This window comes from Medicago sativa, chromosome 2, assembly GCF_051527215.1.
Source record: "Medicago sativa cultivar Bolivia chromosome 2, Bolivia_mono, whole genome shotgun sequence".
Taxonomy (NCBI): domain Eukaryota; kingdom Viridiplantae; phylum Streptophyta; class Magnoliopsida; order Fabales; family Fabaceae; genus Medicago; species Medicago sativa.
Genome location: NC_140750.1, coordinates 61,806,577 through 61,950,755, shown reverse-complemented (window position 1 = coordinate 61,950,755; position 144,179 = coordinate 61,806,577). Strand labels below are relative to the sequence as shown.

Below are 144,179 nucleotides of genomic sequence, written 5' to 3'. Positions count from 1 at the left end.
ATCACTTTCTCCTTGGGCAGAGCGAGAGGATTGTTATTTTGAAAACAAAGAAAAACATGAGCAACAAGACACATTACATGGAAGCATGCATGACTAAAGGAACATTAATGGCCTCCCAATTTCTCACAGTGCCTCCTGGTACAACGAATGTAGGCACATAACTACTTTCAGCAGCATCTTCAGCAATAGCATTGATAAACCCAGCACTGTAGAAAGTTGAAACGCCTGAGGTCGGGGAGAACCCAAGGCCCTCTTTACGCTTGTTTTCCAAAATCTGTATCACTTTGCCCCAGCCAGCAGCTTGCCCTTCTTGAACAGCTTTCTGGGCGTCTTTCAATGAAGCCATACTAGCACTAGCCCTCCGGGGCTCTGCACCTTCAACAGTCAAGCCTTTAAATGACGTCCCTTCAGCGAACCCTGCTTCAACACAAGAGAAAGATGACACTTGGCTAACCAGATACGCTTCTTCACCATGTACAGTGACAAGTTTACCATTCCTCACAAACTTGAGTTTCTGATGTAGAGTAGAAGTTACTGCCCCAGCGTCGTGAATCCACGGTCTTCCGAGGAGACAACTGTAAGAAGCATTGATGTCCATGACCTGGAAAGTGATCTGAAATGTCTCAGGACCAATGGTAATTGGTAGATCTACCTCCCCAAGAACATCCTTGCGAGATCCGTCAAAAGCCTTAACCAGATAGCTGCTTCCCCTTAGGGAGAGTCCATGATGACTCAACCGTCTCAGCGTAGACTCAGGCATTACGTTTAAGGATGATCCAGTGTCCACCAGCACATTGGATATCATGTCAGACTTATAGTGCACTGAGATATGCAGAGCCAAGTTGTGGTGTTTTCCTACTTCGGGGAGCTCATTGTCACCAAACCCCAAGTTGTTGCAAGCAGTAATGTTACCCATTATTCCATCGAACTGATCCACAGAGACTTCATGATTAACATAAGCCTGTTCCAATACCTTCATTAACACTTTCCTGTGAGCTTCTGAGCTCAAGAGCAGAGACAAGATGGATATTTTTGACGGAGTTTGCAGCAGCTGGTCTACAATCTTATAATCGCTCTTCTTGATAAGCCTCAGAATTTCATCCAGATTAGACTCCTCAATAGATTGGCCTGATGGGCCGGTGTTCTTGTCAACAGGAGGAGCAACTGGTGGAGTTACTGTAGCAACAGGTGTAACCACCTTCTTTTGGAACAAGGGTGGACGGACTTTTCCGCTTGTCAGAGCTGTAATTTCACCGGCAACATTATCGACCGTAGCTGGGGATACTAGAGGCACTTCCACTCCATTCTCAATCATGGTTGCATCATACTTGTAAGGGATTGCCTTTGTAGAGGCATAAGATACCGGACCAGGTAGCCTAATCACCAAGGGTTCAACATTCCTTGTCTGAGACACACCCCCAGCAGGGGCATCATGAAATACTGGCACAATCACACAAACATCACTGGCAATCAAGTGTTTATCATCCATTAGGCTCTGTATATCACCTTGCACCACACAACAACCCATGGAATTTTGAAGACATTCTGAACAGGAAGCATGATCGTGATTAAATAAAGAAGTTTGGCAAAGTTTGACATGTAGCGGTACCAAGGGAGTAGCAATATTACAAACATCTAAAGTGGGAGCCTCTCGAGGAACTTCGAAAGCCTCGATCATGTTGACAGCAGCATGGTTTGGAAGTGGGTTGTCAAGAACATGAGGAACACTATTTTCAAAAGTCAACCATCCTCTGTTCATCAGCTCTTTTACAACTTACTTCAGAGCATAGCAACCTTCAACATCGTGGCCTTGAGCGCCCTGATGGAATTCACATGTGAGATCCTGTCGGAACCTGGGAGGCAATGGTGTAGGCGGAGGCTTGCCTGGTCTGGTGACACAGTGGCCCTTAGCAAGTAGAGTTGGGAGCAGATCAGCATACCACATTGGTATTGGTGGAAAATAAGTCTTGGGCCGAGGACCCTGTTGTTGCTGCTGTTGCTGTTGAGCAGGAGGCTGCTGCTGTACCTGCTGAGCAACGGCATTAATGGGTGCTGTTGGTTGGCCCAGTGGCAGAGGGTATTGCTGGTAGAACAGTGGGAAAAAAGGATGTTGAGAGTACTGCAAGTATTGGTAAGGTAGAGGCAACTGAGCAGCATTAATAGGAGCGACAGTAGCTGAAGATTGGTTACCGGATACCATCCCTACTTCGGATTCCTTCCTCTTGTGGTGGCCGTTACCATACTTCTTCGGTGCACTAGCTGAGGACTCACCCTTTTCAAGAACAATGATACCCTCTCTGACAGCCTCCTCTAGACGAGTTCCCATAGTAACCATATCGGAGAAATTATTCGGTGCTGAGACTATCATTCTTTCCTTATATTCCTTCTTCAAAGTCTTCAGGAACGTCTGTGTTAATTCTTCCTCATCAAGCCGAGGAGAAACACGGGCAGCTGCCCCTCTCCATCTCTGAGCGTATTCACGGAAGGTTTCATCTGACTTCTGAGACAAAGACTTAAGAGAATCCCTTTTCGGCTTCAAGCGGGTGTTAAACTCATAATGATTTTCAAAGGCAGCAGCGAGTTCCTCAAAAGTATGGATATTATCTTTGCTTAAACCAGTGTACCAGTCTGCCGCATCTTCCATCAAGCTATCCTGGAAACAGTGTATCATCAGTGCATCATTATCTGCGTAGTTGGCCATCTTTCGGACGTACCGAATGACATGGCTATGTGGACAAGAAGTTCCATTGTATTTGTCAAAATCTGGTACTTTGAACTTCTTAGGAACCTCAAATCGGGACACCAGGCATAGATCACGAGCCTTAGCAGAAACACTGTTCCCACGGCTAGCTTTGACCTCACGGAGTTCTCCAGCCAACTCTCTTAACTGTCTCCTCATAGCTTCCATTATAGGATCTTGTCCACGCGGAGTATCAACATCAATTACCTGTTGCACAGTGTGTACAACAGGGTCGGTAACAATAGTAGTCACTTGAGGCATAGAAGTAGGTGCAGTAGCAAAAGTTGTCACAGGAATCTGTCCTTGATTTCCAATACCAGAAATACCAGCCGCAGTATTAGGAGCATAGAAAGCTGGGAGTCCATAAGGATGTCCATTGGGCATAACAAACCGAGCATCAGACATCACAGTAGATAGTGGGATAGATGGAATCACTTCAGTAGAAACTGGAACAGATGTGGCTGGTTGTTCTTGTGCAGCCATCATAGTGGACATAGCGTCATGAGCCTTAGCCAAGTCTTCTTTCATAGCAGCCAATTCGGCACGGAGCTGAGCATTTTCTTCTTCAAAGTTAGCCATGTTTCTTCTCTTGTACAATCTTGTTTGATGAACTCTATCTGGTTGGTAAACCTTACGAGCACGAGCCACTTTTCAGACTGCGGCGGAAAAAACCAGGAGGCAATGAGCACGAGAGAAGTTTTTTGTGACCAGTGAATGCATATGATGCATGAGATGTGTTAATGCCTATGCAAAAAGACTCTTTTTGTGTTATCGAAGGGTTTTAGACAAATTAGAAACTTGTAAACATTACTAAACAATTGAAACATCAAAACCAGACAAAACAATCAAACATCGCAGAGCCTTACAAGATGATTCCCTTTGAAATACTAGGCCAAGGGATAGACTTAGAAATGTAAAACAACATAAACAACTGGAAATAACAACAGGAAAAAGAAATCCTCAAGTATAGGAAGTGGAAGCATCATCCTCAGACTCAGACTCATAGCTGCAATATCGGGCATAGAAGTTACGGGAACCCCTAGCCCTCTTGGAATTCCTCATGAGCAACTTATCCTTTTCTTCAATTTCTTTCCTAGCTTTAGCCAACTCTTTCTTCAGTGTCAACACCTCATGAGTCTTCTGTTCATCTTTTCCATCCAAAGTCATAATCAAGTTCTCAGCCTCATAGTACCTAGTCCTCCACTGATGCTTCTCTTGACTCTCCATAGCTAGATGCTCCTGATACATCTCCTGAGTAGGTGGTAGTAGAGGCAAAGGCATGGTTGGAATAGATGCAGACACATATCTCATGGCGGGGTAAGGCATACCAATCTTCTCTGCTTGGTTTATCACCCACTGTGTATAGGCTTCATGAGCAACACCGGACCTTACACCCATATGCTTCACCTCTTTCTTTCGAAGCTTAGACCAAACTTCCATGAAATCTTCTCTTATTCCTGTGGGTGCATTGGAGTAGTGGAAGAAGTAAGGAGATGTAGCAAGATTAATGGGCTTTTCTTTCATCGGGAAACCAAATTGTCGCAAGGCAAGCTCCAGGTTATAGTTGATTCCACCCCGGGTACCAAGAAGAGGCACATTAAGAAACCTTCCACCACCAAGGGTAATTTCTTTGACTCTAGAAGCTGGAGTGAGCCAAACTACTTCATTAGGAGTGAGAGCCATGATCCTCTGTGAAATAGTCCAATTCTCTGGATTATCACGGAAAGACTTCGGAAGGTGCGAAATAAACCACCTATAGAGGAGAGGCACACAACAAAGAATGTATCCACGACCCTTGCCGGATCGATCGTGAATAGCATGGTATGTGTCAGCTAGCAAAGTAGGAACCGAATTCTTAGAGTGGAAGATCATAATAGCATTCATATCCACGAAGTCGTCAAGATTTGGAAAGAGAATAAGCCCATAGATGAGGAGTGTAACGCCCTCCTTTTATTTAATTATTTTTATTAAGTTAGAATCTATTTATTTGATTTATTTATATATATGAGGTGTTAGTATTTTATTATGTGGCATTATTCTATTATTTATTAGAATATGAGATATATTAGTTTAAGTAGAATTGGAGGTTAGAATAGAAATAAGAATAAATTATTGGGCCTAAATAGATTTAGGAAGAGTGATTAGTATTATAAATAAGGAAGCTTGGGTTAGAAATAGTTTTTACGTTAAACCGCTTTTTGGAGAAAAGAGAAGAAAAGAGGAGAAGTCTGCGAGAACCCTAAGAACGAAGAACGCAGCCGTTGGAATTCAGAAAAATAATCTAAGGTAAGGGTGAGACTATCTTGCTTTAATATTAAGTTGTAAATCATTAGATTACAGCTAACAAGGTTGGGGAGAGTTTGTGAAATTAAGAGGATTAGGGTTTTGAGTGAAGAATTGAGGATTAATGGATGAAAATTGTTAGATTGATGTAGAAACTGTGAACAGTCCTTAGATAATCCGTAGAATGATTATTGGAATAGTTTTGAGGTTTAAAACATATGATTAGATGAGAAGTCGGTGAGTTTAAGAATTAGGGTTTATGAGCGATTTTGATGATTAGATGATGAAGAACCGTAGAATTGATGAGAGAATCATGAACAAACCTTAGATATCCTATAGGAATGTTATTAGAAGTAGTTTGATGGTTAGAAACATGAGAATGGATGAAAAGTTGAGATTCTAAGAAAAAGTGATTTTTAAGTGTTTTTGAGAAATAAGTGATTCTAGGATAAGCTGTTTTGGAGATTTCAAAATATGATTTTTCAGTAAAATATGATAGGATTTGTCGAATAGAACGCGTAGGCGAAAACGGAATCGGATTCGGAGTAACGGTTAGGTTTTTACGGACGAAACGGTGAAACCGAAAAAAATGGGACTGCACAGAGCTGCGTCGCAGGTGGGCTACTGCCTTCCCACGCCTGGGCGCAGTTTTCCACGCCTGAGTGCAGCAAGGCAGCACCTCATGGGTGACTGCTTGTTGTGCTTTCGTTGCGTGCTGTCAGAACCTCGATTGTTGCGTTCTTGTGTCTTTTTCACACGTTTCCGTGTTGAATTAGCTCTCGGTGTAAACATGAATGTTGTAGATAATTGAGTTAGATTTCTAATGGCTTTGGAGTGACTAGAAAATTATGTGTAGATTTTGAGTTTTGATGAAAATAGTCCAAGTGGGTCTTCAGAAAAATTTAAGAAAACTTAGCATAACTAATTCCAAGTTAGTCCAAAAACTTATGATTGGTTTCCCAACTTCAACTTAAATATTAGGGATTTAGTTGAGGTGTTTTATGAGTATTTGGCTTATGTCTCATTGATCAAACTTGATTTGCTTTTGAAGAATGTTTTGGACTTTGATATGAATGTAATTGATTAATGTATATGTGGTTATTGTTGTTGATATGTTGGAATACATTATGTGAGTATTGTATGATACATAATATTATGATGTTTGTTTTATCTTGGTTTTCGGGTGTCAAACATTGATTACGTTCGAACCTTTTAAACCGGTGATATCTTATTTTTTCTTGGGAAGGGAAAAAGTAAGCAAAACCCTTGAGAATCGAGGTCCGGGAGTTGTTTTCGCTACGGGAAGGTGTTAGGCACCCATAACGACTATAGTAACCTATAGGAACCGTCTTTAATTTCTACGCGCGCGCTTTATTTTTAAATGCTATTTTGAAAAGGTTTATTAAACCTAAGAATGTTCTAAGTGAAGAATTGGAGGGAGAAGAATGTTTTGGGATTTTTATTTTAGTTGAATTGAAGGAATTTTGTTCCTTGCCTACGTACCCGTTTAAGGGATCAAATCCACCGTAGTTCTCTCTCAAAAAATGTTTTTGTTTTTGTTGATTGATTTTAAGTTTGAAAATGGATTTTGAAAGAATAGAAAGAGGCCTCAAAGGGCATGAGATTGGAAAATAGTGAGGTTGAATTAGTGAATTGCAAAATATGGTCAAAGTAGGATTAGAGTTCATTGAAATTTGATTAAGAAAATGGAAAAGAAAATACAATGGGATGTTGGATCCCAAGGTTTATTTGGAAAAGCTTTGAGTGAAGTTGTTCACATTTGTTTGGAAAATTGGTTTTTTCTAAGTTTAAAGCCCTAGGCATTCATCTAAACATACAATCCTAACCATACATCTAAACATGCATATTCTAGCTATATTATAGTGATGTGTGTGCATGTGTCGGTGCTTGTGTCGGTGTACATCATTAGAGTCCATTGTCCTTTACATCATACCCTAGATACATTCTATGGCCTCTTTGCCAAGAAGAATAAAAGCATGAAAAAATATTACAAGAAGCTCCTAAATGTTTACATTCTAACTTTGGTACAAATTAAGTTGCAAGAAAGAAATAGAGATGAACATGGGATGAAATGGAGATGCTTATGAAATGATGAAACATGAAATGAAAAGAGTTAGTAGGACATGACAATATCAAAGAAGTGAGGTAAGAGAGATACTAGAATATAAAAGATAGAAAATAAGTGCGAACATGGCTAAAATTTGTTCATAAAATGCAAGAACCAAGTGACCCATGATTCTCACATTCCAATTGCATTTTAAAGGTTTAGAAACAAGTTTTGGAATGGGAATTAAGGCTACATGATTTACTTGACATTTTTAAAACAAATTTGGAGCATATTTACATTATTTAACTACCTAATGACTTGTAAGCTAAGTAACCTACCAAAATTCACAATTATGCAACAAAATTAAACACAAACAGTAGCTAAAATCCTATGAACTCAAGTAGTATAGGTCACCAACATCCATCAAGCAAATTGGATCAAAATCAAGTGAATTTTCATTCATTTTTAGCACAAAATACCACAAAATAGAAAGAAAATTAGCCACATTATTTTTACTAATCTTTAATATGCAAAATTATTATAGGAACACCACAAAGCTATCAAGAAATGTGTGTGAAGATTTTTTAGGATTTTTAAAGCATTTTAGACACAAAAAGCATATAACATTTCACAAGATTTAACAAAAATAGAAAACAATTAACAAGAAAATACCACACACCTTTTAACCAAGATTCAATGTATGATAATATCACAAAAATATCAAAAAAAATGATTAAGAACACATAGGAAGTTTTTAGGAATTTTTTAAAGGATTTTTAAGCTAAAAAAGTGCAAGAAAATTGCCAATTCTAACAAAAAATGGTAATCAAATAGGAAAAAATGCTACACATATTTTTTATCAAGATTCACCATATAACAATATCACAAGAAAGTCAAGAAAAATGATCAAGAACATGTAAAAAAAATTTTAGGACTCTTATCATGAAAATATAACACAACAGGGGGTACGAATAGCAGAAATAGCAAGAAATGCGCAGGGATGGGGGGCGCACAGAGCAACATATGCATAAATATGACAGTTGGGCCTCAAAGAGGCGGGTTATGGGTCGATCCATGGGGCGAACCGGTTCAGTGGCCTATATAAGGCCATGAACCGGTTTTTTTCATTCCCACTCCCTCTTTCTCTCTCTAATGTCGCAAAGCTCTCTTTCTTCTCTCTAACCATACAGCTTGGGAATTTATGAAGATGGAGGAAGATCTTCATCTTCTCCGGCGAGCTTGATTGCTCCGGCGTGGTGGTTGCCGGCGGCACCACCGCCGGAAAAGTCAAACTCCACCTTTTTTTGAAAACTTTTGATGAAAAATCTTCCTCTCCTCTTCCTCTTTCCGAATTTAAGCCTCAATTTCACAGATTCAACGTAATATGTCCTAGATCTAGACTTAGGGCTTCGTAAATTTTTGCATAAGACTGGTGAATTAGAAGTTAAGGACGAAATCCTTACCTTGAACTCAGATTGGAGACGATGAGAACACGAGGGAGAGTCTTTGAGCACCTTTGATTCCTGCCTTCGTATTTTCGCACCTGATTTTGTTGTGATTCGTCTTGAATGATCTTGTGTGCGTTGAATCCGTTTCGGTTTCACGTTTCTTGGTCCCTTCTTTTCTGATTCCCTGCAAACTTCGAATTCCTCTTCTTCTCTGATCTAACGCGCGCCTCTGTGATCGGTGCTGGAGTTTGTTACGCTTCGTAACGAATTCGCACCTCGAATCGCAGAGTTGATGCCGTTCTTGCTCGATGATGATGATAATTCTGAGAGTTTCCTGCAAATCTTGTGGAACCTTCGAAACTTGTTATGAATGATTCGAATTTTTGTGATTTCTGGAATTGGCGAATTTTCGTATTGAAATTTGGACGAAATTGATATGTTGCTGAAGAATCAGTGGTGAATTCGAGTGAATTTGGCCTAGATTTGTGATGATTCTGGAAAAAATGGTGAATTAGGGTTGAAGATGAAGATGAATCTTCATCTTGTTCTTGCTGGTTTTTTCGGTTTTGATCTGAATGGAAGAGAGAGTGAAAAGAAAAAGTTGTTAGTGCTGAGTTGTTAGAAAGTGAATGGTATCTTTGACCTTTTGACTGTGATGTGGCTTATATAGCTGATGATTGTACTGCCTGGACCAATGACAAACTGCCATGTGGCGTAACTAACTCTTGGACAAATAAAAGACTGACATGTGGCACTGGACTATGACTTGGACAATTAAGGACTGAAATGCAATTTTTAGAAACTTAGGACTAAAAAATAAAAAAGTAAAAAATGAAATAAAATTGGTAATTGGGAAATAACGTAAAGTGAAACGATTAAAACTGACAAAACGGACTAAAACGAACCAATGGCCTAAATGAGGTACTTTAAAGTACCTCTCTGCCGAAATTTCGTGTGAAATGACCAAAATGCCCCTAGGGCTAAAACGACTAAAAATGACTCAGATGCGAATTTTAAAATGGATTTTTAACAGAGAAATGAAACAAAGACTTACACAAGTAAAATTAAAAGACTCAGAGACAATTTTTAGGATTTAAACAGTAACTTGACACCTGAAATGACCAAAATGCCCCTAGGGGCAAAACTGACTCAAAATGACTTCAAATGCAATTTTTGAAATGGACTTTGACATAGAATGAAACAGAGACTTATTCACACTACTTGAAAGGACTCAAACAAAATTTTTGAAAGACTGAGAGAAATTTGACATAGGAAATGACTAAAATGCCCCTGCATGTGAATTCTGCAAATAAAATTGAAATAAAATGCAGAGAAAGGTGCAACTGATCAGAGATAGTTCAAATAGCTTGTAATGCAAGAAAAGAAGGATTGATTAGTATTTTTAGGTCCAAAATTAGGGTATAACAGCTGCCCCTATTTAAGTTTCTTTGTCCGGAGAGTCAAGAGACGAAGTCTTAGAGTTGACGGGACGAAGATACTTAAATATTAACATTTGCACTGCTTTTGGACATAAAAATACGTTTTCAGATTTTCAAAGTTATGAATGCTATGCAATATTTGATTATGAATGCAAGACGAACAACTGGAGTCTATGGAACCTGTCATGTTACTGGGGATTCAGATAGACACTGGCAGGGTAGACAAACCAGGGATAGAAAGTGAGGTACAAGCTGTTCTTTGGGTCGAACTAGTCACTTGACCAAGAAATACAAAACAAGAGATAGGTGCAAGCTGTTCTTGGGATTGAACTTGGTACTTGACCGGAGACATAGACATATAGGCAGATACAAGTGGTTCTTTGGATCGAACTTGATACTTGGTTAAAGATACAAACAGATAGGCAGACACAAACTGTTCTTTGGATTGAACTGGCTGTTTGGTTGGAACTATAGACAAAAGGGTTGATACAAGCTGTTTCTTTGGATCGAACTTGCTTGTTGGATTATCACCACGTCATGTGGGAGAGTGCAGACTGTTCTCTTAGATCGAACTTGTCGTTTGACCGATAACAAAGCATAGGCTGGGTACAAACTGTTCTTCAGATTGAACTTGCCGTCTGACTGATAACAAAGCATAAGCTGGGTACAAACTGTTCTATCGAACTTGCCGTTTGACCGATAATAGAACATAAGCTGGGTACAAACTGTTCTATCGAACTTGCCGTTTGTCCGGAAGCATAGGTATATAAGCAGGTACAAGTGGTTCTTCTTTTGAATTGAACCTGGCACTTGACCAGTAACAAGATACAAATTGAAAGTCTGGTTTAACAAGATACCAATTGAGGGTAAATTGTCATTGACTTGATTTGAAAGTAGACATGACCATTTTTGTTGGCCCAAGAGTAAATTGACATTGATTTGAGTTGAAAATTGACATTGAAAGTTGAGATTGAAAGTTGAGATTGGAAATTGGAATTGGATTGAGACATAGACATTGACATTGGATTGGAGAATTGCAATTGACATTGAAATTGGATTGAAATTGGATTGAAAATTGACATTGACATTGGATACTGACATTGACATTGAAATTGGAATTGAAATTGGAAATTGACATTGGAATTGGATTGAAATTGGAATTTGACATTGGAATTGACATTGGAATTGGAAATTGGCATTGGAATTGGAATTGGAGATTGGCATTGGAATTGGAATTGGAGATTGGCATTGGAATTGGAATTGGAGATTGGCATTGACATTGTCATTGGATGTCAACATTGACATTGTCATTGAATGTTGACATTGACATTGTTATTGAAGTTGAGATTGCTTCGAATTTGACATTTGACATGGTTTGAAATTGAGATTGGGAAGTTGAGATTGCATCGAATTTGACAATTGAAATTGAGTTGAATTTGACAGTTTGACATTGAAATTGAGATTGGAATTGAAGTTGGAGAGTTGAAACTTGCATTGAGTTTGGCAGTTGAGAGTTGCTGCCATGTGGGTTTGTTGACCTGTGAAATTGTGACACCTGGATTTGAACTTGTGAGAAATTCGGCCTTGCTGGATCTTAACAAAAGGACCTTTCTGCAAAATTAAAACTACAAGGACTAATCTGCAAAAAATTTATTAAGGACCATTCTGCAATTTTTAAGACTTTGGGACTGAAATGCAATTGACCTAAAAACAAAAGTTTGACCTAAAGGACTAAAAAATAATAAAAAAGACCTAAAAAAGAAATAAAATGAAACAGAGGGACAAAAATGCAATTTTTTAGAATTTTTAGGACTAAAATGAAAATTGAATTTAAAATTGAATTTAAAATTGGTAAATGGAAAATAACGTAAAGTGGAACTAATAAAAAACACAAAATGGACTAAAATGAACCAATTACCTAAATGAGGTACTTCAAAGTAACCTCTCTCTGTCAAAATTTTGTGTGAAATGACCAAAATGCGCCTAGGGAATAAAACGACTCAGAATGACTCAGATGCAATTTTAAAATGGTTTTTGACAGGGGATTAAAGCAAGAGTTTACACAAGCAAATTAAAAGACTCAGAGACGAGTTTTCAGAGATTAAACAGAGTTTTGGCACTGGAAGTGACTAAAATGCCCCTAGGGGCTAAACTGACTCAAAATGACCTCAACTGTGATTTTTAAAATGGAAACAAAGGCCTATTCAAACCAATTGAAAGGACTCAAACAATTTTTCAAAGATTGAAAGAAATTTTAACATAGGAAATGACTAAAATGCCCTTTTTCATGAATTTTGCAAATAATATTGAAATAAAATGCAGAGAAATATGCAATTGATCAGAGACCAACTCAAATGGCTTGAAATGCAAGAAAGATATTTTTGGGTGACTTGAAATGCAAGAAAACATGGACAAATACACAGTTGAAAGGATTTGTAAAACTAAGTTGAGAGATAAAGCAGAGTGAAATGTCAGTGTAAACAATAACAAATTGGCAAATGTTCAAGAATAATAGACATATATCAAAGATGAAAGAAAATTTTGAACAAGTATTTTTAGGTCCAAAATTAGGGTATAACAAAACCAAGCCTTAAACCTTAATTTTATGTAACCCTAATTTCTAATCTAAATTCACCGTTTTAACATGAATTAACCATTATCAAACTGTAGAAGCGAAAGTGGAGGGTTTGATAATTGTTAATTCATTATCCCAAATATCAATTCATAAAATGAAAGTGGAGTTCTGATATTCGAACAAGTGAATTTAGACAAGGATTGCGAAACATTAAAATAGTCTAGCAAACCTTGAGACACATAAAGTTTCGAGCTTCAAGGATTCCAAAGGCTATCACCCATGAAAATAGGTGTGGTTGTTGGAGGAACACACTCACTGAGACCGAAAGGAGATGTGATAGGCCCAAGAGAAACTTGTCTTTAGAAATTAGGACTAACGTAAGGTTATAAGTTTAAGGGTTTGTATGTGAAGGATTCGTCATTATGATGAACCAATAATCTCAAGGCTCTTTTATTTTATTATTGTTATTTTCTTTTAATTAAACAAAAATACAACTTTCTACCTTTTAAACTTTCAATCTAATCATTGTTAAAAGTTAATTGAATTCATAACTCCCTGTCAGAACGATATCTTTTTATTACTACAACGGTAAACCGTGCACTTTCGGTTTATCCTATCAGCATTTGTTCTGGGGCGCTCTATTTTGGATAATGATATGGCTTCTGTTGGAACAAAATGTGTTTAACAATGAACCTTAAAGGGTTTTGATGATAACAAGGTATTAAAAATTGTAAATTGGACTAGCTAATATTTGTTCAAGTGTACAGGACCATAATTATAAAGTTACATCATCATTGGTTCTGAATGAGCAAATAAAGAGCTATGGAAACAACAAAAATTTGAAGCTTGGACGCTCCTGAAGGCAACTTGCTACTGAAGAGAAAAAGCGCTCCTGAAGTCAAGCTGCTCCTGAAGAAATAGCGCTCCTGAAGTAAGCTGCTCCTGAAGAATAGTGATTCTGAAGACAAGAGGTCCAGAAGCCACATCATCAGAAGCTGCGTCATCAGAAGCTGCAGAAGTCATATCATCAGAAGCTGCATCATCAGAAGCTGCCTCATCAGAAGCCATTTCACCAGAAGCTGAATATCAACTGGATTTGCAAAGAATCAAGAATTGAAGAATTATCAATGCAAAAGCTGTCTATTGGATTCGAAAACACAAACAAAGGATTAGTGGAGTTTGCAACGGTCATTTCAAAGGTGTTTGAAGGCGTGTGTTTGCAATTTGGACGAAAGCGTTGACATTGTACTTTGTACGAATTGTACAACCACGTTCTCCACTACTCTGTTTTGTGTCCGCGCTACAGGACAAGAAAACAGCTCCAGAATACGGTTTCGCCTGCATAGATGTTCCTTTGGATAAGGAATGGATTTCAAATTTGTTCTTCATAGGACAACAGCCAAATCAGGCAAAAGATTATTGGTGAAAGATCAAGCTTCAACAACGACTCTTTGGTGTGCTGGCAATTTCACAACGTCTCTCTCACACCTCTATATAAAGGAGTGAAGACCTAGAGAATTGGTAATGCAAGAACGCTGAACGAAAGACTCACAAGATTTTCACAAGTACCAAACCTCTGCTGAAATTGTTCTGCATTCACTTAGAATTTCTATGTCTCAAAGTCATATCTTAGAAATTCTTAAGTCCATTGAGTCTGTATCTGATTTGTATTGTGAGCACCTCTGATTGTATATCAAGTGTTCAACCTTAAACAATTTTCTGTGTAATTTTGTTTAGTTAGGAAGTCTCTTGCAGTTGTGCTTGAGCAGGAAGTCTCTTGATTGTGTTCTTGAGCAAAGGAAGTCTCTTGCTTGTGTGCTTGAGCATTGGAAGTCTCTTGCTTGTGTGCTTGAGCATTTGTAATCATATATTACTCATAGTGAAATCTCCTTGGAAGTGCAAGGGGGACTGGACTACTTCCGGATTGTGGAAGGAACCAGTATAATTGCTTTGTGTCGTTCTTCTTCTCTCTCTCTCTGTTTTATTCCACTGCATTTAGATTCTGATTATCACTTCAGAAGCTGTCTCGCTTAGCTTCTGATCAGTTTGTTCAGTTTTTAGGAGAAACGAAGAATTTTTCTAAAACACAATTCAACCCCCCTTCTTGTGTTTTTCTCACCTTCAATTGGTATCTAGAGCCTTGGTCTGTTGTGTAACACTTAACCGTGCAACAGTCAAAGATCTCAGAAAAACATGTCTACTCCTACTCCTACTGGTCCTGGTGATACTAGCTATAAACATGTCTCACATGATTATAGTGATAGTAAGAAAACCAGTATTGGAAAAGTTCCAAAGTTCAATGGAGATGCTGAAGAGTTCTCTTGGTGGAAGACCAACTTTTACAGTTACATCATGAGCCTAGATGAAGAATTATGGGATATTCTGGAAGATGGTGTTGGTGATTTAGTCCTTGATGAAGAAGGAGCTGCTGTGGATAGAAAGAAACATACTCCAGAACTGAGGAAACTTTACAAGAAGCATCATATTATCAGAGGAGCTCTTGTCACTGCCATACCCAAAGCAGAATACATGAAGATGAGTGACAAATCCACTGCTAAAGCTATGTTTGCTTCTCTCTGTTCAAATTATGAAGGGAGCAAGAAGGTCAAAGAAGCAAAGGCTCTCCTGCTTGTACATCAGTATGAGTTATTCAAAATGAAGGATGATGAAACTATTGAGGAGATGTACTCAAGGTTTCAAACCTTAGTTTCTGGTCTACAGATTCTAAAGAAGAGCTATGTTGCTTCTGATCATGTAAGCAAGATACTCAGAAGCTTACCTGCCAGATGGAGACCAAAAGTGACTGCCATTGAGGAAGCTAAAGATTTAAACACTTTAAGTGTCGAAGATCTTGTTAGTTCTCTCAAAGTTCATGAGTTAAGTCTTAATGAACATGAGTCTACTAAGAAGAGTAAATCAATAGCTCTTCCATCCAAAGGCAAGTCATCAAAAGCTCTCAAAGTGGTTGAATCTGAAGAGGAAGAACAGTCAAGTTCAGACTCTGAACCAGATGCTGCAGAAATGGCCATGCTCTCAAACAGACTTCAATATCTGGCCAAGAAGAACAGAAAGTTTCTCTCCAGAAGGGGTAACTCCAGAAGCTCAAGGAAAGAAGATCAGAAGGGATGCTTCAACTGTAAGAAGCCAGGTCACTTCATTGCTGAATGCCCTGATCTTCAAAGAGAAAAGTCAAAGGACAAGTCAAAGAGGTCTACATTCAAACCAAGCAAATTCAAGAAGCAGATTAAGCAGAGTTTAATGGCAACCTGGGATGATTTGGGTAGTGAATCTGGATCTGATAAAGAGGGAGCTGATGAAGATGCAAAGGTAGCTGTTGGGTTGGTAGCAACAGCAACTTCAGAAGCTGGGTCAGATTCAGACTCAGAAGATGAAAACGAGGTATATTCCAAAATTCCCAGAGATGAACTTGTTGAGTCACTTAAAGAACTTCTTACACATTTTGAAGTAAGAACCAATGAGTTGAAGGATTTAAAAGAAAAATATGCTGATTTGGTACAACAGCAAAAATCAACTTTATTGGATCTGAAAGCTTCTGAACAAGGACTTAGGGGCGTTGACTTCATGTGTAAAACATATGAAGATCAGCTCAGGTTCTTATGTCAGAAGCTACAAGAAAAGTGTAATGAAAAACCTTTAAGTAACCAAGAAATTGCTCTTGAAGATTTTATTATATCTGGCATTGACAGAAGCAGAGTGGCTTCTATGATTTATAGCATTTACAAGAACAATGGCAGAGGAATTGGTTTTCCAGAAGTGAAACTGGAGAAAACCAATCTAAAGTCTTGTTGTGAATGCATCAAGGAAGGTCTGAAAACATTCTTTGTACCAGAAGGGGCTGAGTTGGAAACTGTTGTTCAATCAGAACCTGAAGCTTCTAGTTCTAAGGCTAAGATTACTTCAAAGCCAAAGAACTCTAAGTCAAAGGCTATGATCAAATCTGATTCCAAAACTTCAAAGGTTAGGATCCTGAAAAGATCAGAACCTATTCCTCAGAGTCTGGTGAAACCAAAATCTGGGGTTCTGAAGTCTAAGTTTCAGAAGAAGACAGTTACTGCTTCTGAAGTACCAAAACCTAAGGTGATGGTTAATCAGAAGCAACCCAACTCACAGCACAAGGTACAAGAAGTGAAGAGTAAAGCCTTAAGTACTAACCTTCCAGGACCCATAGAACAATGGGTACCTAAATCTAAAAATGTCAATGATGCAGGTATGTCTAAGAGCAGTGCCAAAGCAAAGATCATGGTACCTAGACAGTGGTTGCTCAAGACACATGACAGGAGACAAGTCCATGTTCCTCAGCCTAACAATGAAAGAGGGAGGAAATGTGAAATTTGGAGGCAACCAGTCAGGCAAGATCATAGGTACAGAAACTATTGGTAACTCCTCTACCTCAATTAATAATGTATGGTTGGTAGATGGTCTTGAACATAACCTTTTGAGCATTAGTCAATTTTGTGATAATGGTTATGATGTGCTTTTTGAAAAACCCAACTGTACAGTAATCAACAAGGAAGACAAATCCATTGTGTTCAAAGGAAAGAGAGTTGACAATGTCTATAAAATCAATTTTTCTGAACTGGCTGATCAGAAGGTGATGTGCCTACTATCAGTGAATGATAAGAAATGGATGTGGCACAGAAGGTTGGGACATGCTAACTGGAGGTTAATCTCTAAGCTTAGTAAGTTACAACTTGTGAAAGGGCTACCAGACATTGACTATTATTCAGATGCACTCTGTGGTGCATGTCAGAGAGGGAAAATTGTGAAATCATCTTTTAAAACAAAAGATATTGTTTCAACCTCAAGACCTTTAGAATTACTCCATATTGATTTATTTGGACCAGTAAGTACTGCATCCTTATATGGAAGTAGATATGGATTAGTCATTGTTGATGATTACAGCAGATGGACTTGGGTGAAATTCATAAAGAGTAAAGATGTTGCGTGTGATGTATTCAGTAGCTTCTGCACTCAAATTCAATCTGAAAAAGAATCAAAAATTTTGAAAGTCAGAAGTGATCATGGTGGAGAATTTGAAAATGAGCAATTTGAAGCTTTTTGTGAAAAACATGGAATTTTCCATGAATTCTCTTCTCCTAGAACACCACAACAAAATGGGGTTGTAGAGAGAAAGAATAGAACTTTACAAGAAATGGCCAGAACCATGATTCATGAAAACAATTTACCAAAACATTTTTGGGCAGAAGCAGTGAATACAGCATGCTATGTTCAAAACAGGATCTATATAGACCTATTTTGGAGAAAACAGCATATGAACTCTTTAAAGGAAGAAAACCCAATATCTCTTACTTTCATCAATTTGGATGTACATGTTACATTCTGAACAACAAGCTCTACCTAAAGAAATTTGATGCCAAGGCCCAAAGAGGAATCTTTTTAGGTTACTCTGAAAGGTCAAAGGCATACAGGGTGTATAATTCAGAAACACTCTGTGTTGAAGAATCTATGCATGTTAAATTTGATGACAAAGAGCTTGAAGATAAAACTTCAAAGCAAGGTGAAAGTTTTGCAGAGATACAGGTTCCTGAAGCTACTCCAGAACCTGATCAGATAGCTGAGTCTGAAGATAGTCCAGAAGCTGAACCCACATCAGAAGCACAAGATGAAGCTGCTTCTGATGAAGCACAAGATGACTCACATCAAGAAGATCCTCCCAGAAACACATTCAAACACAAGTCTTCACATCCTGAAGAGCTAATCATTGGAAACAAAGATAGTCCAAGAAGAACAAGATCACATTTCAGACAAGAAGAGTCAATGATTGGACTAATCTCAATGATTGAACCTACAACAGTTGATGAAGCACTTTCAGATGATGGATGGATCCTAGCTATGCAAGAAGAGTTGAATCAATTTCAGAGAAATGATGTGTGGGATCTGGTACCCAAACCTCAGCACAAGAACATTATTGGAACAAAATGGGTATTCAGAAACAAGCTGAATGAGCAAGGTGAAGTAACAAGAAACAAAGCCAGACTTGTTGCACAAGGGTATAGTCAACAAGAAGGCATTGATTACACTGAAACGTTTGCTCCAGTTGCAAGATTGGAAGCAATCAGGTTACTTCTTTCCTATGCAGTTAATCATGGCATAATATTATATCAGATGGATGTCAAGAGTGCATTTCTCAATGGTGTCATAGAAGAAGAAGTGTATGTTAAGCAACCTCCTGGATTTGAGGATATTAAATATCCTGACCATGTTTTTAAATTGAAGAAATCACTATATGGCTTGAAACAAGCTCCCAGAGCTTGGTATGATAGACTAAGTAATTTCTTAATCAAAAATGATTTTAAGAGAGGACAGGTTGACACTACACTCTTCAGAAGGACCCTTGGGAAAGATACTCTTGTTGTGCAAATATATGTTGATGATATAATATTTGGTTCTACTAATGCATCTCTTTGCAAGGAATTTTCTGAGTTAATGCAGGATGAATTTGAAATGAGCATGATGGGAGAGCTGAAGTTCTTCCTTGGCATTCAAATCAATCAATGCAAAGATGGAGTCTATGTTCATCAATCAAAGTACACAAAGGAGCTTCTGAAGAAGTTCAAACTTGAAGATTGTAAAGTGATGAACACTCCAATGCATCCTACGTGCAACCTGAGCAAAGAAGATGAAGGAACTAAAGTAGATCAGAAGCTGTATAGAGGTATGATTGGTTCTTTGTTATACCTCACTGCATCTAGGCCAGATATTTTATTCAGTGTATGCTTGCTTGTGTGCAAGATTCCAATCAGATCCTAGAGAATCTCATATGACTGCTGTCAAGAGAATCTTCAGGTATTTGAAAGGAACAACCAATCTTGGACTCCTTTATAGGAAATCCTTAGATTATAAGCTAATTGGATTCTGTGATGCTGATTATGCTGGTGATAGGATTGAAAGAAAGTCAACCAGTGGCAATTGTCAATTTCTGGGTGATAATCTTATATCCTGGGCTAGCAAAAGACAAACAACTATTGCTATGTCTACAGCAGAAGCAGAATACATTTCAGCTGCAAGTTGTTGTACACAACTACTTTGGATGAAACATCAGTTGGAAGATTATCAGATAACTGCTAACAGTATTCCCATTTATTGTGATAATACTGCTGCTATTTGTTTGTCTAAAAATCCAATTTTGCATTCAAGAGCGAAGCACATTGAAATCAAACACCATTTTATCAGAGATTATGTTCAAAAAGGAATTTTAGATATACAATTCATTGATACTGAAAATCAATGGGCTGATATATTTACTAAGCCTTTAACTGTTGAAAGATTTGATTTTATAAAGAAAAATTTGAACATGCACTTTGTATCTGATTAAATGCTTGCTTGCTCCTGAATAGGATTTTAGGTTCTGAAGTTAGTTCAGAAGTAGTAGTCCATCAGAAGCTCTTTATTGAGGTTCTGAGGAAAACTCGCTTCTGATGATGACGTCAGCATCTGAAGTCCAGAAGCTGGATTTATTGCTTCTGAATAGTTGAATTAGTGGAAACGTTGGAAGTTACCTTTTAAAAAGTAACTTTTGGCCCACTAACTTGGTAGTTACTCTGTGAACCTCTTACGTGGCCTGTATGTGTTGGTGTATAACTAAAAGGGCAATGATGATTTAAAAGCTTTGAAAGTACTTTTCACGCGCCCCCAATTTTGTCATTAATGTTATGTTTGTTTGTCTCTTTTGAATTGCAATCGTTTTACTTTTAACACTTTGTCAATTCACACACTACTCACTCACAACAAACACATTTGCTCTCAAACCTCTTGCGAAGTAAGCGCATTCTCTCAACCTTAGAACCCTAAAATCTTCATCTTCTTCAAATCTTCGTAAATCATCAAATGGCATCATCAAGCTCAAAAGTTTCAGAATCTACATCAAACAAGCAAAGCGTATCAGAATCTGGGTCCATCTACAAAAAGAAGACTATGGATATTCCATGGGAATCCTTAATAGTTCAAGTAGAGTCACCGGTGGATTTTGCTTCACTCAAGAAGTATGAAGTAAACATGGAAGGTTTGATAGAAACTCAGATGATGTCTGAGTATTTCAAGATGCTAAATGGGCCAACATATGTGAACTTGGTCAAGGACTTTTGGTTAAAAGCTGTAGTGTACAATGAAAAGCCTGCAAAAGTCGTAAGCAAACAAGCGGGGTCAAAGAAAGGGAAAATGGTCATGGATATGAATCCTACATCATTTGATAGCTTAGAAATAAGGTCTGAAGTGATGGGCATTCCTATAATCATCACTGAGGACGTTATAGCTAAAGCTTGTAGGATGCATGCAGAGGGAAGATTCCAAGAAATAGTCAGGAAGGAAGATGTCCTGCTAAAAGGTTACTACAACTCTCTTCTGGGTGGGAAGAAAGATGCCAAGCCTTCAGAGATGGAGATTCACAATAGAATGTTGGTGAAATTCAGTAATGATTGCTTCTTTCAAAGAGCAGGAGGGTCTGACCAACCCAACAACCAACAGAAGCTAGCAATTTATTTCATGACCATTCTTGAAAAGATAAACTTCCCCAGATATGTAATGGATCATCTCTGCTGGGCCATAAACGAAAGCACTACAAGAGGAAGAAAACAAGTACCCTATGGAAGATTGCTTTCTGAAATCTTTCATCAAGGAAGGGTGTTGGAGTTCTTAAAAAGGACAAGGAGTGCTTCTGATAAAGGTTTCGAAGTTTCTACTGCTGAAAGGACTATCAGTAGCAGGAGCTTATGCTCTATGAAGTTCATCAAAGAAGCCCCTAAAGATGAAAAGTGGTTAGAGATGACAACTGCTGAAACTGAGATAATCAGGGACTTTCCTCCCATCTTTAAGGAAAGTGACTCTGATTTCCTAGTTCAATCAGTAGCTGAGTACGTCTTGGAGGAAGATGCAAGGTCTCAGGAGGAAGCTGCTCTTGCTAAAGGGAAAGGCAAGAAGGCCAAGGCAGTTGCTGTGTCAGAAGCTGCTGTTTCTGAGGCACCTGAAGGGAAAAGGGCCAGAACTAGTTCTGAATCAGAAGCTGCTCCTACTAAAGGAAAGAAGGCCAGAACTAGTACTGAGTCAGAAGCTGCTAAACCTGTTTTTATCAAGGAAAAAGGAAAGATGCAGAAGGTTGGTGCTGCTTCTATTCCACAGAAGAGGAGAAAAGGTAAGGCAGACTTGGTAATCACTCAAGAGCAGCTGGATGAAGCTCTTGAAGAAATAAAGAAAGAGGAGGCTGATCCCAAGCTGAAGAAGAAGAAGGCTCCCCTTCAACTTGTGAGTCCTATGGTTGAGATGACTCGAATAAGGAAAAGGATGGCAGATGAACGTGCTGCTGATCTTATATCAGAAAGAAAGGATCAAAAAGCTCAATACATTCATCAAAGAGATGAAAAGCTCAAGGCTTTGGGATTGGAGGACTGTGATAGGTTCTACAAAGATAAACTGGCTGAAGTAAGAGCCATTGCTGGTAAACCTACTGAAGACAATGAGGAAGACGATATGATGCTCGTCTTTGAAAATGCTCCAGAAGAGGGAACTTCAGAAGCAGTTTCTCAATCTGCTGATCCACAGAAGATCACTTCTGAAGCTGACCCTGCAGATCAGGTAATCCAGATTCCAGTCACCTCTATCCCCACTTCACCCTCTTCACCATCAGCACCTGAACAAATAGAAGACACTTCTGTCTTAGACAATCTTGCTCTCCACTACTCAGGTGAATTACCCATAGACAAAACTTCAGAAAAGGCCTCTGAAGCAACTCCAGAAGCAGCTGCTTCTGAAAATGTTGTTTCAGAAAACCCCCATCAACAAACACCTGAACCACAAAAACCCACAACACCCCCACAATCACCAACAGCTACCATTGACCCCCAACTCAACACTCAAACATCAACTTCACCACAACAACCATCAACTGAAATTGAACACTCCCCACAACCAACTCCCATGGATGTTGACATCTCTCTAGTCAATGTTCAAGCCTCAACCTCTATCACTCACATTGCCTCTGACCAGCCTTCATCTTCAAACACACAAACACACTTTACCATTCCACTTCCTAACCCTGTTCAAGATCTGGAAATCAGTGATTCTGATCTTGAAATCCTTGAACAACCACCCTCAAACATCCTGGAATCTGGATATATTACTTCTGAGCTTCTGACAATCCTTAGTCAATTGCTTAATCTTGTGGATCAACGAAGGACAGTTGATCTCACAAGTGCATATGAAGACTCCTGGGCATCACTTCAGAACCGGGCAACTGAGCTAATTGAAAGCTTAAGGGCTAAGTGCATCAGAAGCAAGGAAGCCTCTGTCAGGAAGTTAATGGAGCATCTGAATCAGAGTCTCAGAGTAAGAAGTTCTACACTGCTCCTGGCAAACCAGCCTTTCTTCTTTGAAACGGATTACTTGACCAGAGAAGCAAGGCTGTGTAAGCTTCTGAAGAAACAGATGGCACAGCAGCAGCAAGAAGCTAGAGAAAGGGAACAAGCTCTTCTTCAGAGGCAACAACAACTTGAAGAACTGTTGAAGAAGAAGATTGAAGAAATGGAAGAGATGAAGAAACAACAACAAACCAACCCTTAGTTGCACACCCTTGTGTTTTTCTTTGTTTGTTGTCTGTTTTAAAATTTCTTAGTCCTTGCTTCTGAAACCATCTTGTCTTATTTCTCTTGCTTCTGAATGCTTACTGATTCTGACTGTTTAGCTGCTTCTGACAATTGATATGCATGTTCATATATTTTGCTCTGACTTATTTAGTTCACTTTCTTTTATACTCTCTCCTGTTTGAGTTTTTCTCATATCTTTTTGTCTTTTATGCTTAAATTTATTTTAATTTTTTTTGATAATGACAAAAGGGGGAGTATATGTGACAAGTATTTAAAGGCTCTGAGCCCCATTAATGGCATTTGAAATTTTTGAAAACCTTCTATCATTTTTTTACCTTATTGGTATAAGCTATGAACGAACGAAGGAGTATCAAAATTCAAGTAAAATTAATTGAACCATTCTTCTTATCTATAAGTTAATTCTTTCAATGATTCAATTTTGTTTTTAAGCTCTGATAATATTATTGCGCGAAAAATGAATTTAATTAACCTGGATAGAACTTAGGGGGAGCTTACAAACCTCACCTTAAAGACTATCAGACTCAGGGGGAGTTTGAGCTTACAAACCTCAGATTCTGAGCTTACAAACCTCAGAACCCCAAAGTCAACTTGTTAATTAGATTAACAACAATTGATCAATTTTAAATACTTTTGTTTGTCATCATCAAAAAGGGGGAGATTGTTGGAACAAAATGTGTTTAACAATGAACCTTAAAGGGTTTTGATGATAACAAGGTATTAAAAATTGTAAATTGGACTAGCTAATATTTGTTCAAGTGTACAGGACCATAATTATAAAGTTACATCATCATTGGTTCTGAATGAGCAAATAAAGAGCTATGGAAACAACAAAAATTTGAAGCTTGGACGCTCCTGAAGGCAACTTGCTACTGAAGAGAAAAAGCGCTCCTGAAGTCAAGCTGCTCCTGAAGAAATAGCGCTCCTGAAGTAAGCTGCTCCTGAAGAATAGTGATTCTGAAGACAAGAGGTCCAGAAGCCACATCATCAGAAGCTGCGTCATCAGAAGCTGCAGAAGTCATATCATCAGAAGCTGCATCATCAGAAGCTGCCTCATCAGAAGCCATTTCACCAGAAGCTGAATATCAACTGGATTTGCAAAGAATCAAGAATTGAAGAATTATCAATGCAAAAGCTGTCTATTGGATTCGAAAACACAAACAAAGGATTAGTGGAGTTTGCAACGGTCATTTCAAAGGTGTTTGAAGGCGTGTGTTTGCAATTTGGACGAAAGCGTTGACATTGTACTTTGTACGAATTGTACAACCACGTTCTCCACTACTCTGTTTTGTGTCTGCGCTACAGGACAAGAAAACAGCTCCAGAATACGGTTTCGCCTGCATAGATGTTCCTTTGGATAAGGAATGGATTTCAAATTTGTTCTTCATAGGACAACAGCCAAATCAGGCAAAAGATTATTGGTGAAAGATCAAGCTTCAACAACGACTCTTTGGTGTGCTGGCAATTTCACAACGTCTCTCTCACACCTCTATATAAAGGAGTGAAGACCTAGAGAATTGGTAATGCAAGAACGCTGAACGAAAGACTCACAAGATTTTCACAAGTACCAAACCTCTGCTGAAATTGTTCTGCATTCACTTAGAATTTCTGTGTCTCAAAGTCATATCTTAGAAATTCTTAAGTCCATTGAGTCTGTATCTGATTTGTATTGTGAGCACCTCTGATTGTATATCAAGTGTTCAACCTTAAACAATTTTCTGTGTAATTTTGTTTAGTTAGGAAGTCTCTTGCAGTTGTGCTTGAGCAGGAAGTCTCTTGATTGTGTTCTTGAGCAAAGGAAGTCTCTTGCTTGTGTGCTTGAGCATTGGAAGTCTCTTGCTTGTGTGCTTGAGCATTTGTAATCAGATATTACTCATAGTGAAATCTCCTTGGAAGTGCAAGGGGGACTGGACTACTTCCGGATTGTGGAAGGAACCAGTATAATTGCTTTGTGTCGTTCTTCTTCTCTCTCTCTCTGTTTTATTCCGCTGTATTTAGATTCTGATTATCACTTCAGAAGCTGTCTCGCTTAGCTTCTGATCAGTGTGTTCAGTTTTTAGGAGAAACGAAGAATTTTTCTAAAACACAATTCAACCCCCCTTCTTGTGTTTTTCTCACCTTCAGCTTCCATAGAGATTATTCACCATACGAAGATAAAAGTCAAAGGTAATGTGGGTGAAGTGGCTCTTAAGCTCGATATCAGCAAAGCTTACGACAGGATAGAATGAAATTATCATCGAGAGGTTATGGAAAAAATGGGCTTTTCTTAGCAGTGGATTATGTTGTGTGTTGAAACCATTGACTATTCTGTTCTTGTCAATGGTAACATTACTGGACCTATTATTCCTGGTAGAGGTTTGAGGTAGGGAGACCCTTTACCACCGTATCTTTTTATTACTTATGCATAAGGGTTATCTGCACTTATTCGGAAAGCAGAATCAAGAGGAGAAATTAATGGTATGAAGGTTTGTGATAATGTGTCCATTATATCACATCTACTTTTTGCAAACAACTATTTCTTATTTTTTTCATGCTACTTCGAATCAAGCATTGAAAATGAGAAATATTCTGTCAATTTATGAGAAAGTGTCCGGTCAAGCGGTTAATCTCCAAAAGTCAGAAATCTTTTGTAGCAGAAATGTTTCAATAGCCTATCATAATAATATAGCTAATATTCTTGGAGTTAAACCGGTGTTGGGCACAGGTAAATATCTTGGGTTACCTTTTATAATTGGTCGAAGCAAGAAAACTACCTTTGAGGATAGAGTTTGGAGGAAGATCAATTCTTGGAGTAGTAAATGTCTCTCTAAATCTGGACAGGAAGTATTGATAAAATCTGTCCTTCAATCAATCCCAACATATTTTATGAGCCTATTACTCTTCCTTCGTCGTTGGGTGATGAAATTGAGAAAATGATGAATTCTTTTTGGTGGGGTCAATCAGGATCACATAGTAAAGTAATACACTGGATGTATTGGGATAAATTATCTATGCATAAAAAAGATGGAGGGATGAGCTTTAAAGGTTTGGGAACTTTCAACATGGCGATGTTGGGAAAACAAGGCTGGAGAATTTTGACAAAACCAGACACTCTCATAGCTCAAATGAATAAAGATAGATATTTTCCGCGTTGAAATTTTCTTAAATCCGAGCTAGGTCACAACCCAAGTTTCGTTTGGAGAAGTATCTGTAAGTCAAAATTCATTCCTAGAGCAGGTAGTAGATGGAAAATTGGTGATGGTACGTCCATTTCAGTTTGGAACAATTATTGGATGAAAAACAACGTCACCATCTTCCCTCTTGATGATGTTGCAACTACCTAGGTGAATTTGCAAGTCTCGTATTATTTATTACCATATCATAAGAGTTGGAATGTCCCCTTTCTTCATTCGTTTTTTAGTGAGCAAATAGTGGAGAATATTGTTGCGACACCCTTATATCTTCTAGTGCGTAAAGATCGACTCATTTGTAAAAAGGAGAATAACGGGGAATACTCAGTCCGTAGTGCTTACCGCTAGTGTATGAATAAATTATTGAACACCTCTCACGTCAAAGTAGAAGGCGCAAGGTCCATTCAAGGAAGTACTGGAAGACGAGAACATCCAGCTAGCAACGTTAAGTGGATAAAACCAATGTCAAGGAGGTTTAAATGCAACATTGACGCATCTTTTTCTGAGACGACGAATCTGGTTGGCATAGGGATGTGCATTAGAGATGAGAACGATCACTTTGTGTTGGCTAGAACAGACTGTTTCAGCCCTATGTGTGAAGTCCATGTTGGAGAAGCTTTAGGCCTTTCATCTGCCATGGATTGGGTTTATTTGTTGCAACTGGGAACTGTTGACTTTGAGATGGATGCGAAGATAGAAGTTGATAACATAAATTCCAGTCATACTGATGTTACAGAGTATGGGAATATCATTTCTAATTGTAAAACTCTCTTTAGTCAATTTTATGAAAACTCTTGTGTTGAGTTTGTGCAGAGGCAAGCAAATGAGGTTTCCTATAGTTTAGCTAAGATGGCCTTATCTTTAGCTAGCCCCCAAATATTGGTTACCATACCAAATTGTATTGAATACACTCTGTTTCATGAAATGCAATAGATTTATTCCTCTTAAAAAAAAAATATTAAACATTGTTTTGGTACTATATGAAATGGTTTTTTAATTCAAATGAAAAGAATTTTTTTTTTGTTGCAATAAAAGGTATTTAATTTGTAATTGGGCTATTATTATTTATTTTTTTACTCAAATTTATGGTTATTGTCAGTGCAACAGCTGCATTGTTTCTTAGTTGGTGCATCTGTATGCTTGTGTTTTGGGTTATTGCTGTTTAGGCTGCTGTGAGGTGCAATCAGCATAACGTTTTTAGTTGGGCAGTTCTTTAGAGGCCCAAGTTTGGCTGTTTAACTTGGGCTGTTTTTGTAAGCAATTTCTAATTTGAAAATTGCTTTTTCCATATTAGAACTTTGCTTAAAAACACATGGAAATGATAAAAAAAACTACAGCGGTATTTTCGATTTTCTTTTTTGAAGCCAATTGTAGTTAACAAGGTTTAAGGTTTTTAGGTCATTTCCATATGTTTTTAAGCAAGTTCTAAGGTGGGAAAACAACATTCTTCTAGTTTTTTGAGAGTTGTTTGCTGTTGTTTGCTGTTTGATTTGAGGGATTTTGGGGGCTGTTTTCCGGATATTTACGGAACACCCCACTTTCACCTGGTTGTATATTTTTTGTTTTTTAGCTTGCCTTGTGTTTCTTATGCGGAATAATATTTGCTGATTCAAAAAATAAATAAATTATAGCTATAGTATTTTGATAAAATTTCCCAAAAACAGTTCAAACTCCAACAATATTCAAATTCACAAAAGTATCCCACAAAATATCGATACGTTTAGCTTTGATAAACCATAAAATCATATTATCATGTCCCTCTAACGAAAATATAGTATTCTTATTTGATAAAAAATCAAAGAATGAAAGATTAAGTTAATAGATAGAAAGAAAATTAAAGTAACAATATATGACTTTGTCAAGAAATGGGGGGAGAACTGGTGTCGGTGGATCATTCTCTTTATGAACACAAAACCTTGTTTGTCCTCTTCAATCCTTATTTGCCGAAAACAACTCAACAATAGGAATCAATCCACATTCTCAAACTATCCCATGAATTATGCCACTGACTGTGATGTTCCTTTGTTACAGTCTCACTTTTTTTTTTTCTTCCTTTCTCCCCTCTATTGTTATACTCTCCGTATGACTTTCCAATGTTTTTTTTAATGGCAATATATATATATATATATATATATATATATATATATATATATATAGGGGATTAAACCCCAAGTATTACACCAAAAACCCCTAAAGAAAAACCACCAGTACCCTCAAAATGCTGAATCTCGTAACAACAACTCATCAACGAACCAACACCACCAACAATGATCAATTAGACACCCGATAGTAACTTTGCTTCAAACGCATTATGACTTTCTAATGTATTATTTTCTTCTTCTATTATTATTATTATTATTGTTGTTGTTGTTGTTGTTGTTGTTATTATTATTATTATTATTATTATTATTATTATTATTATTATTATTATTTTATTATTAATAGCTGTTTAGTAACTTGTGGAAGCTTTGCTTTCCTACCCTTCATTTTTTTCACCTATAAATGAGATACAATGTATATACTTTTATAAAATCTATGCTATTTGCTAAAAATATATTTATACTATATATAAAATAAATACATGGTTTTTGACTTATTTTTTTACTTTCAATTATGCCGTTAAACAAAATAGTCTGTAAGATGTTATATTGTTGGTATTATTTAAAAAGATTTTTTTTAAAAATAACAAAAAGACGATAATTTCAATAATATTTATTATTATATTGTTGGTGTCATTGAAAAAATATAGTTTGTTACTACACTTTTAATCGAAATCAAAATTTCAGAAAACTATTGTTTGTAATTTATACGATAATCTATGGACATTAGTGTAATTTACACACATTATCATAATTCCTTTTCATAAGATCATAAAATTTTCTTCTAAAACATTTTTCAACATGAGTGCCACATTTTATAAAAACAAGTAATCATACAATAATAAACTAATGGCCCAAACACTTCATAAGCATTTTAAGTCGTTAAGTGAGCCAACGTAATAAACCATTGTTAGATCGGTTAACAGTTAGCCGACTTAAAAAGACGTTTATCTCAATAAAAGAGAAGGAAAAGTGAGGAGACGTTGAGAGCTTATGAAGGAATAAACACGCACCCACGAGAGGCTTACAGTGGTAGAGTCATCATCGCAGGGTTTCGGTTTCATATAGATGGTGGTTGTTTGCTCGTTCACAATTTGCAGTGAAGAACGAAGTGCACTATAAACATCTACTCCCTCCGTTTCAAAATGAATGTCGTTTTAGGTGTTTTCACACATATTAAGAAATGCAATGATTAAAAGAAAGAGAATGATTATTTTACCAAATTATCCTTATTAACTATTGGTTAGTTTTAAAAGTAATACTTTGGAAGTAATGTGCAAAGTATTAATTGGAGGGTACAATTGAAAAGAAAAAGTTATTATTGCATTGGAAACTGAAAGTGACATTCATTTTGAAACAAATTTTTTTGGCTAAAGCGACACTCATTTTGAAACGGATGGAGTATTTTACAACAACTATTTTGAAAATCTTAGGTAAATAGGGATATTTTAACACTCCTATATATAAAGAGTTGTCAAAATAGTTACTAGTAGTAGTATTGCAGAATATTATATCATTTTTGGTAGAGAAATGATATTTTGACAACCACTTTTTGACAACTTTTAGACAATTTTCTCTCTCATATTCACATGATGTTGTTATCCTCTCTCTTCCTTCTTCTCTCTCCATTGTTTTTGACCAATAAGAAGTGAGAAAAACAAGGTTGTCAACAAAGTTGTCATCAAATGGATGTCAAAATATCATTACTCTTTTTGGTATGAAATGAATGAGTTAAAACGTGGTTATTTTTACACTTACAATCTCACATGCATCATCTCTCAAAAAAAAAACCTCACATGCAATCAATTCAGACACGTTTCTGTTTTTCAAAAATACTAATCGTTTCTGTCGTTTATGTACGTGTTTGCTATCATTACTCGGTGGGCCATACATAGTACATGGTACTTGCACAATTGTCTGAAATTTTGAAAAATAAAGCTTATATCTCATCAATGTCGACTAAGCATTTTGAACCAATCAATTTACTTTATAAAATGAAATTAAAGGGTATACATTTTGGGTGTAAAACAGTTTTACACTAATAATCTAGGCTTAAACGCATTTTTCACCCCCTAACTTTGCAAAAGTTGCAATTTTGGCTCCCTATTAAAAAAATTGCATTTTTGGCCCCCTTCGTCCAAAAACTGCTGAGAAGAGGCCACGTGTCCCAAAAAAGGGGCCATAATTGCAACTTTTTTTAAAGATAAGGGGTCAAAAAGCATATTTCCCTTATGTTAGAGGTTCAAAAGAGCATATTTCCCTAAACATAGGGGATCACTTTTGCCTTTTTTTTTAATAGGGGGCCAAAATTGCAACTTTTGCAAAGTTAAGGGGTGAAAAGTGCGTTTAAGCCAATAATCTACTACTTTACCACTTTACATCACTTTTTATAGTTACCACTTCACATCACTTTTTATACTTATTTTAAAATTGATTGTGTTACATGAAAAAAATGATGGTTTGCCATTTATGTCAATGTAATTCTTCTAAAATTGTTAGCGACCCCATTTTGATTTCTAAAACTAACGAAATTTTAAAAATCATTCATTGTTTTAGGGATTAGATTAACTCACTACCAAAAAAAAAGGATTAGATTAACTGTTTTAAAATGACAAATATGATTGATTTTTTTTTTTTTTTGTGTTAGGTTGGGAGGTAAGTAAAATCTGGCAAAAAATTGTTTCCACCTAAATATAGAACTCGAATTCTCTTAAATGATTCATCTTTTGGTATAGCTCATTAACCACTTGAGTCAAATAACTTATAAGGAATGAATTGACACCACCCTACAATATCAGGGAATCAATTGATGATCTGTGAAGCCCCGATACTTCAAAATGGATGACGTACCGTATCCCCTGCGTATCCTGCACCGATACCTGCCTGATACTTCCCGATACGTATCCGGAGAGTATCCAAATATTAAATTTTATTTTTTTTAAAATTAATTATCCGATACTTTCCGATACGTCCCGATACACACGGATACTTGTGTTTTAATTTTGATTTCTGTTTTTTTTTTAAAAAAAATAAGAATAAAAACATTATATTACTATAATATATATACATTTCCTTTATCTTTCTTTGGTGCCAGTACGACCCACACCACACCACACAAACAATTGCATCTTTCCCTTTCTAAGAAATTAGGGTTTCAACTTTTTCTTCCAAAGTGGTCGCCGTCCACTTTGGCCACCGTCGAAGTCTTGGTATCGAACGACTTTGGTATATATTGCGTATGTAATTGACTAATGACCACTCTCTTAATCGTCAATATTATTTATATTTATGTTAATGTGCTACGAGCCTGGTTTCTTGTGTTTGTTAATATATTTGCATATTAAAAAAATGGTTATAATTATATTGTACATTTAATTATATAATTTTTTTTATTAACGTATCTCAGCCGTATCGTATCTTGATTTTTGAAATTTTTCCGTATCGGCGTATCGGTGCAGTATCGTATCCGTATCGTATCTCGTATCCGGGCTTCACAGTTGATGATTAACTCTAATAATTGAGTTTACATGCAGTAAGAACTTTCCTTGGCATATATATTTGTATTTTCTTTTCCTTGTTGATTTTAAGATAAGATGGACACATCCACTAACTTTTTCTTCTTCTTCTTTTCACTCATTCTCATTTGGTTCATATCTCTAACAGCTTTTGGAGCTACTACTATTCACCCTGATGAAAGTATGATATTTATTTCCACCATAGCTCATTGATCTGATCTTTCTTTTCTACTTTTTTCATCTAAGGATTCATGTTAGTTCAAATATCATATATTATATTTTGCTCATATAGAAATTCTGTATATATATATATATATATATATATATATATATATATATATATATATATATATATATATATATATATATATATATATATATTGATGATATACGCTTGTGGATTAGAAATTTTTCAGTACTTAGCTGATAGGTCTGAATTGTATGTATATTTAGAGAAAGCTCTTGAAGATATAGCCAAATCACTTGGTAAGAATGATTGGAACTTTGACATTGATCCATGTAGCAACCAACCTAACTGGGCTACACCGAAGCCTGCGCATCCCAGTCCCAGATTGAATATCGTAGAGAACAATGTCACTTGCAACTGCAGTGTTGCTGCTGACAACTTCTGCCATGTTGTTGAAATGTAAGTCTATTTAACATGGAATTGACCCTGTTCTATAAGTACTTCTAAGGCAACTGATTTGATATTCATCTTCTTTTACGGTAGTAATGAAGTATTTACATTGATATATAGGTAGGAGTATTTGAGTTAGATCGGTTAATACAATCGATAAAACTGCTATTCCTTTTAGTCAATAAGATTTGAAAGTAAATCAATATTCTCAGACATGTATTTTTACTGAAAAGATGTTGAAAATCAGTTTTAGAACTCTCTGTAGTAGAAGAGCTTGTTGCAATTTTTTCTCTTAAATGTACTGTTAAGAATTATATCAGACTTAATTTCTTTATTTTGCTTATTGTTTATGCTTAACATTTTTATGGCAATGTGCATACAGAACTTTGAAAGGGCAAAATCTTCCCGGCACTCTCCCACCAGAAGTGAACAGGTTGCGATACCTTCAAATTCTGTATGTAGTTCTTGAACCTTTCCTCAAATTTAAATTAACAGTGAATGAACTTGTTTTATTTTTTTCAGTCACAGTATCTATATATTATTTTGCATGACAAACTCTTCTCTCCCTCACTCTATTACAGTGACCTGTCTCGCAATTACTTGAACGGTACAATTCCTAAAGAATGGGGCTCCATGATGAATATCCGTAACATGTATGATTTGTCTCTTATTTTTCTTTTCTGGTATTTAGTCATTGATTTTTCTATATATTATATGATCTTAACAGATCTGTCTTATTTCACATTCTTTATCAAACTTCACATTCAGTTTTTTTGTGGACTAGTAGTAAGTAATTACATGAACAATAAGCTAATGACACCATGTTTCTTAACTATCACAGTAGTCTCCCCAGCAATCGAGTAACCGGTTCAATACCAGTGGAGATCGCAAATATATCTACTCTGATACAGTTGTGAGTTTCTCATTATCCCACTTAGCAAATAAAATCCATTTTATGTGTTCAATTCAAAGAGTTTAAGTAGAACTTAACTTGAAATGGATAGGGATATAACAGCCAATCAAATGTCTGGAAATATTCCTCGTGAGCTTGGAAATCTAGCCCAGATTCGAACGCTGTAAGTATATTTTATTTTATTTTATTTTTCCCTTAATTGATGTTATCCCTCAAAATATAAAAGCCCTATGGTTAAAGTCCAGCTTGATTACTCTGGCTTAGAATCATAATATGCTGTTTTGTTTTTCATTTGTATGTATAGGAAAATGTCCTCGAACAATTTTACTGGAGAACTACCTGCCACATTGGCGAAGCTCACTACATTGCGATATTTGTAAGCTTCAAAATTTTATGATATTAAGTGATGAATAAATTAAAAAATAATTGTTATGTGAAATTTTCATGCCCTCTCTCAATGCAGCGAAATTTCAGATAACCAGTTCGCTGGAAAGATACCTGATTTTATTCAGAACTGGAAAAATATCGAGACACTGTATGCACTCTCCATTTTTTGTTCTTTTTTTTTTTTTTTCCTGAAGTTAAACTGTTTTTATATTGCTTGAGTATACAAAAATTATCAATGGTTACTTTACTTTTTACAGAACCATTCAAGGGAGTGGATTAAGTGGGCCAATTCCTTCTGAAATTTCACTTTTGAGAAACTTAACTGAATTGTATGTGCCGTATTTTATATACTGTTAAAGTAAGGACTGAAATTTAAGTTTTATTTTTGTTATGATTACTTATCTTTGATGTAAATGTGATGTTCAGGAGAATTAGTGATTTGAATGGATCTGAATATGCACCTTTGCCACGACTTGATAATATGCCATTGTTAAAAAATCTGTAAGTCGAATCCTCTGCTTCTTTCAGAAATAGAAAAGAAAAAAACAGCACGAGCGGCATAATATATCGTTGTCTATCTTATTGTTTGACAGGATTCTGAGGAACTGCAAAATCAACGGAACACTACCTAAATATCTTGGGACTATACCAACATTAAAACACTTGTAATTTCTTACCTGTTCCATTTTGTTTGACTATAGCTAACCCTTAAATTATCTTTTGTTAACTTTATCATTCTATAAAATTTGGTATTTAAGTGTATTATAATTAGCGCTTTTGTTTCAGGTATATTTTTCTATGACAATTTTTCTTTGTAGATTCTTAACTCATTCTCATTATGATATATCTTTCAGAGACCTCAGCTTTAATAACATAAGTGGAACAATCCCGGATACCTTTGATGACATTAACGGTGCGAAATTCATGTATGAAATTCATCGTAGCTTCTTATCACAGTTTTTTATTCGGCGTATATTTTTAATCACATATCTGTTGGCTACTTTACACCAACAACTCTAGTTTCCACTTTCAGTCTGAAGTAGGACATCTGAATAATACAACTTAGATTCACGAGGAATACTAACAGAGCTCAAGTAGTCCAGACAAAGTATCGAATACTTTTAAGTGGGATTTCGTTTCAAAAGTTCAGGCAAATGTATTTCCACCTTTTTGAAGCAACTTTTTTCTGTCAAAAGGATCACACCGCCCTTTCCATCTGATATGGAAAAAATCTAAGAGAAAGAAGATGACAAGTTTAGGATATAGTGTGATAATGAGCGTCAAAGTGAAAAGTTTAGGATTTTTTGTTATTTCATTGTCTTTGTCGGTGTCTAAGAATTGAAAATAATTCTGTATAGAAGTGTCTCGCGAGACAGTTACCTAAATCGATTCATTCCTTCATAGAGAGGAAGAGAAAAATGGGTGTGATTTGCTTCTTTCCATTAATGTTGACCTCAATGAATATTAAGGTTTTCAAATTAATATCTTTATATACTTTTATGATAGATTTTTAACTGGAAACCTTCTCACTGGATCGGTGCCTGCTTGGAAAAAGAATGTTGACGTGTAAGTTATTTTTCTACTACTAGTATGATTCCTTCTATTGAAAAATATACTTCATCTATACTGCAATAATTGATTATTTATTTCCAAATTAATGCTTATGAATAATGGTATGCAAATAATATCTAAATCGTTTAAGCTTTTGAACTCTAGTGCTGGGTCCATAATCATGAGTTTAGTTTTCCCTTAGATCCTAAGTTCATAACACCCTTAATCTATCCTCTTTCTTAACTGTACATTATACGCTCCTAAAGCTGAAGGGTTATGTTTAATGATTTGTTATATGTTGCTCTGAGTCAATGACTGTGGCTGATTGCATATAACTTTTCTTTCATGTCTTTGTTTTACTCAATATTATATCTCCAAAATTCTATTCTCAAGTTTCAATTAGACGTGTTAAAGTTAAGAATCTTTAGATATTCCTTTAATTGTACAACTTCCTAGATTGATTGTTATTACTCCTAAAGTTTTCAACTTCCTAGGCTAGTGCTTACTAATTAAGCATTCAATGCATTTATTGTAAAAGCATTATAAATGCAAGGTGTGTGATCTCATTATAGACACACAACTTAGACAGATTTACAAAGAGCTTTACAACTTTTACAAGGTGATAAAAAAAATTATTAATCTATTTGCATTCTGTTGTCTTTGATTTTTGGAACGGTTTTCTCTTTCCTTCAATTGAAGGTTTAGTTAGCTTTATTGGACCAAATGATGAAATCATTTTGAATCTTTTATGTTCTTGGAGTATGATTGTGCAATTGTTTACTTAAGATGCTAATATTCATAGGTTTCTTTGTAGTCACCAAATGTTTCATGAAGTGTTTGATTGTTGTATTAGTATCACATTCTAAATCAAATTTAATGACTTGTATATAGAGATCTTTCATACAATAACTTAAGCATCAGCCAAGGGAATCAGATATGTCAAAGTGATAAACTGTAAGAATCCTTGCATTTTTGTGCATTTGATTTTGCAAACTTAACAACCTTTGTGTGACAACACCTTTTCTAATATGTCGTAGGAACTTGTTTTCTCCCTCATTGGCACACAATGACATGTAAGTTTAGTTTTATATATACCCTTTCCATTTCCCTCTTATTATGTTTAAATCTTATTATACAAATCATGCTAACTTATTCCATTCCTTTCAGAGGAACAGTTTCGTGTTTGCGCGATTGCCCCAAACGTAAGTTTTTTCATGGTGACTTTCATAGACAGCTAAGATCTCACTGTGTTTGCATGTTTAATCATGTTCTAATAGGAGTTATATCTTGTCTTGCTACATTAGTTTCTAGGTTACCTAAAATTACTTTACAATAGTACAAGAATGATATTGTAGATTTTTCAGCACAGCCAGGAAATTGTTGGTAAAAAATGACAAATGGCCAGTTATGTTCTTGTTCCCTAAATTTACTCTGGTTAAACTATAATCATGCCGTGTTTGAAAAATAACAGTAGCAATAAATCATGACTTTTTTGTTTGACTACCTTGAATTATATAACCATAATAGAAACATGATAGTTAGAAAGAGAGAGACTTAGCATAGAAAAATAAAATTTCAATAGTTATATTTTTCTTTATTTGATTTTCTTAGTTTCCTTAATATTTCCGAAGTTTCTCACATGATCTTCTCAACCCAGACTTGTACTCCCTTAATATAAATTGTGGTGGAAAGCATGCAATAGTCAAAAAAAGAAGTTATGATGATGATTCCGATTCTTCTGGAGCAGCAAAATTCCATGTCAGTCCAACAGGAAATTGGGCATTTAGCACTACTGGTATATTCATTGATGGTGATCAACTTGGAGAAACGTATTTCCCTCGAAATATCACAACACTTGCTATGGCGGATACTGAATTGTACATTACTGCTCGTGGTTCTCCTATTTCATTGACTTATTATGCGTTTTGCCTGGCAAATGGAGGCTACACAGTAAATCTACATTTTGCCGAAATAATGTTCACCGACGATCAAACTTATGCTAGTCTTGGAAGGCGTGTATTTGATATCTACCTTCAGGTATATGCTTTAACAATTTTATTTATGTAGTCACTCAGTGTTTCAAAAAAAAAAAAGAAATGAAGACCATTAGTCAAGTGATCATTGGGTTCCTATGGGGACATTGTCAAACTCTTTTTTTTTTAATTAAAATACGTAGAATATCAATTTCTGATCAGCAGTTCATTTGTTTGGCATTATTTGTAAAATCAATTTCTAAAATATTTCTAAAACAAACCGACGAATAAATACTTGTAGGTTGTAAACATCACAGAGCATAAAGGTTGTTATTGAAATTTTGCAGGGAAAGCCGGTGCAAAAGGACTTCAATATTGCAGAAGAAGCAGGAGGAGTTGGTAAGAAAGTCGTAAAAGTATTCAAAGATGTCGGTGTTACTAGTAATACCATGGAGATCCGCTTGTATTGGGCTGGAAAAGGGACACAGTCTCTCCCAAATAGATCAGTATACGGTCCTCTTATATCAGCTATATCAGTGGAATCTGGTGGGTTATGCTTTGTACGTTCTTAAACTTGTAAGATGATCTCCATGTAATGTTCTACCATTTTAAACTCTTGTATTATAATCAAACAGACTCTCCACCTGGAAGCATATCTGCAGGAGCTGTGGTTGGAATTGTAGTTGCAGCATTAGTTATTATCATTCTAATATTTGGTATACTTTGGTGGAAAGGATGTTTCGGAAAGAAAAATTCTTTAGCAAGAGGTAACCACAAATAAACTACTTTTGTTGTCATTATATCATATAATCGAGCCCGAGAATAATTCATTTTCATGATAAGAAGAAAGTTGCAAGCTTACATCCAATCAATTGTCGATGAAGAGTGTCCATGTGTAATTTTCTTAGTATAAGAGATCTTTAATCTTTCATTTACTTTATTTAACAGAGCTAAATAGTTTGGACCTACAGACGGGTATTTTTAGCTTAAGACAAATCAAAGCAGCAACAAATAACTTCGATATTTCCAATAAGATTGGAGAAGGAGGATTTGGTCCTGTGTACAAGGTATTTTGCATAATATAAAAAATCCTCTTGCGTGTCATGCTTTTCATAAAACTCCTTTTCAACTTTTAACAGCCTACCATTCCTTAAAATTCAGGGAAGTTTACCAAATGGGACATTGATAGCAGTCAAGCAACTTTCTTCTAAATCAAAGCAAGGGAATCGTGAGTTTTTAAACGAGATAGGCATGATTTCTGCTTTGCAACATCCTTATCTTGTTAAACTCCACGGTTGTTGTGTGGAGGGAGATCAGTTGATGCTGGTATACGAATACTTGGAAAACAATAGTCTTGCTCGTGCTTTATTTGGTAATTTTTCCTATATGGTCTACTTTAAGATTCACGGTTGACTGCAGTCGGTAAAAGAGTGCAGTCATAACGTATCAATCGTTTGATTCATCCAATCATCAACAAACAGCCACGTAATCATATCATCCCCATTTTGTCATTTTGCCTTCTTTGTGAGGCATTGACATTTTCAACCTCTGGCAATGGAAGCAACACCCTTCATCGCAGTTTCATATTTCTTTGGCTCTGACAGTTATCATTGTTTGTGTTTCGGCACCCTTTAACTCTTCCATAATATAGGCATTTTCAATTGAAAACGTAACATTTTGTGAAAATGAAGGCTCTGTAAGCTCTCACGTCTAAAGGGCGTTTTAGCAACATTGATTCACTGCACGCTTTTAGTGCCTGCAGTCAATCTTGTTAATGGTTGGATGGATCGAACGGTTGATGTACTTTGACCGCAGTGACCGCACGCTTTTAGCGACTGCAGTCAATCTAAATCCCTAATTTGGTTCCTATTTATGTGCTATTCCATATTTTCCAACTTAACACATAACTCTGATTTTTATTACATTCACACATAAAGGTCCAGATGAACACCAAATAAAATTAGATTGGTCAAGAAGGCAGAAGATCTGTGTTGGTATTGCTAAAGGTTTGGCATACCTCCATGAAGAATCAAGACTGAAGGTTGTTCACAGGGACATCAAGGCTACTAATGTTTTGCTTGATACGAATCTCGACCCAAAGATATCAGATTTTGGTTTGGCCAAGCTTGATGAGGAAGACAATACTCACATTAGTACTAGAATTGTTGGCACCTAGTGAGTAACTGTAATTCTTGTGTTGTCCAAGTTTATTGAAATGCACTCCAAAAAGTTATGAAATTCAATTCAAATAATATTTTTACAATAGTGTAATATCATGTTGTATACTGGTATCAAGTTGTTTCAATGATATGTTTCAATTATGCAGTGGATACATGGCTCCTGAATATGCAATGCATGGTTATTTGACAGACAAAGCAGATGTTTATAGTTTCGGAATTGTTGCTTTGGAAATTGTTAGTGGAAGGAGCAACACCATGTATCGATCAAAGGAGGAAGCATTCTATCTTCTAGAATGGGTAAGATTTTTATGCTCTCCATTGATTATCTAAATTTTATTATCCATAGTACTATCTACATACACTACATTGCGTGTCTCATACGTATATTGTTATTCATTTTCATGTAATAACTCGAGAAGAGAATAAAAATCAAAAGTCCCTTTTTATAGATAGTAGAAACTTTTTTGTTGAAGTTTTACACTTCACTATAAGGATGGTGAAGAGGATCGGAAAAGGATGTAATTGTAATCTCTTTTGAAGAGTAATTGTACAAAACATTTCATAGATCCTGTCCATTTCTAAAATCTTAATATCATGAAGCATCCAAGCAACATACTATTGACATCATTTTGGTTTTTAGATATTTAATATAAATACGACCAATTTCTCACTTTAGAGAATTTTCAGAAGTTGAAGAATGTACCTATTGTAAATGACTTGGGTTTCAAATCAAACTATTCTGTTTTTTTCTTTGAACAGGCACAACTATTGCATGAGAGAGGTGACCTACTGGAACTAGTTGATAAAAGATTAGGTTCAGATTTCAACAAAAAGGAAGCCATGGTGATGATCAATGTGGGTCTCCTATGCACCAATGAAACCTCAAACCTTAGGCCGTCTATGTCGTCAGTGGTAAGTATGCTTGAAGGAAGGACTGTGGTTCCAGAATTTGTTTCAGAATCAAGTGAAGTAATGAATGAACAGAAGTTGCAAGAAATGAGTCAGTATTACTCTCAAATAGATGAAAACAGCAAGATAAGTAAGTCACAAAGTCAGAGTTTATCAATTGATGATCAATGTACTGGTTCATGTCCACTTGATTCTTCCTCATGGATTGAAAAAAATTAAGAGTGTGTTAGACTTCATATTTATAGACATCATTATTTGAGGCCTAAAGGTTCAAAATGACTGGTATTATGTTGTTGGGAAGCAGTTATGTATTAGGCAGGAAGTTTTGTTATAAGGCATTTATTGAACAAATAGGGAAACCGAAGGAAAACCTGTTGTTTCTATCTTAATTTCCATTTGTTTCCTCTATTATAATTTTGTAAAAGAGATTTCCTGTTGTAAATTTGTAATCCAGTTTCTGCTCACATAACAAGAATCATTCGATAGAAGTTAGTTTTTCAATTTAGTTTTGTAGTATGATTATCAGTTTCTAACAACTAGTGTCGGAGCTGGTTGTCGGTGACTTGGAAATGGTTATATACGGAGAGGCAAACTAATATTACCAAGTAAAGTGTCATAGAGTGCCACCCGTTGGGACGTCGACTCTTAGGGTTGGAGCTATAATAGGTACTTGGGTATTATGGGGTGCAATGATATGTACTTGAATTGAGATGTGAAATAAGTGGTGCATATAAAGAATACAAGAAGTGGTTGAAATGCAAAAACGCATGATCCATAAAATGTGAGTGACCATTCAGATTGAAGGGTTATCTGTTGTGCTCTGATACATATAAAGTTACCATAGTGTGTGGAAAACACAATGACATTACAAAAATTAGCTTTAAAGGTCATTCTTATGTAGGTTGTTTATCCGTGAAGAGACCAAATTAGTTATCTAGATGACGTAAAACAGTCTTCCAAAAAATATTCTTATGGATTTTTGCAAGAAAGTAAACCCAACAAAAAGAGTATTATCAATCATATTTATAATACACATAAAAAATATAACAAGGCTATAGGGGATCCAAGATCAAGAATGCAACATCTGATGAAACTGTTGCTTGTAAGCAATAAGCAAAGAAGCATATTGTTATTTGTCATAGTTCCTGGATGATACACTATAAAGATTGACTTGTAGTATTATATATGCTTCCTTCTCTGAGTCTTTCCTATTTCACTTTCCTCCTTTAAATATATGTTTGCAATCAATGTTAATAACACCGTTAGGGTTGGGTAGTTCAACTGAAAAAAGGTAAGAGATAAAGAGTTGGAGGTTTTGGTTTAAATCGGACAAATGATTATAGATTAATATAACAATTTAATTACTAATATTTGTCATTAAAAAAAGTTAATAATATCATTAAACTAACACATATTTTGTGTGTACTTGATTTTAGCGAAATTGTTGTCAGATTTTGGTTGTTCAAATATCGTTGAGAAAGAATGATGAATATGAAGGTGGATTGGAGAAGATGCGAATGTGAATGGTTGATAAATTCCTTTCTCATTAGAGGAGTTGTTATTGTGAAAATGAGATGAGTTAATTATATCCCTTGGACTAAACATTTAATTAATTGTCACAACACCTGAAATTAATCATTTGGCCTTTTTTCATAAAACGAGTTTAACAAGTTAATTATCGAGTCCAGTTCTAAATTATATTCGAGTTGGTTCCGTTCATTTCTTAATAAAAGAGAGTGAAAAAGGTTAAGATACTTTGAGAGCTCATGACGGGAGAAACGCGCGCGGGACAAGTTTACGGTGGTGAGCGGCGGAGCTTGATAACGGCTGTTAGTTCGTTCACAAATTGCAGGTAAGAACGAAGCTAGCTATGAAAATGAGTTAATATGTGTTTGATTTTGACACTTACAACAAGCTCACATGCATCAATTCTGTCAGTTTTTGAAAGAATAATTGTTTATGTTGTTTATGTGTGGGGTATAGTACATGCAGAATTGTCTCATTGATGTACAATAATTGCTTATGTCTCATCATTGTGAATTGAACACTATTCACCCAAATAATTATTTTCATTTCTTTTGTTTTGTTTCTGGGTAGTGATTCATCAATCAATGTACTATATAAAATGAAATTCAAGGATATGCATTGTATGGTTATTTTGAAGCTGATTGTGTGACCTGAAAAAATTCTAACCTCGCATTGGATCTAAGTGTAATTCTTATAAATTGTTGGTCACCTTATTTTTATTTCTAAAATTAATGAAATTTTATAAATGATTTACTATTTTAGGTATTAGATTTTAAAAATAAAATTCTCAATTACATTTATTATTCCTAGACAGCGGTCTTTATAATTTAGTCCCTACAATTTCAGGGACTAAATCAATGATTTACTCTTAAAACTGCGTTTAAATGCAAAAAGGTCTTATATATAGGAACGGACGTAGTAAATTCCAAATACTCGCTATATCTGTTCAGACTCTCTAGCCTTTTAATTGCAAATATTAACCAGAATCTCAACCTCTAAATTATTGATATATCTGAACTTCTGCTTTCCTTGTAAATTTTAAGATGAACACTTTCTCTCAATATTTCTTTCTTTCACTCGTATCCATTTGGTTCATATCTCTAACAGCTTTTGGAGCTACTACAATTCACCCCGACGAAAGTATGATACGTATTTCTGCTAAAGCTACCAAACAATAAAGAAATTTCTTTAATCTGCTATTTTATAGTATTTTTTAATAAAGATTCATGTTAGTTTAAATATCATGTATTTTGCTGATATAGAAATTTTGTATATATATATTCCATGACCTGTGTTTGCAGATTAGAAAATTTTCAGTACTTAGCTGATATGTCTGAATTTTATGTATATTTAGAGAAAGCTCTTAAAGTTATAGCTAAATCACTTGGTAAGAAGGATTGGAACTTCGACATTGATCCGTGCAGCAACCATCCTAACTGGGCTACACCGAAGCCTATTCCCACTTCCAGATTGTATATCGTAGAAAACAATGTCACATGCAACTGCAGTGTTGCTGGCGACAACTTCTGCCATGTTGTTGAAATGTATGTCTGTTCTATCAGTACTTCGAAGCAAGAGCTTTTTGTTGCATTTTTTTCTCTGAAATCTATTATTAAGAAATATATCAGACTTATTTACTTTATATTGCTTATTGTTTAAGTTTACCTTTTTTATGGTAAAATGTACATACAGAATTTTGAAAGTGCAAAATCTCCCCGGCACTCTCCCACCAGAACTGAACAGATTGCGTTACCTTCAAGTTATGTATGTAATTCCCGAAGTTTCCCTCACATCCAAAATAAAAATATTATTGAACTTGTTTTATATCTTGAATTACATATCTATGTATTATTTTTCTTGACAAACCTTTTCTCTCCCCGTCTATTACAGTGACCTCTCTCTCAATTACTTGAATGGTACAATTCCTAAAGAATGGGGCTCCATGATGAATATTAGAAAAATGTATGTTTTGTCTCTTATTGTTCTTTTCTTAATTTTAATCATAATGATTGTTTGATATATTATACCATCTTGACATATGGATCTTGTTTTAAATTCTTTCAAAGACTTTGCCTTAAATTTCTTGTAAATTACATGCAACAATAAGCTAATGACAACATGTTTCTTAATCATCATAGTTTTCTCGTCGGAAATCGATTAACGGGTTCAATACCGTCGGAGATTGCAAACATAACTACTCTCCAAGAGTTGTAAGTATCTTATTACCCACCTTATCAGAAAAAAATCAATTTATAGGTACGTAAACATGTATGTGCTGGTATGGAAGAGTTCTAGTAGAACTTAACTTTAACTTGAAATTGATAGGGAGTTATGGACCAATCAAATGTCCGGAAATCTTCCGCCTGAGCTTGGGAATTTAACCCAAATTCAAACACTGTAAGCACTTTATTTATTTTTTCTTTAATCCACTTTGATTTCCATGACATAAAAACATAATTTACTGTTTTTCAAGTATATACAGGCGACTTTCCTCTAACAATTTTACTGGAGAACTACCTGCGACATTGGTAAAGCTCACTACATTGCAAGATTTGTAAGCTTCAACTTTTATGGTAATGTATACTGATGAATAAATTTAAAAATAGTTTTTATGATGCTTCAATGCAGCCGAATTGAGGACAACCAATTCTCAGGAAAGATACCGGATTATATCCAGAACTGGACAAGTATCAAAAAACTGTATGCACTATCCTTTTTCATTTTTATTTTCCTCAAATTTTTTTTGTATTGCTTGACTTTTTAAAATAATTACCAATGGTTACTTTAATCTTGACAGAATGATTCAAGGAAGTGGATTAAGTGGGCCGATTCCTTCCGGAATTTCACTTTTGAGGCACTTAACTGACTTGTATGTGTGATATTTATATACTGATAAAGCAAGGGTTGAATTTTAACTGTCATAATAATAATGTTTACGTACGTTTGATTCAAATGTGATATTCAGGAGAATTAGTGATTTGAATGGATCTGAATATGAACCTTTGCCACAACTTATTAATATGACATCGTTGAAAACACTGTGAGTTGATTCCTATGCCTCTTTCAGAAATACAAAAGAAAAAAAAGCAGCAAGGGAGGCACTAATAATATATCGTTGTCCATCTTATCGTTTCACAGGATTCTGAGGAACTGCAATATCAACGGAACACTACCTAAATATCTTGGGACTATACCAACATTAAAACACTTGTAATTGCTTACTTGCTACATTTTGTTTGACCGTTACATCATTTTTAATAATTTGATTTCATTGCTTAATAGTGAAATATATTAGGGACCGTTAACTTTCTATGTTTGTTTTCATTTTCACTTCAACTAATAAAAACAAGAAAATATAGATCAAATATCCTCCTCACCAATTTATTTTACAATTTTTTAGAACAAATTTATCATTTTCATTGTTTCTAAAAGTTCATTCTTCCCAAATTATTTTCCATCCATATCACAATTTTTCACTACATTAGTATACCATCTCCCTTTTAGCAATTAAGCAATTTAAAATAAAGAGGCTAAGCTAATTTAGGAAATGAAATAACTGAAGCATTTAGACAGAGCCCTACATTAATGGTATGCTTCCTAATATGTTAATCATGTTTTAATGAGAAATAAATACAATATATTCCTAAATACATTCTAAAATTAAATTTCTGCATATTAACACATTTTCTGACACGAACCACTAAAGTTTCTTTTGTTGAGTTTAGCTTATTCTGCAACCTTTGCATATAATAGTGAAATACATCTTTTTTTTTGTTATTATTCTCCGAAACATTTTAACTCATTCTCAATATGATATCTCTTTCAGAGACCTCAGCTTTAACAAATTAAGTGGAACAATTCCGAGTAATTATGCTGCCATGAACGATTCGGATTACATGTATGATATCTCTTTTAGTCACATATATGTTGGCTTCTTTGCGCCTACAACTCTAGTTTCAACTTTTAGTCTTACGTAGGATATCATATTGGAATTTGATAGTTGTATGATTGCGATACTTTTAGTGTATATAGTCACAGTGAGATATTTCATTGATCTTAGTTATATATATGAGTGTGATTAATATTTACCTCTATTTATATTTTGATATTCTTTTGTGGTAGATTTTTGACAGGAAACCTTCTCACTGGACCAGTGCCTCCTTGGAACACAGATGTTGACGTGTGAGTTATCGTTCTTATACTACTTGTATGTGGCAAAAAAAAACACTAGAAACATATTGGTTTCTTTTGACCTTTCTAAGTGGACTTTGCATTATCATTTTGCTTGCTTCCCTGCACTTTCCCTTTTACTTTATTTAAGAATTGTTGTTTAAGCTGTATAGGTTGTTTTTTGTTTGCATTAAGTACAAGACAACCAATCACCAACTATGCTGCAATGATTTTTTATTTTTAACCAAATTATTAAAGCTGTATAGGTTTTTATAGAAGTACTACAGTCTAATTCCTTTTTATAGTTCTCCTGATGAAGTGTGTAATATACTTTCCGAAAGCTGATTAATGTCTATGCTTATTGCGTATAACTTTTGTTTCAGTATGCCATTCTCAACTTTCAATTCGGAGTTAATTAAAAAACATTCTATTTTATCCATTTGTATTCTATTGTCATTTTTTTATGGAACTGTTTTCTTCCCTTCAATTGAAGGTTTGATTTTCTTTACTGAAACAACTGATGAGGAGCATATTTCTAACCTACTTCTCAGTTAGGAAATCATTTTGAAGCTTGTATGCGCTCTTGGAGTATGATTGTGCAATTGTTTACAATAATAAAGATATTTATATTGAAGTTTTCTTTGCAGTCTCCAAATTTTTCAATAAGTCTCTGAATGTTTTACAATTATCATATTGATCTGAATCGAATTTAATGACTTGTATATAGAGATCTTTCATACAATAACTTCAGCATCAGCCAAGGGAATCAGATATGTAAAGATGAAAATGTGTAAGAATATCCTTGCATTTGTGTTCATTTGTTTGCAAACTTTAGAACGTTCCTGAGACACCATCTTTTCTAATATATCTCAGGAACTTGTTTTCTACCTCATGGGCACGCAATGACATGTAAGTTTTCTATTATAAATTCTAAATCATGCATGTGTGTTTGTGTATATCTTTTCCATTTCCCTCTTATTATGTGATGATTCTTATATTTCTTTCATCATTCTCTCAGAAAAACAGATTCGTGTTCGAGCTTTCAATGTCCCAAACGTGAGTATCTTTTACAGTTAATATACTGTTTTACAGTTTTTGTATATCAGCAAGACAACAGGAGAGGGGACAGAAGACAGTCCAGTTGTGTATATGAAAATTTTTAGCGACAATAAATCGTGATTCCCTATTTTCATCTTTGTTTGTGATTGGAAAAAAATGATAACAACGCGAGCGCGCGCATGCACAGAGAGAGAGAGAGAGAGGGAGAGAGAGAGAGAGAGAGCATATAAAAATAAAATTTCAAGCAACTTATTTTTCTCATTTGATTTTCTTAGTATCATTAATATTTTTAATGCTGCTCAAATGATCTACTCAACACAGCCTCATACTCCCTTTATATAAACTGTGGTGGAAAGGAAGCAATAGTCAACGAAACAAGATATTATGGTGATTCAGATACATCTGGACCAGCTAAATTCCATGTCAGTCCAAAAGGAAATTGGGCATTTAGCACCACTGGTATATTCATGGAAAGTAATCAACTTGGAAAATCTTATTCCCCGCCAAATATCACTGAACTTAATATGGTGGATGCTGAATTGTACATGAATGCACGCGTTTCTCCTATTTCTTTGACTTATTATGGTTATTGCCTGGCAAATGGAAGCTACACAGTAAATCTACATTTTGCTGAAATAATGTTCACAGACGATCAAACTTACCGTAGTCTTGGAAGGCGTGTATTTGATATTTACCTTCAGGTATAAGGTTTAACAATTTTCTGATTAGAAATTCATTGATTCGACATTGTTTATAAAATCAAATTCTATAATATTTCTAATTCAGAGTGATGATTAAAATAGTTGTAGGTTGTAATCATCATGAAGCATTAAGGATGTGATTAAAATGATGCAGGGAAAGCTGGTGCAAAAGGTCTTCAATATTGTAGACGAAGCAGGAGGGGTTGGTAAGAAAGTCTTAAAACAATTCAAAGATGTTGTTGTTAGTAGTAATACTTTGGAGATCCGCTTATATTGGGCTGGAAAGGGGACGCAGGCTATCCCAAATAAATCAGTATATGGTCCTCTTATATCAGCTATATCAGTGGAATCTGGTGGGTTATTCTTTGTACAATCCTAATCTTATGTATGATCTCCGTGTTACAATCTAATATTTAAAATGTCGTGTATAATAATCAAGCAGACTCTCCACCTAGAAGCATATCTCGAGGAGCTGTGGTTGGAATTGGAGTTGCAGCATTAGTTATTATCATTCTAGTATTTGGTATACTTTGGTGGAAAGGATGTTTTAGAAAGAAAAATTCTTTAAGAAGAGGTAATCACAGAGAAACTTTTTTCTGAGTCACATGAGAGCATACTTTTCTTAGTATAACAGATCTTTAATCTTTCCTTTACTTCAATTAACAGAGCTAAATAGTTTGGACCTAGAGACGGGTTTATTTACCTTAAGACAAATCAAAGCAGCTACAAATAACTTTGATTTTTCCAACAAGATTGGAGAAGGAGGATTTGGTCCTGTGTACAAGGTATTTTTGCATAATATAAAAAATCCTTTCGAGTGTCTTGCTTTTATTATGATTTTAGATGTATTTTTTAGAAAATAACATTCCTCAAAATGCAGGGATGTTTACCCAATGGGACATTGATAGCAGTCAAACAACTTTCATCTAATTCAAGTCAAGGGAATCGCGAGTTTTTAAATGAGATAGGCATCATTTCTGCTTTAAAACACCCTTATCTTGTTAAACTCTATGGTTGTTGTGTGGAGGGAGATCAACTGTTTCTGATATATGAATACTTGGAAAACAACAGTCTTGCTCGTGCTTTATTTGGTAATTCTTCCGATGTGCTCTACTTTCGATGCTATTTATGTGCTATTCAATATTTTCTAACTTAACTCATAACTTTGTGGTATTGTTGTCTGATATTTATAACTTCAAAAATTAAGGTCGAGAGGAACACCAAATAAAATTAGATTGGTCAGCAAGGAAGAAGATATGTGTTGGTATTGCTAAAGGTTTGACATTCCTCCATGAAGAATCGAGACTGAAGATTGTTCACAGGGACATCAAGGCCACCAATGTATTGCTTGATACGAATCTCGACCCAAAGATATCAGATTTTGGTTTGGCCAAGCTTCATGAGGAGGACAAAACTCATATTAGTACTAGAATTGCTGGGACCTAGTGAGTAACTATAGTTCTTTCCTTCTTCGAGATTATTGATATTTTTATAATAGTTTGATATCATGTTGTTTCAATGATATTTTTAAATTATGCAGTGGATACATGGCTCCTGAATATGCAATGCATGGTTATTTGACAGACAAAGCAGATGTTTATAGTTTCGGAATTGTTGCTTTGGAAATTGTTAGTGGAAGGAGCAACACCATGTATCAGTCAGAGGAGGAAGCATTCTATCTTCTGGAATGGGTAACTATTCTTTGTTCTCCATTGATCATGTAAATTTGATTATCCGTGGCACTATCTACTTACACTTGATTTTGCGTCGTACATATATTGTTCATTTTCATGGAATAACCCAACTCTACAAGAGAATAGAATCACATGTCCCTCTTTATAAGTCATAGAAAATATCTTTGTTAAAGTTTCAGACTTCACTAGAAGTAGAATGAAGGGGTTCAGAAAAGGATGTAATAGTAATCATTAAAATACATTTCCAAATATAAACAATTTTGTACCTTGCAGAATTTTCATAAGTTGAATGTACCTATTGAAAATGACTTGGATTTCAAATCAAACTATTCTGTTATTTTCTTTTAACAGGCACTTTTGTTGAAAGAGAGGGGTGACCTAATGGAGCTAGTTGATAGCAGATTAGGTTCAAATTTCATAAAAAAAGAAGCTATGGTGATGATAAATGTGGCTCTCCTATGCGCCAATGACACTTCAAACCTTAGGCCGTCTATGTCTTCAGTGGTAAGTATGCTTGAAGAAATGACTGTGGTTCCAGAATTTGTTTCATATTCACGAGAAGTAATGGATGAACAAAAGTTGGAAATAATGAGGCAGTATTACTCTAAAATGGAAGAAAATAAGGTAAGTAAGTCACAAAGTCGGATTTTATCAATTGATGAGCAATGTACTGTTTCATGTCCACCTTGATTCTTTCTCATGGGATGAAAAATTACCAAATAGGGAATTTGTTACACCTCTCAATTTTGAAGGCCTGGAGGTTCAAAAAGACTAGTATTATGTTGTTAGGAAGCAATTATTATTAGGCAGGAAGTTATTAGGCAATTATTGAACATATAGGGAAACTTAAGGAAAACCTGTTGTTTCTATCTTAGTTTCCGTTTGTTTCCTCTCGTACAATTTTCAAAACAACATTCCTGTTGTAAATTTGTAATCCGGATTCTGGACACTTTAACAAGAATTATTCAATAAAAGTTAGCATTTCAATTTAGGTTTTGTAGTTACGGTTGTTGGTGAGTTGGAAAGGGTTACCTATGGAGGGGAAAACTAGAATGACCAAGTAAAGCATCGTAAAGTGCCGCCCGTTGGGATGTTGACTCTCTGGGGCGGAGCTATAATAGATACTTGGGTATTATGGGGTCTGCAAGTCCCATGTCGAGTGGTATGAGATGCTCAGTGTAGTATTTAAGTGGTTAGTTCTTTCCCCTTCATAGCTAGTATCCCCAGTCTTTGGATCTTTTAGGTGTTTATTTTCGTCCCAATACTTTTGTTTTGTCAGGAAATCAAGATGCAATTAATGATATTTTTGCATGTGGTACCAACAATTAACAAGATATGGGTTGCCTATAAAAGCTCTCATCTCTACAGACTGTCAATCTTTAATGTCACAATGTAGGTGTCTATTTAGTTTTACGTCAATCATCAAAACAAAATTTATTCAATTAATAGAACTTGCGATATCATTTGGAAAACTGTATTAATATGACACAAAATTTTGAATTTTTCCCACCTAAAATAACATGCTAAATTAAAAATGGAAAAATAAAAATTATGATCTCATTTATACACATATAATTTCTCACTTAAATTTTGTTTAAGTGAGAGTAATGACACAGTAAAAATAACAGAGTCGTGTTATTATTCTTCAAGTCTTCATCTCTTTATATAGGCAAGAATTTGAGAGACGTTGGAGAACTAATGGTAGCTCATTTAGATTCATTGAGAAGCTTCAAATCCACGACGTTAGACCATTGCCTGATATGGATAATTCCTTTCATTAGACATTTGAAATTCCTTTGCTGAAATAGGAATTATCCGTTCATTCTTTTTGTCCATGGAGTTCTTTGTCTGTTTCTACACGTGGCCAGAAGAAGACAAATTGTAGTATCAGATTTTTGATAGAGATAGTTTCAGAAGACGACAAATCTGACATGGAGTCTAAGTCCATCAAAATCTTCGGAGTCTGGAGGTCTTCCAAGTCTGATGAGAGTCTTCAGCTTCTGAATGGCATCCTTTCTTCTGATCCATGATGTTGACTCTGGTTGACCTTTCTTCAGATCTTCTACCATTGTCTTTGAGCTTCTCTTGTGAATCCGATGCTCTTTGTTAAGACCTTGTTAAATTTTATTCTATGGTCCTGCACACTTGAACATATATTAGCATATCCAATTGTTCTTTAATACTTTGTTATCATCAAAACCTCAGAGGAGTTGTACAAATCAATTTTGTTCCAACATCAACAAAACCTGAAAAGAAACACTTTGATACTCTTCATTCAATCAAATAAAAAACTCTATGATTTTATCTTCAGCTCTAAATCCCTTAGCATATCTCATAGCAAGACAAATGCATTGAATTGGACAACTACACAGGCATAGGAATGTATTGATCTAATTCTTCCCACAAACCTTTCAATTTAGTAAAGTAATATGAGATTTTTTGATTACCTTGCTTCGAATTTGCAATTTCCTGATGCAATTGTGCTACTCTGATGTGATCTCCCTTCATGAACTGATCCTTAAGATCATCTCACATATCTACTGCATTTTCTTTAAACACAACGCTTTGAGTTAATTATCTAAGTATGAGCAAGCTTATTACACATTTCCCATGCTACACGATTTAGATCATCTTCTTCTGGCACTAGAATTGATCCATCAACAAATTTGAATTTGTTTTTCCTAGTCTAAGCTCTTTGCATCTTCATAGACCAAGCATGACAACTGTCACCTGATAATTGTGGCGTTACACTCACATTAGAAGAATTTTCTAAAGGATGAACAAAATATGGATCAAGATCTTGATCTTGATTCTGAGAATTGTTGTTTCTATATATGATTATACGATTCTTGAACAAATTCAATCAAGAAAGAAGGAACAAAAAAACCGAATCAAATCAAAGATCACAAAAATAAAAAACGCTGACGAATTGAAATGAGAACGAATCAAAATTCAGTAAACAAATAGATAAATCATGAAGCTTATTCAATCGCTGGCATAGGGGTAGCTGTAACACCCTGTTTTCCCAACATAAAAATTTCGTAAAATAAATAAATCAAAGTTTCTCAACATAAACGGAATGTTACATTTCTTTTCTTAAAATCGTAAACGGAATAAATAAATATTTATCCTTCAAAAATCCAACAACGTAATATTTAAAACTTTGCAGTGGAAATATTTCAACATCTTAAATAATCTTTGGCACAAGGGCCTCAACATAAAATCTCATAAAATCTTGGTTCAACAATAATTCTTGAAAAGCTTCTGAAAATAATACGTAAGGAACAGAAAAGCAATAACAAAATTCTCATCCCGTTACGTATCAGAGCCCCTAGGACACACTTGTGAGGAGTCCACTCACGACCGCGACTAATCTTGGTTACCTGCAAGTTACCCATACGAAGAGCAACATTTTCAAGCAGAAGGGGTGAGATTTCATATTCATTTCGTGCAGAGAATGCTGTCAGAGATAGCTCTCGGGAAAACTCCATTTTTCATCCCAAAATCCCAATTTTGAATCCCCTAAGCCCAAATTTGGTCCCAAAGTTTGTTTAAATGGTTCTAAACATGAAAAGACACTCAAATTCATATAAAACTTGAACTAAAACACCCTTTCAACAAAAATCACCATTTGACCCATTTTTCATGAAAACCTTCAAGAACAACATAAATTCACTTCAAGCTCTATGATTATGATTACTCATGGATTATCTAAGGTCTGTACACAATTTCTACATCAATCTAACAACTTCTCATCATCTAATCATCAATTCTCTCTCTCTCAGAACCCTAATTCGCAAATTCTCACAAACTAATCCTAGAACATGTTAATTGCAAATTCAGAATTACAGACTTAATATTACCAAATGATAGTCCACCCTTACCTTAGAATTATCGATTGGCAACCCTTCTCTTGGTTCTTCTCTCCTCTTGTTCTCTTCTCTCTAAACCTTGTTTTCTCCAATTAATTGATGGTTGACATATAATATAATTAATTGTAAAACAAAATTGAATAATAAAATATTGGGGTTTAAACTACCTTTCTAAGCATCATTAGATAAATATGTTATATTTCCATAGCATAAGAAGTTGATTCATGGTTGCAAGAAAAAAAGATATACCTGCACAGGAAGTGGGACGAGTTATTGTGAGAGTTGAGAGGAGTTAATTGTCATACCACCTGAAATTAGTATCACCGAGGGTGTGCCAGAATCATGACAACACATCTTGATTTTGCAGAAACTAGAGTGTAACTTTTGAAAAATTATGGTGGATCGCCGTGATTCTGGCACACCCACCTTGATACCAAACATGTACTTAATCATTTGTCCCTTTCGTCATGAAACAATTGATTATCGAGTTGAATTTCAAACTATGTTCGAGTTAGTTCTGTTTATGATAGAAGAAACGCGCACGGGAGAAGCTCACAGTGGTGAGTGGTGGAGCTTGAACAAAGCTAGGTATGAAAAATGAGTTAATATGGGTTTGATTTTGACACTTGCAACAACCTCACATGCACAAATTCAGGCACGTTTCTGGTTTTGAAAGAATAATTGTTTATGTCGTTTAGGTGTTTGTTATAATTACTTAGTGGGACATATTACATGCACAATTGTCTAAATGTTGTAAAATGATTGGTCATGTCTCATCAACAACATGAATTGAACCCCATTCACCCAAATAATGTACTTCAATTTCTTTTGTTTTGTTTCTGGAATTCAAGGATATGCATTGTATGGTTACCAATGTACTATGTAAAATGGAATTTAAGGATATGCATTGTATGGTTATTTTGAAACTGATTGTGTGACATGGAAAAATGGTAGTCTCTCATTGGTGACCTCAATCACATTAGTTATTCGGCATATTAATAATTGTAAGAAATAAATTGACAACACTCTACAATTTTAGGGACTAAATTGATGATTTACTCTCATAACTGCGTTTAGATGTGTTAAGAACTTTCCTTAAATTTTGTCAATAATATACATTCTCTTTCCAAAAGCGTCTTATAAACAATGACAACAAAATTTTGTAAAAAAAAGTCTTATATATATAGGGACGGAGGTAGTAGATGCCAAATACACGCTATATCTGTTATGTTCATACTTTTGTTAAACAAATAAGACTGTTCACATTCTCTAGTCTTAAATTCCAAATACGCGCTTTACATGTTCAGACACTCTACCCTTTTAAATTCAAAATACACATTGTGTGTGTATATATATTCAAAATCTCAACCTCTAAATTATTGATATATCTAAACTTCTGTTTTCCTTGTTAATATTAAGATGAACACTTCATCTCAATTTCTCTTCCTTTCACTCATTGTAATTTGGTTCATACCTCTAACAGCTTTTGGAGCTAATACTATTCATCCCGACGAAAGTATGATATCTATTTCTACCATAGCTCCCAAACAATAAAGACTTTTCTTTGATCTGATATAGAAATTTGTTTGCATTTATATTTCATGACCTATGTTTGTAGATTAGAAATTTTTCAGTACTTAGCTGATATGTCTGAATTGTATGTATATATTCAGAGAAAGCTCTTGAAGTTATAGCTAAATCACTTGGTAAGAAGGATTGGAACTTCGACATTGATCCATGCAGCAACAAACCTAACTGGGTTACACCGAAGCCTATGCCTCCCACTCCGGGATTGATAATTGTAGAGAACAATGTCACTTGCAACTGCAGTGTTGCTGGTGACAACTTCTGCCATGTTGTTTCAATGCAAGTCTTTCTATCAGTAGTTCTAATCAATTGAAGAGCTTGTTGCAATTTTTTGTCTGCAGTCTATTTTTTACGTTTAACTTTTTTATGGTAAAATGTACTTACAGAGTTTTGAAAGGACAAAATCTCCCCGGAACTCTCCCAGCAGAAATGAACAGGTTGCGTTACCTTCAAATTATGTATGTAATCCCCAAACTTTCCCTCGCCTCCATATTAACAATATTATTGAACTTGTTTTATATCTTTAATCGCATGTATCTATATATTATTTTGCTTGACAAACTTTTTCTCTCCCTCTATTACAGTGACCTTGCTCCCAATTATTTGAGTGGTACAATTCCTAAAGAATGGGGCTCTATGATGAATATTAGAAAAATGTATGTTTTCTCTTATTTTAAATTCTTAATAAGACTTTGCATTAATTTTCTTGTAGCGATTACATGCAACTATAAGATAATGACAACATGTTTCTTGATCATCATAGTTATCTTTTTGGGAATCGATTAACGGGTTCGATACCAGGGGAGATTGCAAACATAACTACTTTGCAAGAGTTGTAAGTTTCACATTACCTACCTTATCAGAAATCAGAAAAAAAAAATACATTTATAAGTTATTAAACATGTATAAGTTCAATTCAAAGAGTTTCAATAGAACTTTTACTTGAAATGGATAGGGTGTTAAGGAACAATCAATTGTCTGGAAATCTTCCACCCGAGCTTGGGAATCTAACCCAAATTCAAATACTGTAAGCACTTTATTTATTTTTTTCTTTAATTGATATGGAAGACCAATGTTTTAAATCCACTTTGATTTCCATGACATTGAATTATAATTTACTGTTTTGTTTTACAACTATATGTAGGCGTCTTTCCTCTAACAATTTTACTGGCGAACTACCTGCGACATTGGCAAAGCTCACTACATTGCAAGATTTGTAAGCTTCAAATTTTTATGGTGTTGTTTAGTGATGAATAAATTCTAAAATAGTTTTTATGATTCTTCAATGCAGCAGAATTGAGGACACTCAGTTCTCTGGAAAGATACCTGATTATATCCAGAACTGGACAAGTATCAAAAAACTGTATGTACTATCCATTTTCATCTTTATTTCCTCAAATTTATTTATTTTTGTATATTGCTTGACTTTTTAAAAGAATACCAATGGTTACTTTAATCTTGACAGAATGATTCAAGGAAGTGGATTAAGTGGGCCGATTCCTTCGGGAATTTCACTTTTGAGGCACTTAACTGACTTGTATGTGTGATATTTATATACTGGTAAAGCAAGGGTTGAATTTAACTGTCATAATAATAATGTTTACGTACGTTTGATTCAAATGTGATATTCAGGAGAATTAGTGATTTGAATGGATCTGAATATGAACCTTTGCCACAACTTATTAATATGACATCGTTGAAAACACTGTGAGTTGATTCCTATGCCTCTGTCAGATATTGGGAAAAAAATCAGCAAGAGAGGCACTAATAATATATTGTTGTCGATTTTATTGTTTCACAGGATTCTGAGGAACTGCAATATCAACGGAACGCTACCTAAATATCTTGGGACTATACCAACATTAAAACACTTGTAATTGCTTACTTTCTACATGTTGTTTGATTATAGCTAACTCAGGACTGTTACATTATTTTGAATAATCTAATTTCATTGCATAATAGTGAAATACATTAGGGACCGTTAGCTTTCTAGGTTTCTTATTTTCATTTTAACTCATTCTCAATATGATATCTCTTTCAGAGACCTCAGCTTTAACAAATTAAGTGGAACAATTCCGAGTACTTATGCTGCCATGAACAGTTCGGATTACATGTATGATATATTTTTTATGCCTACAACTCTACTTTCAACTTTTTGTCTAAGTAGGAAATCATATTGGAATTTGATAGTTGTATGATTGCAACACTTTTAGTGTATAAGGTCACAGTGAGATATTTCATTGATCTTAGTTATGAGTGTGATTAAAGATATATATCTACCTCAATAAATATTTATCTCTATATTAATATCTTGGTATTCTTTTGTGGCAGATTTTTGACTGGAAACCTTCTCACTGGACCAGTGCCTCCTTGGAACTCGGATGTTTACTTGTGAGTTATAGTTCTTATACTTTTTATTTTGTTGGCATTAAGTGTGTAATAAACTTTCGCAAATAACATCGAAATCATTAAAGCTTTTTATAGAACTACAGTTTAATACTTTTTTAATATTCTCGCAAATAAAAAAATTATTTCTATTCATTTGTATTCTGAATCAAATTTAATGACTTGTATATAGAGATCTTTCATACAATAACTTCAGCACCAGCCAAGTGAGTCAGATATGTCACAAGGAAAATGTGTAAGAATCCTTGCATTTGTGTTCATTTGTTTGAAAACTTTAGAATCTTCCTGAGACACCATCTTTTGAAATATATCTCAGGAACTTGTTTTCTACCTCATGGGCACGCAATAACATGTATGTTTGTCTATATCCTTTCCGTTTCCCTCTTATTATGTGATGAATCTTATATTACTAATCATGCGAACTTATTATATTTCTTTCATAATTCTCTCAGAGGAACAGATTCGTGTTTGAGCTTTCAATGTCCGAAACGTGAGTATCTTTTACATTTAAGATGTGTTAGACAGCTAAGATTTCACTATGTTTTACAGTTTTTTAATATCATATAGACACTCATGATTCCCTCCTTTCATCTTTGTTTTGGTGGGGAAAAACATGATAACACTCACACACACACAGTGAGAGCATATAAAATTTAAATTTCAAGGAACTTATTTTTCTCTCCTTTCATTAACATTTTGAATGTTGCTCAACTGATCTACTCAACACAGCCTCATACTCCCTTTACATAAATTGTGGTGGAAAGGAAGCAATAGTCAGCGGAACAAGATATTATAGTGATACTGATTCATCTGGACCAGCTAAATTCCATGTCAGTCCAAAAGGAAATTGGGCATTTAGCAACACTGGTATATTCATTGAAAGTGAAATTGGAAAATCTTATTCCCCACAAAATATCACTGAACTTACTATGGTGGATGCTGAATTGTACACGAATGCACGCGTTTCTCCTAATTCTTTGACTTATTACGGCTTTTGCCTGGCAAATGGAAGCTACACAGTAAAACTACATTTTGCTGAAATAATGTTCACAGACGATCAAACTTATGGTAGTCTTGGAAGACGTGTATTTAATATCTACCTTCAGGTATATGGTTTAACAATTTTCTAATTAGCGGTTCATTGATGTAACATTGTGTATAAAATCAAATTGTACAATATTTCTAATGCAGAGTGATGATTAAAATAGTTGTAGGTTATAATCATCATGAAACATTAAGGATGTGATTGAAATGATGCAGGGAAAGCTGGTGCAAAAGGACTTCAATATTGCAGAAGAAGCAGGCGGTGTTGGTAAGAAAGTCATAAAACAATTTAATGATGTTGCTGTTACTAGTAATACTTTGGAGATCCGCTTATATTGGGCTGGAAAGGGGACGCAGGCACTCCCAAATAAATCAGTATATGGTCCTCTTATATCAGCTATATCAGTGGAAACATCTGGTTGGTTATTCTTTGTACGCTCCTAATCTTATGTATGATCTCCGTGTTACAATCTAATATTTAAAATGTCGTGTATAATAATCAAGCAGACTCTCCACCTAGAAGAATATCTGCCGGAGCTGTGGTTGGAATTGTGTTTGCAGCAACAATTGTTATCATTCTAGTATTTGGTATGTTATGGTGGAGAGGATGTTTTGGAAAGAAAAATTCTTCAAGAAGAGGTGATCACAAAGAAACTACTTTTGTTGTCATTACTGTCAAACTTTTTGCTTAAACACATTGTGCAATAGAGTAAGTTTGAGTACATACTTTTTTCCGTATAAGAGGTCTTTAATCTTTCCTTTACTTTAATTAACAGAGCCAAATAGTTTGGACCTACAGACGGGTTTATTTACCTTAAGACAAATCAAAGCAGCAACAAATAACTTTGATATTTCCAATAAGATTGGAGAAGGAGGATTTGGTCCTGTGTACAAGGTATTTTCTATAGTATAACAAATCCTCTTTGTGTCATGCTTTTATTATAATTTTACATGTATTTTTCAGAAAATAAGATTCCTCAAAATGCAGGGATGTTTACCCAATGGGACATTGATAGCAGTCAAACAACTTTCATCTAATTCAAATCAAGGAAATCGCGAGTTTTTAAATGAGATAGGCATCATTTCGGCTTTAAAACACCCTTATCTTGTTAAACTCTATGGTTGTTGTGTGGAGGGAGATCAATTGTTTCTGATATATGAATACTTGGAAAACAATAGCCTTGCTCGTGCTTTATTTGGTAATTTTTTTTTATATGGTCTACTTTGGTTGCTATTTATGTGCTATTCCATATTTTCTAACTTAACACCTAACTTTGTGGTATGGTTGTCTGATATTTATAACATTCACAAATTAAGGTCAAGACGAAAAACAAATAAAATTAAATTGGTCAACAAGGAAGAAGATCTGTGTTGGTATTGCTAGAGGTTTGGCATTCCTCCATGAAGAATCTAGACTGAAGGTTGTTCACAGGGACATCAAGGCTACTAATGTTTTGCTTGATAAGAATCTCGACCCAAAGATATCAGATTTTGGTTTGGCCAAGCTTCACGAGGAGGACAAAACTCACATTAATACTAGAATTGCTGGGACCTAGTGAGTAACTATAAATCTTGCCTTCTCCGAGTTTATTGAAAAGTTCCCCAAAAAGTTATCAAATTCAATTCAAATGGTATATTTGTAAAAGTTTGATATCATGTTGCTTCAATGATATGTTTGAATTATGCAGTGGATATATGGCTCCTGAATATGCAATGCATGGTTATTTGACAGACAAAGCAGATGTTTATAGTTTCGGAATTGTTGCTTTGGAAATTGTTAGTGGAAGGAGCAACACCATGTATCGGTCAAAGGATGAAGCATTCTATCTTCTGGAATGGGTAACGTTTCTATGTTCTCCATTGATCACGAAAATTTGATTAGCCATGGCACTATCTACTTACACTTCATTTTGTGTCGTACATATATTATTGTTTATTTTTATGTAATAATTCAACTATGCAAGAGAATAAAATCACGCGCCCCTCTTGAAAAGTCATAAAAAAAAATTGTTGATGGATTAGACTTCATTAGAAGGACAATGAATGGGACCAGAAAAGGATGTAATTGTAAAGTCTCGAACAGTAACTCTACAATACATTTCATGCACATTGTCAATTTCTAAAATCTTAATATCATGCAGCATCTAAGTGACTTTTTAGTGACATCATTTTGGGTTTTAGTTATTTAATATAAATACCACCAATTCCGTATTTGGAAGAATTTTCAGAAGTTGAAAGTGCCTATTAAAAATGACTTGGGTTTGAAATCAAACTATTCTGTTATTTTCTTTGAACAGGCACAGTTGTTGAAAGAGAGAGGTGACCTAATGGAGTTAGTTGATAGCAGATTAGGTTCAGATTTCAAAAAAAAGGAAGCTATGGTGATGATAAATGTGGCTCTCCTATGCACCAATGTCACTTCGAACCTTAGACCCTCTATGTCGTCTGTGGTAAGTATGCTTGAAGGAAGGACTGTGGTTCCAGAATTTGTTTCAGATTCAAGTGACGTAATGGATGAACAGAAGTTGCAAGTAATGAGGCAGTATTACTCTCTAATAGAAGAAAATAACATAAGTATGTCACAAAGTCGGAGTTTATCAATTGATGAACAATGTATTGTTTCATGTCCACCTTGATTCTTCCTTATGGGATGAAAAAAATTAAGAGTGTGTTAGACCTCTTGTTAATAAACATCATTGTTGGAGGCCTAGAGGTTCAAAAAGAATAGTTTTATGTTGTTAGGAAGCAATTATGATGTTATTAGGCAATTATTGAACAAATAGGGAAACTGAAGGAAAACTCACTAGGCAATTATTTGGGACCGATTTTGATTGGGTGAGCCAAACTCTCAACTCCTTGGGAGAACATGTTGTTTCTATCATAATTTCCATTTGTTTTCTCTCTTATAGTTTTGTAAACTACATTTCCTGCTGTAAATTTGTAATCCAAATTCTGGACACATTAACAAGAATTATTCAATAAAAGTTAGTATTTCAATTTAGGTTTTGTAGTTATGATTACCGGTTTTTAACAACTAGTGTCAGAGTTGGTTGTCGGTGACTTGCAAAGGGTTAATTACCCATGGATGGGAATAACTAGAATGACCAAGTAAAGCATCGTAAAGTGTCACCCGTTGGGACATTGACTCTCAGGTGCAGAGCTATGATAGGTACTTGGTATTATGGGGTGCGCAAGTTCCACATCCAGTGGTATCATTCTCACGGAAGTATTTTGGTCGTAACAATAATTAACTCTATTGCCACATTTGATGCCATGATTAACAAGGGCTCACTTTAAGTGGAGCTTTGTCGAACAAGTCCTACCAAAAATGCTATGATTTGGTTGAAACTACAGTTACTAATAATTATCAATGCCCAAATGAAAGGTTGCAAGCTCTATGCAAAACAACAACATATAAAAAGGTGTCGGGACATCGGGTAGTATCTGAAGAAACAACTTTGGCTGCACAAGTTGACTCACATGGTAAATAAGTTGACCAAAGTGCACAACCCTGCAACATCCGAAACTGAAGATGCAAAATCAGATCCTATTGCAGTGGTATCTGCTACTGCAAATGATGTATCTTACGTTTATCGTTGGGGAGGACATGTCTATGAAAAATGTCTACGGGACCCAATTTTTGCCAACTATGTCAACCAAATAAGGCTTACAAGTTACAACCCTACTCCAACACATACATCCTAGGATGGAGAGAGCACTCTAACCTCTCATGGGGTGGTCATAAGACGGAACAAGAACCATCACTTGAAGCTTTGCTCAAAATGTTTCTTGTCAACGCAAAAGCACAAATGACCACCACCAATAATGCACTTCTGGCATTCACTGCATCTCAAAAGACTATGGATAACCAACTTGGGAATATCTCACAATCCTTATCAGCAAAACCAAGTGGATCTCTACCAAGCCAACATGAAGCAACGACTCAATTGGCTTGATAAGTGGAAAAGAGTGTTGAATTGCAGAAAAGGAGAGAGAGTTAACTGTCAATCAAATATCTCCAAACTTGGTTCAAATGAAGAAGTTAGATCTAGCAAACTTCCTGTTCTAAGCTGCAACTTTAGGAAACTCTCAGAAGATTATCCAGAAAGGCCACCACCTCCTTTTCCATTAAAGGCTTGTGAAAGCCATGATGAGTGATGATACAAATTGGCAAGTGCACCAAATCGTAAACAAGTAATAAAGTAGTAAGTTATCGTCTCCATAAGGATTGTCGTTCCACTTGGTAATTAGCAGAACTTATTAGAAATAAAAGAATTGGACCGTCAATATACGTTTAAGGGAACAAATGCCCTCTAGAAGGGCTCCAAAACCCCATGGCGCGACCTCCTAAGGGCGCCGCCTCAACAAGCTTCTAGAAGTGCCTAAAATACTCTAAACGTTCCTTAGGGTCCAAGTTGTTGTGGGCTTAAGTCACGGAAATACAAGCCCAAGAAAGACTATAAATACCCTCCTTAAGAGCATTATCAAGGCATGACCTAAATAGTTCTAAACCCTAGTTTTAGATATTGTACTCACTGCAAGTACAAGAATTAAAAGAGATGAAGTGGGTTGCAAGATTTTAATTTTCCTGCCAATGCGAGTTTAGGTTGTTGTGATTCATAAGTAAAAGGACGATTAGATAATCCTTGAATCCTCTCTCCTTTCTTTGTTGTAATTAATGCGGTTAAGCATTAGTTTATGGCCTGTCTTTGATTTACAAAAGTAGAATATGGCCTCGTGATATAGCACTGAAAGTTTTAATTTCATATCGCCACAATTTAACCAGTCATAATTGCGGCGATCCCTTAAGATGAGTAAAAACCTTGAATTTATACTTAGCTTCGATTAAAAGAATTTAATTTATAAACTAAGCAATTTACTATTGTCTCGTTCGCACGAAAGTAGGGTTGTCAATCCTATAATACACCTAGATATATGTTTCATTGTTGGTTTGAAAAAGCATGAGAAACAAATATATACAAATTAAATCAGATAATCGAATCATAGACTGAATAAAAAACTTTATTATTATTAATTGAATCATATACATAGCAACCGACATCATTACAAAACAATAGAAAAACATACTCTAGAGAGAACAAGAGGAAGTTGGCGATCATCTGCCTTGAAGCTATGATTCTTGACCATTTCCTTGTACCGCTAGCTTTCTAAATGAATAAAAGAGTGTGCAAGGGTCTCTATTTATAGTGCATCATTACTTAGGGGTTAAGAGAAGAAAACTGGATTTGATTTTTTTTCATCGATCCAACCTGAAAAACAAGCAAACAATAATCCATTTTTCTAGCGTTCTTCTATCCTGAAATGTCATGGAACTTAGAATGAATTTTCTTCAACTTATATCGTCTTCAAAGACCGAACCAATAATCTTCAATTTTCATACCTCAATCATTCCTAGTTATAAAGCCCAATGCTAAGAACTTTTTAACCTTAGCGTACTCCCCGGTTTTTTGGACAAGTCCGTGTTTTTTTTTCTTTCTTTTTTATATGGTCAAGCCTAAGCCAATGGCCGTTCCATTATACATAAACAGTGAATTCCCGCTTGATTGTTTTTTTATTCTGAGTTCTCAGTGATATTTTGAACCAAAAAAGTTGTGATATTTGTATAAGTCATTGAGGTACAAATTTCCCCCCTTTTTCCCTTGCCTACAGTCAATTTTAATAAAGCATTTAATGAATACCCTATTTAATGAACAAAAGCCTAATCCCGACATAAGTACATGCCCGACCTTGGGGAGTGCAAGTAGCTCAACCAACTCAGGCCTTCAAAAACTATAGACCTAAAAAAATATATTAAGTCTAATACTCACCCCCACTCAAATAAAAAAAAATATATATGTTACGTCTTTTTCTTTTTTCAATACACATTTGAGTTTTTTGTAAACTCCAGCTCTCCTTTCTGGACTTAAATTTGATGTTATCAAACTACTCCAATTTGTATAATCACTTAATCAGTCAATTTGGAAAGTTATTTCATTAAAAGAATCACAACATTCTTTTCTTTTTCGCATAAACCATTTGTTTTCCCCTTTCCCATCACAGAGGAGTGACAAATCCAAACGACACAGTTAGGTAAATGTAACTTCTCTTTCGCTTAATTTTTCTTAATTCGTTTCATTTTTAGAAATTCTTCTGATTTTGATTTTTTAATGATGCTTAACTACACAAAAAAATTTCGTTTTTATTTTACTGAAGGGCTTATTTTACTATGAGAGTCGAACCTCCTATTTCATAGGAACGGCTCTGCATAAGCCCACTCAATAAGGGCTGAGTAGCCTGCTTTGAAAGCTCTGTAAACCATGAAATATTTATAAATGAATATAAGTTAATTATAAATTTTAGGGTGTTTCAGAAATCATGCAATTGAAAATTAAGATACTCTAAAAGTGATCGTACAATACTTTGAACTGGTGCATAAATAAGTTTTCGCCTCTTCATGCATTATTCCTACGTATAGCTTTTCCATGGTTCAAGAACTTTTTTCCCTTTCCTATCATGAAAGGTTAAAAACAAAAGTTAAAGTTGGTTATAAATTATGAATTCCTATGATTTACTTAAGAGACATTTGTAATGATTCTTATTTTGAGGAGAATTTTTTAGATGTCTATTGGTGTTTTGCATTTTTAAAAAGCACCTTACGATTGTGGATTCATCATAAAGATATAATTAACCCCAATTCTTCTCGTTTATTATGGAAATCAAATTTCTAAAAACGAGGTAAACTAATTTAACTTATATCTCTCTTATTAAAAGTGTATTTTGAGTTAACCAACATAATATCATATTTTCATGGAGGAATTGTTAAGAAATCTATTAAGATTTTTTTTTTGGTAGTGAACAAATCTATTAAGATTGATTACCCTAAATCATCCTAAGAAAATCTGGACTTTTTTCATGTTTAAAAATGTTGTTCGTTCTTATATGTATTATGGTCGTATGATTATCCAACCCTATTTGCCGTTATTAAACTTCACTAGTCCATCGTTCAATATCAAAGATTCAATGATTACAATTCTATAATGCATACTTAAAAGTGTTGGTTAGGAATTATATATATATATATATATATATATATATATATATATATATATATATATATATATATATATATTTTTGAGGGAATATATATATATATATATATATATATATATATATATATATATATATTGCTAAAATACTCCTTCTAAAAAATAAGTGGGCGTATATTAACAACTCCTATAGGCATTTGCTAGAATACACCCACTTATTTTTTAGAAGGTGTGTTTTAGCAAGTTATAACTAAAAAGTAATTAAATACACCTTAAGGTGTAGTTTGCTAAAACACTTCCACATAAAAACTTGTGGGTGTGTTCTAGCAAATCCTATATATATATATATATATATATATATATATATATATATATATATATATATATATATATATATATATATACATACTTTGGAACCCCTAACAAAAAGAGATCATTGTTGATTGTGATTGTGTAAACTATAGCATTGGTCATTAAGGGCCCGTTTGTTACAGATTAAAATAAAAATGATTTTGACATAACATAATTTAGAGATTATATTTTAGAGATTTTGTGAAAAATCGTATTCTATTTTGCGTTTGTTTACCGTAATAAAAATCACTTTTTTTAAACAAATAATCTAGTTTGTTTGAATACAACTATATAAAAGAGATTTTTTGTTACAAAATTAGTTCAATCTTTTAAATTATATTATCTCTCCTCTAAAAAAAATCTATTTTTTGATAAGCTGCTCTTAACAGTTTCTCATTTGAAGCTATTTTTAGATTTTTTTTAGATTCTGATTTTTTTTTAAAAATATGTAACAAACGGATGCAAAACTCTTAAAAGTGATTTTTTTTTAAAAAAGTAATTTTTTTTCTTAAAAAAAACTATAAAAAACGGGCTCTAAATCTCATATTGTCAAGCTTTGTCAAACTTATTTCTCTATCATTTTCTTCGTATTTTCTTGTTCATCTTCTAAAAATGGAAATTAAACAAAAGGTACTAAAATGGAACTAAAATCTAATAAAAATACTAGATTATCAAATAAATTATCACAAAAAAATAAAATAAAACAAAGTTTATCGTATTTACTCTTTTTTTTTAATAAACGATATTCGTTCATTCAAAATGATAAAGTACATTGACACAATACAAGTTCAAAGTCACTAATAATAGAAAAGATGAATCTTCAAACAAACTTACATCATCCATGTTAATAGCATAAAATGACAGAATACATATGCTTACAAATATGACTGTCTTCAAGTCTCGAGAATACTTATGTCTCCGAATCTACAATGTTGACGACGTCAAAGTCGTTGATTGGATCTACACTTAATCAAAGTTAATCTTTCGATCTGAATCAAACAAACACTGCACTACGACGGAAAATAAAAAGCACACCGCACAAATACGGGAAATCAAAATAAAGATAGTGACAATGAAATCACAAACAAAAAAATGAAACTGAAAAATATGTGAATATCACTTATTTAACTAAAATTATCTTTCGATCTGAATCAAACAAACACTGCACTACGACGGAAAATAAAAAGCACACCGCACAAATACGGGAAATCAAAATAAAGATAGTGACAATGAAATCACAAACAAAAAAATGAAACTGAAAAATATGTGAATATCACTTATTTAACTAAAAAACAAAGAAAAAGCACTACAAAATCACCTCTCTTTGGTAGATAAAAAGAAAAAAAAGTGGGGACACAGACTTTCAAAAGGACTCTCTCTCTCTCTCTGTTTTTTTTTTTTTTGGTAGATAGGGGAGATGGCAAAACCATCATAAACTCACAGATACAAAGTGGAGGTACCGGGGTTCGAACCCCGGTCATGACGTCCGGCCTAACAATTTCGGCATTTTGTCAATTGAACTAAAAGGAGTCTCTTTAACTACAGTGATATAAATATAAACTATGAAATAAATATAAGTTGATTGTAAATTTTGCGGTCTTTCATAAATTATGGAATTAAAAAGCAAGATACACGTTCATTTTAATTAGACAAATTTATAGAAATAATAGCGATCACTGTTTCTTAAAAAAAAAAATGATCACACTATACTATGAAATTATGCATAAATACGTTTTCACCTATTCATGCATTTTTTTTTAAGCTAAAATGGATTAAAAACTGAGATCCTTGAATTTCCTGCACAAGGAGCGCCGAAAACCAGGATTCAAGGTTCACATTACATCAAAAGTTTAAAAGGAAAAAAGGGAATAAAAGAGGACAAACAACCACAATAAAGTGTAATTCCTAAACAAGCTAATGGATTAAGCCACCACAAGTGATAGTAAAAAGCGAAGGAAATTCTATTTGTTTTTAGCCACCAATAAGATTGAAGCTTAATTTTGTCAAGAAGATGTTGAAATGTTTCTTCTTTATGACTAAAGACCCGGGCATTTCTTTCACACCAAATCACCCACACACTAGAAAACCAAATGAGTTGAAGAGTAGCACGAATATTTTTTGAAAACCCACCTAAATGTTCAAATTGAAGTAAGTAGTCTGCTACATGTTCAGGGAGCATTGTAGTGAGACCAAGCCAATTATAGATACCAAACCAAATTTTCCCAAAAAAGTTGCAAGAGATAAATAAATGGTCGACATCCTCCATTTTACCACAACCACCCACACACAACTGAGCATTCGGATGAAGAACGTGCCTCTTGATTAAATCATCTATTGTTGGTAGTCGGTTACGAAGCAAACGCTAGGCAAAAAGATTGACCTTCAAAGGGACCTCATTGTTCCAAATTGCCTTTGTATGATCATCTGTCACAAGGTTAACTGACGACAACAAATAATTATAAACACTTGTAACATTGTATTTATGGGAAGAATGTAAGTGTCATAGCCATCTGTCATGAGTATTTGGCTGCAAAACAACGTTAGTTAAAATCACACAACACTCCCTAACTTGATCTTCCACCCAAGCTTCACCACCCTCCCCCCACCCAAGAGAGAACATTTCAGCCACTGTTGCCATTTTATTATCAGCAAGATGAAAAAGGCGACTAAAACTATTTGTTAAGATCATACTATCAAGCCATGGATCCCACCAAAATAAAGTTTCAGTACCATCGCCAATCTTTCTCCCTAAATGTTCATCAAACCACCGACAACCTCCCACACCAACTCCACTTTTAATATTAATCAAATTATTCCACCAAACTGAATTTGCTCTTCCCTACTCCGCTAAACATCCACCAACCTCCCCATATCTCGCCACTAAGACTCTATACCAAAGACTCCTAACCTCCACCCTCATCCTCCAACACTATTTTCCAAGTAACGCCGTATTAAATTCCCTAATCCGCCTCACCCCCAAACCACCATTCTCCTTTTTAGAACAAATAGTGTCCCAATTAATCCAAGATATTTTCCTAATTTCCTCACTCCCCCCCCCCCCCCCCCCCAAAAAAAAACTATTAAAAATAGATTCAATAGAAGAAATGATACATACGGGAGCCTTGAAGAAGGAAAGAAAATAGACCGGGAGAGAGGACAAGACAGACTTCAGGAGAACCAATCGACCACCCAAAGAAAGGTTTCTACTCTTCCGATCCAACCATATAATCTTGACTTAATTCGATCTATCAAAAGGACGCCAAAAGTTTAGCTTTCGAGAGTCTCCACCAATAGGTATCCCCAAGTAAAGAAAAGGTAAACGACCCATTTTACAACGAAGAACAGAGGCTGCCTCAGTCAACCAAGAATCGTGGATGTTAATTCCAAACAACATACTCTTATGGAAATTCACCTTTAACCCTGACGAAGCTTCAAAAAGAAAAAGCAAAGCTTTTAAAGCTCTAATATTGGCCCAGCTTCTAGTTCCAATAAGAAAAGTATCATCAGCAAATTGTAGGTGAGTGATGGAAACTGAACCGGAGGATCCCACCTTGTAACCAGTAAAAAGGCCAGCATCTACTAAAGCATTCATCATGATGTTAAGGCCTTCAGCAGCAATTAGAAATAGAAAAGGGGATAGAGGATCGCCTTGTCTTAGACCTCGTTTAATTTTGAATTCATCAGTAGGACACCCATTAACAAGGACGGAAGTTGTAGCTGTACTGATGCATTCCATGATCCACTTGCACTAAAGGGTAGGAAAATTCATTTTTTTCATCACCGCTTCAAGATAACACCAGTCGAATGAATCAAATGCCTTCTCGAAATCTACCTTAAAAAGAAGCATGTCTTTCTTTAAGTGTCTAGCATCTGCCATCAGCTCCTTAACAATCAAAATACCATCAAGAATTTGTCGACCATGAATAAAAACCGACTGAGATTCAGAAATGATACTGCTCATAACACACCGCAGTTTATTATCTAGGACCTTTGATAAGATTTTATACAAACTACTGTAACGCCCGTCTTAATTATTTGAGTATTTAAAAATATATTTATATATATGATTTAAATGATTTTCATGATTGATATGTGTGAATTTTATGATTCATGAAGTTGAGTGGTTTATATGATTTATAAATTAATTATGTGGGGTATTTTGTTGTGGTGAAGTTGTTATGTTGGCGTGACTTATTTTATTATTAAATAAAATAAGATATGAGAAATAAAATAAAATATTAAAAATTGGGCTGTGTTGTGAGATGAGCAATTAGTAGTGAGAAGAGTAATTAGGAGAGATAAATAGACAACAAAAGTTAGAAAACAGAATACGTACGTTTTTGGAGAAAAAGGGAGAAAAGTCAGAAAGAGAGAAGAACAAAAGGAGGCTATCGATTTCTGCTATTACTAGGTAAGGGTGAGATTAATTTTCAATATTATTAAGAGTATGATTCTATAGGATGAATTTAGCATGATTAGATTAAGTTTTGGTGAGAATTGGGAATTAGGTTTAAGACCGAATTTGATGATTGAATCATGAAAAGATGTTAGGTTGATGCTAAATTAGTGTACATAACTTAGATATACCATAAGATGATAATTAGATGTTGAATTGAGGTTTGAATTAGGAGATTAAGTGAAAAATTGGAATTTTTAGGTTTTTGGCCGTACTGACATTCATCGCTCGCACCTGCGAGCAAGAACACTCGCAACTGCGAGCTACCCCAAGATACTCGCAACTGCGAGTGACATCGCTCGCAACTGCGAGCCAGACCTTTGAGCTCGCCACTGCGAGTAGAATCACTCGCCACTGCGAGTTAGGCTGTTAGTCGCCCAAAATTGTCCCGATGCGATCCTTTCGCACGTGTAGCCTTGAGTTGACCTTAGAAGTAAGTAAGAGAGCTGTTTAGGATACTTTCATAAGCTCCAGAAGTCTGTTAGGTGACTGAGATTAATAGTGTTGTTGCATGAATGATATTATGATGCTTTATGATACTTATGTTGATGTAATTCATTCCTTAGGTGATGTTAACGCATTCAAGTGTTATTAAATGTTGTATCTTGCTGCTGTTTCCTGCTATTGACTGTTAGTGTCTTGATGTTGCATGAGTCGGTCTATGTTGTTGGAATTTAAGAAGTTGTCCATGATTATGAGTCGTTTGAGTTGTTCATGTTGTTGTCTAAGTTGTTGGAAGTTTGAGTTCATTGCATACTCATTAAAGTTGGGGGCTTTAGGCCCGGCAGCCTTTGTGCTCATTAAAGTTGGGGGCTTTAGGCCCGGCAGCCCTTGTGCTCATTAAAGTTGGGGGCTTTAGGCCCGGCAGCCTTTGTGCTCATTAAAGTTGGGGGCTTTAGGCCCGGCAGCCTTTGTGCTCACACGTTGAAGAGCTTATTATGCTCATTTTGTTGTTGAATGGTACCACATGCATTTGCATATCAAGAAGTTTCATGTTGTCTAAGTTGTTAAGTTGTTGTTGTGTTGATAGAGTTGCATGGTCAAAGATGAGTTGTGTTGTCAAGTTGTTGTTGAGTTGATAGAGTTGCATGGTCAAAGATGAGTTGTGTCGTCAAGTTGAGTGTTAAGTTGATTATGATTTGCGATGAAAATTAGTAACGGTATTTGATGATTGTGTTTGTTATGAAATGAAAAATATGCTAATTGTTAATTGATGATATGTTATTAATGTTTAAGTTGTTAAATGCATTTTATTGGATTATATGCTTAATGTATTGATTATGAAATCTCACCCCTTCTGCGTATATGTTGCCTCGACCGTGGGTAATGTGCAGGTAATAAAGATTAGAGGCGTTCGTGAGTGGACTCCTCACTTGGTGTCTAGGTGCTCTGATACGTAACGGGATGGGGGCTTGCTTTTACTTCTATTCCTTACGTGTCTCTTTTATGAACTAATTTATGAGATTTTCCAATAAGGCCTGCGTGCCAAGACTTTAAAATGTTGAACTATTTTCCGCTGCAACAGTTTAAGATTTTTCATGATGTTGAATTTGAAGGATAATTATTATTATCCATTTTATGATTTAAATGAAGTATGTGACATTCCGTTGTGATCAAAATACTCTGATTTTAAATGAAATTTTTATGTTGGGAAAACGGGGTGTTACAACTACCAACCAAAGATATGGGTCTAAAATCATTTAGACGTTGAGGGCTATTAACTTTAGGGATGAGGGCAATAAAAGTACTATCAATACCTTTTGACAATTTCCCATTCCTATGAAATTAAGATATAAAACGCATAACATCATCCCTCATTTCCGACCAAAAATCCTTAATGAAACCAAGATTAATGTCGTCCGATCTTGGACTCTTGTAACTATCACTATCCCACACCTCCTGTTTCACTTCCTCGATGATAAACAGTTTAGTTAAATCCCCTCTCTGTCCCACATGAAGAGTATGAAAATTAAGATTATCAATGCTAGGTCTTTCGGCAACAACTGAGCGGAAATGTGAGGCAAAATGGCTAAAAACTGTGCCTCGAATCCCATCAACACCTTCGACAGTAGACCCATTCACAGATAAAGAAACAATAGTATAGGCCCTTCGCCTAGATGGCATGATACTATGAAAAAATTTAGAATTAGCATCACCTTCTTTCAACCAAAGCAATCTAGATTTCTGCCAATGTATGTTGTTGTTGATGCGAGATAATGAATGCAAATTGTCTGAAAGGGAGTGTAATTCTTCAACTTCTTCTAAGTCAAGATCATATTCCTCCCTTTTGGCGTCTTGGGTAGAAATACGGTCTTGAAGATCTCTGATACGGCCGTCAAGGTTTTGAGTGTGAGTCTGATGCCAAATTTGAAGACTCCTTTTGATCAACTTAAGCTTCTCTTTTAAAACATATCCACCCCTACCAGTAACCTGAAACGACCGCCACTTATCCTTAACAAACTCATGGTACCCTGACAAATCCGCCCAAAATTTCAACATTTGCTGAGGCCGAGGCCCCCAATTTTCTTCATCAACTAATGACAAAAGAGGACAATTGTAACACCCCGTTATCCCAACATAAAAATTTCATATTAAATCAGAGTATTTAAATCATAAACGGAATGTCACATACTACTTTAAAGTCATAAAATAGATATTAATAAATATCCTTCCAGGTTCAACATCATAAAAGTCTGGAAATACGCAGCGGAAATAGTTCGACATGAATAAAGTCTTGGCACGCAGGCCTTATCAGAAAATCTCATAATTTGGTTCAATACTTATTCATAAAAAGTTCATAAAAGACACGTAAGGAATAGATATGAAAGTAAGTCTCATCCCGTTACGTATCAGAGCACCTAGACACAAGTGAGGAGTCCACTCACGAACACTTCTAGTCTTTATTACCTGCAAGTTACCCAAACGAAGGGCAACATTTTCAAGCAGAAGGGGTGAGATTTCTCAAACAATAATATTAAACATATAAATCATATAAAGTACATTCAACAACTTAAACATCATTAACATATCTTATACTCCATTAACTAGCATCATTAATCTCCTACATTAGTTATACACTTCATCTTATATCATCTTAATTATAGACGTAAACATCATCATATAACATCAATTACTAATTCATAAACATCAGCATACATCGTCAAATATTAATTACAAACATCAACACATATATTAATCACAAACATCAACACATAAAATGATCATAAGCATCAACATCTAACACCAAATATAATCATAAGCATCATCATGTATTTCACATAAGTATCATTATCAAAGCATATCATTTATCGAAATCAACTTCATAATTAAGTTCGTAATCAACTTCTTCAAACATCATCATTAAATCATCATCAAATATAAGTTATGACGACTCTACAATGCAACAACATCTTCAACAACAACTTAGACAACTTCAACAACAACTTAGACAACTTCAATATGCATGTGGTACCACCAGGGCATTAAGCCCCCTTCGCTAAGGTCATATTTGGACCTGTCGGGCATTAAGCCCCCATCGCTAAGGTCATAAAGAACCTGTCGGGCATTAAGCCCCCATCGCTAAGGTCATAAAGAACCTGTCGGGCATTAAGCCCCCATCACTGACTATGCAACGACACAACTCTAATGCAATGACATAACTTTCGTACAACAACTTGAATGGCATAACATCATAATATTATGCATCATACAATACTCACATAATATACTCCAACGTATCAACAACATTACCAACATATAAATTAATCACTTACATTCATATCAGAGTCCAAAACATTCTTCAAGAGCAATTCAAGTTTGATCAATAAGACATAAGCCAAATACTCATAAAACACCTCAACTAAATCCCTAATACTTAAGCTAAAGTTGGGAAAACCAACCACAAGTTTTTAGTCTAACTTGGGATTAGTTATGCTAAGTTTTCTTAAAGTTTTCTGAAGACCCACTTGGACTATTTTCATCATAACTCAAAAACTATGAATCATTTTCATGTCAAACTAAAACCATTAGAAAGCTAACTCAAATATCTACAACTTTTATGTTTACACCGAAAGCTAATTCAACACGGAAAGGGGTGAAAAAGACACAAGAACGCAACAATCGAAGTTCTGACAGCACGCAACGAAACACAACAAGCAGTCACCCATGAGGGGCTGCCTTGCTGCGCCCAGGCGTGGAAAACTGCGCCCAGGCGTGGGAAGGCAGTAGCCCACCTGCGACGCAGCTCTGTGCAGTCCCATTTTTTTTTGGTTTCACCGTTTCGTCCGTAAAAACCTAACCGTTACTTCGAATCCGATTCCGTTTTCGCCTACGCTTTCTATTCGACAAATCCTATCATATTTTACTGAAAAATTATATTTTTAAATCTCCAAAACAGCTTATCCTAGAATCAGTTATTTCTCAAAAACACTTAAAATCACTTTTTCTCAGAATCTCAACTTTTCATCCATTCTCATGTTTCTAACCATCAAACTACTTCTAATAACATTCGTATAGGATATCTAAGGTTTGTTCATGATTCTCTCATCAATTCTACGGTTCTTCATCATCTAATCATCAAAATCGCTCATAAACCCTAATTCTTAAACTCACCGACTTCTCATCTAATCATATGTTTTAAACCTCAAAACTATTCCAATAATCATTCTACGGATTATCTAAGGACTGTTCACAGTTTCTACATCAATCTAACAATTTTCATCCATTAATCCTCAATTCTTCACTCAAACCCTAATCCTCTTAATCTCACAAACTCTCCCCAACTTTGTTAGATGTAATCTAATAATTTACAACTTAATATTAAAGCAAGATAGTCTCACCCTCACCTTAAGTTATTCGTTCGTCGCAAACTAACAAGAGAAGGAGTATGAACTTGAGATTTATTGGTGGAAACACCTTTTTTAGCTTGCTGACGAACAATAGTTTTATCCTTGCTTTTGTTGGAAAAAATTAAGCCAACGTCTCCCAAGTGATGATCCTTGATCCATTCAAAACTCCACGGTCCCGATATTTTTGATTGCCCCCTACTATTAGGACACGACACTGCCTTAGTTGATTTAATTTTACTTGAAACAACTTGATCATTTTTACCAGACACGTGTGAAGCAGAACGATTCATGCATTACTCCTACTTATAACTTTTCAACGGATCAAGTACATTTTTCCCATTCCTATTATGAAAGGTTAAAAATTATTCAAAGTTGGTTAAAAATTTTGAGTTCCTTTGATTTACTTAAAAGACATTTATTAATAATTTTTACATTAGGAAGAGTTTTTTCACAAGTTGTAAAGGCGATTATCTTTTTTAATCAAATCTTGTTCTACTTATTACCTTAGATAGCTAGCTTTATACCTTATAAAATGATCAAATCTTGTTCTACTTATTACCGAAAAGAAAAAGTGGAAAACATGAATACAATTCTGAAATTTATTTTCGTTGTGTTCCTCTTTCTTTCCATATTTCTTGTTGCAGGGAGCTATAAAAGTATGCCATTATTTAACAAGAAGAAAACAATAGTACCATATATAAAAGAGTTAAGCAAGTTTTACTGTAACGACCTACTTCTATTAAAGCGATAAAACACATAAATATTCAAGAAGTAGACGTCACATCTTCAATAGTTCTTGAAACATGCATATAAAAACAATTCACAAAACGTCGCAGCGGATAAACAACATACATCTCCAAATAGCCATGTCATAAGCATCAAGATACATCATCCAATAAATCTCCAATCTCAACATAGATCAAAGCCCTACACTAATATTCCAAAAACAGATAACGGAGGAAAGCTCCCGCTATCCTCAAGCACTCACCAAACAAGCAACAAAGCTACTCCTGCACGACGTCTACCCATTCATACAAATAGGCAGGCGGTCAACCAAACGACCACTGGGAGTTAGCTTCACGTCATCAGCAAAATCAAATGAAAAGGCCCACCAATAAGGGATGGGTAGTCCGCTTTGAAAGCTCTGTAAACCATAAAATATTTATAAATGAATATAAGTTGATTATAAATTTTAGGGTGTTTCAGAAATCATACAATTAAAAATTAAGATACATTAAAAATGACCATACAATACTTGAACCGGTGCATAAATAAGTTTTCGCCTCTTCATGCATTGTTCCTACTTACTACATATAACTTTTCCATGGTTCAAGAACTTTTTTTCCTTTCCTATCATGAAAGGTTAAAAACAAAAGTTAAAGTTGGTCGTAAATTATGAAATCCTATGATTTACTTAAGAGACATTTGTAATGATTCTTAATTTAAGGAATTTTTTTTAGAAGTTTATTGGTGTTTTGTATTTTTAAAAAGTACCTCAGGATTTTGGATTCATCATAAAGATAGACTCTATAATCCCAATTCTTTTCGTTTATTATGGAAATCAAATTTCTAACAACGAGGTAAACTAATTTAACTTATATTTTTTTTTAAGAAAAACTAATTTAACTTATATCTCTCTTATTAAAGATTAAAAGTGTATTTTGAACCAACATAATATCATATATTCATGGAGGAATTGTTAACAAATCTATTAAGATTTTTTTTTTTTTGGTAGTGAACAAATCTATTAAGATTTTTTTTTGAAAAAACAAATCTATTAAGATTGATTACCCTAAATCATCCTAAGAAAGTCTAGACTTTTTTCATGTTTAAAAATGTTTTGTTCATTCTTATATGTATTATCCGGAAGTTATACCTCACACCCCTGCATTTATACCTTCACCCCGACATTTGACACAAACTACCAAATTTACCCTTTATATAAAATAAAACAATCACACTTTCACTTGTTCACCCCACATTTTAAAAAAAAAAACGATGGCCCTGGAGAGAAAAAAAACTACCAACAAACAGTGAGCCTTCTTTGCTGAACTCATCAATTATTGACCGTTCTCTCAATCGTTTCTTGTATTTGTTTTCTCTTAACCATTTTTGTGTTTGTTCCCTTAATTGTTTACCGGAATCATTCATTGAGGTTTGAGGTTTTATGGATTTGCCAAGGTTTTCTAGATTAGTGGGTTACCGGAACCGTTCACGTAATTGTGTTTTGGATTACCGGAATCGATCTCCGAATCATTGATTCCTGAAAAACGAATGTAAAACGCTTCAATCGATTCTTCTCGGAAAAGTCTCGTATTCATTCCGGAATCGTTGCGTGGAGATTTCTTGTTCATGCTTTTTTTTTTATTTTAACTCAAACTGTTTCAATAAGAGAGTTTAACTCTTGATGTTATTACTTCTGAAGTTCATTCGTTCCCTGCAAAAATTCAGTAAGCCTTTTTTTTATTTTTAAGTTTTTTCCAGAATTTGTGGTGTTATTGTTTGTCTTTTTTATTGTGTCCTTTGGTGCAGAGGAAATTTTTTACTCAGTGGTTCGTGTAGAGTTCTCCAATATAAATTTTAGAAAAGTATATATGAGTTTTCCGTAAATATTTTGGAAAAGAATAAATTAAATGAGAAACCTGAAGAGTTATCATGTGGGGGTGAACTAATTAAATGGGAAATGATAACAGTGATGGCGCAAAATCAATATGTAAAAAGGTTAAACAGCAACGAGGGCAAACTATGAATTTTCAAACATTTGTAGGGGTAAAAGTACATATGTCGGGGTATAGGGTAAGATTTCCGTATTATCCAACCCTATTTGCCGTTATGAAACTTCACTTGTCCATCGTTCAATATCAAAGATTCAATGATTACAATTCTATAATGCATTGCTTAGGAAAAGTAAGGTTGAATTAAAATACTTTGAAACCCATAACAAAAAGAGATCATTGTTGATTGTGTAAACTATAGCATTGGGTGCGTTTGTTTCAGCTTTAAAAAAAATAGATTTTGTGTCAAAAGAATCTAGAGGTTTTTCTTTAGAGATATTAAAAAAAATCGGAAGTTATTTGTGTTTGTCTACTATCCATAAAAATCCATTTTTTAAAAAAACTAAGTTCTAACATGTACATGTGTTATCTCCTTGTTGTTAAACAAAATAGATTTTAAGAAAAGCTAATCCTAATAGCTTTTCATTTTAGGGTCAAAATAGATTTTTTTTGATAAAATGATTTTTCTAAAAATCCTAAACAAACACTTAAAAATGAAAAAAGTGATTTTTTTAAGGGAAAAAATAGATTTTTTTTGAAAAAAATCTGAAACGAACGCACCCAGAAGGTACTAAAATGGAACTAAAACAATAAAAAATAAAAATACTAGATTATGAAATAATTTATCAAAAAAAAAAAGATAAAACAAAGCTTGTCATATTTTTACTCTTCTTCTTTTTCTTTTTTTATTTTTAAAAATTTACTCTTCTTCTTTTTCTTTTTTTATTTTTAAAAATACAAGTTCAAAGTCGCTAATAATAGAAAAGATGAATCTTCAAACAAACTCACATCATTCATGTTAATAGCATAGAATGTTATAATACATATGTCTACAAATATGACTATCTTCAATTCTCTAGAATAGTTATGTCTCCGAATCTACAACGTTGACGACGCAAAAGTCATTGATTGGATATACGATTAATCATATCTAATCTTTCAGTCAAAATAAAACAAATACCGCACTAAAACGGCAAATAAAAAACACACTGCACAAATACGGGAAATCAAAATAAAGATAGTGACAATGAAATCACAAACAAAGAAAAGAAAGAAACTGAAAAAATTTGCAAGGGTGATTTTAGATTGAAACTGACCCCAAACACTACAAAATCACCCCTTTTTAGTAGATCAAAAAGAAGAAAATTGGCGACGCATAGACTTTGGAAAAGAGTCTCTTAAACTGCAGTAATATAACTATAAACCATGTGAGCCGTCATAATATTCCTAAGGGCTTAGAAGCCCTCCAGAAGGGCTCTAAGACCTCCAGAAGGGCCCGGGCGTCCTTCTGAAGAGTCCCTGACCCCTGGCGCGCTTGCCTAGAGGCACCGCCCTACTAAGCTTCTAGAAATCTCTAGCAACCGCCTAATTAAAACCCCCTAAAACACACAAATACCCATGTTGCTTGGGAACCAAGCAACCGAAACCCAAGCCCACAGTAGGCTATAAATACTACTTTTGAGAGCATTCTCAGGGCATCTAATCATCAGTCTAAACCCTAGCATACGATTCTTAACCCTAGAATCCCTTACCGTACTTTTTGCAAGTACACCATGAAATAAATATAAATAAATATAAGTTGATTGTAAATTATGGGGTCTTTCATAAATCATGGAATTAAAAAGCAATATACGCATTCATTTTAAATAAACAAATTTATGAAAATAATAACGATCACACTGTTTCTTAAAAAAAAAAACAAGTGATCACACTTAGGGGTGGGAACAGGCCAGACCGTCCGACAGGGGCCTATGGCCTAGCCTATTTAAAGCCTAGCTCGGCCCAGCTCGTTTATTAACAAGGTCAGGCTCAAGCTTTTTATAAAGCCTATTTAATTAAATAGGCCAAGCTAAGGCTTACAAAAAAGCCTATTAAGCCCGTCGGGCCGGCCTATTAAGCTTTTTATGTATAATATATCTTCCATTATTGATATCGTTGAAGTTTTTTTCTCATAAACTCAAGCCTTCATGTGATTGGTTATTTAGTAGTAGATATATTGGTGTGATTAGACCTTTGTAAGATTTCATTATTTAGTAGCACATATATTCATGTGCTTTAGGCCTTCGTAAATTTTGGCCTATTTAGTAGTAGACTTACATGTGTTGCTAGACTTTAGTGTAAAATAGGCTTTTAAATAGGCTTTCGGGCTTCATCAGGCCTTTAAATAGGCCAGACCAGGCCTCGAAATTGAGCCTATGACGGGTAATAGGCCAGGCTCAGGCCTATAATTTTTGAAGTAAGCCAGGCTTGGGCCTTACAAAGCCCGGCCCGGCCTAGCCTATTTCCACCCCTAATCACACTATACTTTGAATTTGTGCATAAATACGTTTTCACCTATTCATGCATTACTCGTACTTATAACTTTTCAATGGATCAAGAACATTTTTCCCATTCCTATTATGAAAGGTTAAAAATTATTCAAAGTTGGTTAAAATTTTTGAGTCTGATTTACGTAAAAGACATTTATTAATAATTTTTACATTAGGAAGAGTTTTTTCACAAGTTTTAAAGGCGATTATCTTTTTTAATCATTGTAGGATATTGCTAACTTTAAACCTTATAAAATGATCAAATCTTGTTCTACTTATTACCGAAAAGAAAAAGTGGAAAACATGAATACAATTTTGAAATTTATTTTCGTTGTGTTCCTCTTTCTTTCCATATTTCTTGTTGCAGGGAGCTATAAAAGTATGCCATTATTTAACCTTCAAATTCTCTTGTTTACTTCGGTTTTATTTGGAATCCCTTTTCTCATTTTAGTAACATTTGTTTATTCTCTTTTTTATTGCAGGTTTTGGTCCATGTCATTATCAGGAAGATTGTAAAAAGTATGAGTATTCTGAAACTTGTACTATGGTGTGTGTTCTGTTTGAATGTGAATGTCGGGAAAATTAATGATTGAATGAGTTATTCCCCTTGAATTAGAAACTACAACTATCTCTCTTTTGTGAGCCGTCATAAACTTTAGTTTTTTTTCTCCTTCATCAAAGAGGGGTGATATAGGGTCAATCATTGACAACAAATCACCCTTCTAAATCGTTTTCTGTTTCGTGATTTCGTCGTCTTAGTGCGACATTGTTTTGTTCGTCGTCTTTGTGCGGTATTGTTTGTCTTTCTCGTCTTGTTATGGTGTTTTTTATGTTCTGATTGTTAGATCAGCTTCAATCGAGTGCAAATTCAATCAATGACTTTGGCGACGTGAACTTTGCAAATCCGAAGACATAGGTATTCTGGAGACTTGAATATAATCATGTTTGTAGGTTATTGTACTTTGTCGTTGAATGTTATTACCATGGATGTTGTGACTTTGTTTGTTGATTCATCATTTGTGTTTTTAGAGAATTTTTATTGTATTGATGTCATCTATCAATTTGAATGAATATTGTTTATTTTTGGTCAAAAAAATTCCCTTCCGCTAGAATTTGTAAGTTGTAAATTAATTTTTTTATTTATTTCCTTTTTTTAATTTCATGGACCTTGCAGTTATGACTTATAAACTCTAAAAAAATGATAACGAAATGAGGTAAAAAAAGTATTATCTAGATAGAATTGATTTGAGTATATTTTTTTCTCTGACAAAATTGAATATGATTTTAACCGAATAAAATTGGTTCCAATAACGTAGTTTTTATTATAAAATTATAATAAATAGAGTGGTTGTTGCAAACTGTAGAAAATAATACTACTATTGGTGATAATATGATAATTTGATTATGAAGATAAGGATATATTTCAACACCCCTCCTCAAGTTGGTGTATAAATATCAATCATGTCCAACTTCCTAATCAAGTATTCAAATGTTGTTCTTCCCAAACTCTTGGTTAATATGTATGTTGTATGTTGATTGGAAAGTAACAAATGGCAAGCAGAGAATACCAACATCTATCTTCTCTTTGATTTAATGGCGATCAATCTCAATATGCTTTGTACGAGTATGTTGAACAGAATTGTGAGCTATGCTTATACCGGCCTTGTTACAATATAATTTCAATGGAAGTTCTACCACTATCTTAAGTTCCTTCAAGACACTAAGAACCCACATACCTTAACAAATTCCTTGAGCTATTGCTCTAAACTCTGCATCAGCACTACTTCTTGCAACTACTCCTTGTTTATTACTTCTCCAAGTCACTAGGTTCCCCCACACATATGTGCAATAACCTGAAGTTGACTTTCTATCTGTAATAGACCTTGCCCAATGTGCATCAGTGAATATTGCCACATTTTTATCATTGGTCTTCTTGAAGAATAAACCTTTTCCAGGAGTTGCTTTCAAGTATCTCAAGATTATGTGCACAACTTCAATAAGGTCGTTCCTAGAGTTTTACGATCCTTATGCATGATATGAGAAATGGGCCCCTTATATAATACATCGTAAATGTTTTTTTAGACAACATCTAAAAATAAATCAAATACTCTATAGACACCAAAACAAAATAAAATACCATAGAAGTAGAGAACAATAGCACATGCGAAGTAGATTGAAATTTTAGCACCCCAAAATATCGTATGTCAAATGCAGCTATTGATAAAAAAAAACAACAAAAGAAAAAAGCTGACGTGTTTCATATAATTTTTTTTCCGTAGTGATCTCACATCGGTTTCATAATGATGAATGTGTTTCACATGATCTTGCATTATCAAATTCAATTATGCAATTCTTTCAATCAATTCAAGAAATTTGACATTACTATATTGATATAATTTATATTTTTGGAGTCTTTGAAAGACAAGATTAAGATTAATTTCTCTAGTAGGCCAATTTTCAACTAAAATAGAATTTGTTTTGTTATGAAAATTATCCCAATTTGTTGGATAATAAATATCATCGATATTTTTGATATTAGTGAAACACATTATTAGAAATTAAAGGGCCCAAAAAAATATCACCAATTTCTTTGATAATAAATTTTTGAGTATATTATTAAGAACAACCAAAATTTTTTTTATAGGAGGGTGTATATAAAAAAATTTGTGCTAGGTGGGGTATATATGGGAAATTGCGTCAAAAGGGCAAAAAAATCAAGAAATTTCAGCTCAGTCCTTCAACATGTCAATGTTTGAGGCATTTTCAAAGAATTTTACTATATATACACCCCAAAAACCAAATATTTCTATATACACCCCCCACCTTAAATTTTTTTTTGGACCTTCTACCGACATGGGTCCTAGGTCGTTACACTCCCGGCCTATGCTGTAACGCCCACTTTGATATTTAATTATTTTTATTAAGTTAGAATCTATTTATGTGATTTATTTTAAATATGTGAGGTGTTGGTATTTTATTAAGTGGCTTTATTCTATTATTTATTAGAATATGAGAATTATTAGAATAAGTAGATTTGGGGGTTAGAATAGAAAGAAGACAGAGTTATTGGGCCTAAACATATTTAGGAAGAGTATTTAGTATTATAAATAAGGAAGCTTAGGTTAGAAAGAGTTTTTACGTTAAACCGCTTTTTAGAGAAAGAGGAAAAAGAGGAGAACTCAGAGAGAGAGAACCCTAGGAACGAAGAACGCTGCTTTTGATTTCAGAAAAACAATCTAAGGTAAGGGTGAGACCAGTGGCGGAGCCAGACAAAAAATTATGGGGTGGCCGCAATCAAAATAAACTAAAATATATAATTCATATAATATACAATATGACCCATTTCGGTTTTGTTCATACATACTAGTTTAATTTCAATACTGTAATATCATTCAAATTACATGGTTTCAATGTTTCATTCATACTAGTTTAATTTCAAGTCCTGTTACATTTTACTACTAACTAGCAAATCAAGTGATTTGTAACTAACTAGCAACAGCCATGATTTGTAACTATTTCCAAAATCAAATAACAATTTCGATTCCAACAGCCATGATTTGTAACTATTTCCAAAATCAAATAACTATCATTTTTTACTAGGGTTATGGAAAATTGAATGTGAAACCAAATAAAAAACCAAATTCAACACCAAATAAGACAGTAGGATTCGAAAAATCAAAGTTAAAAAATGAAATCAGTATGATTTTCACTTACAACAGTCAATTAGGGTTTGTGCCTTTGTGGAAAGACGGAGTCGGAGAAAGACGAAATTGATACTGAGTTGAGAGAAGTGTGAGTGATGGAAGGATCAGAAAAAGGAAGTGCCTTTGTGGAGGAAGTGTTGAACGTCCATGGCTGAGGAGGGAGAGTGAAACGCGTTTTCTTTGTTTTTCGCTAGAGAGAAGAAGGAAAGAACATACGCTTCACTTCAGAAAAAAAAAATGTGAGAATGGGCCACTTGTAATTTTCATTTTGAGTCAGGGATAGTGCAGTAATTTCCTGTATATAAAAAAAATTAAATAAAAAAAGAATGGGGTGGCTGTGGCCTCCCCATGTCCTTGAGTGGCTCCGCCACTCGGTGAGACTAGTCTGTGAATCATTAGATTGCATCTAACATGCTTTAGGATGAGTTTGTAAGGGGGGAGTTTCTATTCATCATGAGGTTGTATGAACATATGGGTAGTGAAGGGTTGTTAATTTTATTGTTTTCTTATTCCCTTTGATGAATCTATGATTAAATTGTGTTCTTTTGTGCTGCTATAATTATTATTTTGATATTTTAATAGTTATACTTGAATTTTGTGTGCCTGTCCATCCTTTATGATTATCTGCTTTAATTTTGAATATGGATCAGTAAGAGCTTGTGATCGGTTTTAGCACATCAATTTGTCTGCATGAGCCTTCGTTGTTTTCAATAACAGAATTCAATTTTTAATTCGAAAAACATTATGTAGCTATTATTTGTTTTATTCATATTCATTCGAAAAACATTACGTGACCTTTATGAATTGTTTCGATTTACGTGATCTTTGTTATTTACTGGATATTGTATTTGATTAGTGGTATTCAATGGCTTTACTCATATGTATATATTTTTGAACTAGAATTGTGATACTAGATATCATGTTTAAACTTTTGAACCGAAATACGTTATTCTAAGGTATGAGGACATAGCTATAGGCATAGGCTAGGCCAAAGGGGTATATGTATAAGGATTAGGATACTTAGTCACCATCGAAATTTATATGTATAAGCCCGAAGTGTCTGACAATATAATGCTTTGTTATTAAGGTTAACCTTATGATAAGTTGAATGTCCTTTGATGCACTACAAACATACTAATAGGGTATAAATTTAATATGCTTATCCTTTTCCATTTTTACGTGTTTAGTGAATGATGCATCTATGATGTTGGAAATCCCTATCTAGAATATTATCTTCTAAATTAATTAGGTAGAAAAAAATAATTATATTAAGGAAAAGATAGTGTTGTAAAGCCTCTGGCATGTTGAAGAAATATATATATATATATATATATATATATATATATATATATATATATAGTTACTGAAAATGATGATTAGAACACCAAAATGATATCTTAATGGCTGAAGCATAGATTTTATCGTGGCTAAATAATAGATTATGAATGATGAATCTAGGTGATGAGATATTAATTGATGAGCAAAGAATAATTATTTGATGATATATAATTAATGTTTTATTTAACGATGTGTAAATAATAAAATAATTGACCATGTGTTATATAAAGATGTGTTATTTGAAGATGTGTGATTTAAAGATGGGTTATATAAAGATGTGATCTTGTTATTTATTGATGGCGATTTTCGCAAGTGTACGAAATCGTTCAAGTAGTAAAATAAAACGGTAAGACCGAGTGTCGAACTCAAGGATTGCGTTATACTATTGAATCGTATTTTAAGACTTAATTGAACAAAAGGTTACGGAGTTTGTTTGTAGTGCAATAATTGAAATTGAACAATATCGAGATGGTTCAAATTAATAAAGAGAAAAGTGTTGGAGATGAGTTTTACTAGATGACTTATTTCATGTTATTAACCTAATTCTCATTATTGAATTGACTCACCTAATTGCTACCGAATCCTCTATAAAATTCGTGCCCTAATTCCTTAGTGACAGAAACGTTGACTCTAAAATAAACACCTAATTCCTTAGTGAATTTTAAGATTAGAATCAAGCATGAACGAACAAGGATTCATAATTGGTTCCAAGGGTTTGTATCTATTCCTAGATTACAAAGGCAAAGATTTCTTATCTCAAGCATTTATAAATTCCACTTCCGTATCACAATATAAACCGTAATTCAATTTATAGATGGCCAATCAATAAAAGCATTAAGAACAGAGATAAGAGAAGCAATTCAATGAAATTCATCAATAAATAAAATTAGGTCAAATAACAATCATGTTCATCTAGGGTTACTCATCTCCAACAATGGAGGATTTAGTTACACATAGCAGCTAAACAAAAAGAAAGAGTGAAAGAGAGATTACAAGAACAATTCATGAACTCTTCTTGATGAATCTCCTCCAATAGTGCTCCAAAATCCCTTTCCTTGAGTTTCTATGTCTTTTTATCTCCAACTAGTTACAAACCCGTGCTTCGCACGGGGTTCAGTAACGTATTTGACAAAATATTATATTGGAAGGATAGATTGTGAAATGACAGATAATTATAAACCATAAGACAATATTTAGAGTACTCTTGCATTACGGATTACAAAATTAAATCTTTAAAATGGTTTGATCACAAGTAACAAATGAAAACATATTTTGTCAGCGGTAGAAACACTTTTCCAGTAATAATTGATATCTATCTATAAACCAATGAAAACCCTATTACCAAAGCTGCCTGATTTATATCATTTTGACTTTCAGCTTCAACATATATAAATCATTTCACATGATCTACAGCAAATACAGTAACTGCAATTTAGTATCCAGTTCTTTCAGGCGAACAAACTTCTGCATCAGATAGATAACTGAAAGCCTCTCTACCTAATTTATATCATTTTGTGTTTTAGCTTCAACGTATATAAATCTTTTCACATTATCTACAGCAAAGGCTAGGGATGTCAATGGATACCCATGGGTACGGATAATATGATACCCGTCCCCGCCCCGTTGGATAAGTATGATACCCGTGCCCGCCCCGTATCCTCGTGGGTACTCACTATACCGGTACCCGTGGGTATTGAGGTATCCATGGGTACCCATGGAGTTTTGAATTTATTTATTTTTTGGTACAAATAATAACTTTTTTTAATTACCAAAAAACTTCAACTTTTAAACATCCATACATAATCCACTCAAATTTCATTAATCATACATAATTCATAGAAAATTCATGATTCTTATATAATCTATATGTTTTATGATGTGAATGAAGTAGAAATGGTGAACTTAATAAGATGAATTAAAAAAAATTAAAATAAAAATAGGTTATTATTGAGGATTTTTAGGTGGGCGGTAAAATTTTCTTCAATAAGGTACCAACTTTAAGTAATAAGATATGATATATAAAGATATATTAATAATTTACTTAATTTATTATCGGGTATGGGTACCCATAGGTATGGATACAATCCAATCCGTGTCTATGTCCATATAATAATGGGTAGTCAAATACCCGTTTATTATACCCGTGGATACCAGTTTAGCTACCCGCTCCATACCCGTGACGGATTTTACCCACGGGTACCCATGGGCATGGGTATTTTTGCCACCCCTAGCAAAGGCAGATATTAACTGCAATTTAGTACCACGTATATAAATCCTTTCACATGATCTACAACAAAGGTAGATAGTAACTGCAATTTAGTATCCATTCCTTTCAGGTGAACAAACTTCTGAATCAGACAGATAGTTGAATGTCTCTCTACTTGATTTATATCATTTTGCCTTTCATTTTCAACGTATATAAATCATTTCACATGATCTACAGCAAAGGCAGATATTAACTGCAATTTAGTATCGAATCCTTTCATGTGAATTATACGCACTTTTAAAAACTTGTTTTAAAGGAGAGATGTTCAAATTACGGAATATTACCATTCTTAGTAAATTTGAGAATGAAGTTCGCATAATCCAAATATTTGTGATGCATGGTTTAAGGCATGGGGTTCAGTAACGTATTTTGTAAAAAAATTGTTCAGAAGGAAAAATGAACAAATTAATGAATATTGCACAAAAATTAAAAAACTTTATCAAAATATTTATGAAAGCTTTATCAAGAGCAGGAAAACAACATAAATTACATAATAGTTAAAATTATAAAAGTGAGCGCTACTGTCATAGAGTTACCAAAAAGGGATTAACACCAATATTTACATGACACAAAATGAACGAAAGAAACACATTAAACTCTTTAGCGTCTTGTGTAGGAACTTGGTTATTAATATTTTGACCGTTAAAAAATAAAAAATCTCTTTGACATCAAAAAAGTAATATCAACTGAGCAATATTCAGTCTCTTCACATATGTTTAGTAATATTCAGTCTGAAAGATTACATTGAAAGGATAGATGGTAAAATGACGGATAATTGTGAATCATTATAATATGTCAAAATATAAACCTTAAAAACCATGAACCATCAACTTAGTTTTAAATAGTTAAAAATAAAAAATCGTAAAATAGTTAAAAGTTTTTAAAAATATAAAAATTGGAATATAGTTAAAAAAATTGATGAGGTAGCACTCAACCAAGCAACACTAAAAAAATTACATGCATTAGCGTAACAAAAAAACAGACAGACGGACATAAAATATTACTCTAAACGTTAATGTGTGTATATATTCGCGAGGTTGAAGAAAGGAGATAAAAATATTTGGGATCATTAAATGACATCGTGAATAAAAATATTTGTGAGATTGTGATGATTAAACGATATTGAAATTAAATATATAAGTGATAAAAAGATAATAAAATTCCTTTGAAAAAAAGGTAATAAAATTAAATGGAATCTCCTTAAAAAATTAATGGAACGGTTAAAAAAAAGTTAAATGGAAGAAAAAAACATAATGAAATATAATATTAAAAAAAAAAGAAAAAGTTCCCGGCGTGAGTTGAAAAGAGGTGCTTGTGAAATAAATTGTCGAGAAGTAGTTTTTTAAAGTAACATTCAACAGCTTTTGGTCAAAGCTCATTCCATTCAATTTTATGCGTTCAAAAAAAGTACTTTTTTTAGTAAGTAATTAATTGATATTGTATTCGGCCTAACTTCTCCTTAAAAATGTAGAGAAGTTTGAAAAAAGTCGGGTCAAACGATACCTTAATCTCCCACAAAGGCAATGTAGAAGCAATTGAATTTGGGAGAAAAAATTGAAAAATAGTTAAAAATATAAAAATTGGAAAATAATTAAATGTTATTAAAAATATAAAAATAAGAAAATAATTAAAAAAATTGGTTAGGGGCAAAAATGGAAATTCATAGGCCAAACCTTAAAAAAAAAAAAAAAAACTGGTCGAGAAGTAGTTTTTTAAAGTAACATTCAACAGCTTCTGGTCAAAGCTCATTCCATTCAATTTTATGCGTTCAAAAAAAGTACTTTTTTTAGTAAGTACTTAATTGATATTGTATTCGGCCTAACTTCTCCTTAAAAATGTAGAGAAGTTTGAAAAAAGTCGGGTCAAACGATACCTTAATCTTCCACAACGGCAATGTAGAAGCAATTGAATTTGGGAGGAAAAATTGAAAAATAGTTAAAAATATAAAAATTGGAAAATAATTAAATGTTATTAAAAATATAAAAATAAGAAAATAATTAAAAAAATTGGTTAGGGGCAAAAATGGAAATTCATAAGCCAAACCTTAAAAAAAAAAAACCACTTCCAATAATTGAATTACCAAAATGCCCCTCATAGGGGCAAATTGGTAATTTCAAGGGGCATTTCCTTTCTTATATATATAAGTAGAAAACGTGAACTCCTCATTCAGAAACACCTCTTTTATATCTATAAGAAGCTAAAAATCAGCCCCCGAGTGCCCAAAATCGGCCCCCGAAGGCCGAAAATTCGCGTTCTGGAACAGCCAAATCGGCGCCCGAACCAGGAGGGTCGGGGCCCGATTTTTCCAGTAAGTGGATGCCTTCCTGCTGCTTGGAAATCGGCGCCCGATCTCAATAAATCGGGGCCCGATTTTGACTTTCGCTGGCAGCCTGAAATCTTCATTTTTAAGTGCTTTTAGCTTCCTAATCTTGATGAATAACCCTAAAAATTACATGGAAAGTGTCTACAAACATAGTAATGACATAATGTCATCACAACCCCAAACTTGCATCGTTGCTTGTCCTCAAGGAACACACCAAAAATGAAAAATAACAGTAAAGTAACACTTACTCCACCAAGGGTCATGTCAAAAGTTCACTCCTTAGTTAGCAATTGATGAGCTAACTTGCTTGGCAACACATCCAATCCACAACTTCTCGCAACAATATTGAAACAAGGTTCACACAGTCGACATGCAAACTACTATATTACCAAGACTTGAAAAGTTTTTAAGCATCAATCAAAGTCGATATCATGCACACACTTTTAAGGACTTTTTCGGTTATAACGGGGCTTAGGTTTGAGGTGGGATAATTTGGAAAGTAGGCTTAAGAAAAATGACTTGGAGTTAAGCATCATCCTACGGTTCTAAAAATTAAAAACAATACCACAACAAAATTCAGGGACTAGAGATCATTAACATTGAATAATAAAAAACTGATCACTTGTTGTCTTTATGCATATATACTTTTTTTTTTTGAGCTGAATTTTTAACGTTTCAGCTTATTTTTGACATGTTTTTTCTCTTTTTTTTTTTTTTTTTATAAGACAGCACAAAATGATCTTCAATTCTCTAGTACCCCTTCAAAAACTTGATGGCGATTTTCGCAAGTGTACGAAATCGTTCCAGTAGTAAAATAAAACGGTAAGACCGAGTGTCGAACTCAAGGATTGCGTTATACTATTGAATCGTATTTTAAGACTTAATTGAACAAAAGGTTACGGAGTTTGTTTGTAGTGCAATAATTGAAATTGAACAATATCGAGATGGTTCAAATTAATAAAGAGAAAAGTGTTGGAGATGAGTTTTACTAGATGACTTATTTCATGTTATTAACCTAATTCTCATTATTGAATTGACTCACCTAATTGCTACCGAATCCTCTATAAAATTCGTGCCCTAGTTCCTTAGTGACAGAAACGTTGACTCTAAAATAAACACCTAATTCCTTAGTGAATTTTAAGATTAGAATCAAGCATGAACGAACAAGGATTCATAATTGGTTCCAAGGGTTTGTATCTATTCCTAGATTACAAAGGCAAAGATTTCTTATCTCAAGCATTTATAAATTCCACTTCCGTATCACAATATAAACCGTAATTCAATTTATAGATGGCCAATCAATAAAAGCATTAAGAACAGAGATAAGAGAAGCAATTCAATGAAATTCATCAATAAATAAAATTAGGTCAAATAACAATCATGTTCATCTAGGGTTACTCATCTCCAACAATGGAGGATTTAGTTACACATAGCAGCTAAACAAAAAGAAAGAGTGAAAGAGAGATTACAAGAACAATTCATGAACTCTTCTTGATGAATCTCCTCCAATAGTGCTCCAAAATCCCTTTCCTTGAGTTTCTATGTCGTTTTATCTCCAAAAACGTGAACTCCTCATTCAGAAACACCTCTTTTATATTTATAAGAAGCTAAAAATCGGCCCCCGAGTGCCCAAAATCGGCCCCCGAAGGCCGAAAATTCGCGTTCTGGAACAGCCAAATCGGCGCTCGAACCAGGAGGGTCGGGGCCCGATTTTTCCAGTAAGTGGATGCCTTCCTGCTGCTTGGAAATCGGCGCCCGAACTCAATAAATCGGGGCCCGATTTTGACTTTCGCTGGCAGCCTGAAATCTTCATTTTTAAGTGCTTTTAGCTTCCTAATCTTGATGAATAACCCTAAAAATTACATGGAAAGTGTCTACAAACATAGTAATGACATAATGTCATCACAACCCCAAACTTGCATCGTTGCTTGTCCTCAAGGAACACACCAAAAATGAAAAATAACAGTAAAGTAACACTTACTCCACCAAGGGTCATGTCAAAAGTTCACTCCTTAGTTAGCAATTGATGAGCTAACTTGCTTGGCAACACATCCAATCCACAACTTCTCGCAACAATATTGAAACAAGGTTCACACAGTCGACATGCAAACTACTATATTACCAAGACTTGAAAAGTTTCTAAGCATCAATCAAAGTCGATATCATGCACACACTTTTAAGGACTTTTTCGGTTATAACGGGGCTTAGGTTTGAGGTGGGATAATTTGGAAAGTAGGCTTAAGAAAAATGACTTGGAGTTAAGCATCATCCTACGGTTCTAAAAATTAAAAACAATACCACAACAAAATTCAGGGACTAGAGATCATTAACATTGAATAATAAAAAACTGATCACTTGTTGTCTTTATGCATATATACTTTTTTTTTGAGCTGAATTTTTAACGTTTCAGCTTATTTTTGACATGCTTTTTCTCTTTTTTTTTTTTTTATTAGACAGCACAAAATGATCTTCAATTCTCTAGTACCCCTACCCCAAACTTAGAGTGTTGCTAGTTCCATGAGCAACCCCAAACTTGAATTTTTGTAACATTGAAACACACATTATGCCTAACTCCAAAATTATTGGGACAATCCTATGGTCTCTAGGCTTGTAATGTGGTTCGTCACCGAAACAAGGGGTCTAATCCTAATGGCTCAACTTGGCTTAAACAAAGGAATAATTCAATATAAACTCAGGTTGGCTTCAAAGGCTCAAGGTACAAGCAATTTGCCTTAGTGTGCACATAATATAACCAATCAATAGCAGAGAAAAATTGAAAGCCCTAGAAATAGCATTCACATGGAAACACTCATATTTGTAAAAATTGAAAAATAAAATTTGGCAATGACCTTACAAGTTGAGGTTTCTGGAAGTTGTGGCTACCTAAGCATTCCGTCCGGCCGTACACTTCCCATTGAAAGATCCAATCAAGCAACCACCTCCTTTGAACTTTTGACAAACCATTGGCAGAATCTTTGTTACTAAACTGGTACATTTCAAGAAAAGTGAGTTCATCAGTAATAAAAAAACGCAGATGCATCACAAAATAGGGGACTAAACCATAAGTACCAAGACACTACTCAAGTTCTACTCCATACTACAGTTCATACTAATGAAAATAAAAAAACAAAACAAAAACAAATACTGAAAACGATAAAAATAGTAAATATCTGGGCTAGACAAGGTGCCCAAATCACTGATGTGCTCCGGATGACCCTCCTGGTCCTGAAGGTGGAAATGGATAGTAGAGAGGCTGTGAGTCTGCACCCGGATTCCTCTCAGCTTGAATCCTAAAGTACTCCGTTCTAATTCGCTCCTCTGCTCTGAGTCCCCGCCGCCTCTCCTCAGCTAAATAGTTCTCCATCTCAAGTGGACTAGCAAACCTGTCATAAGCATTAGTCCTTGCATTAGCATCCTGACGGTAGAGCTCAGCTGCCTCATAGAAGGGCTGAGGGAATGCTGGTGGGGGCATCCTATCTCGAGAAGAAATGTCCTGAGCCCAGTTGGCCATGGCATATGTATACTCCATGAAATAGGGTGGAAGACCCTGCTGCTGTATCTGAGGTGGTGGCACTTGTGGTGGAGGCACCTGTGGGATGTGATCTTGTTCCATAGCCTGATGCTCGTCTACCTCCCTAAGCTTCCGATCATAGTTCTCCTGCTCTCTCTCAAAACCTTCTAGCACAGAGTCTGATATAGGCCTCAGAGACTTCACATATACATCAGTGGGTTCAACTGGAACCTGAGCTTCCTGACACAATCTGTTAATCAAACAACAATGCCCCAAAGTATTTTTATCAGTACCAATTAGATTCCGCAAACTATCAATCATCAACTGAGCAACATCTATCTCTTCATCAGCTATCAATGCCAACAAAATAATCACCCGGTCTCTTAACATCTCAGCTGTCGACGAAGTTTGCTCAATGACCGTCAAAATAAATGACGCCCATGCCTTGTACTCCGGTAGCAAATCGACAGTGTTAATCCTCTGAGGTTTATCCAAACTTCCTATCCACCTCTTTCCATCTCTCATAAGCCCCTCAAGCAAACTATCCCAGCTGGTGCGACCTCGGAAAGTATCATATACCTGCTTCCGATACACAACATCACACTTCTCCACATCCCTCAGCCCAAGCACTCACTTAATATCCCTCTTCTGATAACCAACCCTCTTCCCTCTCACATAAGTGTAACCATTTTTATGAACAAATGCATTTGTCAAGAATTCTAAGGCAATGCTCGAATTACTCTCCTCGGTCACCATGTTCACAATTCCTTCCCACTTTCTAGCTTCAATTTGCCACACAAAAACAGGGTGTTTTTCTAACTTATCCATAGCAATACCCCTTTCTTTGTTGAAACCCCTCTTCTTTATCAAATTATACCTTTCCTCCGCAATCTCCGAAACAAACCTTTGGTATGGTGGTTGAATGGGTGGTTGAGGTTGTGGTGGGCTAGGTGGTTGATGAGAAGAAGTTCCGTTAGCTCTTTTACCTCTACTTCTCTTTGTGGTGGGTTCTTGGGTTTGGTTCTTATTTTTGGCCATGGTTGTTGTTGTGTTTGATAATGGGTATGTGAATTTGGGAATATGAATTTGGGGAGAAAGTGAGGGTTTGATGAAATTGATGGAATTTGGGTTTAATTTGTTGGTAAAAGTTTGTGGGTTTGATTGTTGATAATGATTTGTGATGGATTTGTGGTTTTTGGAAATGATTTTTGAAGGTTAGGGGTAATGGGTAGTGGTGTTGTTGATGGAGGTTTATGAGATGGTGAGGTTAGAGATGAAGATGTGTGGGTTTGTGGTGGTAGAGAAAGGTTGAAGATGAAGTTTAAGTGTAGAATTGTGGTGTGGGTAAGTGAGAATGGTGAAGATGAAGATGAACCAAGAGAGGTTGTGGGTTCCTAGAGCAATTTTGGCATGGTAACACTACTTATGGAAGTTAGGAATGAAGAAGAAAGGTTGGAAAATATGTATAGGAGGGCAAAAAAAATCGGCCACCCATTGGCCTTGGATGGGAAAATCGGGCGCCGACTGTGTAGTCTCGGCCGCCGATTTTTACAGTGGCAAAAACGCCACTCAGCTTCGCATAAATCGGGCGCCGACTGGGGTTGGTCGGGCGCCGATTTTGTTCTTTTTTTTTTTTGCAGTACAAAAATTGATGAAAAATATATTTTTTTGGTGTCAAAAATTGGTCACCGGTTGTGAAAAACAACTACCGATTTTTGACATTTTCAAAGGAAATTTCTGAATTTTTTTGTGTGGGACTTAAAATCTGTAGCGCCCACATTTTTCATAAAATAAATGCAAAGATAACGAAAAGAAAAATATACCTACGATGGGTTGCCTCCCATCAAGCGCTGGTTTAACGTCCTAAGCTTGACGGTCCACTTTTCTTTCTTCAAGTGGGTTGTAACGAGATGGACTCCCTTGAACGCTCTGACTCTCCCCCATAGTATGGTTTGAGTCTTTGTCCATTGACCTTGAAGGTCTTGTCAGAATCGAGGTGTTGTACCTCAATAGCACCGTACGGATAAACTTTCGCCACTTTGAATGGCCCGGACCACCTTGATTTCAGCTTTCCAGGGAACAACCTCAACCTGGAATTAAAAAGTAAAACAAGTTGCCCTTCTCTAAACTCCCTAGTTTGAATCTTTTTGTCATGTCATTTCTTTGTTTTTTCTTTATAAATTTTGGCATTCTCGTAGGCATAGTTCCGGAATTCATCCAACTCATGGAGTTGAAGAATTCTAGACTCACCTGCTTTAAAAAGATCAAAATTAAGGAAATTAGTTGCCCACAAAGCCTTGTGTTCGAGCTCTAAGGGCAAATGACAGGATTTTCCGTAAACAATTTGAAAAGGGGACATACCTATAGGTGTTTTGAAGGCAGTCATATATGCCCATAAGGCATCATCAAGCTTAAGAGACCAATCCTTTCGGGACGAGTTCACAGTTTTTTCTAAAATTTGCTTGATTTGCCTATTGGACACTTCTACTTGTCCACTAGTCTGAGGATGGTAGGGTGTGGCAATCCGATGATGCACATTGTACTTTTTCAACAACGCCTCCATCTTTCAATTGAGGAAGTGGGTTCCTTCATCACTAATTAAAGCTCTAGGAACCCCAAAGCGTGAAAAAATGTTTTTCTTAAGGAAGGCAACCACTACTTGAGCATCATTGGTTTGCGTGGCAATTGCTTCCACCCACTTAGAAACGTAGTCCACTGCCACCAAAATGTACATCTTTGAGTATGAGGATGGGAATGGTCCCATGAAATCAATCCCCCACACATCAAAAATTTCCACTTCTAACACAGGATTTTGTGGCATCTCGTTTCTTTTTGAAATATTTCCTGTGCGTTGGCAGCGGTCACATTTCTTAACGTAGGTGAAAGCATCTTTAAACAGAGTAGGCCAAAACAGGCCTGACTGAAGGACCTTTGCAGCAGTCCTATCCCCACTAAAGTGTCCCCCATAGCTGGAGTCATGGCAGTGCCACAACACCTTTTCCTGTTCATCTTCGGGGACACACCTTCTTAACAAACCATCAACCCCCCTTTTGTATAAAAATGGTTCATCCCACACATATGACTTGCAGTCGTGTAGGAATTTCTTACGTTGTTGGGAGTTAAAGTCAAGAGGAATAATCTTACCCACCATGTAGTTCGCATAGTCCGCGAACCATGGTACCATCGTAAAAGCTAAGATGTGCTCATCAGCAAAGAGGTCCTTGATAGGCCTCTCCTTCTTTGTTTCATCCATCTTCTCCAGGCGAGAAAGATGGTCAGCTACCGTGTTCTCCGATCCTTTCTTGTCACGGATCTCTAATTCAAATTCCTGCAACAACAGTATCCACCTAAGAAGCCTTGGCTTAGATTCCTGCTTAGAAAACAAATACCTTAGTGCAGCATGATCAGTGTAAACAATAACTTTAGACCCTAACAAGTAAGATCTAAATTTATCAAAAGCATAAACAACAGCCAGAAGTTCTTTTTCAGTGGTGGCATAGTTAAGTTGTGCCGGATTCAAAACATGGCTGGCATAATAGATAACATGCAACAACTTATCTTTTCTTTGACCAAGTACTGCCCCAACAGCTATGTCACTTGCATCACACATAATTTCAAAAGGTAGTGACCAATCGGGTGCAATGACAATAGGGGCAGTGATCAATTTTTGCTTCAAAGTATTAAAAGCATTCAAACACTCATCATTGAATTGGAAAGGAATGTCTTTGACAAGCAGGTTAGTGAGGGGTTTTGCTATTTTTGAAAAATCTTTGATGAACCTCCTATAAAAACCTGCATGGCCTAAAAAGCTACGAATGCCTTTCTCATTAGTGGGAGGAGGAAGTTTTTCAATTACTTCAATTTTAGCTTTGTCAACCTCTATCCCCTTGTGGGAGATTCGGTGACCCAAAACAATTCCCTCTCTCACCATGAAATGGCATTTTTCCCAGTTTAGGACTAAATTAGCTTTTTGACATCTTTCCAATACAAGAGATAAATTATGCAAACAATTATCAAAAGAAGAGCCAAAGACAGAGAAATCGTCCATAAAAACTTCGATATGTTTCTCAAGCATATCGGAGAATATGGACATAACACACCTTTGAAACGTGGCAGGGGCATTGCATAGCCCAAATGGCATCCTCCTGTAAGCAAATATCCCATAAGGACATGTGAAAGCAGTTTTCTCTTGATCTTCAGGTGCCACCGCAATCTGATTATACCCGGAGTAACCGTCCAAGAAGCAGTAGTACTCATGACCCGCTAACCTCTCAAGCATTTGATCAATGAAAGGTAGTGGGAAGTGATCCTTCCTGGTTGCAGTGTTCATCCTTCTGTAGTCAATACAAACTCTCCACCCGGTGACTGTACGTGTTGGGATCAGCTCATTCTTCTCATTTGAAACCACGGTGGTCCCACCCTTTTTAGGAACAACTTGGACGGGACTCACCCACAAACTGTCAGAAATGGGATAAATGATACCAGCTTCAAGTAACTTCACCACCTCCTTTCTAATCACCTCTTTCATGGCTGGATTTAGTCTTCGTTGTGGCTGCACCACCGGCTTGAAGTTATCCTCCATCAATATTTTATGCATGCAAAAAGTAGGACTTATGCCTTTCAAATCCTCAATAGACCAACCCAAAGCACCCTTGTACATTCTAAGCACCCTTAACAATTTTTCTTCTTCAAGTTTGCTCAAGTTAGAACTAATAATGGCTGGGTACTTCTCTTTCTCACCAAGGAACACATACTTCAAGTGAGAAGGTAATTGTTTGAGTTCAACTACCGGTGCTTCTTTTGATTTATCCACAACTTCGTCTTGAGGATGAAGTTCCTCCCACCTAGTAGGGGTGCGACGGTTGTGGGATGGAGAGGCCTCCAACATAGCTAAGACTTCACCTTCTTTAGGATCCTCACTTTCTTGTGCAATTTCCGGTGGCAAGCTTAAGACTCTTTCAAGTGGTAGGGCTGGTATCTCTTTTTGGAGTTTTTCTTTCACAAAGGATTTGGTCATGTCGACCCTATAACATTTTTCTTTCTCTTCGGGGTGCTTCATAGCGTTAAGAACATTCAACTTCACCACCTCATCAAAGAATTTCAAAGTTAAAGTGCCATCTTCCATGTCAATTAAACACCTTCCGGTTTGCAAGAACGGTCTTCCTAGTATCAAAGGAATATCATCATCTTCTTCCATCTCCAGAACGACAAAATCTACCGGGAAGATGAATTTATCAACTTTCACAAGAACATCTTCAACTATGCCATAGGGAAATTTGTAAGACTTATCTGCAAACTGTAGAGTCATCCTTGTGTCTCTTACTCTTCCAATGCCCAACTTCTTATAAATAGACAAGGGCATCAAGCTCACACTAGCTCCAAGATCAATCAATGCCTTCTTAAAAGTTCTATCTCCAATGGTACAAGGAATCGTAACACTACCGGGATCTTTTAGCTTCCTTGGGATTTTTCTTTGTAAAACAGCACTACATTGCTCGGTGAGCATCACATCTTCATCATCAATTGTTCTCTTCCTGGAAAGGATGTCCTTCATGAATTTTGCATATGAAGGCATTTGTTGGAGGGCTTCAGCAAATGGGATGTTGATTTGTAGCTTCTTGAACATCTCGATGAATTTTGCAAAGCACTTCTCATCTTTTTCTCTCTTCAACCTTTGAGGATAAGGCAGCTTGATTTGTGGCTTTGGAGGCTCATCTTTCTTCTTTTCTGGCTCTTCGACAACATGAGTGTTAACGGCATCACGCACTTCAACCTCCACTTCAATTACTTCAGGAGGTGAGTCACCTTCATCATGTTTAGCTTGAGATGATAGTGATTCATCCCTCTTCATGCTTCTTGTAGTGACCATGTTCACATTTTCATGATCCCTTGGATTGATGAGAGTGTTGCTTGGAAGGGTCCCTGGAGCTGTTTGTGTGAGTTGTTGAGCAATTTGCCCAACTTGAGTTTCAAGATTTTTGATTGAAGCCCTTGTATTCTTTTGAGCCTCTCTGGTTTCTTGAGCTAGGGAATTCATGTTGGTAGCCATTGCTTCAATTGCTAACTCCCAATCAGCCTTCTTTGGAGCTTGGTTTGATGGACTTCCTTGATAACCCCCTTGTTGTTGATTTTGAGAACCACCTTGTTGATTTTTCCATGAGAAATTTGGATGGTTCCTCCAGCCTGGATTATATGTATTTGCAAAAGGGTTATTTCTAAGCTGGTTCCCTTGATTGCAAAGGTAGTTCACCATCTCCACTTGGGTGGCATCCATGGGCACATCGCAATGCATAGTGAAATGAGGGCCAGTGCACCAATCACATTTGACAGTGTTCATTTGATTCACCGGGGCAACCTGTGGTTGGGTTAAATTAAGGGCTGCCATTCTCTTTGTCACTTCAGCGGATACTGCATCTTGAATTTGCTTACCAGTGAGTATGGCTTGAGCATTTTTGATCTCAAGTTGATTCAGATCTATGAGTCCTCCTCTTGTACCACCAGTTCTATCATACAACTCCATTTGTTCATTAAGTGCAACAGCTTCAATAACTTTGATTATTTGAGAGGCGGTTTTGAAATTTATGGAACCACCAGAAGCTGTATCAAGAACTTGTCTAGTAGCCAGACGTAGACCATTACAGAACATCTGCATCTGAACAGTAGTATCAAAGTTGTGCTCGGGACATGCTGATAGTAGCTTCTTGTATCTTTTATAAGCTTCTCCCAAGGACTCTCCCTCTTTCTGTTGGAAACTGGAAATGTCTTGTCGCCTCCTCACAAATAGGGCTGTAGGAAAGAATTGCTCCAAGAACTTGTCTTCCATCTCATTCCAAGTTGTTATGCTACCAGCAGGTAAGGAATCAAACCACTCATAAGCGTCATCAGTTAAAGTGAACGGGAACAGTCTCAATCTTTTTGCTTCCTCAGAGTGCCCTTGTACCTTAGCTTTCTCACAAAGTATCAAGAAACTCTTCAAGTGCTTGTTGGCATCTTCATTGTACTTCCCCGCATACTGATTCTCCTTCAACTCCTGCAATAGACCGGGATTGATTTCAAACTTGTTCACCGTCACAGGCTGATTAGTAATGGTCAACCTGTTTCGGTTTCTGTCACGAGCCCCATAGTCACCGAAAAGTCTTTCTGCAGGTGGTGGCGGTGGTGGCTGTTGTCCCTCCGCCATCTCTTCGTCTAACTGTTCGTCCGTGTCAACCTCTACTCCGCTAGTCCCTTCCTTTTCTCGAAGTTTTCTGAGTTTTGTTTCTTTCCGGATTGCTCGGCAGTACTTTTCAACTCTGGAATAAAGGTAAGTTCAGCTGAGGGCTGGCCTCGCATACAAGGTTAGACAATGAGTGAGTAATAATTTTAAAAACAAAAATAAAAACAATAATTTTGTTGCAAAGCAAAAAATTTCAATTAAGAAAATAAAATTCAATAGTGATTTGGCAATCCCCGGCAACGGCGCCAAAAACTTGATGGCGATTTTCGCAAGTGTACGAAATCGTTCAAGTAGTAAAATAAAACGGTAAGACCGAGTGTCGAACTCAAGGATTGCGTTATACTATTGAATCGTATTTTAAGACTTAATTGAACAAAAGGTTACGGAGTTTGTTTGTAGTGCAATAATTGAAATTGAACAATATCGAGATGGTTCAAATTAATAAAGAGAAAAGTGTTGGAGATGAGTTTTACTAGATGACTTATTTCATGTTATTAACCTAATTCTCATTATTGAATTGACTCACCTAATTGCTACCGAATCCTCTATAAAATTCGTGCCCTAATTCCTTAGTGACAGAAACGTTGACTCTAAAATAAACACCTAATTCCTTAGTGAATTTTAAGATTAGAATCAAGCATGAACGAACAAGGATTCATAATTGGTTCCAAGGGTTTGTATCTATTCCTAGATTACAAAGGCAAAGATTTCTTATCTCAAGCATTTATAAATTCCACTTCCGTATCACAATATAAACCGTAATTCAATTTATAGATGGCCAATCAATAAAAGCATTAAGAACAGAGATAAGAGAAGCAATTCAATGAAATTCATCAATAAATAAAATTAGGTCAAATAACAATCATGTTCATCTAGGGTTACTCATCTCCAACAATGGAGGATTTAGTTACACATAGCAGCTAAACAAAAAGAAAGAGTGAAAGAGAGATTACAAGAACAATTCATGAACTCTTCTTGATGAATCTCCTCCAATAGTGCTCCAAAATCCCTTTCCTTGAGTTTCTATGTCTTTTTATCTCCAAAAACGTGAACTCCTCATTCAGAAACACCTCTTTTATATTTATAAGAAGCTAAAAATCGGCCCCCGAGTGCCCAAAATCAGCCCTCGAAGGCCGAAAATTCGCGTTCTGGAACAGCCAAATCGGCGCCCGAACCAGGAGGGTCGGGGCCCGATTTTTCCAGTAAGTGGATGCCTTCCTGCTGCTTGGAAATCGGCGCCCGAACTCAATAAATCGGGGCCCGATTTTGACTTTCGCTGGCAGCCTGAAATCTTCATTTTTAAGTGCTTTTAGCTTCCTAATCTTGATGAATAACCCTAAAAATTACATGGAAAGTGTCTACAAACATAGTAATGACATAATGTCATCATTTATGCACTATATGTGTTAATTATGATGCTTATGTTGATGCGATGTTTAAGATGTTGTTGATTATCATTTGATGTTGTTGTATCATGATGCTGATATGAGATGAAATATTTATATGCTGCATATACTACTGAGTCTTATTTAAGATGTAAATATCGGTCTAAGTCAAGAAGTTATAGGATGTTCATGAAGTTTCTAAGTTGAAAGATGTTGAGTCCATTTGCATACTCATTCAAGTTGATGGCTTGATGCCCTGGAGCTTTGCTCAATTACGTTGGGGGCTTGATGCCCTGGAGCTTTTGCTCAATTATGTTGGGGGACTTGATGCCCGGGAGCTTTTGCTCAACCACGACGATGGAGCTTTTGCTCAACCACGACGATGAGGGCTCATGCCTTAGGAGTATATTTATGCTCAACCACGACGATGAGGGCTTATGCCCTAAAATGGTACCACATGCATTTGCATTTGTCAAGATGATTTGAGAAGTAGAAGTTGCATAGTCGAGTCGAAGTCGTTAAGATGTCAAGTTGCCGAGTTATTAAGATGTTAAGATGTCAAGTTATCGAGTTGTTAAGATGTTAAGATGTCAAGTTGATGAGCTATTAATGAAGTGCTTTATGACTGATTATGATGCTTAAGATGATGAATGATTATGATGTTTATGATGATTGATTATGAAGTTGCTTATGATGACTGATTATGAAGTTGTTTATGATAAAATGCTATGTGATTTATGATATGATGCTATGTGATTTATGATAAGATGCTACATGTTTATTAATTGATAATATGTGATGATGCTTTCATGAATATATTTATGATGAAGTTTATGTTTGTGCTTATGATGCTATAAGATGATGTTTTATGATTATATTTATGAAGATATATGATGATGTTTATGATTGTATTTTTGATGATGTATGATGTGTCGGAACAAAATGTGTTTAACAATGAACCTTAAAGGGTTTTGATGATAACAAGGTATTAAAAATTGTAAATTGGACTAGCTAATATTTGTTCAAGTGTACAGGACCATAATTATAAAGTTACATCATCATTGGTTCTGAATGAGCAAATAAAGAGCTATGGAAACAACAAAAATTTGAAGCTTGGACGCTCCTGAAGGCAACTTGCTACTGAAGAGAAAAAGCGCTCCTGAAGTCAAGCTGCTCCTGAAGAAATAGCGCTCCTGAAGTAAGCTGCTCCTGAAGAATAGTGCTTCTGAAGACAAGAGGTCCAGAAGCCACATCATCAGAAGCTGCGTCATCAGAAGCTGCAGAAGTCATATCATCAGAAGCTGCATCATCAGAAGCTGCCTCATCAGAAGCCATTTCACCAGAAGCTGAATATCAACTGGATTTGCAAAGAATCAAGAATTGAAGAATTATCAATGCAAAAGCTGTCTATTGGATTCGAAAACACAAACAAAGGATTAGTGGAGTTTGCAACGGTCATTTCAAAGGTGTTTGAAGGCGTGTGTTTGCGATTTGGACGAAAGCGTTGACATTGTACTTTGTACGAATTGTACAACCACGTTCTCCACTACTCTGTTTTGTGTCCGCGCTACAGGACAAGAAAACAGCTCCAGAATACGGTTTCGCCTGCATAGATGTTCCTTTGTATAAGGAATGGATTTCAAATTTGTTCTTCATAGGACAACAGCCAAATCAGGCAAAAGATTATTGGTGAAAGATCAAGCTTCAACAACGACTCTTTGGTGTGCTGGCAATTTCACAACGTCTCTCTCACACCTCTATATAAAGGAGTGAAGACCTAGAGAATTGGTAATGCAAGAACGCTGAACGAAAGACTCACAAGATTTTCACAAGTACCAAACCTCTGCTGAAATTGTTCTGCATTCACTTAGAATTTCTGTGTCTCAAAGTCATATCTTAGAAATTCTTAAGTCCATTGAGTCTGTATCTGATTTGTATTGTGAGCACCTCTGATTGTATATCAAGTGTTCAACCTTAAACAATTTTCTGTGTAATTTTGTTTAGTTAGGAAGTCTCTTGCAGTTGTGCTTGAGCAGGAAGTCTCTTGATTGTGTTCTTGAGCAAAGGAAGTCTCTTGCTTGTGTGCTTGAGCATTGGAAGTCTCTTGCTTGTGTGCTTGAGCATTTGTAATCAGATATTACTCATAGTGAAATCTCCTTGGAAGTGCAAGGGGGACTGGACTACTTCCGGATTGTGGAAGGAACCAGTATAATTGCTTTGTGTCGTTCTTCTTCTCTCTCTCTCTGTTTTATTCCGCTGCATTTAGATTCTGATTATCACTTCAGAAGCTGTCTCGCTTAGCTTCTGATCAGTGTGTTCAGTTTTTAGGAGAAACGAAGAATTTTTCTAAAACACAATTCAACCCCCCTTCTTGTGTTTTTCTCACCTTCAATTGGTATCTAGAGCCTTGGTCTGTTGTGTAACACTTAACCGTGCAACAGTCAAAGATCTGAGAAAAACATGTCTACTCCTACTCCTACTGGTCCTGGTGATACTAGCTATAAACATGTCTCACATGATTATAGTGATAGTAAGAAAACCAGTATTGGAAAAGTTCCAAAGTTCAATGGAGATGCTGAAGAGTTCTCTTGGTGGAAGACCAACTTTTACAGTTACATCATGAGCCTAGATGAAGAATTATGGGATATTCTGGAAGATGGTGTTGGTGATTTAGTCCTTGATGAAGAAGGAGCTGCTGTGGATAGAAAGAAACATACTCCAGAACTGAGGAAACTTTACAAGAAGCATCATATTATCAGAGGAGCTCTTGTCACTGCCATACCCAAAGCAGAATACATGAAGATGAGTGACAAATCCACTGCTAAAGCTATGTTTGCTTCTCTCTGTTCAAATTATGAAGGGAGCAAGAAGGTCAAAGAAGCAAAGGCTCTCCTGCTTGTACATCAGTATGAGTTATTCAAAATGAAGGATGATGAAACTATTGAGGAGATGTACTCAAGGTTTCAAACCTTAGTTTCTGGTCTACAGATTCTAAAGAAGAGCTATGTTGCTTCTGATCATGTAAGCAAGATACTTAGAAGCTTACCTGCCAGATGGAGACCAAAAGTGACTGCCATTGAGGAAGCTAAAGATTTAAACACTTTAAGTGTCGAAGATCTTGTTAGTTCTCTCAAAGTTCATGAGTTAAGTCTTAATGAACATGAGTCTACTAAGAAGAGTAAATCAATAGCTCTTCCATCCAAAGGCAAGTCATCAAAAGCTCTCAAAGTGGTTGAATCTGAAGAGGAAGAACAGTCAAGTTCAGACTCTGAACCAGATGCTGCAGAAATGGCCATGCTCTCAAACAGACTTCAATATCTGGCCAAGAAGAACAGAAAGTTTCTCTCCAGAAGGGGTAACTCCAGAAGCTCAAGGAAAGAAGATCAGAAGGGATGCTTCAACTGTAAGAAGCCAGGTCACTTCATTGCTGAATGCCCTGATCTTCAAAGAGAAAAGTCAAAGGACAAGTCAAAGAGGTCTACATTCAAACCAAGCAAATTCAAGAAGCAGATTAAGCAGAGTTTAATGGCAACCTGGGATGATTTGGGTAGTGAATCTGGATCTGATAAAGAGGAAGCTGATGAAGATGCAAAGGTAGTTGTTGGGTTGGTAGCAACAGCAACTTCAGAAGCTGGGTCAGATTCAGACTCAGAAGATGAAAACGAGGTATATTCCAAAATTCCCAGAGATGAACTTGTTGAGTCACTTAAAGAACTTCTTACACATTTTGAAGTAAGAACCAATGAGTTGAAGGATTTAAAAGAAAAATATGCTGATTTGGTACAACAGCAAAAATCAACTTTATTGGATCTGAAAGCTTCTGAACAAGGACTTAGGGGCTTTGACTTCATGTGTAAAACATATGAAGATCAGCTCAGGTTCTTATGTCAGAAGCTACAAGAAAAGTGTAATGAAAAACCTTTAAGTAACCATGAAATTGCTCTTGAAGATTTTATTATATCTGGCATTGACAGAAGCAGAGTGGCTTCTATGATTTATAGCATTTACAAGAACAATGGCAGAGGAATTGGTTTTCCAGAAGTGAAACTGGAGAAAACCAATCTAAAGTCTTGTTGTGAATGCATCAAGGAAGGTCTGAAAACATTCTTTGTACCAGAAGGGGCTGAGTTGGAAACTGTTGTTCAATCAGAACCTGAAGCTTCTAGTTCTAAGGCTAAGATTACTTCAAAGCCAAAGAACTCTAAGTCAAAGGCTATGATCAAATCTGATTCCAAAACTTCAAAGGTTAGGATCCTGAAAAGATCAGAACCTATTCCTCAGAGTCTGGTGAAACCAAAATCTGGGGTTCTGAAGTCTAAGTTTCAGAAGAAGACAGTTACTGCTTCTGAAGTACCAAAACCTAAGGTGATGGTTAATCAGAAGCAACCCAACTCACAACACAAGGTACAAGAAGTGAAGAGTAAAGCCTTAAGTACTAACCTTCCAGGACCCATAGAACAATGGGTACCTAAATCTAAAAATGTCAATGATGCAGGTATGTCTAAGAGCAGTGCCAAAGCAAAGATCATGGTACCTAGACAGTGGTTGCTCAAGACACATGACAGGAGACAAGTCCATGTTCCTCAGCCTAACAATGAAAGAGGGAGGAAATGTGAAATTTGGAGGCAACCAGTCAGGCAAGATCATAGGTACAGGAACTATTGGTAACTCCTCTACCTCAATTAATAATGTATGGTTGGTAGATGGTCTTGAACATAACCTTTTGAGCATTAGTCAATTTTGTGATAATGGTTATGATGTGCTTTTTGAAAAACCCAACTGTACAGTAATCAACAAGGAAGACAAATCCATTGTGTTCAAAGGAAAGAGAGTTGACAATGTCTATAAAATCAATTTTTCTGAACTGGCTGATCAGAAGGTGATGTGCCTACTATCAGTGAATGATAAGAAATGGATGTGGCACAGAAGGTTGGGACATGCTAACTGGAGGTTAATCTCTAAGCTTAGTAAGTTACAACTTGTGAAAGGGCTACCAGACATTGACTATTATTCAGATGCACTCTGTGGTGCATGTCAGAGAGGGAAAATTGTGAAATCATCTTTTAAAACAAAAGATATTGTTTCAACCTCAAGACCTTTAGAATTACTCCATATTGATTTATTTGGACCAGTAAGTACTGCATCCTTATATGGAAGTAGATATGGATTAGTCATTGTTGATGATTACAGCAGATGGACTTGGGTGAAATTCATAAAGAGTAAAGATGTTGCGTGTGATGTATTCAGTAGCTTCTGCACTCAAATTCAATCTGAAAAAGAATCAAAAATTTTGAAAGTCAGAAGTGATCATGGTGGAGAATTTGAAAATGAGCCATTTGAAGCTTTTTGTGAAAAACATGGAATTTTCCATGAATTCTCTTCTCCTAGAACACCACAACAAAATGGGGTTGTAGAGAGAAAGAATAGAACTTTACAAGAAATGGCCAGAACCATGATTCATGAAAACAATTTACCAAAACATTTTTGGGCAGAAGCAGTGAATACAGCATGCTATGTTCAAAACAGGATCTATATTAGACCTATTTTGGAGAAAACAGCATATGAACTCTTTAAAGGAAGAAAACCCAATATCTCTTACTTTCATCAATTTGGATGTACATGTTACATTCTGAACAACAAGCTCTACCTAAAGAAATTTGATGCCAAGGCCCAAAGAGGAATCTTTTTAGGTTACTCTGAAAGGTCAAAGGCATACAGGGTGTATAATTCAGAAACACTCTGTGTTGAAGAATCTATGCACGTTAAATTTGATGACAAAGAGCTTGAAGATAAAACTTCAAAGCAAGGTGAAAGTTTTGCAGAGATACAGGTTCCTGAAGCTACTCCAGAACCTGATCAGATAGCTGAGTCTGAAGATAGTCCAGAAGCTGAACCCACATCAGAAGCACAAGATGAAGCTGCATCTGATGAAGCACAAGATGACTCACATCAAGAAGATCCTCCCAGAAACACATTCAAACACAAGTCTTCACATCCTGAAGAGCTAATCATTGGAAACAAAGATAGTCCAGGAAGAACAAGATCACATTTCAGACAAGAAGAGTCAATGATTGGACTAATCTCAATGATTGAACCTACAACAGTTGATGAAGCACTTTCAGATGATGGATGGATCCTAGCTATGCAAGAAGAGTTGAATCAATTTCAAAGAAATGATGTGTGGGATCTGGTACCCAAACCTCAGCACAAGAACATTATTGGAACAAAATGGGTATTCAGAAACAAGCTGAATGAGCAAGGTGAAGTAACAAGAAACAAAGCCAGACTTGTTGCACAAGGGTATAGTCAACTAGAAGGCATTGATTACACTGAAACGTTTGCTCCAGTTGCAAGATTGGAAGCAATCAAGTTACTTCTTTCCTATGCAGTTAATCATGGCATAATATTATATCAGATGGATGTCAAGAGTGCATTTCTCAATGGTGTCATAGAAGAAGAAGTGTATGTTAAGCAACCTCCTGGATTTGAGGATATTAAATATCCTGACCATGTTTTTAAATTGAAGAAATCACTATATGGCTTGAAACAAGCTCCCAGAGCTTGGTATGATAGACTAAGTAATTTCTTAATCAAAAATGATTTTAAGAGAAGACAGGTTGACACTACACTCTTCAGAAGGACCCTTGGGAAAGATACTCTTGTTGTGCAAATATATGTTGATGATATAATATTTGGTTCTACTAATGCATCTCTTTGCAAGGAATTTTCTGAGTTAATGCAGGATGAATTTGAAATGAGCATGATGGGAGAGCTGAAGTTCTTCCTTGGCATTCAAATCAATCAATGCAAAGATGGAGTCTATGTTCATCAATCAAAGTACACAAAGGAGCTTCTGAAGAAGTTCAAACTTGAAGATTGTAAAGTGATGAACACTCCAATGCATCCTACGTGCAACCTGAGCAAAGAAGATGAAGGAACTAAAGTAGATCAGAAGCTGTATAGAGGTATGATTGGTTCTTTGTTATACCTCACTGCATCTAGGCCAGATATTTTATTCAGTGTATGCTTGTGTGCAAGATTCCAATCAGATCCTAGAGAATCTCATATGACTGCTGTCAAGAGAATCTTCAGGTATTTGAAAGGAACAACCAATCTTGGACTCCTTTATAGGAAATCCTTAGATTATAAGCTAATTGGATTCTGTGATGCTGATTATGCTGGTGATAGGATTGAAAGAAAGTCAACCAGTGGCAATTGTCAATTTCTGGGTGATAATCTTATATCCTGGGCTAGCAAAAGACAAACAACTATTGCTATGTCTACAGCAGAAGCAGAATACATTTCAGCTGCAAGTTGTTGTACACAACTACTTTGGATGATACATCAGTTGGAAGATTATCAGATAACTGCTAACAGTATTCCCATTTATTGTGATAATACTGCTGCTATTTGTTTGTCTAAAAATCCAATTTTGCATTCAAGAGCGAAGCACATTGAAATCAAACACCATTTTATCAGAGATTATGTTCAAAAAGGAATTTTAGATATACAATTCATTGATACTGAAAATCAATGGGCTGATATATTTACTAAGCCTTTAACTGTTGAAAGATTTGATTTTATAAAGAAAAATTTGAACATGCACTTTGTATCTGATTAAATGCTTGCTTGCTCCTGAATAGGATTTTAGGTTCTGAAGTTAGTTCAGAAGCAGTAGTCCATCAGAAGCTCTTTATTGAGGTTCTGAGGAAAACTCGCTTCTGATGATGACGTCAGCATCTGAAGTCCAGAAGCTGGATTTATTGCTTCTGAATAGTTGAATTAGTGGAAACGTTGGAAGTTACCTTTTAAAAAGTAACTTTTGGCCCACTAACTTGGTAGTTACTCTGTGAACTTCTTACGTGGCCTGTATGTGTTGGTGTATAACTAAAAGGGCAATGATGATTTAAAAGCTTTGAAAGTACTTTTCACGCGCCCCCAATTTTGTCATTAATGTTATGTTTGTTTGTCTCTTTTGAATTGCAATCGTTTTACTTTTAACACTTTGTCAATTCACACACTACTCACTCACAACAAACACATTTGCTCTCAAACCTCTTGCGAAGTAAGCGCATTCTCTCAACCTTAGAACCCTAAAATCTTCATCTTCTTCAAATCTTCGTAAATCATCAAATGGCATCATCAAGCTCAAAAGTTTCAGAATCTACATCAAACAAGCAAAGCGTATCAGAATCTGGGTCCATCTACAAAAAGAAGACTATGGATATTCCATGGGAATCCTTAATAGTTCAAGTAGAGTCACCGGTGGATTTTGCTTCACTCAAGAAGTATGAAGTAAACATGGAAGGTTTGATAGAAACTCAGATGATGTCTGAGTATTTCAAGATGCTAAATGGGCCAACATATGTGAACTTGGTCAAGGACTTTTGGTTAAAAGCTGAAGTGTACAATGAAAAGCCTGCAAAAGTCGTAAGCAAACAAGCGGGGTCAAAGAAAGGGAAAATGGTCATGGATATGAATCCTACATCATTTGATAGCTTAGAAATAAGGTCTGAAGTGATGGGCATTCCTATAACCATCACTGAGGACGTTATAGCTAAAGCTTGTAGGATGCATGCAGAGGGAAGATTCCAAGAAATAGTCAGGAAGGAAGATGTCATGCTAAAAGGTTACTACAACTCTCTTCTGGGTGGGAAGAAAGATGCCAAGCCTTCAGAGATGGAGATTCACAACAGAATGTTGGTGAAATTCAGTAATGATTGCTTCTTTCAAAGAGCAGGAGGGTCTGACCAACCCAACAACCAACAGAAGCTAGCAATTTATTTCATGACCAATCTTGAAAAGATAAACTTCCCCAGATATGTAATGGATCATCTCTGCTGGGCCATAAACGAAAGCACTACAAGAGGAAGAAAACAAGTACCCTATGGAAGATTGCTTTCTGAAATCTTTCATCAAGGAAGGGTGCTGGAGTTCTTAAAAAGGACAAGGAGTGCTTCTGATAAATGTTTCGAAGTTTCTACTGCTGAAAGGACTATCAGTAGCAGGAGCTTATGCTCTATGAAGTTCATCAAAGAAGCCCCTAAAGATGAAAAGTGGTTAGAGATGACAACTGCTGAAACTGAGATAATCAGGGACTTTCCTCCCATCTTTAAGGAAAGTGACTCTGATTTCCTAGTTCAATCAGTAGCTGAGTACGTCTTGGAGGAAGATGCAAGGTCTCAGGAGGAAGCTGCTCTTGCTAAAGGGAAAGGCAAGAAGGCCAAGGCAGTTGCTGTGTCAGAAGCTGCTGTTTCTGAGGCACCTGAAGGGAAAAGGGCCAGAACTAGTTCTGAATCAGAAGCTGCTCCTACTAAAGGAAAGAAGGCCAGAACTAGTACTGAGTCAGAAGCTGCTAAACCTGTTTTTATCAAGGAAAAAGGAAAGATGCAGAAGGTTGGTGCTGCTTCTATTCCACAGAAGAGGAGAAAAGGTAAGGCAGACTTGGTAATCACTCAAGAGCAGCTGGATGAAGCTCTTGAAGAAATAGAGAAAGAGGAGGCTGATCCCAAGCTGAAGAAGAAGAAGGCTCCCCTTCAACTTGTGAGTCCTATGGTTGAGATGACTCGAATAAGGAAAAGGATGGCAGATGAACGTGCTGCTGATCTTATATCAGAAAGAAAGGATCAAAAAGCTCAATACATTCATCAAAGAGATGAAAAGCTCAAGGCTTTGGGATTGGAGGACTGTGATAGGTTCTACAAAGATAAACTGGCTGAAGTAAGAGCCATTGCTGGTAAACCTACTGAAGACAATGAGGAAGACGATATGATGCTCGTCTTTGAAAATGCTCCAGAAGAGGGAACTTTAGAAGCAGTTTCTCAATCTGCTGATCCACAGAAGATCACTTCTGAAGCTGACCCTGCAGATCAGGTAATCCAGATTCCAGTCACCTCTATCCCCACTTCACCCTCTTCACCATCAGCACCTGAACAAATAGAAGACACTTCTGTCTTAGACAATCTTGCTCTCCACTACTCAGGTGAATTACCCATAGACAAAACTTCAGAAAAGGCCTCTGAAACAACTCCAGAAGCAGCTGCTTTTGAAAATGTTGTTTCAGAAAACCCCCATCAACAAACACCTGAACCACAAAAACCCACAACACCCCCACAATCACCAATAGCCATCATTGACCACCAACTCAACAATCAAACAACAACTTCACTACAACAACCACCAACTGAAACTGAATTTCAACCTTTACCTGAACACTCTCCAGAACCAACTCCCATGGATGTTGACATCTCTCAAGTCAATGTTCAAGACTCAACCTCCACCACACACATTGATTCTGACCAGCCTTCGTCTTCAAACACACAAACACACCTTACCTTTCCAATTCCTAACCCCATTCAAGATTTAGAAATCAGTGATTCTGATCTTGAAACCCTTGATCATCCACCCACAAACATCCTGGAATCTGGATATATTAATTCTGAGCTTCTCACAATCTTGAGTCAGATGCATAATCTGGTGGATCAAAGAAGGACAATTGATCTCACAGGTGCATATGAAGACTCTTGGGCATCTCTTCAAAACCGGGCAGCTGGGGTTATTGAAGAAATCAAGGCCAAATGCATCAGAGTCAAGCAAGCTTCAGTCAGAAGGCTAATGGAGCAAGTGAATCAGAGTCTTAGAGTAAGAAGTTCTACACTGCTCCTGGCAAACCAGCCTTTCTTCTTTGAAACGGATTACTTGACCAGAGAAGCAAGGCTGTGTAAGCTTCTGAAGAAACAGATGGCACAGCAGCAGCAAGAAGCTAGAGAAAGGGAACAAGCTCTTCTTCAGAGGCAACAACAACTTGAAGAACTGTTGAAGAAGAAGATTGAAGAAATGGAAGAGATGAAGAAACAACAACAAACCAACCCTTAGTTGCACACCCTTGTGTTTTTCTTTGTTTGTTGTCTGTTTTAAAATTTCTTAGTCCTTGCTTCTGAAACCATCTTGTCTTATTTCTCTTGCTTCTGAATGCTTACTGATTCTGACTGTTTAGCTGCTTCTGACAATTGATATACATGTTCATATATTTTGCTCTGACTTATTTAGTTCACTTTCTTTTATACTCTCTCCTGTTTGAGTTTTTCTCATATCTTTTTGTCTTTTATGCTTAAATTTATTTTAATTTTTTTTGATAATGACAAAAGGGGGAGTATATGTGACAAGTATTTAAAGGCTCTGAGCCCCATTAATGGCATTTGAAATTTTTGAAAACCTTCTATCATTTTTTTTACCTTATTGGTATAAGCTATGAACGAACGAAGGAGTATCAAAATTCAAGTAAAATTAATTGAACCATTCTTCTTATCTATAAGTTAATTCTTTCAATGATTCAATTTTGTTTTTAAGCTCTGATAATATTATTGCGCGAAAAATGAATTTAATTAACCTGGATAGAACTTAGGGGGAGCTTACAAACCTCACCTTAAAGACTATCAGACTCAGGGGGAGTTTGAGCTTACAAACCTCAGATTCTGAGCTTACAAACCTCAGAACCCCAAAGTCAACTTGTTAATTAGATTAACAACAATTGATCAATTTTAAATACTTTTGTTTGTCATCATCAAAAAGGGGGAGATTGTTGGAACAAAATGTGTTTAACAATGAACCTTAAAGGGTTTTGATGATAACAAGGTATTAAAAATTGTAAATTGGACTAGCTAATATTTGTTCAAGTGTACAGGACCATAATTATAAAGTTACATCATCATTGGTTCTGAATGAGCAAATAAAGAGCTATGGAAACAACAAAAATTTGAAGCTTGGACGCTCCTGAAGGCAACTTGCTACTGAAGAGAAAAAGCGCTCCTGAAGTCAAGCTGCTCCTGAAGAAATAGCGCTCCTGAAGTAAGCTGCTCCTGAAGAATAGTGCTTCTGAAGACAAGAGGTCCAGAAGCCACATCATCAGAAGCTGCGTCATCAGAAGCTGCAGAAGTCATATCATCAGAAGCTGCATCATCAGAAGCTGCCTCATCAGAAGCCATTTCACCAGAAGCTGAATATCAACTGGATTTGCAAAGAATCAAGAATTGAAGAATTATCAATGCAAAAGCTGTCTATTGGATTCGAAAACACAAACAAAGGATTAGTGGAGTTTGCAACGGTCATTTCAAAGGTGTTTGAAGGCGTGTGTTTGCAATTTGGACGAAAGCGTTGACATTGTACTTTGTACGAATTGTACAACCACGTTCTCCACTACTCTGTTTTGTGTCCGCGCTACAGGACAAGAAAACAGCTCCAGAATACGGTTTCGCCTGCATAGATGTTCCTTCGGATAAGGAATGGATTTCAAATTTGTTCTTCATAGGACAACAGCCAAATCAGGCAAAAGATTATTGGTGAAAGATCAAGCTTCAACAACGACTCTTTGGTGTGCTGGCAATTTCACAACGTCTCTCTCACACCTCTATATAAAGGAGTGAAGACCTAGAGAATTGGTAATGCAAGAACGCTGAACGAAAGACTCACAAGATTTTCACAAGTACCAAACCTCTGCTGAAATTGTTCTGCATTCACTTAGAATTTCTGTGTCTCAAAGTCATATCTTAGAAATTCTTAAGTCCATTGAGTCTGTATCTGATTTGTATTGTGAGCACCTCTGATTGTATATCAAGTGTTCAACCTTAAACAATTTTCTGTGTAATTTTGTTTAGTTAGGAAGTCTCTTGCAGTTGTGCTTGAGCAGGAAGTCTCTTGATTGTGTTCTTGAGCAAAGGAAGTCTCTTGCTTGTGTGCTTGAGCATTGGAAGTCTCTTGCTTGTGTGCTTGAGCATTTGTAATCAGATATTACTCATAGTGAAATCTCCTTGGAAGTGCAAGGGGGACTGGACTACTTCCGGATTGTGGAAGGAACCAGTATAATTGCTTTGTGTCGTTCTTCTTCTCTCTCTCTCTGTTTTATTCCGCTGCATTTAGATTCTGATTATCACTTCAGAAGCTGTCTCGCTTAGCTTCTGATCAGTGTGTTCAGTTTTTAGGAGAAACGAAGAATTTTTCTAAAACACAATTCAACCCCCCTTCTTGTGTTTTTCTCACCTTCATGATGAAGTTTATGATTTATATGCATAATATTATTGTTTGAGAAATCTCACCCCTTTGCTTGAAAATGTTGCTCTTCGTATGGATAACTTGCAGGTAACCAAGATTAGTTGCGGTCGTGAGTGGACTCCTCACAAGTGTGTGTCTTAGGTGCTCTGATACGTAACGGGATGGGAATTTAGTTGTTGTTTTCTGTTCCTTACGTATTGCTTTGAATTTTCATGAAATAAATGATGAACAAAGACTCTATGAGATTTTTATGACGATGCCTGCGTGCCAAAGACTTTTATGATGTTAAACTAATTCCGCTGCGTAGTTTTAAAGATTAAGTTGAATAATTTTGAAGAATAAATTGTTATCCATCCTATTTTACGATTTTTAAGAAGTGTAGCATTCAGTTTATGATTGAAAATATTCTGATTTATTATGAAATTTTTATGTCGGGAAAACGGGGTGTTACATATGCCCTAGGGCCGGCCCTGAACTTCAAGGTGTTCTTCATATGGAGCATGCATGAAATAACTAACAACACTAACAGAGAAAGCAATAGTCTTATACTTCTCCCCTCATGACTCGAACCGACAATCTATTTTCGTGTAGGTAGAGTGTCTTACCAACTAAACTATGGCTTCATTGGCATCTTGAAACTTGAGAGATTGCGTACTTGTTAATAATAACATTAAACATTTATAAAATGAGTGATGTGTACATACACGAGTAAAGGGTCGGGCTTAAACCTATACTTGTAAGCATGTTTATCATTCGAGCCGTTTGGCCCGACCCACAAAGTATGAGCCCGACATAAGCCCATCCAATAAGGGTTGGGTAGCCCGTTTTGAAAGCTCTGTAAACCATGAAAATATAATTTGATTATAAATTTTAGGGTGTTTCATAAATCATGCAATTAAAAATTAAGATACACTAAAAGTGATCATACAAAAAATAGTTGTAACAACCAAAATTACAAGGAAAATACTCTATCATGCATTTATTAAAAATGAGCTAAAATTATATATGTATGCCTTTAAATTCTACAAATAAAATCAAATTCTACAAAATCTAAAACCAAAAATAAAATTTTTCACAACATAGTATGATAATGAAATTGAAACCACAAGACCATTAATATTAATCACATAGCCATAAATCAATTGATAATAACCCAAAGAATAAATAACGTACCAAAAAACCTAAAACCAAAAACCACAACTCAATATTTAATGAGAGTATACCTTAAACAAAGAAAGAGGAAAAGTGAAGCATAACAGAACAGTACAGGAAAGGAAGGAAAACATGTGTTTTAAAAGGTATTTGGCTTGGCTGAGTGTTAGTGTGGGAAAAGTAACACTCAACTTTCCATGTGTTTTTAAGCAACTTTGTATGTGGAAAAAACAATTTTCAAAATAGTTTATATGCAAAAGATTAACCAATGTTTGCACCGCACCCGTTGCAGATTTTATGTACTTATATGTATATAAACAAATTTTTATATACATATAAAAGAGAGTCAATATGATAAAATTTTAAAAACTCATGACTATATTCAAAATATCAACATTAATGCAGTGTGTTTATTAAATGAATGTTTATTTTATATTTAAAACACCATTTAATATTTAAACCGCACTAGTTGATGATTTTATATTCTTATATATGCAGAAGAAAACTTTTATGTACGATATGTGATAGTCAATATGATAAAATTTTGAAAACTCGTGATTATTTTCAAAATATCAACATTAATGCAGTGTTTCTATTAACTAAATTTTTATGTTATACGCAAAACACTGTTCAATGTTTGTTCCATCCTAGTTGCAGATTTTAAATGTTTATATCTATAGAAACAAATTTTATATACATATATGAGAAATTCAATATGAAAAAATATTGAAAATACATGATTATTATCAATATATAAACTTCAATGTAGTGTTTCTATTAAATAATTTTTTATTTTATATGCAAAACATCATTCAATGTTTGCTGGATGATTATAAAATTAAGAAGATAATGAATTTTAATAAGGACGATTATGAAATTTTACTGGACTTTAATTTTTATATATTGTTAGTAGAAGTAGATATGACAATTATATGTAATTAATTTTTTAAAAAACAAATAAATTAGTTTCATAGTTGTAAGTGGAAATCTTTTACACTAGTGTTGATCCTTATCCGTAATTAATTTTTTACAAAACAAATAAAATAAATTTTGCAAAATTGTTAGTAGAAGATTTAATCAGAGATAGAATTGATATAAGTAATTTTTTTTTTGACCAAATTGATTTGAGTTATTATAAAGATAATATGTTTTTAACCGAATAAAATTGGTTCCAATAACGTAATTTTGAATATAAAATTACAATAAATAGATTGGTTATGTTGCAAACTATTAAGACTGATATGTCTGGTGAGAATGGTTGAGTGGCAACGGCGGCAGAGAATGCTCCGGTATGACGACAACTGCTTCCGGAACGGCGACGATGAGTCTTCGCAGTGGGACGAAAGGTGGTTGTTGGCATGTTAGCACTCCGACGCTCAAGTCAGTAATGAAACTGAGAAAGAGTGTGTAAGAAGTGTTGTGGAAAGTGACGTGTACTTTGAGGGTGAAGCAAGTTCGCCCTTATATAGGCGTGTGTTGGCCATAACCGTCTCCGGGTTATGCTGCATGTGATTTGGGACGGAGCAAGACACGTGTAGAGTGATCCTTACACGAGGGCGCACTCTTGTGTGGTATGGTGCACGCAAGCTGGTGTGCTCCTTTAGATGCGGAGTCTTGAGGCGGTGCAAGTTCGGCCGCGTGACATCGTGCGGTTGGTCTTGTAATATTCTGCTTAAAACCTTGTCAGTATCAGATAGTGACAACGAAATCACAAACAAAAAAATGAAGCTGAAAAATATGTGAATATCACTTATTTAACTAAAAAAAAAGAAAGAAAAACGGTTTGGAAGGGTGATTTCAGATTGAAATTGACCCCAAACACTACAAAATCACCTCTCTTTGGTAGATAAAAAGAAGAAAATGGGAACACATAGACTTTGAAAAGGAGTCTCTTAAACTACAGTGATATAAACTATGAAATAAATATAAGTTGATTGTAAATTTTGGGGTCTTTCATAAATTATGGAATTAAAATGCAAGATACAGATTCGTTTTAATTAGACAAATTTATGAAAAAAATAGCGATCACACTGTTTCTTCAAAAAAAAAAAAGCGATCACACTATACTTTGAATTTGTGCATAAATACGTTTCACCTATTCATGCATTACTCCTACTTATAACTTTTCAATGGATCAAGAACATTTTTCCCAAAGGTTAAAAATTATTCAAAGTTGGTTAAAAATTTTGAATTCCTTTGATTTACTTAAAAGACATTTAATAATAATTTTTACTTTAGGAAGAGTTTTTTCACAAGTTATAAGTGCGATTATCTTTTTTAATCATTGTAGGAGATAGCTAGCTTTATACCCAGGGGCGGACCTGAGCAGGGCAGGGTGTGGCAATAGCCACACCAGCTCAGGTCCAATTGTTTTTAATTTCTTTTAGAACCCAGCCCAGTCCAGCCCATCACTTTCCTTTTCTGATTTCTATCAGGCCCACGTTTCCTTTCCTTTTTCTTTTCTAACCGCACCACCTGTTTTCCTTCTGATTTCTCACATCAACACCACCAACCAACCATGAACCGTTACTCTCTCTCTCTCCCCTTCTCTCTCCTCTCCTCTCTCAGCCCATTTCATCTCCTCTTCTCTTTCAGGTCAGTTTTGAAATTACTATATTGAAATTGATAGTAGTAGTGAGAGTAATTGAATTAGAAAATTGAAATTGAATCAAGATAATGAGAGTGATAGCAGTACTGAAATTGAAATTGATTTTAGTTTTAGGTTGGTTACTAAAATTTATTAAATTTAATATAATTTAATTATTCAACGGAATTTTTTTTGCCACAGTGATATTGCAAGTCTAGGTCCGCCCCTGTTTATACCTTATAAAATGATCAAATCTTGTCCTACCTATTACAGGAAAAAAAAAAAAAAAGGTTGAAAAACATGAATACAATTCTGAAATTTATTTTCGCTGTGTTCCTCTTTCTTTCCATATTTCTTGTTGCAGAGAGCCATTATTTTCGCCGGAGTAAGCCATTATTTAACCTTCAAAGTTTCTTGTTTACTTCAGTTTTTATGTGCAATCCTTTTTCTCATTTTAGCAACATTTGTTTATTCTCTTTTTTCATTGCAGATTTTGGTCCATGTAATACTCACCAAGATTGTCAAAAGCATGCGTATAGTGATACTTGTGCTATGGTGTGTGTTGATTTCGCTTGTGACTGTTGGTTAAATGAGATAGTGGAGTTTATATAGCACACGATGCATTAGAAACTACAACTATCTCTCTTTTTGTCGGCCGTCGCATAAACTTTAGTTTTGTCTACTTCATTCACTAAAGAGGAGTGGTTAGGGTCAATCTTTGACAACAAATCATTCTTCTAAATCGTTATTCTCATTCCCTTTTATTTAAATTAAGCGATTTTCACACTATTTTGTTTTCTTTTTCATGATTTCAATGTCTTAGTGCGACCTTGTTTTGTTTGTCGTCTTTGTGCGGCGTTGTTTGTCTTTATCGTCTTGTTATGGTGTTTTTCGTTCTAGATTGCCTGATCAGCTTCAATCGAGTGCATATCCAATCAATGACTCTGGCGTCGTGAACTTTGCAGATCCGAAGACATGTGTATTCTAGAGACTTGAATATATCATGTTTGTAGGCTATTGTACTTTGTCGTTTAATGTTTTTTTTTTTTTTTGAAGAAGCCAAAACTTTGTCGTTTAATGTTATTAACATGAATGTTGCGAGTTTGTTCACAAATTCATCGTTTTTGTTTTTAGCGAATTTATATTGTATTGATGTTCTTTATCAATTTGAATGAATATCATTTATTTTTAGTAAAAAAAAAAAAAAAAACCCTTCCGCTAGGATCCATAAGTTGTCAATTAATCACATAAATATATTTTATATTTATTTTCTTTTTCTAATTTCATGGACCTTGAAGCTCTGATGTTTGACTCTTGCCTTGTACCACTATCTTTTTGAATGAATTAAAGAGTGCGCAAGTGTCTCTATTTATACTTTATAGTGCATCATTACTTAGGGGTTAAGAGAAAAAAAAACTTGATTTTTTCCACCGATCCATCTTGGAAAACAAGCAAACAACACCTATGAAGTTGCATGGTTTAGGATAAAACTGAATTACAACGTCTGGAACGAAAATAATACAAAATGTTCCTCAAACCATTGACAACTCATCTAAATGACCTCTTGTTTGCCTTCTAATGCAAAGAAAATAACTAAAAATATAGCTAAAAATATCATACGATGTTCTGTCATCAATGAGAAAGTGTATAACAATTCTTGAAGTTTTAAAGTAACTACAGATCAATATTCCTCTGATTGAAGCTTTACAAGAAAATGCCTAATTATGAAAAGTTTCTTAAAGACATCATCACCATGTGGAAGAGATTTGAAGATTTTAAAACAGTGGCCATGACAAGTGAAAGTAGTATGTTGTTACAACTTAAGATTCCTGCAAATATGGATGATCCATGAAACTCCATCGTTCATTGTTTTATAGGTGGAATTTATTGTGGAAAAGCTTTATGTGACTTAGGGGCTAACATAAATCTCATGGGCCATGGCTATGTCAATCTTCAAGCAATTATGGATTGGAAATGCTAAGCCCGCTGCTGTAAATTTGCAACTTGATGATAGATCTTTAGTACAACTTGAAAGAAGAATTGATGATGTCATGGTTCAAGTTCATAAGTTTGTATCTTTAGCAGACTTTATCATTTAGGAATACCTTTCCTTGCCACAGAAAGGACAATGATTGATGTGTACAAAGATGAACTGACAATGAGAGTAAATGATCAACAAGTAACCTTCAAATTTTCTAAGGCTATGAGCTTTTCAAATGAAGGCTTAGAAGAAGTATCATTGAGATTTTCAGATTATATGATCAAACAGCAACAAAATTTAGAGTTTGAGCATTTTGATAACATGGATAAAGTACAAGAGCTTGTTGAAGGAATCAGAGGAACCATCTTCAAGACATGGAGTAAGAAAGTCTTAGTCGCTTAATCTGACAAGTACAGTACAGACTAAGCCCCCTCAAAGGTGATTTGTCATCTATTGTAGAGCCACATAAGCTTCAGGTCAAGCAACTTCCATTTGAAATATATATTCTCATATGGAGTATAACATTGTACCTGTTAAATGCATAATCTGATGTATTTGAACTTAATTACACTTTTGGCCCCCTAAGTATCCAAAAGTTGCGATTTTGGCCCCCTAAAAAAAATATCTCTTTTTTGGCCCCTTAAGTTCACTTTTGGTTGCAATTTTGGCCCCCCAAGACAATTTTGACCCAGTCAACAGACACGTGGGCGACACGTGTGTAAATTTTTTTATTTTATTTTATTTTTATATTTTTAATTTATAAAAAATAAAAAAATATTTTTGTAATTAAAAAAATGTTTTTTTATTACAGAAATAAAAATGTTTTTTAATTACAAAAAAAATTGAAAAAAAATCTGAAAATAAAAAAATTGAAAAAAAATATTATAAAATTCTGGAACATTGAAAAGTTAATAAAAAAATTGAAAAAAAATAAAAAAAATTCTGGAAAATTGAAAAATTAATAAAAAAATGATAAAAAAATAAAATAATCTAAAAAATTCTGAAATTTTCTGAAAAAAATTAAAATTATGGAAAAATGAAATTTTCGAAATTTTAATGAAAAATTTTAATTAAAATTCTGGAAAAATTCTAATTAAAATTTTAATGAAAAATAAAAATTCTGGAAAATATTTAAAAAAAATTCGAAATTTTCGAAAAAATTAAAAAGATTAATCATTTTTAAAAAAATGAAATTTTTGAAATTTTCATTAGTATTTCTCGAAATTTCGAAATTTTCATTAGTATATATGTCGAACTTAGGTTTTTTCAGTGTATTTTTCGAAACTTCTAAATTTTCATTAGTATTTTTTCCGGGAAAATTTTCATTAGTATTTTTTCCGGGAAATTTTCATTATGTGTATTCCGGTTTACAAAAAATTATGTGTATTCTGGTTTGTAAATACACAAAAAATTATGTGTATTCCGGTTTATAAATACACAAAAATTCCCGGAAAAAATACTAATAAAAATTTAGAAAATTTTTAAATATTTTCCGTATTTTCCAGAATTTTCAATTTTCCAAAATTCCGTTTTTTTAAGAATTCCGTTTTCAAATTTTCCAGATATTTTCGAAATTTTTAAATTTTTTTCAATTTTTAAATTTTTTTAATACTAAGGAATTTTCAATTTTTCAATTTTTTAATCATTTTTTATTTTTATTAATTTTTCCTGAATTTTTTAATTTTTTCCGTATTTTTTCAATTATTTTCATTTTTATTAATTTTTCAATTTTCGAGAATTTTTTAATATTTTTTTATTAATTTTTCAATTTTCCAGAATTTTTTAATATTTTTTTATTAATTTTTCAATTTTCCAGAATTTTTTTAAAAAAATTCAATTTTTTTATTAATTTTTCATTTTTCCAGAATTTTTATTTATTTTTTAATTACAAAATAAAAAAAAATATTAAAAAATACAAAAATGCGTCCACGTCAGCGTTGACTGGGTCAAAATTGGCTTGGGGGTCCAAAATTGCAACCAAAAGTGAACTTAAGGGGCCAAAAAAGAGATATTTTTTTTAGGGGGCCAAAATCGCAACTTTTGGATACTTAGGGGGCCAAAAGTGTAATTAAGGCAACTATATTATAACTAGATAAATCAATTATTTGATTAATTTGAAAGCAAAAAAAAATTCTTGTTATAATAGTGATTGGAAGGGAGTACTTCAGAACTCAATTATAAGTAAGAAAATGGATAAATTTGTTTTAGTCAAGTGCAAGTTCAAGCAATATAAATTAGTTTATCGAAATTTCACATTTTTTTTTCGTTTTTGTGATTTGAGATTCTTCCACTTATATTAATTTCATGTTATCAATCGTTTCTTAGATGGTTGATAACATGAAATTATTGGATAAATTCTTAATTTTTAAAAACTTTGTATCCGATTTAAAGACCGAATTTATATTAATTTATATTACTTAATTTTTTTCTTAAAAAAAATTAATTACTTAATTTTAAGATAATATTACCATTATTCCCTCAAAAAAATAATATTACCATTATAGTTTTTTTTTAAGTATATAATTTTAGCTCAAAAATATCAAAATTTTAGATCAAACATGATCGGTATTGAACAACGACACCTCCATTTATGTGTGTAAATTTATAATGGCTTTATCAATACCATTTCTAAATTGATATTGAATAAAAAAAATTATTTATATCTATGATTATTAATTATTAAGTAGGAAAATATGTAGAAGGAGTTGGTAGAGACAATGCATATGCAAAATCTGGGGTTCAAATCCCAACAAAAAAAGAAAATACTAAAAAAAACAAGAGGGAAATGGTGAATATACGCTCAAAGCTGATGATGGAAGAAATAGAGTTTTTTTTTTTTTTTTGAAATTGGAATAGAGTTAAGTGAGATTCTATAGGAAATTAGTCTCTGCTCTACATTGAGTATTACACTAGAGCAGAGACTAATTTCATAAATAAAAAAATTTAGAGGGACCAAAAGCCTAAAGAATATTTTATGACGACTAAAAATAAATATTGATATATTTAGAGGGACTATTGACTTATTTAACCCTTCATTTTATATAATCTCTCTTGAGTGGTGATATACTTGCTTTTTTATTGATCTTCTTCCTCCCTATGATTCCATGATTAATAATACGGGAAATACTTATGGTGGTGAGAGACCGTGTTCGGTGGTGGTGGTGGTGGAGTCTTCGCGGCGGAGTTTCGGTTTCTTATAGATGACGGCTGTTAGTTGGTTCACAAGTTACAGCGAAGTGGATATAGATTCAAAGTAAGTAGATATTTTGAATTTGATACTTACACTTACTGCTATGTCGGTGAAAAATTTACTGTTATGACGTTTGTTTGTTTGTTATAATTCCTGACTGGGGCATACATATATAGCACATGCAGATTTTGGGGCATACATATAGCACATGCAGATCTGTACGTAAACATTAATTCAAACTTTAATGTAAATATTTTTATTTATAGGTGCATGGTTATGTGGCCCCCTATGATGTGATGTTCCGTCTATTATTTACCTTTCAGTAGATCAAACACACCATGTAATAAGAGAATTTTCTACGATACATTTGTCGAATCTACATGTACTAATACATTTGGTCTTTGAATTAATAACTTATAATAATTGAGTTTTGCAAAAATATAATGATACATAATCATTGGTGAGACCTATTTAATAAATATTTATAACATTCTAGATTGGAGAGGTTTTGTACTTTTATTTTCTTTTAAAAGGGGATCAATAGTCTTATCTATATTCCCATGACTCGAACCCACAATCTTTTTGAGTGTAGATAAAGCGCCTTACCAGTTAAACTATAGTTTCGTTGTCATCTTGAAACTTAAGAGATTGCGTACTTGTTAAATAATAGTAACATTAAACGTTTATAAAATGAGTGATGTGTACATACGCGAGTAATCTAAGAATGCAAAATAAAAAGCTTTATTACGAATGATCTGACAATCGCACATCAATTCAGACACATTTACTGTTTTTGAAAAATAATTGAATATTATGACGTTTGTTTGTTTGTTATAATAATTCATGAATGGGACATGCATGCATCTATCTATAGTACATGCAGAATTGTCTAAATGTTGACTAGTATTATACATGCTTTTTCTGAGTCTTCTCCTCTATTGTTAAAGATATGTCTCATCATTAATGTTAGTTAAACATCATTGGGTCAAATACATGACTTTAATGTTTTTTCTGTGGATGATGATTCATCAGTTTTCTTTATAAAGTTATTGGTGCTGTCATTTTAGTTTCTGCAGTGAAATTTTACCAATGAAATTCTCAATCAACAATCATAATAATATTTTAAGTAATAAATTTACACCACCCTACAATTTCATGGACTAAGTTGATGATTTTACTCTCATAATTGCGTTTACATGCATTGAAGACTTTCCTTGCCTCTTAAATTCCAAATAGGCTGTATATATGTTCAGACTCTCTCTACCTATAAATTATAGACATATATACTTGTACTTCTCTTTTCCTTGTTGATTTTAAGATAACATGGCTACTTCCTCCCAATTTTTCTTTCTTTCACTCATTCTCATTTGGTTCATACCTCTAACAGCTTTTGGAGCTACTACTATTCACCCCGACGAAAGTATGATATCTATTTCTACCATAGCTTATCTTTGATCTGATCTTTCTTTTCTAGTTTTTTGGTTTTTATGTAAGGATTCCTGTTAGGTTAAATATCATGTATTTTTTTTTTTTTTTTTTGCTGATATAGAAATTCTGTATATATGTATGATGACATGTTTGTAAAATAGAAAGTTTTCAGTACTTAGCTGATAGCTCTGAATTGCATATTTAGAGAAAGCTCTTGAAGATATAGCTGAATCACTTGGTAAGAATGATTGGAACTTCAACGTAGATCCATGCAGCAACAAACCTAACTGGGCTACACCTACGCCTCCGGGTCACAGATTGCAACTCGTAGTGAACAATGTCACATGCAACTGCAGTGTTGCTGGTGACAACTTCTGCCATGTTGTTTCTATGTAAGTCTATTTTTCGTCGAATAGACCATTTTCTATCGGTACTTTTAATCAATTGATTTTATATTTTTTTTCTCTTCATTTATTGTAGCTCTGAGGTATTTAACATAGATCGGTTAATACCATGTAATTAACTTAACTTCTAAACTTACGGTTATAAATCTATAAAATTGCTATGCCTTATAGTCAATAAGATTTGGAAATAAAATCAATGTTCTCAGACATGTAATTTTACTAAAGTTATGTTTGACAAATAGTAAAATCAGTTTTAAAACTCTCTGTAGTAGAAGAGCTTGTTCTAATTTTTTTTCTTAATCTATTGTTAAGAAATTTATCAGGCATAATTACTTTATTTTGCTTATTGTTTATGTTTAACTTTTTTATGGTAAAATGTACAAACAGAACTTTGAAAGGGCAAAATCTCCCCGGTGTTCTCCCACCAGAACTGACCAGGTTGCAATACCTTCAATTTATGTATGTAATTCTCAAACTTTTCCTCAATATGATTGAAATTGTTTAATTTTTTCAAACACATGTATCTATATATTATTTTGCGTGACAAACTCTTTCCCTCTCTCGATTACAGTGACCTCTCTCGCAATTACTTGAACGGTACAATTCCAAAAGAATGGGGCTCCATGACGAATATTCGTAACATGTATGATTTGTCTCTTATTTTTCTTTTCTGGTATTTAGTCATTGATTTTTCTTTTTATTATATGATCTTGACATATCAGTCATATTTTACATTCTTTATAACAAGCTAATGACAACATGTTTCTTAATTATCACAGTAGTCTCCCCAGCAATCGAGTAACCGGTTCAATACCAGTGGAGATTGCAAATATATCTACTCTGATACAGTTGTGAGTTACTGATCCCACTTAGAAAAAAAAATCCATTTCATTTGTGTTCAATTCAAAGAGTTTAAGTAGAACTTAAGTTTAACTTGAAATGCATAGGGATTTAACGGCCAATCAAATGTCTGGAAATATTTCGGAGGAGCTTGGGAATCTAACCCAGATTCGAACACTGTAAGTATTTTTTTTTCCACCCTTAATTGATGTTCACCCTATGGAATAGAACCATAATTTATTGTTATGTTTTTCAATTAAATACAGGAAACTTTCCTCTAACAATTTTACCGGAGAACTACCTGCGACATTGGCAAAGCTCACTACATTGCAAGATTTGTAAGCATTAAATTTTTAATATTGATGTTTCAAATATTAGTGATGCTTCAAATATTTATGCCCTCTCTGTATGCAGCCGAATTGAGGACAACCAATTCTCTGGAAAAATACCTGATTTTATTCAGAATTGGACAAATATCAATACATTGTAAGCACTCTGATTTTTTTTTTTTTTATTTTAATTTTTCCTGAAATTTAAATGTTTTTTTGTATTGCTTGACTTTAAAAAAATCATCGATGGTTACTTTACTTTTGACAGAATCATTCAAGGAAGTGGATTAAGCGGACCAATTCCTTCTCAAATTTCACGTTTGAGTAACTTAACTGACTTGTATGTGCGGTATTTTATATACTGATAAAGTAAGGATTGAAATTTCATCAATGGTTATGTTTACTTATCTTTGATATAAATGTGATATTCAGGCGAATTAGTGATTTGAATGGATTAGAATATGCACCTTTGCCACAACTTGATAATATGCATTCGTTAAAAAATCTGTGAGTTGAATCCTCTGCTTCTTTCAGAAATAGAAAAGAAAAAAACAGCAAGAAAGGTACTCATAATATATTGTTGTATATCTTATTGTTTCACAGCATTTTGAGGAACTGCAACATCAACGGGGAACTAAATGATTATCTTGCGACTATAACAACATTAAAACACTTGTAATTCCTTACTCGTTACATTATATAGCTCTCCAGCCTAGTATGTTTCAGGAATATGTATCTATGACAACTTATTCTCAATATGATATATGTTTCAGAGACCTCAGCTTTAACAACTTAAGTGGAACGATTCCGAGTAGCTATGCTGAAGTGAGCGGTGCTAAATTCATGTACGAAATTCATCTTAGTATCTTAGTGCAATTTTTTTGGCGTATATTTTTAATCACGTATCTGTTGGCTACTTCACACCAACAACTCTGGTTTCAACTTTCAGTCTGAAATGGTATATCTGAATAATACTACTTAGATTCTTGAGGATTAAACTCAACCTAATGGAGCTCAAGTAGTCAAGACAAGTCGTGACCTTAATTATATGGTTGCAATACTTTTAAGTGCTAGGAATATTTCAGCTTATAGTATTTTTATTGTGTATATTGACTGCACAAACATCTGTGATTGGATTTCGTTTCAAAAGGATTGCATGCCCTTTCAAATTGTAAAGGAAAAAATCAACGAGAAAGAAGGTGACAATATATGAAGTGTCAAAGTGATAATTATAGGATTTTTTGTTATTTCATTGTCTTAATCTGTTTTTAAGATTCAAAAGACTTTCTGTATAGAAGAGTCCGTCGAGTTAGTTACCAAAATCAATCCAATCCTTCAACGAGAGGAAGAGAAAAATGGGTGTGATTAGCATATTTACATTAATTTTCACCTCAATAAATATTAAGCTTTGCATATTAATATCTTGATATACTTTTATGATAGATTTTTAACTGGGAACCTTCTCACCGGACTGGTGCCAGCTTGGAAAAAGAACATCGACGTGTAAGTTTTGTTCTAATACTACTTGTATGATTACTTTGATCGAACAAAGTACTTCATTTATCTTGCGATGATACTATGAACATATCATCCGTTTTTTCTTTTATGATTGTGCAATTGTTTACTTAAGATGTTAATATTCATAGGTTTCTTTGTAGTCACCAAATGTTTCATTAAGTCTCAGATTGTTGAATTATTATCATAATCTGAATCAAATTTTGATGACTTGTATATAGAGATATTTCATACAATAATCTGAATCAAATTTTATTACAATGTTTCATTAAGTCTCAGATTGTTGAATTAAGCACCAGCCAAGGGAGTCAGATATGTCAAAGTGATAAACTGTAAGAATCCTTGCATTTTTGTGCATTTGTTTTTGCAAACTTAAAAACATTTATGTGACAACACCTTTTCTAATATGTCGTAGGAACTTGTTTTCTCCCTCATTGGCACACAATAACATGTAAGTTTGGTCTTATAAAATACTAAAGCATGTATATATATACCCTTTCCAATTTCCTTTTATTATGTTTGAATCTTATTATACGAATCATGCTAACTTATTCCATTCCTTTCAGAGGAACAGTTTCGTGTTTGAGCGGTTGCCCCAAACGTGAGTTTCTTCATGCAGACTTTCCTATAGAGAGCTAAGATCTCACTGTTTTTTCATATTTTAAATAAAAATAATTTAGAATTACAAGAGTAGAGGGTAAGCATGTTCTAATAGGAGTTGTATCTTATCTTTCTACATTGGTACTGTATCAAATGATCTAGGCTAAAGTACAATTTATTCCACTGGTGTGTCCATATATGATAGATCACTCATTAATTTTTTAATTATCAAACTAATCTTGATTCTAAGGAAATGTTTCACACTAGAGTCATAGATGGAACTCAAAGAGTTTACTTCTAGGTTCCCTAAATTTACTTTGGGCAAACTATAATCAGGCTAGAGTTATCCAACCAAACTATAAACATGATAGTTAGAAAGAGAGGACTTTGTATGGAAAAATAAAATTTCAATGAATATATTTTTTCTTTATTTGATTTTCTTAGTTTCCTTAATATTTCTAAAGTTTCTCACATGATCTGCTCAACACAGCCTTGTACTCCCTTTATATAAATTGTGGTGGAAAGCAAGCAATAGTCAACAAAAAAAGTTATGATGATGATTCCGATTCATCTGGAGCAGCTAAATTCCATGTCAGTCCAACAGGAAATTGGGCATTTAGTACGACTGGTATGTTCATTGATGGTGATCAACTCGGAGAAACTTATTCCCCACCAAATAATGCTAGACTTACTATGGCGGACACTGAATTGTACATGGATGCACGTGTTTCTCCTATTTCGTTGACTTATTATGCGTTTTGTCTGGTAAATGGAAGCTACACAGTAAATCTACATTTTGCTGAAATAATGATCAGCGATGATCAAACTTATGGTAGTCTTGGTAGACGTCTATTTGATATCTACCTTCAGGTACATGGTTTAACAATTTTATTTGAGTAGTCACTCGGTATTTCATAAAAAAGAAATTAAGGCTATTGATCAAGTGACACTAGAAACTAAAATACGAAAAATACAGAGAACTATTTTTTTTCCAATTAAAATACGAAAAATATCTCACTAACAATTGAATTTTTGTTTCTGATTAACAGTTCACTTTTTCGGCATTATTTATAAAATCAAATTCTACAATATTTGTAAAACAAAATGATGATTAGAATACTTGTATGTTGTAATTATCATGAAGCATTAAGGTTGTGATTGAAATGTTGCAGGGAAAGCCGGTGCAAAAGGATTTCAATATTGCAGAAGAAGCAGGGGGAGTTGGTAAGAAAGTCGTAAAACCATTTAAAGATGTCATCGTTACTAGCAATACCTTGGAGATCCGTTTGTATTGGGCTGGAAAAGGGACACAGTCTCTCCCAAATAGATCAGTATACGGTCCTCTTATATCAGCTATATCAGTGGAATCTGGTGGGTTATGCATTGTACGTTCTTGATCTTATAATATGATCTCCATGTAATGTTCTAACATTTAAAACTCTTGTATTATAATCAAACAGACTCTCCACCTGGAAGCATATCTGCAGGAGTTGTGGCTGGAATTGTGGTTGCAGCAACAGCTGTTATCATTCTAGTATTTGGTATACTTTGGTGGAAAGGATGTTTTGGAAACAAAAACTCATTAGCAAGAGGTGATTACAATAAAGAAAAACTGTTGGCGTTATTAATTGAAATTTTTGCTCACAAATAAATTATTCAAGTGATAAAAAATAAACTTGCGCGTGTTGTGTAACTGAGTAAGTTCTCGAGCATGTACTTTTGTTATAATATCATGATATCATGATATGTAACCTGAGGCTAGTTTTATCTTGATAAAAGAAAAGTTGCAAGCTTACAAGAAATGGATTCTTGATGTAGTTTTATCATGATATCATGAGATCTTTAATCTTTCTTTTACTTCAACTGGCAGAGCTGAATAGTTTAGATGTACAAACGGGTATATTTACCTTACGACAAATCAAAGCAGCGACAAATAACTTTGATATTTCCAATAAGATTGGAGAAGGAGGATTTGGTCCTGTGTACAAGGTATTTTGCATAATATAAAACAACCGCTTAAGTGTCATGCTTTTATTATAATTTACATATATTTTTCAGGAAATTCTTTCCCAACTTCTAACAGCATATCATTTCTCAAAATGCAGGGAAGTTTACCAAATGGGACATTGATAGCAGTGAAGCAACTTTCTTCAAAATCAAAGCAAGGGAATCGTGAGTTTTTAAACGAGATAGGCATGATTTCTGCGTTGCAACACCCTTATCTTGTTAGACTCCATGGTTGTTGTGTGGAGGGAGATCAGTTGTTACTGGTATACGAATACTTGGAAAACAATAGTCTTGCTCGTGCTTTATTTGGTAATTTTTCCTTTATGGTCTACTTTGGGTTCCTATTCACGCGTTATTTCATATTTTCTAACTTAGGACATAACTAGTAGTATAATTGTCTGAATCTTATTACATTCACAAATGAAGGTCCAGAGGAACAACAATTAAAATTAGATTGGTCAACAAGGAAGAAGATCTGTGTTGGTATTGCTAGAGGGTTGGCATATCTCCATGAAGAATCAAGACTGAAGGTTGTTCACAGGGACATCAAGGCTACCAATGTGTTGCTTGATGCGAATCTCGACCCAAAGATATCTGATTTTGGTTTGGCCAAGCTTGATGAGGAGGACAATACTCACATTAGCACTAGAATTGCTGGGACATAGTGAGTAACTACAATTCTTTCCTTCTCCGAGTTTATTAAAAATTACTTCAAAAAGTTACCAAATTCAATTCAAATGATATTTTTATAGTATAAAACTTTGATGTGTTGTATACTGATATCAAGTTATTGCAATGATATGTTCCAACTATGTAGTGGATACATGGCTCCTGAATATGCAATGCATGGGTATTTGACGGACAAAGCAGATGTTTATAGTTTTGGAATTGTTGCCTTGGAAATCGTTAGTGGAAAGAGCAACACCATGTATCGGTCAAAGGAGGAAGCATTCTATCTTCTTGACTGGGTAACTTTTTTATGTTCTCAATTGATCGTGTAAATCTGATTATCCATTGTACTATCGACTTGCACTTCGTTTTGTGTCACACATTTATTGTTCGTTCTTTGAAGAATTTTCAGAAATTGTATGTACATTTGTTTGAAATCAAACTATTTGTTTTTTTTTTCTTTAAACAGGCACATTTGTTGAAAGAGAGAGGTGACCTAATTGAGCTAGTTGATAGAAGATTAGGTTTAGATTTCAATAAAAAGGAAGCTATGGTGATGATCAATGTGGCTCTCCTATGCACCAACGTCACTTCAAACCTTAGGCCCTCCATGTCGTCGGTTGTAAGTATGCTTGAAGGAAACACCATAGTTCCGGAATTTGTTTCAGATTCAAGTGAAGTAATGGATGAGAAAAAGTTGGAAGCAATGAGACAATATTACTATCAGATTGAAGAAAATAGTACAAGTAAATCACAAACACAAAGTCAGAGTTTATTAACTGATGGGCCATGGACTGCTTCATCTTCATCAGCTGCAGATCTTTATCCTGTCCGCCTGGATTCTTCTTATTGGAAGGAAAGAAATTAAGATCGTTTGTTCATAAATAATTGCATCTGCTGCTTGAAGTCCTGCCATTATCATGCGAAGAAACCATGATATCTTAAACCGAGTTTTGAATTCTATTACAGTGTTCTTTTTAAAAGCAAAAATTCATTAAATAGATATATTTATCATAGGATATGCCAAATATTAGGAAGTTGAAATACAAATATTGTCATGTAATCCAGGGCAGGAAAACCCGAATACATATTCATTTCTAAGAGGTTTAGTTTCATGTTTGAATAAAAAAACCATTACTCCAAAGTTTTGATGAGCGACCGTTCAAAATTCTATATATACATTATTAGAGGAAGAAAAGAATAATAAAGAGAGCAATTCTAGTTTACTTGCATCTCAAGCTAGCTAGTTTACATTTCTGTATTCTACTTGGTTTAGGTTGTTAATAGGACAATTGTACTTCATTTTCTTCCTGTAAATACCTCATGTAACTACATTCACAGTTATGAGAAATGAGATCATTTTCAGCTTTTGCATTTCATAACATGGTATCACGAGCTTTTTTTCTCTCTTCCATGGCGGAAGTTAGTTACAGAAGTTAGTTACGATCCATTTCTTCATCTTCTTCGTTGTTCTTTGTTGATTTTTGCAGAAACCTTCATGGTTTTCTTCTTTGTTCTTGATTCTATCATTGATTTTGCACTTTGTTGCAATTTTTTTTCTCACTCTGTTCTTCGTCATTTGATTCAAATTTCACCATGCCTCGCAATAATCAACCTGATACTGGATCAGTGTTCTACGTTCATCCATGCGAAGGACCAAATTCAGTGATTGTTGCTCCTCCTTTAGATGGATATACAACTATCTCGCATGGAGTCGTTCCATGATTCGAGCTTTTGGCGTGAAAAACAAATTGAAATTCATTGATGGATCTATGGAGATTCCAGATGAAGATGATTTGAATCGCACTACTTGGGAACGGTATAATCATCTCATTCAATCTTGGATAATCAATTTTGTTACTCCTCAAATTGCACAAACCCTAGTTTTTCATGAAAACGCCATTGATGCGTGGTTGGATCTCAAAGAACGCTTCTCTAAAGCAGACCGTATTCGTATTGCTACTCTTCATTCTAAGATCAACAATCTGAAGCAAGGTTCGAAGTCGGTGTTAGATTAGTTCACTGAGATGAAAACTCTTTGGGAAAAGTTGAATTCGCATCATCCAATGCCACATTGCACTTGTGTAACGCCCTCCTTTTTATTTAATTATTTTTATTAAGTTAGAGTCTATTTATGTGATTTATTTAAATATGTGATGTGTTAGTATTTTATTAAGTGGCATTATTCTATTATTTATTAGAATATGAGAATTTTTAGTGTAAGTAGAATTGGAGGTTAGAATAGAAAGAAAAATAAGTTATTGGTCCTAAATAGATTTAGGAAGAGTGATTAGTATCATAAATACAGAAGCTTAGGTTAGAAAGAGTTTTACGTTAAACCGCTTTTTGGAGAAAGAGGAGAACTTAGAGAGAGAGAGAACCCTAGGAACGAAGAACGCTCCTTTGATTTCAGAAAAACTATCTAAGGTACGGGTGAGACTATCTTTCACTAATATTAGGTCTGTGAATCATTAGATTGCATCTAACATGCTTCAGGATGAGTTTGTACGGGGGGTCTCTATTTACCATAAGGGTTGTATGATCATGTGGAGAGTGAAGGAGTTTTGTTTTTTCATTATTTCTTCTATCATCTTTTTATTATTTCATGTTAAATTCGTGCAATAATTTGCTGCTGTGATTTTGAGTATATTCTTGTCTCTGAATTCATTATTTTTATGTGCAAAATTCGTAGTTGATCCGTGGTTATGTTATGTTTTGATTTCTTATGATATAATTCACTTTACCAAAAACCTAACTCTATTAATTTGGGGATTGTGAAATTCAATTAATTTGTGTGTGAATTGCCGATTGCGATTGATTTTTGAGTTCGCTTGAATACATATGTTCTCCGAAAACCATTGCTATTTATAATTAAATCTAATTGATCCTTAACATGATTTGGCAATGATACCGAATAATATATTCTATGAGATGCATATGCTACTGACATATTGATAGTTGTGTGCTACTTAGTGCTCTACGACATTGTTACAATTATACATGTACTTATATCTTCCTGGATTTGTATAGTAGTATAGTTTCTTTGGACTTGTACCTTAATGAATATATATTTTATAAGTTATTGAATGAAAAGTGTCATCTTGTGTTTGTAATTAACGTAAAAATAATGTATATATATGTATCAGTGAAGAGTTAAATAACTTATTCTAATTTTGAAGTGAATTTTTATTACTATGATAAATTATAATGGAATTATTTCTACAATTTTTTTTTGTGTTTGAAATAATAAGTTTTAGATGATGAATTGAATTGATTAGATATTAATTGATGAGCAAAGATTATTTATTTATTGATGTCTTATTTGAAAATGTCTTATATAAAGATGTGTTATTTAAAGATGTGTTATATAATGAAGTGCTATTTGGAAGATGTGTGATTTAAATATGTGTTATTTATGATGCTTATGTTGATGCGATGTTTAAGATGTTGATGTTTATCATTTGATACTATTAAGTTATGATGCTGATATGATGTGACTTTATAAGTGTTGCATATGTTGTTGTTGATCTTATTTAAGATGTAAATGTCGGTCTAAGTCAAAGAGTTTGTTAAGTTGCCGAGTCGTTATGAAGTCATCAAGTTGTTAAGATGTCATGTTGTCAAGATGTTAAGATGTCATAGATGTTCATGAAGTTTCTAAGACGTAAGATGTTGAGCCCATGCATACTCATTTAAAGATGAGGGCTCATGCCCTGGAGCTTTTGCTCAACCACGACGATGGAGCTTTTGCTCAACCAGAGACGAGGGCTCATGCCCTAGGAGCTTTTGCTCAATAGCGACGAGGGCTTATGCCCTAGGAGTATATTTATGCTCATAAGCGACGAGGGCTTATGCCCTAGATTGGCACCACATGCATTTGCATTTTCATGATGATTCAAGATGGTTTAAGACGTTAAGAGTTGCATAGTCGAGTCTAGATGCATTGTCAAGTCAAGTTGTTAAGTTGTGATGTTTTAACGAATTACTTTGTGATGCCTTTTAGTATGATGATATGTGACGATGATTGTGACTGCTATATGATGATATATTGCTAAGATGAAATGACGATGTCTATGTATTTGATTATAATTGTTAAATTATAAGATGTTTATATTGTTAAATGTAATTTATGATTTATGAGCTTAATATTATTGTTTGAGAAATCTCACCCCTTCTGCTTGAAAATGTTGCTCTTCGTATGGGTAACTTGCAGGTAATCAAGATTAGGCGTGGTCGTGAGTGGACTCCTAACAGTGTGTCTTTAGGTGCTCTGATACGTAACGGGATGGGAGTTTTGACATTGTTTCTATTCCTTACGTATTGTTTTAAGAGATTTATAATGAAGTTGTTGGATTTGAACTAATTATTATGTTTTAGACTATTTATGAGACTTTTATGATGAGGCCTTCGTGCCAAAGACTATTTATGATGTTGAAATATTTCCGCTGCGAGATTTAAAAGATTATGTTGTTATATTTTTGAAGGATAAATTATTATTTATTCCATTGACGATTTTTAAGAAATGTGATATTCCGTTTTATGATGAAAAACTCTGATTTTATTTAAGAAATTTTTACGTTGGGAAAACGGGGTGTTACAACTTGTCCTCATCCCTGTCGTTGTGCTGCCATGTGTGAAGCTCTCAATTTCAGGCTTGAAGACCAAGTTATTCAGTTTTTGACTGGTTTAAATGATCAATTCAATGTGATTAAGACTCAGGTGCTTATGTTTGATCCACTCCCCTCCATTAACAAAGTCTACTCGTTGGTTATACAAGAGGAAAGTAACAATAGTTCATTACATTCCTCCATTGATGAACCTTTATCTGTCATCAATGCTGCTGACTCATGCAAGCCTCAAGGCAGAGGGAGAGGTTATTTCTCTGGATCAAAGTCACCTAGACATTGTTCATTTTGTGGCAAAAACAATCATACCATTGACTATTGTTATCAGAAACATGGATTCCCAAATCCAAATTCTCAGAAGCCCAATTCTTCTGTAAATGCCTCAAGTAGTTTTGATGATATTAATGAGGCTCAATCAGGAAGTTGCAATGATGCATCTTCATCTTCCATTACTAGTATTTCTCAGGAGAAATATGATCAGTTGCTTAGCTTGCTACAACAAGTGAATTTGCTTCCTGCACCAGCAGTTTCCACTCCTTCAAGTGCTAATCATATTCACACTCCATCCAATTCAACTTCTATCTCCAAACTTGAGTCAGGTATATCTTCTTCCATTTTTTCTTGTTCTATATCATCTAAATATGATATTTGGTTATTAGACTCTGGAGCTAATGAACATATAATTTCCTCTTCACATTGGTTCACTTCATTTCACAAAATTGCACCAAAAACTGTTAATTTTCCTAATGGTTCTTCAGTTCTAGTTGAATATGCTGGCACTATACACTTTACACCTCACCTTTATCTTGATAATGTTCTGTTTTCACCTTCATTCAACTTCAACCTGATTTCCATATCTAAACTTTGTTCATCTCTCAATTGTCGTGCCATTTTTCATGATAAAAAGTGTTTGTTACAGGACCTTCATTCCCAGAAGATGATTGGTTTGGGTGAATCATTTGTTGGTCTCTATAGATTAGTTTTAGATTCAACTGCTTTTCCTTTACATAATAGTTTTTCAGTTAATCATGTTTCCACAAATAAAACCTTAACCATTCCTTCTTCTGCCTTATGGCATTTTAGATTGGGACATGTTTCTCATAAAAGATTGTCTCATATGATTTCTCTTTATCCATCATTAATCTTTGATCACAAAGCCACTTGTGATATCTACCATTTTGCTAAACAAAAACAGTTACCTTTTTCAAATAGTTTGTCTATTGCTTCAAGTAAATTTGAATTGTTACATTTTGATATTTGGGGCCCTTTGTCCATTCCTTATGTGCATAATCACATATATTTTCTTACTATCCTTGATGACTATAGTAGATTTCTCTGGATTGTTTTATTAAAAAGCAAGTCTGAAGTTTCCCAGCATGTCAAAAACTTCATTACTCTCATAGAAAATCAATATCATATCACCCCTAAAACCATTAGAAGTGATAATGGCCCTGAGTTTCTCTTAAATTCCTTCTATGCCTCTAAAGTCATTTTTCATCATAAATCTTGTGTTGAGACGCCTCAACAAAATGTTAGGGTTGAGAGGAAACATCAACATATTCTTAATGTAGGAAGAGCTCTTCTTTATCAGTCAAAATTACCTGCCTCATATTGGTCACATGCTCTCTTACATGCCACCTTTATCATCAACAGAGTCACTTCCCCAACTCTTAACAACAAATCTCCTTATCAATTACTTCATAATAAAGTTCCTGATATTGATTCTTTCAAGGTTTTTGGCTCACGATGTTACTCTACTTCACTTCATTCTCATAGAACCAAACTAGATGCCAGAGCTAGAAAGTTTGTGTTTTTAGGTTTCTCTGTTGGTTTTAAAGGCTTTGTCCTTTTAGATATTCACACTAGAGAGATACATATCTCTAGACATGTTAGTTTCCATGAGCACATCTTACCTTACCCCCCATCTTCATCATCTGTCACCACTGATTGGGACTATTTCCCATCTGATGCTTCCACTGCAAGTAACACTTCCAATGATCCTTTGCCACAACCTCCACCCCCTTTTATTGACATTGACACTTCTCCTCCTGATGACACTCCCTCCCCATCATCTCTTCTCCTACCACCCACCCTGAGAAGATCATCCAGGCCTGTTAACCCTCCATCTCATTTACAAGATTATGTCTGCAGTCTTAATAATGTTTCTGCTTCACAAACTAATGATGTCTCTTATCCAATTCATCATTACATGTCTTTTACCAATTTGTCACCTTCTCACTGTGCTTATTCTTTGTCTCTTGACTCCCACACTGAACCTACCACATATGCTGAGGCAAGCAAATTCAGTTGTTGGAATCAAGCTATGCAAACTGAGAATACTGTTCTTGAAAACACTGGGACATGGAAATTAACTGGTTGATTTACCACCAAATGTGAAACCTATTGGTTGTAAATGGATCTATAAGATCAAATATCATGCTGATGGCTCCAGAGAAAGATACAAAGCATGTTTGGTTGCTAAAGGTTACAATCAGATAGAGGGTTTGGATTACTTTGATACATATTCTCTAGTTTCCAAATTAACAACTGTCAGAACTGTTATTGCTTTGGCATCCATCAATCATTGGCACATTCACCAGTTAGATGTCAATAATGCTTTTCTTCATGGAGACTTGCAGGAAGATGTTTACATGCTTGTTCCTCAAGGCATCAATCCTTCCAAACCTAATCAAGTGTGCAAATTGGTTAAATCACTCTATGGATTGAACCAGGCCAGTAGAAAGTGGTATGAGAAGCTTACATCTCTTCTTCTTCATCATAATTTTACTCAATCCACTTCTGACCATTCATTATTCACCAAAACGACCAATGCTTCATTCATAGTGTAACGCCCTCCTTTTTATTTAATCATTTTAATTAATTTTAGAATATATTTATATATTTATATGATGTATATGAGGGATATATGATTTGTTGAGATTAGATGTCTTTTTATAATTTAGTTAATATATTTTGTTGAGTGATATTTTGTTATGTTATATGTTGGTATTTACTAGCATAATATATTTGTTATAGATATATATTTGTTATTTGGTGTATTATTATATATTTAGTAGAGAAATATTATTTATTAGAATATGAGGATTATTAGTGTGAGTGGATTTGGGGGTTAGAATAGAAAGAAGAATAAGTTGTTGGGCCTAAATAGATTTGGGAAGAATATTTTAGTATTATAAATAGAGAAGCTTAGGTTAGAAAGATACATAGTGAATTATTGTTGATGTTTAAATACGATGTTATATGAAGTTGTTTATGATTGATGAATATGATGTTTTAAAATGTTGTTTATTATCATTTGATATTGTTATATTATGATATGACATGAATTATTTATGTGATCCATATGTTGTCAAGATGCTAAGATGTTAAGATGTTAAGACGTTAAGATGATAAGAGTTGTTAAGTCGTCGAGTCGTTATGAAGTCATCAAGTTGTTAAGATGTTATGTTGTCAAGATGTCAAGATGTTAGGATGTCATAGATGTTCATGAAGTTGTCTAAGTTGTACGAAAGTTATGTCATTGCATTAGAGTTGTGTCGTTGCATAGTCAGAGATGGGGGCTTAATGCCCGACAGGTCCTTTATGACCTTAGAGATGGGGGCTCAATGCCCGACTGGTCCTTTATGACCTTAGAGAAGAGGGCTTAATGCCCTGGTGGTACCTCATGCATAATGAAGATGTCTAAGATGATTTAAGATGATTTGAGAAGTAGAAGTTGCATAGTCGAGTCGAAGTTGTTAAGATGTTGAGATGTCACGTTGTCAAGTTGGTAAGATGTCAAGTTGATAAGTTATTAATGAAGTGCTATGATGAATGAAGACAAATGATTTATGATAAGATGTTACGTGAGTTATAATTATGTTGATATATGAAGTTGATTACGAATTCGATTATGAAGTTGTTTTCGGTAATGCTATGTTTTGATAATAATACTTATGTGAAATTACATGATGATGCTTATGATTATATTTGATATTAGGTGTTGATGCTTATAAATAATGTTTGATGAAATGTGGTGACGTTTGTGATTACTATTGATGCTATGTGATGATTGTTGGAGACTATTATTTGATGTTATATGATGATGTTAAGATTAGTAATTGATAATATATGAAGATGTTTATGATTAGTATTAAGATATTTTTACGACCAATATAAGAAGATTAATGACACTAGTTAAGGAAGTTTAAGTTGTTAGATATGATTAATGAATTACAAGATGTTTAAGTTGATGAATGTACTTTATATGATTTATATGCTTAATATTATTGTTTGAGAAATCTCACCCCTCTGCTTGGAAATGTTGCTCTTCGTATGGGTAACTTGCAGGTAATCAAGATTAGAGGTGTCGTGAGTGGACTCCTCACATGTGTGTCTAGGTGCTCTGATATGTAACGGGATGAGACTTGACTTTACTTCTATTCCTTACGTATTATTTATGAACTTTTATGAATAAATATTGAACTAAGACTTATGAGATTTTCTGATGAGGCCTGCGTGCCAAAGACTTTTTATGTTGAATGAACTAATTCCGCTGCGAAGTTTTGAATTACTTATGTTAAATGATTTCGAAGAATAAATTGTTATTTATTCAGTTTATGAATTTTTAAGAAGTGTAGCATTCCGTTTAAAGTTGAATTACTCTAATTTTTAATTATGAAATTTTTACGTTGGGAAAACGGGGTGTTACACATAGTGTTACTTGTTTATGTGGATGATGTGATTGTTGCTGGTGACTCTCTTTCTGAACTTCAATCCATCAAAGCTATTCTGCATTCATCCTTTAAAATCAAGGATCTTGGTCAATTGAAATATTTTATTGGCTTAGAGGTTGCTCATTCCTCTGAAGGTATTTCTCTTTGTCAAAGAAAATACTGCATTGATTTGCTTACTGACACTGGTTATCTTGCTTGCAAGCCTGTTTCTACTCCCTCTGACCCTTCTTGCAAGATACACAATGATTCTAGTGCTCCCTATAGTGATGTACCATCATATAGGAGATTGATAGGCAGGCTCATCTATCTTACCAATACCAGACCAGATATAACATTTGCTACCCAACAGTTGAGCCAATTTCTCACAGCTCCAACTGAACAACATTTTAATGTTGCAACTAGAATCTTAAGATATCTTAAGAAGTGTCTTGGTCAAGGTTAGCTGTTTCCCAGAGATTCATCTCTTTGTTTATCTGGATATTCAGATGCTGACTGGGCTGGATGTTTAGATTCCAGGAGGTCCATTTCAGGTCAGTGCTTCTTTCTTGGCAAATCATTGATTTCTTGGAGAACAAAAAAGCAATTGACTGTATCAAGGTCCTCTTCAGAGGCTGAGTATCGTGCTTTAGGTGCAGTAACTTGTGAGTTGCAATGTGTAACGCCCCATTTTTAGGTTAATTGCTATAATATGATGAATTGTGTTGTTGATGCATGTTTCTATGTTATTTGATTGCTATATTGCCTAATTGAACCTGAAAACTTCTGTTGAAACGTATTTTGGGTAATCAAGGATTGAAAATTGGGACTTTCGATTGAAACGTCGGTGTTTGAATGTTCTACAGACAAGTGATTATGTGAGGTTTGGAAAATCGATTTTATTGAGTGGTGGAAAATTGAATGTTTCTGTAGATTATGATAGAGGGAAATGTCAGGAGCGTGTAGGCGAAAACGGCACTGAAATCCGCTTAACGGTTTGAATTTTATGCGCGAAATGGTGAAAACGGAAAAAACGAAGAAAAAGCTGTGCTGTCAATCGAGCACGGCCGTGCCGTGCATGGCACGGGCCGTGCCAACGTTCTGTTTCTTCGTGCTGACAGAACTTCGGTTTCTTCGTTTTTTGTGCTTTTTCACCCATTTCTGTTTTGAATTGGCTTTTGATGTAAACATGAAAGTTGTAGATAATTAAGTTAGCTTTATAATGGCCTTGGTTTGGAGTGGAAAAGATTTGTAGATTTTGAGTTATGATAAAAATAGTCCAGGTGGGTCTTCAGAAAACCTTAAGAAAACTTAGCATAACTAATCCCAAGTTAGTCCAAAAACTTATGGTTGGTTTCCCAACTTCAAACTTAAGTGTTAGGGATTTAGTTGAGGTGTTTTATGGATATTTGACTTATGTTCTATTGATCAAAACTTAATTGCTTCTGGGGGGATGTTTTAGACTTTGAGATGAATGTAATTGATTCATATATATGCTATGTTGTTGATTTCCGTTGTTGATGTCGTTGTAATCATTTGATGTCGAAGTTGGGGAGTGTGTCATAATTGTTTTAGGCACATATGTTGTTGTTGTAGTCGCTGTTAAAGTTGTATGTTGATATACACAAGTTGAGTCCATTGCATACTCACATCTGTTGGGGGCTTATGCCCTGGAATGTTCATCATTCAACCCGTTGGGGGCTTATGCCCTGGAATGTTTATCATTCACCTGTTGGGGGCTTATGCCCTGGGATGCTTTAACCATCCAAATTGTTGGGGGCTTATGCCCTGGAATGCTTAGCATTCAACGCGCGTAGATTGGTACCACCTGCATGATGCATTAGTTGTTGTTGTCGTAGCATTGTTGGGTTGTTGTTGTCATTGTAGCATTGTCGAGTTGTTGTCGTTGTCGAATTGTCGAGTTGTCGGTGTCGTTGTGGATAATGTTGTTGTTGCTGTTGTACCTTGTTGCTGAAAATAATTATGTTGTTGCTTGCGTATTTATTTATATACATTATTAATGATGCCTGTTGTGATATGCTTTGTTGTTTTCATTAATTTGATGAATTATATATTATTATTATTGGATAAGTTTCTCACCCCTTCTGCTTGAAAATGTTGCCCTTCGTATGGGTAACTTGCAGGTAATGATGGCTTGTAGGTTTGGTCGGCTCAAGTGTCTAGGGCTCTGATACATATTAGGATGGGGATTCGTCGCGACTGTTCATTTTCTTCATTTCTTTTATGTATCATATTTTTGGTAAAAGACTTAATAATTGAGTTTATCGTTGTTGAAAATAGTGTTGAATATGTTGAGGCCTTTGTGCCAAGATTTTCATTGACGTTGGATTTGGTTGAAATTGTATTTTCTAAAGAATTATTCCGCTGCATGTTTTTGAGATATTTTAAATATTGGTTTAAATAAATAGCTATTTTCTATTTATGAAATTTTGATTAGCAGTGTGACACTCCGTTGTTGGTCTACTCTGATTAAATTAATTATTATTACGTTGTTGGGAGAACGGGGTGTTACACAATGGCTTCTCTATCTGCTTAAGGATCTGCATGTTACAATTGATAAAGTCCCTGTGCTCTATTGTGACAACCAAAGTGCACTCCACATTGCAGCTAACCCAGTACTCCATGAAAGAACCAAGCATCTTGAGATTGACAGTCACTTGGTTAGAGAAAAATTACAAGCAGGCATAATGAAGCTTCTCCCTGTTTCTTTATCTAATCAACTGGCAGACTTCTTCACTAAACCTTTACTTCCTCAACCATTCAACACTCTTCTATTCAAGCTGGGAATGTTGGATATCTACCATTCTCCAGCTTGTGGGGGACTATTAGAGGAAGAAGAGAATAATAAAGAGAGCAATTCTAGTTTACTTGCATCTCAAGCTAGCTAGTTTACATTTCTGCATTCTACTTGGTTTAGCTTGTTAATAGGACAATTGTACTTCATTTTGTTCCTATAAATACCTCA

At 34.8% G+C, this 144,179-nt stretch overlaps 6 protein-coding genes, 3 long non-coding RNA genes and 4 pseudogenes across 17 annotated transcripts; 9 read left to right on the top strand and 4 right to left on the bottom strand.

Annotated features, from left to right (window-relative positions):
* Positions 1–26,708: 26,708 nt before the first annotated feature.
* On the top strand, positions 26,709–27,290 carry LOC146949449 (uncharacterized). The gene has a single exon (XM_085748527.1). The coding sequence runs from the start codon at positions 26,709–26,711 to the stop codon at positions 27,288–27,290; it is 582 nt and encodes a 193-aa protein (XP_085604653.1).
* A 4,751-nt stretch (positions 27,291–32,041) lies between these two features.
* Positions 32,042–41,009, top strand: LOC146949448 (putative LRR receptor-like serine/threonine-protein kinase At1g07650). Of its 6 annotated transcripts, none has more exons than XR_015027270.1 (24): positions 32,042–32,152; positions 32,425–32,617; positions 32,991–33,062; positions 33,190–33,261; positions 33,450–33,521; positions 33,613–33,684; positions 33,826–33,897; positions 33,985–34,056; positions 34,166–34,237; positions 34,335–34,409; positions 34,502–34,573; positions 34,763–34,834; positions 35,415–35,474; positions 36,351–36,413; positions 36,497–36,532; positions 36,627–36,661; positions 37,117–37,496; positions 37,780–37,978; positions 38,068–38,199; positions 38,381–38,499; positions 38,594–38,804; positions 39,370–39,607; positions 39,803–39,909; positions 40,372–41,009. XR_015027270.1 is itself a non-coding variant. In XM_085745473.1 (24 exons), exons 4-24 carry the CDS (start codon positions 33,242–33,244, stop codon positions 40,738–40,740), a joined length of 2,589 nt encoding a protein of 862 aa, XP_085601599.1. In that variant the 5' UTR covers positions 32,042–32,152; positions 32,495–32,617; positions 32,991–33,062; positions 33,190–33,241; the 3' UTR covers positions 40,741–41,009. The 6 variants fall into 6 exon arrangements, 5 of the variants coding, with proteins under 5 accessions (XP_085601599.1, XP_085601598.1, XP_085601597.1 ...); XM_085745473.1 differs by having other exon boundaries at positions 32,495–32,617; positions 33,453–33,521; positions 39,759–39,909; XM_085745472.1 differs by having other exon boundaries at positions 32,495–32,617; positions 39,759–39,909.
* A 1,938-nt stretch (positions 41,010–42,947) lies between these two features.
* Positions 42,948–50,663, top strand: LOC146949447 (putative LRR receptor-like serine/threonine-protein kinase At1g07650; annotated as a pseudogene). The gene is made up of 24 exons (XR_015027266.1): positions 42,948–43,188; positions 43,403–43,592; positions 43,741–43,812; positions 43,939–44,010; positions 44,187–44,258; positions 44,374–44,445; positions 44,531–44,602; positions 44,677–44,748; positions 44,846–44,917; positions 45,014–45,088; positions 45,187–45,258; positions 45,875–45,946; positions 46,171–46,230; positions 46,946–47,008; positions 47,092–47,127; positions 47,237–47,274; positions 47,599–47,978; positions 48,133–48,331; positions 48,421–48,552; positions 48,645–48,763; positions 48,859–49,069; positions 49,186–49,423; positions 49,519–49,669; positions 50,024–50,663. The product of XR_015027266.1 is annotated as a putative LRR receptor-like serine/threonine-protein kinase At1g07650 (transcript).
* Positions 50,664–54,607: 3,944 nt separating this feature from the next.
* On the top strand, positions 54,608–61,582 carry LOC146949446 (putative LRR receptor-like serine/threonine-protein kinase At1g53430). 2 transcript variants are annotated; one of them, XR_015027272.1, is made up of 24 exons: positions 54,608–55,060; positions 55,218–55,410; positions 55,518–55,589; positions 55,716–55,787; positions 55,895–55,966; positions 56,087–56,158; positions 56,276–56,347; positions 56,423–56,494; positions 56,597–56,668; positions 56,764–56,838; positions 56,933–57,004; positions 57,173–57,244; positions 57,463–57,522; positions 57,710–57,772; positions 57,854–57,889; positions 57,990–58,027; positions 58,267–58,643; positions 58,798–58,999; positions 59,089–59,220; positions 59,358–59,476; positions 59,570–59,780; positions 59,899–60,136; positions 60,314–60,420; positions 60,879–61,582. XR_015027272.1 is itself a non-coding variant. In XM_085745475.1 (24 exons), exons 1-24 carry the CDS (start codon positions 54,964–54,966, stop codon positions 61,215–61,217), a joined length of 2,979 nt encoding a protein of 992 aa, XP_085601601.1. In that variant the 5' UTR covers positions 54,608–54,963; the 3' UTR covers positions 61,218–61,582. The 2 variants fall into 2 exon arrangements, 1 of the variants encoding a protein (XP_085601601.1); XM_085745475.1 differs by having other exon boundaries at positions 60,270–60,420.
* Positions 61,583–65,020: 3,438 nt separating this feature from the next.
* LOC146949444 (uncharacterized) lies at positions 65,021–72,053 on the top strand. The gene is made up of 2 exons (XR_015027263.1): positions 65,021–65,316; positions 71,769–72,053. It is a non-coding gene; the product is annotated as an uncharacterized LOC146949444 (long non-coding RNA).
* On the bottom strand, positions 67,758–68,825 carry LOC146949445 (uncharacterized; annotated as a pseudogene).
* Positions 72,054–72,063: 10 nt separating the features above from the next.
* LOC146949443 (uncharacterized) lies at positions 72,064–75,651 on the bottom strand (annotated as a pseudogene). Its single transcript, XR_015027262.1, has 2 exons — positions 75,349–75,651; positions 72,064–73,341 (listed from the first exon to the last, which is right to left on the bottom strand). The product of XR_015027262.1 is annotated as an uncharacterized LOC146949443 (transcript).
* Positions 75,652–75,806: 155 nt separating this feature from the next.
* On the bottom strand, positions 75,807–79,115 carry LOC146949442 (uncharacterized). The gene is made up of 2 exons (XR_015027261.1): positions 76,532–79,115; positions 75,807–76,425 (listed from the first exon to the last, which is right to left on the bottom strand). It is a non-coding gene; the product is annotated as an uncharacterized LOC146949442 (long non-coding RNA).
* A 1,352-nt stretch (positions 79,116–80,467) lies between these two features.
* LOC146949441 (uncharacterized) lies at positions 80,468–81,526 on the top strand. The gene is made up of 2 exons (XR_015027260.1): positions 80,468–80,743; positions 80,847–81,526. It is a non-coding gene; the product is annotated as an uncharacterized LOC146949441 (long non-coding RNA).
* A 13,871-nt stretch (positions 81,527–95,397) lies between these two features.
* On the bottom strand, positions 95,398–100,686 carry LOC146949440 (uncharacterized; annotated as a pseudogene).
* Positions 100,687–119,193: 18,507 nt separating this feature from the next.
* On the top strand, positions 119,194–119,840 carry LOC146949439 (uncharacterized). Its single transcript, XM_085741514.1, has 2 exons — positions 119,194–119,278; positions 119,384–119,840. The coding sequence occupies exons 1-2, from the start codon at positions 119,194–119,196 to the stop codon at positions 119,503–119,505; spliced, it is 207 nt and encodes a 68-aa protein (XP_085597640.1). The 3' UTR covers positions 119,506–119,840.
* A 5,371-nt stretch (positions 119,841–125,211) lies between these two features.
* LOC146949438 (putative LRR receptor-like serine/threonine-protein kinase At1g53430) lies at positions 125,212–133,082 on the top strand. Its single transcript, XM_085745462.1, has 24 exons — positions 125,212–125,484; positions 125,698–125,884; positions 126,284–126,355; positions 126,468–126,539; positions 126,676–126,747; positions 126,844–126,915; positions 127,003–127,074; positions 127,151–127,222; positions 127,334–127,405; positions 127,498–127,572; positions 127,669–127,740; positions 127,839–127,910; positions 128,509–128,568; positions 128,802–128,912; positions 128,996–129,031; positions 129,147–129,181; positions 129,671–130,050; positions 130,353–130,551; positions 130,641–130,772; positions 131,051–131,169; positions 131,286–131,496; positions 131,614–131,851; positions 132,005–132,155; positions 132,326–133,082. Exons 1-24 carry the CDS (start codon positions 125,388–125,390, stop codon positions 132,722–132,724), a joined length of 3,078 nt encoding a protein of 1,025 aa, XP_085601588.1. The 5' UTR covers positions 125,212–125,387; the 3' UTR covers positions 132,725–133,082.
* A 420-nt stretch (positions 133,083–133,502) lies between these two features.
* On the top strand, positions 133,503–133,874 carry LOC146949437 (uncharacterized). The gene has a single exon (XM_085748526.1). The coding sequence runs from the start codon at positions 133,503–133,505 to the stop codon at positions 133,872–133,874; it is 372 nt and encodes a 123-aa protein (XP_085604652.1).
* Positions 133,875–144,179: the final 10,305 nt, after the last annotated feature.

What these genes read in the sequence shown, in the direction of transcription:
- LOC146949449 (XM_085748527.1), top strand. Translation starts at nt 26,709, where the DNA reads ATGAATAAATTATTGAACACCTCTCACGTCAAAGTAGAAGGCGCAAGG.
- LOC146949448 (XM_085745470.1), top strand. Translation starts at nt 32,050, where the DNA reads ATGGACACATCCACTAACTTTTTCTTCTTCTTCTTTTCACTCATTCTC. An exon ending in ATACCAACATTAAAACACTT is followed by an intron (nt 34,574 to 34,762) that starts GTAATTTCTTAC and finishes TATATCTTTCAG; the next exon opens with AGACCTCAGCTTTAATAACA. An exon ending in ATATGTCAAAGTGATAAACT is followed by an intron (nt 36,414 to 36,496) that starts GTAAGAATCCTT and finishes AATATGTCGTAG; the next exon opens with GAACTTGTTTTCTCCCTCAT.
- LOC146949446 (XM_085745475.1), top strand. Translation starts at nt 54,964, where the DNA reads ATGAACACTTCATCTCAATTTCTCTTCCTTTCACTCATTGTAATTTGG. An exon ending in TACTATTCATCCCGACGAAA is followed by an intron (nt 55,061 to 55,217) that starts GTATGATATCTA and finishes GTATATATTCAG; the next exon opens with AGAAAGCTCTTGAAGTTATA. An exon ending in TGGACAAGTATCAAAAAACT is followed by an intron (nt 56,495 to 56,596) that starts GTATGTACTATC and finishes TAATCTTGACAG; the next exon opens with AATGATTCAAGGAAGTGGAT.
- LOC146949439 (XM_085741514.1), top strand. Translation starts at nt 119,194, where the DNA reads ATGAATACAATTCTGAAATTTATTTTCGCTGTGTTCCTCTTTCTTTCC. An exon ending in GAGCCATTATTTTCGCCGGA is followed by an intron (nt 119,279 to 119,383) that starts GTAAGCCATTAT and finishes TTTTCATTGCAG; the next exon opens with ATTTTGGTCCATGTAATACT.
- LOC146949438 (XM_085745462.1), top strand. Translation starts at nt 125,388, where the DNA reads ATGGCTACTTCCTCCCAATTTTTCTTTCTTTCACTCATTCTCATTTGG. An exon ending in TGGAAAAAGAACATCGACGT is followed by an intron (nt 128,569 to 128,801) that starts GTAAGTTTTGTT and finishes ACTTGTATATAG; the next exon opens with AGATATTTCATACAATAATC. An exon ending in AGCTATATCAGTGGAATCTG is followed by an intron (nt 130,552 to 130,640) that starts GTGGGTTATGCA and finishes ATAATCAAACAG; the next exon opens with ACTCTCCACCTGGAAGCATA.
- LOC146949437 (XM_085748526.1), top strand. Translation starts at nt 133,503, where the DNA reads ATGCGAAGGACCAAATTCAGTGATTGTTGCTCCTCCTTTAGATGGATA.